The sequence below is a fragment of the Canis lupus genome, chromosome 30 (genome assembly GCF_011100685.1).
Source record: "Canis lupus familiaris isolate Mischka breed German Shepherd chromosome 30, alternate assembly UU_Cfam_GSD_1.0, whole genome shotgun sequence".
In the NCBI taxonomy this organism is placed as follows: Eukaryota; Metazoa; Chordata; class Mammalia; order Carnivora; family Canidae; genus Canis; species Canis lupus.
This window is the reverse complement of record NC_049251.1, coordinates 38,752,192-38,870,164: the sequence shown is the minus strand read 5'-3', so window position 1 is coordinate 38,870,164 and position 117,973 is coordinate 38,752,192. Positions and strand designations below refer to the sequence as shown.

Sequence of the window (117,973 nt, the reverse complement as noted above, 5' to 3'; positions counted from 1 at the left end):
TTGGCCGAGCTCTTCCCCACAGGACTTCCTGTGGATATTCCAGCCCCAGGAAGTAACCGTGTTAGAGGGCTGCAGTGTTTGCTCTTGGCTCGCCCAAGGAAATAATCACCCTGTAGCTTGGCCAGCTAGCGGTTAGAAGTGGCCCAGGGGGTTCCTGGAAGCATGTTCTTCGCGGTGGGGAACTGGAGAAGGGGGAGGTTACCTCTTTTTACCCAAGACTTAGACGAGGAGACTAAGTATAGAGTGCCAAGACTTATGCATTTGCTAGAGAAATACGGGAAGGGGACACTGGAGATGTTAATAGCAAATGCGTCTGCTGTGTGTCAGGCACAGTTGGAAGTGCGTTACATGGATTAATCTGTTTAATCCTCCCAACATGCTATGAAGTGGGGAATCCAATTATCCTCTACTTTTCAGATGAGGGAACTGAGGCAGAGATGGGTCAAACTGCCCCAAGATTGCATAGCCAATAAGTGGCGGAGCTGGCATCGGGCTCCCTTTAAGAGGCTGTCAACGCTGGCATATGTAGGGGTTTAGAGAGAATCCCTGAATTCGAGTTTCCAAATCAGCAGAGAAGCAGCACCAAGCAATAGGATCGGTCCCCAACAAGGTCCTGTATAAAGGTGTTTGTTTTTTAAAGATTTTCTATTTATTTATTCATGAGAGAGGCAGAGGGAGAAGCAGGCTCCATGCTGGGATGGACTTGATCCCAGGACTCCAGGGCCACACCCTGGGCTGAAGGCGGGCACTTTAACTGCTGAGCCACCCAGGTGTCCCTAAAGGTTTGAACAAGAAGCAGGCTCTGAACTTCCAAGGCTTAGTGCTCACTGAGACCCACCCTCCCTGTGCTAGGTTGCCTTCTTATCTTCCTAACAACCTTGCAAGGTAGGTGGTGGTATCCCTGTCTTCAGTTTGGGAAATGGAACAAGAACTTTGTCCCAAGATTGAGGTTCAAGTCCAGGCATATGTGACTCCAAAGACCAGGTTTATTTCAGTGCCATTCCTTTAGAAGTGGAAGGTGAGAGAATCCTACTCCTCAGCTCTGGTGGCTGGGCATAGTCGCTGCCCTTGGGAGGAATATCCTCAGGGCTCCCAGGATTGGGGATCTCACAGAGAGGTTAGGGCTCTAAAAGCCACCTCTGGCTCCTACCCGATCCCACAGGGCAAGGCAGTTAGACTGGCTCTTTGGAGTAGTTGGGAGCTTGCACTTAGCCCAAACAGATACAACTTCAAAACTCTTTGAAAGGAAACTGGGTTTAGGAACTTGGGAGTAAAATACAAGATTCTTTAGAAAAGCCTTTCAGGACACCTGGGTGGCTCAGTGGTTGAGCATCTGTCTCCAGCTCAGGTCATGATCCTGGAGTCCTGGGATCGAATCCTGCATCGAGCTCCCTGCATGGAGCCTGCTTCTCCCTCTGCCTATGTCTATGCTTCTTTCTATGTCTCTCATGAATAAATAAAATCTTTAAAAATATATATATTGTAGGGGTACCTGGGTGGAGTATTCAGTAGTGTCCGATTCTTGGATAAGGCTCAGGTCATGATCTCAGGGTCATGAGATCTAGCTGGAGTGGAGCTCCAGGTTCAGTGGAGAGTCTAAGATTCTCTCCTCGCGACGCCTGGGTGGCTTCAGTGGTTGGGCGCCTGCCTTCAGCTTGGGACCTGATCCTGGAGTCCTGGAATCGAGTCCCACCCACATCGGGCTCCCTGCATGGAGCCTGCTTCTTCCTCTGCCTGTGTCTCTGCCTCTCTGTTTCGTGAATAAATAAATAACATCTTTTTTTTTTTTAATTTTTATTTATTTATGATAGTCACAGAGAGAGAGAGAGAGAGAGGCAGAGACACAGGCAGAGGGAGAAGCAGGCTCCATGCACCGGGAGCCCGACGTGGGATTCGATCCCGGGTCTCCAGGATCGCGCCCTGGGCCAAAGGCAGGCACTAAACCACTGCGCCACCCAGGGATCCCAATAAATAACATCTTAAAAAGATAACTCTCCTTCTCTCTCTCCCCCTATACCGCTTCCCTGCCTCGTGCATGCAGGTGCACATGCAGGCACACTTTCTCTCTCCAATCTTTTTTTTCTTAAGAGTTTATTTATTCATTCTTGAGAGATACACAGAGAGAGGCAGAGACACAGGCAGAGGGAGAAGCAGGCTCCATTCAGGGAGCCCGACATGGGACTCGATCCCGGGACTCCAGGATCACGCCCTGGGCTGAAGGCAGGCGCTCGACCACTGAGCCACGCAGGCATCCCTCTCTCTCTCTCAAATCTTTAAATATAGATAATAAAAATTATTGTAACAAGATGCCCTCCAAGTTTCTGGCTCAAGTCTGGAGTGGGCCTGAGGTGCTGTTGATCACATTTTGAGAAGCATGAACCTTGTGCCTAGCGCAGTGCTTGGCATAAATCGAGCACCTCAACAATGTGAGATCATCTCCCAACAACTAAGGGGGCAGAGGCTGGACTGGCTACAGGCAAGCATGGGCAGGAAGAGGCAGGGGCCTAGCTCTGCCGATGCCTTGTGACTTGGGGCATATCCTTCTGCACTGGGCCTCTAGTTTCTGCTCTGAAAGTTTTTGATTTGGAGGAGAGGATGTGAAAGAGTACAGTCAACATTTTAAAAGAGGCAGAGAAGAAATTACAGGTGCTTTGCCTGGCCCAGCAATCTGTGCTGACTCAAGATGAAAGCCGGCTAGCTTCAGGACAAATCTGAGAATGTGCCCCCACTGTCTGGCCCCAGGGAAGTTTCCAGGGGATAGCTCTTCCCCTGACCACCATCCAGGGCTGGGAGGGCAACATTTGACTTGGCAAGATGAGCCAAGTCACCCATTCGGTTCACCAGCTGAAAAATCAGAAGCAAAATGAGACACACACACACACACACACACACCCGCCTAAAATACATGGCAGGCAACGTCTCATGGGCTAAGGATCAGGAACTTTGGACTCACTGGGGCCAGGATTAAAATCATGGCCCATCACATTCTGACTACATGAACTGGGCAAGCAGTTTTATCTACAGGGAAGAGACTATCTTGGGCTCACCTAATTAGAAGTTGACATAAGTAAATCAAAAAAGATAACAGGAAGTTAAGTAGTGATAAAACAAGATTTTTGAGGATGTGTTCTGTGCCCGGTACTATCCTGATCACCTTACCTGGATCATGTTACTTAACTATAGCCATCTTGGACGGTATGTGCTATTATTAGCTACATTCTGTGGAGGGGGAAACTGAGGCATATGTAGGTGAAATAACACATAGGCCACACAGCCAGCGAGTAGGTGAATCTGCATTTGGATCTAAGCCATCCAGCCCCAGAACACAAGACCTGAACCACTCTGACATGCTTCCTCTCACCCAGAGCCGTACCCTAGGGACCTTGTGGGAGTGGGGGAGAAGAGGTTTGACCCTTTAGAGTCTCCTGTGCCTGCAGTTTCTGCATCCTGGCTCATGTGACACCTGTTAATACACGACTTTGCCACCCTCTCAAGTCAGAGTCTCCTTGCCACAACTGTAGTGCAAGCCCTACTCACTGGTCTCCTGATCACCACTCATGTTTCAGTTCTCTACTGAGCTGCCAGCAGGAGCTCTTTCAGCTCAAATTTTGTTATCTCATAACTTTAAACACCTCCATCTGCAATGCAGGTAAAATCCAAACTCCTGGCTGTGGCGTACAGGCTTCTGTGTCCCACCAGCCTCCGTGACCCCATCTCCCTACTGCCTCCCCCTCCTCCACGCCTCCCCCTACCACCCCCCCCCACCCCCCCCCCCCCCCCCCCCCCGCCCAACACACAAAGCCTCTTAGGAAACACACGCAGTCTCCCTGTCCTCACAGCTGGCTCCTTTTCATCATTCAAGTCTTGCCTCAAATTTGTCACCTCCTGGGAAGGGTTCTCTGAATACTGGCCCCAGCAGCTCCACCCTACTCCCTCTCAACCCAGCCACCTGAACTCCTTAACACTAGTCTGCACCTGCCTACAGCACCTATCTCTTGACTTTCCCTACCACACAAATGGGCTTCAAGGCCCTGGAGGGCGGGGCCTGGGTCCGGCCCCGTCATTTTGCTATTTCCTGTGCTTGGCTCAGTATCTAACCAACTAGGCATTAAACACGTATCTGTTAATTGGCCGGGGACAGAGTGACACTCCGGGCTCCTACTGAGAGCCTCCTCTTTTGGAAATAGTTGGCCACCTTCCTGCTCTCAAGGTCCTCCATTTTAAGGAGGTACTCTCCCACCTGTGGCCACTTCCCAGATAATTTTAGAGGATGCGCACATTCCGCCTTCAATAACACTGAATCCTGGAGGGAGAAAGGGGAACTTCCCTCTTCTGTTCTCTTTGAATTTTGCTGATTATACAAAAAAAAAATTCTGTTGGTGTGACTCCTTATCACTTCTCCAACACTTGCTGATCTCAGATTCCTACAAAATCCTCAGTTTCACAGTTTTTCTGCACATGCTGGCATTTAGCTAGATTACAGCACCAGAGTATTTTCACTGTGTGTATATTTTATAGGTACTTTGTTAAAGTGGGAAGTGATTTAAGGTAATGCTATGGTGTTCCTCTTTTAAATGTGTTTAGCAAACTGCCTTCAAGACAGACACAGGTGTATGTGTCTGTGGCCAAGGTTGTAAAGGTGGGGTGCCACTGGTGATAGTTGGGGAACTGCTCCCGGTTCCAGGCAGAGCAGGCCCTCATGGAACACAGACTGGCTCCGAATGAGACCCTGGGCCAAATGCCATCTACTTTGCTCAGTGATATGAGAAGTTATTCAGCTGGATATGAATGAGCCTTTTCCCTGGACCTCAGTGCATGAATTTGGGGCGGGTACCTCTTTGTCAATCTCAGTCTATTTTGCTTTAATGTGTAGGGCCTCTGTTCTTTTCTGTGCAGGTCTGATCACTTGGTATATGACCTCCACAGTCATGAGTAGAAAATGAGGGATCTGGGACACAAAATTCTTAATATCCTGATGTCAACGTTTCTTAGTGAAGTCAGGCCCTGGGCTTTTCTTTATTCAGCTCATAACCCAGGCAAGGAGTTATTACTTGTGAATGCGCCAAATAACCTAGTGCACAGCTTTGCTCAGCCCAACTATTGAAAGACAGAACTCACCTAAATAAATTCTGAGGTCCAAAAAATTGGGTCTTCCAGGGCCCTAAACAACCTTTACTCTCGTCAGTCGGATCTCCTGGATTTTTTTTTAATCCAAATGGATGGTGTTAAGTATTTAAAATACACAAATATAAAGCAGCCTGGGTTGCTCAGAGGTTTAGCACCTGCCTTTGCCCCAGGGCATGACTCCAGGGTCCCGGAATCGAGTCCCACGTCGGGCTCCCTGCATGGAGTCTGCTTCTCCCTCTGCCTGTGTCTCTGCTTCTCTTGCTCTGTTGCATAAAAAAACAAAATATTTTTTAAAAATGCAAGTATAAAGCAGCCCGGGTGGCTTAGTGGTTGAGCGTCTGCCTTCAGCCCAGGGCGTGACCTGGAGACCCAGGGGAGCCCGCTTCTCCCTCTGCCTGTGTCTCTGCCTCTCTCTGGGTGTCTCTCATAAATAAATAAAATCTTAAAAAAAAAAATGCAAGTATACATCTCGGCATTTCTTGGACTCAAACCGTGCCAGCTCTGTATCTTCTGTACTGTACTAACACCCAGCTTCTCTGGGTCAGACATTCAGCAAACGCAGATACTCGGCTGGAAAGCTGTGCGACTTCGGCCAAGCAGGCAACCTCTGAGCTGCAGCCTACCGGTCCGTGTTCCTGGAGCACGAAGGGAGGGAGCACGTGTGAAGCGGCGTCGGCTTCCTACCTGGACCCCGCAGCCGTCGGCCCCTCGTCCAACCCCGGCTGCCCCCGCCCCTGCCGTTGCTCCACCCTGCGACCCCGAGGGCTCGAGGGCCCTGCTTTGCACGTCGGCAGGAGTGAAGGCAGCCCCCCGAGCCGGGTCAGCCCGACCTCCACACCGGCCGCCCAGCTCAGGCTCGGGGTGCCAGCCGGGCACCGGGCACGGCCCCCACGGAGAGCGCAGGCACCGGAGGCGGAGCGGGCTGCCGGCGCTGGGTCCTCCCGCTGGCGCAAGCAGCCGCGGGGAGCTGCTGCCCGGCCCGGCCGAGCACCTCGCAGGGCGGGCTCCGGAGCGCGGACCCCGACCTCCGAGCGCGGGAACCACCGCGGGAGAGCTCCCCGACCGCGCCTGCGCGACAGGCGCTCACGGCGGCGGGCGGGGCCGGAAGCTGCGGGCGCGCGGCGGTGGGCGGGGCCGGAAGCTGCGGGCGCGCGGCGGTGGGCGGGGTTGCGCGGCGCGGCCGGAGGCGGGGCCCCGGCCCTTTCCGCGCAGCTGATTGGTCGGCTCCGCCAGCGGCGCGGCGGCTCCTGGAACTGTCATCTCCGCCGGGTGAGTCCTGGGTTCGAGTCTGTACCCCGGCGTCCCGGGCCTCCCGAGGTGCCCCCCCACACACCCCGGAGAGGCAGAGCAGGCCCAGGCTCGCCCTCCCCGTCGGGCCAGGAGCCCTCAGGGAGCTTTAGTGCGGGGCCACGCGGGGCCTGCGCGACCTCGTCCCTAGAGAAGGGCTGAGCGGGGCTGCGGCGGGGAGGACCGGCCGAGGGCTACCAGGTGCGTGCGCGGGGCCGCAGCCCGTGGGGCCGCAGAGGAGGCTTCCGGCGGGGGGGGGCGGGAGGGGGGACTGGGAGGGGAGGCTGCAAGGGGGCGGCTGGGAGGGGAGGCTGCAGGGGGGCTGCGGGGGGCGCTGGGAGGGGAGGCTGCGGGGGGACTGCGTGGGGGGCTGGGAGGGGGGCTGCAGGGGGACTGCGTGGGGGGCTGGGAGGGGGGCTGCAGGGGGACTGTGGGGGGGGCTGGGAGGGGAGGCTGCAGGGGGACTGCGGGGGGGGGGCTGCAGGGGGGCTGCGGGGGGGGCCGCCAGGGGGGAGACAGCAGCATCCGGGATGGGTTGCAGGAGCAGGAGGCCCCAGGAACGGAGCATGATAGATACATTCTAATATTTTAGATTTGGACATTACTTTGATAAGCCTAAGACCATGCACTAAAAGATTGTGTTTTAAGATTGTATTTATTTATTCATGAGACACACAGAGAGAGAGAGGCAAAGACACAGGCAGAGGAAGAAGCAGGCTCCCTGCAGGACTCAGGACTCGATCCCAGGGCCCCGGGGTCATGCCCTGGGCTGAAGGCAGATGCTCAACTGCTGAGCCACCCAGGCGGCCCTAAAAGAGTGTACTATGGAAGTGTTTACATGTATACAAAACTCAGCAAAACACGGAAAATAGCATTCCATTATGGGCCTCAAGTACTCATCACCAGCCTCAACCACAAACGGCCAGCCTGGTTGCATTACAAATATGTTAAGATTCGCCTCAAATCCATCCTGATAATATGTTAACCTTATGTTACAAAAAAAAAAAAATTTCCCTTCACGCTCAATGGGTGTAGAGGTTCAGTGTTGCAAGATGACAACAATACTGGAAGTTGGTTGCACAACAGCCGAACTGCAACTTAAAAATGGTTAGGATGAAAAAGCTAAAAGGAAAAAATGGTTAGGATGGTAAGTTTTATTGCATGGGTTTTAACCACAATTTTTTTTTTTAAGGTCCTTTCAAATTAAAAAAAATGCAAATTAGGGAAAAAAATCTGACTGCAAATGTGCAATGGAAAGTAACTCATTGCCAAGTGGAGGCCGATAGAGTTGTTTTTTAACTCATGGAGGCTCTGAAAGGAAGCTCTTGGTTTTGGGGGCTCAGAGCAGTGGGATCTGGCTTTGGGGTGGAGCTTAAGCACTGGGATGGCCTCTGGTTTATACCAGACCTGAAGGGTTAGGTGAGCCCAGCTTTGCCAGTTGGATTTCTCCTAAATGTTCCTGTTCTCTTACACTCTGAGCTACACCTTTAACCCTTAGCTAAGCTCCTATGCCACTTTGTACCTTCGTTCACAGGAAGGTGAGTTAAGTGTGAATTCACCTTTTTCTTTCCACTCTCATTCTTTAGGGCACTTCTGGGTACTCTGTCTCCAATCTACTCCATCTCCCAAATGTACCACAGGTCAGTATTTCACACTCCTTGGTGTTAACTGGTAGCCTAACCTTCGGCCTTCTAGCTCTACTTTCTAGCTTTCTACCTTCTACCTTCTAGCTCTGGTCCAAGTGAGTCCTACATGGATAGCCCTGAAACCTTCCTTTTGCCCACCCCCAAACAAACTATAAAGTGAAAAAGTAATTGCCAGTTGTGGTTTTGGGGCTAATTTGTCTTGCTCTAGGGGCCCCAGGACCCATTAAATTTTCTTAATGTAAGTTGGCATTTATTAGAGAGTTAAACAATTGGATAAAATTTGCACCAGAAAGTTATATTAGAGGGTTGCCTGGCCAGCTCAGTCAGTGGAACATGTGACTCTTGATCTTGGGGTTGTGAGTTCAAGCCCCACATGAGGCATCGAGCTTACTTTAAAAAATAAAATAAAATGTGTGCATTTAAAAAAATATGTTATTGAGTCATGGCTACTTAGGACTATTCAAGACAAATTGGATACTTGCTCACATCAGTGATGGTGAGAAGGAATTAGTGACAGGGCTGCTGGTAATGAATGACAAAGCAAAAGCTAGATTCTTTTTTTTTTTTTTTTTTTACAAAGTGATTTCTTTTTTTTTTATTTTGTTTTAATTTATTTATGATAGTCACACAGAGAGAGAGAGAGAGAGGCAGAGACACAGGCAGAGGGAGAAGCAGGCTCCATGCACCGGGAGCCCGACGTGGGATTCGATCCTGGGTCTCCAGGATCGCGCCCTGGGCCAAAGGCAGGCGCCAAACCGCTGCGCCACCCAGGGATCCCCAAAAGTTAGATTCAATCAGAGGATAAATTTGCTTAGTGTTCGACCTATAGATTTATTTATTTTTTTAATTAAAAAATTTAAAACAATAAAAATATTTAAAAGACATTATATATTTATGAGAGACACAGAGAGACAGAGGGAGAAGCAGGCTCCATGCAGGGAGCTCCATGTGGGACTCGATCCTGGGTCTCCAGGATCACACCCAGGGCTGAAGGCGGCACTAAACCACTGAGCCACCTGGGCTGCCCCTCGACGTATGGATTTATATCTGTTCACTGAGCTATAATTATTGAAGTATCCACAGGAAATAATGTTATTGTGCATATATAACTCATTTACTCTTTAACTTTCTCTTTCCCCATAGAAAAGTTGTGATTTTGGATTATGTGAGGTTTTTTTTTAGGAATGTAGCCATCATGTTACATCATAACTGCCTGTACACAGGAGGTAATATGAAATCAATGACCTGTTTTCTTATGTTTTCCTTTGTAGGGAAAATGGAAGAGCTGAGTCAAGTCCTGGCTAGTAGCTTTTCTGTGTCCCAAGATCTGAACAGCACAGCTGCCCCACACCCCCGCCTGTCCCAGTACAAGTCCAAGCACAGTTCCTTGGAGCAGAGTGAGCGGCGGCGCCGGTTATTGGAACTGCAGAAATCGTAAGGCTTGCTTTAACTCTTTGGCTTCTTTCTTCAGGCTGGGAGCTGTGAACCAATCAGGAGGCTCTAGGTTTGATTCTTCAAAGTAGACCTTTTGTAGGTACATCTTGCCCGTGAGGTTGGGAGGGGCAAATACTGGAAGAGGTAGACTTCCTTTACACCGCAAGCTTAGGAAAAGATGGAAATGTAGAAAGAGACTGAAGTTTGAAAGCAAAAACTCAGTTATTTGGTTAAATTGTTCTTTTTTTCCTGGCAGCAGTACTGAGCTTTGCAATTTAGGGACTTGTGAAAGCCACGCCCAGACTTCCACTCCCCACATTCCCTGTGTGGCTTCTGCACTCTGAATCCTGGCATCGGTGTGGTCTTCCTGTCTGCCTGCAGCCTGAATGTTTCTATGGAGCCCTTGAGAGTTCAATACAAATAATTCCACAGGGAATCTGAGGAAATGTCTTCCATACACTGACTTCTCAATGCCAAAATGAGCAAACAGGGGAAGAGAGCAGGGAAAGTGTGTTTGAGGCCAGGCTGCTCTGAAGCCAGAGCCTGTCCTTTTATCCTGAGTACCACATGGGCCTCTTCTGGGTAATAAGGAATTGAGGATTTGAAGGCACTACTAACAGCTGCACAGTTTTTCTACTGTCTACATTCTGCCCAGTGCTGCATTATTGGATGTACTTAGCAGAAATGGTTCCCTGTGGCCTCTGGGTTATTTGCAGGTTGCATTCTCAGATCACCTCCCCCCTCCACACTCCCACCTCTGTTGTTTAAGAATTATAATTAATTATTTTGAAATAGGGAACACATTAATTTTATGTATTCATATTCAAAATTCAAAATTTGTAAGAGTAGGGATCCCTGGGTGGCGCAGCGGTTTGGCGCCTGCCTTTGGCCCAGGGCACGATCCTGGAGACCCGGGATCGAATCCCACATCGGGTTCCTGGTGCATGGAGCCTGCTTCTCCCTCTGCCTGTGTCTCTGCGCCTCTCTCTCTCTCTCTGTGACTATCATAAATAAATAAAAAATTAAAAAAAAATATGTAAGAGTATATGGTGAAGTCTCCATCCTAGTATGACGCTAAGTGAAATAAGTCAGCCTGAGAAAGAAATACCGTACAATTTCACTCGTGGACTCTGAGAAACAAAACAAATAAACAGAAAGTAGAATCAGACCCTTAAATACAGAGAACAAATTGGTGGTTGCTAGAGGGGAGGAGGGAGAATGGGAGATCCGGGCATCCAGTTACAGAATGGCTGAGTCATGGGAATAAAAGGCACGGTGTAGAGGATACAGTCAGTGATACTGTAGTGGTGTGGGATGGTGACGGATGGTAGCTCTACTTGTGGTGAGCGCAGGATAACGTAGAGAGGTTGAATCGCAGCACTGTACACCTGAAACTAATGTAACATTGGGTGTCAACTATACAATAAATAAACAAACCAACCAAAAAATCTCCCTCCCAATTCTGTCCTCTGGCCATTCACTTCCTCTACCATATTAGTTTCTTTAGTATCTTTCCAAAGATATTCTGTGTAGATAAGAGCAAGTGTGGCTTTATGTGTCTATACCATTTTTTAAACAGAGGGCAGCCCCGGTGGCTCAGTGGTTTAGCACCACCTTCAGCCCAGGTGCAATCCTGGAGACCCGGATCAATTCCCAGGTCAGGCTCCCTGCATGGAGCCTGCTTCTCCCTCTGCCTGTGTCTCTGCCGCTCTCTCTCTCTCTCTCTCTCTCTGTGTGTGTCCCTCATGAATAAATAAAATCTATAAAAAATATTTTAAAAAAATAAAAATAAACAGAAGTACTGTACAATACACTGTTCTGTGCATTTACTTAACAACATTTTTGGGGAGAGATTTTATATCAGTACCATCTCATTCCTTTATTGTGGTGCCAAGTATTCCATTGGATGGATAATTCATAATGGAATCTACCCAATCCCCTACTGATGAGCATCTGGGTAGTTTTCCTTCTCTGGTGCTTTCAAACAGTACATGGGAAATGACCACAGATGTGCATCCTTTCACGCAGGTACAAGTACACCAGCTCTTCCTTATTCTTGAGATAAAAGGCCATGGTGCTTGCATGTGCTTTCTCAGGTGTGCACCTTCTCATGAATGTGCACGAATTTGTGTGTGTGTTTGAGACGAAACCAGCTGAGTTGGTCTCACTGCCTCAGTGGTGGATCTTTCTTAAAAGCATTGAGGAGGGATCCCTGGGTGGCGCAGCGGTTTGGCGCCTGCCTTTGGCCCAGGGCGTGATCCTGGAGACCCGGGATAGAATCCTACGTCGGGCTCCCGGTGCATGGAGCCTGCTTCTCCCTCTGCCTGTGTCTCTCCCTCTCTCTCTCTCTCTCTCTGTGACTATCATAAATGAATAAAAAAGAATCTTTAAAAAAAAAAAAAAAAAGCATTGAGGAAACCAAGTGTGGGAGGTTACATTGTATCTACAAATCACTTTGAAACAATCAGGTTCCAAACAGTTCTTATTCTTTTTCCTTTTTTTTTTTTTTTAAGATTTTATTTATTTGAGAGAAAGAGCATGAGCCGGGGGAGTAGAGGGGGAAGAGGGAAGGGGAGAGAGAGAAAGAGAGAATCTCAAGCAGATTCCACACTGAGCACGGAGCCCACATGGGGCTCAATTCCACAACCTGGAGACCATGACCTGAGCTGAAACCAAGAATCAGACGTTCAACCAACTGAGTCACCCAAGCACCCCAGTTCTTATTACTTCTTAATTACCCAACCTTTCTAGAACATGTAGTAATTTTTTTAAAGGAGGATAACGATACAGGGAAATAAGTAAAAGATATATTAAATTTAGGGGCACCTGGATGGCTCAGTCAGTTAAGCATCTGCCTCATGTCATGATCTCAGAGTCCTGGGATCCAGCCCTGCATTGAGCTTCCTGCTCAGTGAGTAGTCTACCTGTCCCTTTCCCTTACCCTTCCCCCTGCTTATGCTCTCTCTCTCTCTTAATTAAATAAATAAAATCTTTAATTAAAAAAAAAGATATTAGGGATGCCTAGGTGGCTCAGTGGTTGAGCGTCTGCCTTCCACTCAGGGTGTGATCCCCGGGTCCTGGGATTGAGTCCCACATCGGGCTCCCTGTGTGGAGCCTGCTTCTCCCTCTGTGTCTCTGCCTCTCTCTGTGTCTCTCATGAATAAATAAATAAAATCTTAAAAAAAAAAAAAGTCAGGAAGAAGGCCTGGCTGCTCCTCAGAAAGCTGTGTAAATTAGGGGCACCTGGGTGGCTCAGTCAGTGAAACGTCCCACTATTGATTTCAGCTCAGGTCATGATATCAAGGTCAGGTTCCACACTCAGCGGGAAGCCTGCTTGAGCTCTCTCCCTCTGCGTGTGTGTGCTCTCTCTCTCTCTCTCTCTCTCTCTCAAGCAAATAAATAATCTTTAAAAAAGAAAGAAAACTGTATTAATTGGAAAGTCCCAGAAGTGGTCCTTGTTGTTGTTGTTTTGAAGTGGTCCTTGTTTTAACCTGCTCACCGCATCTCACTCATTCCTCTCTTCAGTCACTGGGGGTCCTTTTAACAGATACCTGTCAGGCAGGAAGCTCAGCTCTCAGGGTGCGGGAGTAGAGGTGGGAGTCTGGAATGGGGTGAACAGCAGCAGGGTCAGCCTCTCCAGCCAGTGAACGTCGAGAATTCCTTTCAACATTTTACTCTGCCTGGTTTTCGGGAAACTGAGGAAGGCTGAGTGTGTTCAGAGGGGGCTCCCTATCTAGGACAGGTGAAGGGCCGTCACTAGTTTAGCCTTTGGAAGGAAATTTCTACCGTTTCTTCCCCTAGAATCCCCAGGGTGCTCCTGAACTCGGAGCCTTTCAGTTAAACTAAACTGGTCACCTTGTAGGGGGTCTTCATAAGAGACATAAAGGGCTGTCCTTGTGCCTTCTTCCCTCCAGCAACCGGCTGGATTACGTGAATCATGCCAGGCGACTGGCTGAAGATGACTGGACAGGGATGGAGAGTGAGGAAGAGGAAGATAAGAAAGACGATGAAGAGATGGACATTGACGCCGTTAAGAAGTTACCAAAACGCTATGCTAATCAAGTGAGTAGTCCAGGGAAGGTGAGGCCCGGGTCCAACCCCACCAAGGTAAGTGTTGCCATAAAGAGAGGAGGAGGAGACAGGAGGAAGGAATGGGCAGGCTGCAAAGAAGCTGTGGATGTGCATTAAGCGTATGGACTAAGAGAAGAGATGGCTTATGGTGCCCTATGCTGACCAGGGGTCACTGAGGGAGGCTGTGGGTGGTCATACTATAACCCGAGGTCGCTGGCCTGCTGCAGAAAGCCGCCGAGCTCTTAATACACTAACAGAGTCCATGCACTTACTTAGTGGTCATTGTACAGCAATGCCGGATTGGACCTGCCCAGCCTGCACTTCCCCGACCCCACTCCTAGGTTGGTGGTCTTTCCTGAGCAGTGGACTAACATGTCAGTCTTGGATCTTCACATTCAGGTGGTGGAAGGTGGGGAGTGCAGTTGCCCTTGAGTATGGCCACTTGCCAACTGGCCAGCCAGTTGGCCTCCATGAGGCTGAGGCTGTGAAACAACAGATGATTGTAACATACTTGACTAAGTGGCCTGTTGGTTGCAGAAAGAAACCAGTGTGGTCTGTGGAGCCATAGGGGAAGCAGGCGTGGAGACTGTTCAGTGCTTCTGGCAGGCCAGGTATTCCGGAAGGCAGGGTATGGGTCCAAGGGGAGCCAGGGGCCTACCTTGCTATTATATTGTTCTCTCTATAACCCAAGTGTCTTGTCATCTCAGAATCCTCTCTTACCTTTAGAATATGGTTTCTGAGCACACATACTCCCATCTTCTTTCTGTGTCCCAGATACAGCACAGGCAATATCGTCTATGACAAAATACAATTCTGTTCTGCAAGTATTATTGAAGGCCCTACTCTGTATTCAGCTGGGCTATATGTGGGAAGATGGACAAGAGTCAGAAATGGCCCCTGTACCCCTGCAATAAGTGGAGGTGATGGTTTTTGCTATAAGAAAGTGAGATTAGGGACGCCTGGATGGCTCGGTGGTTGAGTATCTGCCTTCAGCTCAGGTCCTGATCCTGGGATCCAGGATCAAGTCCCATGTCAGGCTCCTTGCAGGGAGCCTGCTTCTCCCTCTGCCTGTCTCTCTCTCTCTCTCTCTGTGTGTGTGTGTGTGTGTGTGTCTCTCATGAATGGGTAAATAAAATCTTTAAAAAAAAAAAAAAAGTGAGATTAGGGGGCACCTGGGTGGCTCAGTGGTTAGGAGTGTCTGCTTTTGGTCAGGTCATAATCCTTGGGTCCTGAGATCGAGTCGCACATCAGCTTCCCACAGGGAGCCTGCTTCTCCCTCTGCCTGTGTCTCTGCTTCTGTGTGTGTGTCTCATGTGAATAGATAAATAAAATCTTTAAAAAAAAAAAAAGAAAGTAAGATTAGGGTGGGGGTGGGGTAACTGGGTGACAGGTGTTGAGAGCACATGATGAGATGAGCACTGGGTGTTATACTGTATGTTGGCAAATTGAATTTATTTTCCTAAAAGAATTTTATTTATTTACTCATAGAGACACAGAGAGAGAGAGAGTGAGGCAGAGACACAGGCAGAGGGCGAAGCAGGCTCCATGCAGAGAGCCCGATGCAGGGACTTGATTCAGGGTTTCCAGGATCACGCCCCGGGCTGCAGGCGGCGCCAAACGGCTGTGCCACCGGGGCTGCCCGGCAAATTGAATTTAAATAAAATTTTTAAAAAAGAAAGAAAGATTAGCTTCCAGCAAGGAAGGAAGTAGGGTTTAAAAAAAAAAAAAAAAGGAAGTAGGGTTGTGAAATCAGGAAAAAGTTAATGAAAGAGGGGGCAACTTTGAAGCATGGGTAGGACATGGACAGAGGTGCAGAGCATTCCAGGGTCTTCCAGGCAGCAGGAAGAGTCTGAGCAAGAGCCTCAAGGTGGGAGGAGTACACGGTGTGCTGAGAACAGTGTGCAGGCCAATGAAGATGGAACAGCATAGGGTTGGGGAAAGGAATATAGTAGAAACGTGCGGGAATGCAGACTGTCTTTTCGATTGTGGAGGACCACCAAGAATTTTTGAGCCAGGGACAGAGTTGGGAATTTGACATGCACGTCAGCGTGTAGAAGGGCCTGGAAGAGAGAAGCTGGAGTAGCTTAGCTTTGCGAAAATGATCTGCTGTCGGTGCTGAGAGCAGTGAGGGTGTGAAGGAAATTAGGTCACAAGTGTGAGAAGTGTCGCCAGGATAAATGGATAGAATCTAACAGGGATTGGATAGAAGAGGCAGTGTGAAAAGTGGTTGAGTGTTTAAACTCTGAAGTCACATTGACCTGACCTCAAAGCCAGGCTCTTTGTTGACCTTGAGCAGGTTACTTAACCGCTCCAAGGCTCGGTTTCTTAGCTGTAGAATGGGGACAGTTACAGTACTATTTCACAGGACTGTGAGAAGGATTGAAGGAGATGGTATGCCCACAATACTTGGCCTACAGCCCGTAATAGATGCCCCACAAATATTAGCTACTATTTTTTTAAACAGCTATGTTGAGATAAATTTACATACCACACAAATCACGCATTTCCAGGGTACCAATCAGTGTTTTTTAGAGTATAGTTATGGGGCTGTGCAACCACTACCACTGTATTAATTCCAGAACACTTTATCACCACCAGAAGGACGCTCATACCCATCAGCAGTTAACTCCCAATCTTCCTTTCCCCCGGCCCTTAGCAGTCAGTAATCTACTTTCTGTGTCTCTGGCTTTGCCTCTTCTGGACATTTCCTATAAATGGAAGCATATAAGATGTGCTGTATCTGTTTTCTTTCACTTAGCATAAGGTTTTCCAGGTTCATCTGCGGTGGAGCATGTGTTAGAATTTCATTTCTTTTTATTCCCAGATAACGTTCTGTTGTCTGGATCCCCCACATTTGGCTGGTCCACCCATCAGGTGGTGGCATTTGAGTCACTCCCACTTTCTAACTGCTGTGAATAATAATGCTGCTGTGGACAGTCACGAACAAGTTTTCGTGTGAATATGTTTCCATGTCTCCTGGGTAGGTACCTGAGAATGAAATTACGAGGGCGTGTGATCATTCTATGTTTAATGTTTGAGGAGCTGCCACACGGGTTTTTTTTTTTAAGATTTTATTTATTTATTCATGAGAGACAGAGAGAGAGAGGCAGAGGGAGAAGCAGGCCCCCTACAGGGAGCCCGATGAGGACGGACTTGATCCTGAGGGACTTGATCCCCGGTCTCCAGGATCACGCCCTGGGCTGAAGGCAGCGCTAAACCGCTGAGCCACCGGGGCTGCCACTGTTTTGCAAAATGACTAGAGCATTTTACTTTCCCACCAGCAGTGGGAATGAGGGCTCCAATGTCTCCACATCTTTGCCATAGCTTCTTATTGTCCATCCTTTTGAGTGTAGCCATCCTAGAGGGTGTGAAGTGATGTCTCATGGTTTTGATTTGCATTTCCTTAATGACTGATGATATGGAGCATCTTTTTATGTGCTTAGTAACGTTTTGTATACCTTCTTTGGAGAAATGTCTGTGCCTTTTTTTCTTTTTTTTTTTCTTTCTTTCTTTCTTTTTTTTTTTTTTTTTTTTTTAGAGAGAGGAGGAAAGAGAGAGAGAGGAGGGGCAAAGGGAGAGGGAGAGAAAGAATCTTAAGCAGGCTCCATGCCCAGTGTAGAGCCTGACATGGGCTCGATCTCATGATCCTGAGATCATGATCTGATCTGAAATCAAGAGCCAGACGCTTAACCAACTGGGCCACCCAAGTGCCCCCTAGGCCCATTTTTTAATTGGGTTGTCTTTTATAATTAAGTTATAAGAGTTTTTATGTATTCTAGATACAAGTCTCTTATCAGATACATAATTTGCAATATTTTTCTCCCATTCTGTGGGTTGTCTTTTTACTTTCTTGATGGTGTCGTTGGCAGCACTAAAGTTTTAAATTTTGAGGTAGTCTTATTTATCTATCCTTTGTTTTGTTGCTTGTGCTTTCGGTGTTGTATCACTATCATTCTTTAAGGAAGTGTTGATTATGGTTGGTTTAAGATTCGATAACAGATGAGGCGCCTGGGTGGCTCAGGAGGTTGAGTGTCTGCCCTTGGCTCAGGGTGTGATCCTGGCGTCCTGGGACGAGTCCCACACTGGGCTCCCGGCGAGGAGCCTGCTTCTGTCTCTGCCTGTGTCTCTGCCTCTCTCTCTCTCTGTCTCTAATGAATAAATAAATAAAATATATAAAAAAAAAAGATTCGGTAACAGAATGGTGTTGCCATTAACAGAGCTACAGGGTACAAAGGGGAAGTAGGGGATTTCAGGGATGGAAGGTATTTGGGTGATCGAAGGCCGTGAATCCTGTTTTGAGTACAGTGAGTATAAGGTAAAGAGAGAGCAAGCAGAGGAAGAGATACTACGTGGATGGCTGAAAATGTAGGTCTGGAGGAAAGGAAAGCAGTCTGGAGATGAAAAAGAAGGAGAATCGGGGTGCCTGGCTGGCTCAGTCAGTGGAGTATTCAACTCTTGATCTCAGGGTCATGAGTTCAAGTCCCATGTTGGGAGTAGAGCTTACTTAAGAAAAAAAGAAAGAAGAAAAAGAAAGAAAGAAAGAAAGAAAGAAAGAAAGAAAGAAAGAAGATAAGAGAGAGAGAGAGATAGAGAGGCGATGAGAGAGATAGGGGGAGGAGTTGAGACATCAAGAACAAGAACGACGAATCCCGAACAAGAACCGACGAAGAACTCTCAGAAATCAAGCTACGATTCGGCTCCTTCCGTACTTCCCGTCCCCCTTCCTTACGCCCTGCCCTTCTCCCCCTCCTCCCTCCCCCTACCCCCCCGCCCACCTCCCTCTCCTCCCTACCTCCCGCCTCCCCTCCCTCTCCCTCCTCCTCCTCCCCCTCCCTCCCTCCCTCCCTCTCCCTCCCTCTCGCCCTCCCCTCCCCTGCTCCTTCCTGCCTTCCGTCCCTTCCCCTCCTTCCGCCTTCCTCCTTCGCCCCCTCCCTCCGCCTCCCTCCTCCCTCCCTCCCTCCAAAAAGAAAGAAAGAAAGAAAAGAAAAGAAAAGAAAAGAAACAGAAGGAGAATTGGAGGATGTCCTCTCAGAAGTGGCAAGTGAAGCTGCAGAAGTAGATGTCCAGCCCCGACCAGGACAGCATCTGAGACAAAAAAAAAGTTGGGGGGGGGGGACTTAAAACAGCCTTCTGAAGATTCTCTACATGTTTTGGGGGAGTATGTGGAGGAGTGTTTGGAGGAAAAAAAAAGAAGAATAGCACTGGCTCACACGGCCAAGGGAACATGTGTCAAGGAGGATGAGGAGGCGGTGACCAGCAGCGGCACACAAGGAGGGGAGCACAGAGGATAAGGGGGGAGAGAGGGAAGAGGGAGACTTGGCAGCGAGGAAGTCATGGCCTTCGGCAGGGCCGTGGGGTAGGCAGATCTGGACTGAGAGTTCAGCAGCAGCGAGAAATAAGAAGTCATTTTGAAAGGGACAAAGTGCAATAGTTTACCAGAAATGCAGAGTGATAAAAGGTTTTCATTTTTGTTTTGTTTTGTTTTTTAAGGTTAGGGCTTGAGCATTTCGTGGGCCAAGGGAAAGGAGAGATGAAGTTCTGTGGGGGCAGTTAGTTGATAGGCCAGTCTCCTGTGTCGATGGGAGGAACTGTGAGCCACGAGTGGAAGAGTTAATCTTTGCAAAATTCATTTCACCACCACCACCACCCTTCTGTTTTTGTTCTGTTTTTTAAGGATTTTATTTACTTATTCATGAGAGAGAGAGAAAGAGAGAGGCAGAGACACAGGCAGAGGGAGAAGCAGGCTCCATGCAGGGAGCCCGATGCAGGACTCAATCCCAGATTCCGGGATCACGCCCTGAGCCGAAGGCAGATGCTCAACCACTGAGCCACCCAGGCGTCTCCCCTCTCTTTTAATTTAAATTTTGTTAGTTATGATTACAGTGCAATATTGATTTCTGGAGTGGGATTCAGTGATCCATCACTTACATACAACACCCAGTGCTCATCACAAGTGCCCACCCTGACACCCATCACCCATCTAGACCATCCCCCACCCAACTCCATCCATCACTCCTCAGTTTGTTCTCTATCAGTAAGAGTAACTTATGGCTTGTTTCCCTCTTCTTTTTTTCTTTTACACTTCCCCATATGTTCATCTGTTTTATTTCTTAAATTCTACATATGAGGGACACCTGGGTGGCTCAGTGGTTGAGTGTCTGCCTTCAGCTCATGGGATCCAGGATCAAGTCCTGCATTGGGCTCCTTATGGGAAGCCTGCTCCTCCCTCTGCCTATGTCTCCACCTTTCTCTCTCTCTCTCTCTCTCATGAATAAATAAATAAATCTTTAAAAAAAAAAAATCCGGGGCAGCCTGGGTGGCTCAGCAGTTTAGCGCCACCTTCAGCCTAGACCGTGATCCTGGAGACCCAAGATCGAGTCCCACATCAGGCTTCCTGCATGGAGCCTGCTTCTCCCTCTGCCTGTGTCTCTGCCTCTCCCTCTCTCTCTCTCTCTCTCTCTATCTATCTGTCTCTCATGAATAAATAAATAAAATCTTTTTAATAAATAAATAAATAAATTTTTAAAATTCCACACATGAGTGAGATCATTTGGTATCTTTCTTTCTTTCTCTGACTTATTTCACTTAGCATAATACCCTCTAGCTCCATCCACGTTGCTGCACTGGCAAGATTTCATTCTTAACCACCCCCCTTTTTTGAAGCAGATTTCCCAACATCCTTAGTACAGTATTTGGGGTAACCAGTTTGAGAAATGATGATTCAGATTGAGAGCATCTCAAGGTCAGGGGCCTGATTCATCTCTGAGGAATAGCCTCTGGCAGGTGGATGGACAAAGTAAGGTGAGGAAGAAGGTCCCTACACCCAGACACAGGAGGCACGGTAGTAGGAGTGGGATGGATGAAGATGAGGAGAGAAGTTGAAGTTCACAGTGAGCAGCCTCCATCCCGTCAGTTGAGACAAGTTGACTGAGGGCAAGTGGGGGCGGAGGTCTACCGTCAGCCTTGGGGGTATTCCATTATATAGAGAGGATGTGAGTTCTTTGTCCTTGCATCCATTGCAGCAGCACACCCCTGTTGATTTTCTAAATAGTCTCTCCACCCAGCGTGGGGCTTGAACTCACAACCCCAAGATCAAGAGTCGCACGCTTTCTCGCCTAAGCCTGCCAGGCATCCCCTGTTGATTTTCTATGCCATTTTTTGTATGTTCCCAGTTGATGCTCTCTGAGTGGTTAATTGACGTCCCTTCAGATTTGGGACAGGAATGGATTGTGGTCGTGTGCCCTGTGGGAAAAAGAGCCCTGATCGTGGCCTCCAGGGTGAGTAGCTGCCTCCTGCCTCGTCCAGTGCGCCTGGGCTATAGCAGGAGGGGTTCTTTGTACTTCGTGCACCTTCCCTGCTACAGCAGCTATGCCTGGCCTGGGGATTGAAACACTTGCCCGCGGGAGGGATTTGTTGAGAGCCATCTTTGGGCTGGTGACACGCCTGCAGATTGTGGAAGCGAGAGGGTGAGATGGACCTTGATGCCTGATGGGATGGCTAACTGTCCCCCCCCCCTTCCCCCCACCGCAGGGCTCCACCAGCGCCTACACCAAGAGTGGTTACTGTGTCAACAGGTTTTCTTCCCTTCTGCCCGGAGGCAACAAGCGAAACTCAACCACAGCAAAAGGTATCTGCCTAATATTGTCCATTTACTAAGTTTGTTTAGAAAGATATATATTTTTAAGTAATCTCTGCACACCATAGGGGCTCAAACTCACAACCGCAAGATCGAGAGTCACATGCTCTACCAACCGAGCCAACCAGGTGCCCCTTTTTAGTAAGTTTTATAATTAGTAAAAGGGGAAGGTTCTTGGTTACTTGCTTTAAAGACTCCCTTTGAAAGTGCACCTTTGACACTGTACGTCTGGATTCAGGCCATCATTTTCAAGGTCAGGCGAGTCCTGTCTCCGGGATTCCAGCCATCTTCAAGGTCAGGCCTCCTCAGTTGCAGAAGAGATGCAGCCCCTGAGGCCTGTTGGGCAACAAGTCCCTGAATTAAAGTTGACGCACCTTTCCCACGGATGTCCGTTACTGGGTGACAGTGCAGTTTGGAGGCCGTAGGTCCCCCAGAAAGCTGTTGCTGAGGCTTCCTGCCAAATCTGTCTTCTCCCTGTGGTTGTGTTAACCGCAGCCTCTCCCTGCCCCCGAGGCTCAGCTGAGGACACTAAGATCGTAGAGGTGAAGTAACTTGCCCAGTCACTCGCCCGGGAAGGGGTCCGGGAAGGGGCCAAGCTGGGCCTCAACCCCACTCTCGTCCCTGCCTGTTCAGGCTCCCTTGGTGGCTCCTCATGTGCTTGGTATTGAGCCTAGACTTTTCTGTTGGCTTTCAGAGCGCATCACATGTGAACGCTGGCTCGCCCATGCCTCTCCCCAACTCCTCATACCGCGTCTAGCTCTCTTCCGCTGGCTTATTCCCCACATGTGCCCACTTCATTCCACCCGTGGGCCTTTGCTCATGCCACATCCGTATTCCAGCCTGACATCTCCTCCCACCTCCCCTCTACCCTATTGTTTTAATCCTCTGATCCCAGAAGACTGTTCATGTGCCAGCTCTCCCGTGAAGTATTTCCTGCTCTTCCAGTCTCCCTCTTCTAGAACCCCTGTTGCTCTTAGCTTGTGTTGTACACTTCAGCTCTTGGTTCTTTGCTCCATGATCATTTGATCCCCTTAACTGGATTGTAACTTCCTTAAAAGCAGGGACTACTTATAGTTAATGTTCCACACAGAATAGACCACCTATGATAGGAACTCAAAAATGCATGTAAAATGGAAGATTACCTGCTTTTGGGCTGAAGCTTTTTCTAAGGTGAGCAAATGTCCTAGTTTATCTAAAAGTTCAGAATTCCCATCTGGCTGAAGGGTTGCCTTGGTCCCTCACATGCCATCCTACTTGCGTACCCTTAGCTGCACCAAGGAGTTAGATAAGGGCCATGGAGAACTTTCTCCCTAATGACCTCTGATTGGAAGGGGTACCCTGTACTGACTTTCTGCTCTGTGACCCCAGACTACACCATTCTGGACTGCATTTACAGCGAGGTGAACCAAACCTACTATGTTCTAGATGTGATGTGCTGGCGGGGACACCCTTTTTATGACTGCCAGGTAAGGACTGATACTCTCCTCATGTATTCTTCTGTTTTCTCCTTTCTTCCTGGGAAAGTGGCTCAGCATGTGGGTTTGGTACGTGACCAGCTTCTTGGTGTGCACAGGATGTGGTATATCAAGTACATTATCTAATGTTCCTTGCATTTTTGAGTGTGTTTAAATTAGCTTCGTTTTTAAAAAAAGAAGTAGGAGGAACTAAGGGAAGTACAGCAATTCTCGAGGGGAGGAAAGAGTGAAACAGCAGAGGGGTAGGCTGGGACTCTGTGGAAGCTGCACCCGCCCCCTCCCCTCTCTCTAGAGTGTGGGAGGATTGCTGGCACGGGAGACGGTGGGCAATGGGGATGCCACCTTGTGCAGGCCGCACAAGGAAGAGAAGGTGGAATGAAGTTACCAACAAGGAGTCTCTGGCCAGCTCTACTGCTTCACCAACCACATCCTGATGCTGAAAACAACAGGACCTCCTTAGTATGATACAAAGGCTCGAATCTCTGAGGGGCCAGCTCTGGAAGGAGATTTTCCAAGTGAGGAGAGGCCTCGGTATTCACCCCTCGAGGGTCACCTTCCTCCAACAATTTCCTGGTGATTCCAATGAGTGACAGTAGCAGCCATCAGAGTGAGTCTAGGTCAGCCCCTCAGACTCCATTTCTCTTCTTAACACTCCCTCACCTTTGTCTCAGGTTTCTAGTGGTGACTTTTTTGTCCTCCTCGACAATTAGTTTATCACAGTTAGAAATGCAAATTCCTGGACCTACTGAATCAGAAACTTGGGTAAACTTATGTTTTAACAAGCCTACGGGCAATCCCCAGGCAGGCCTTGAGGGCTGTCACCATAGGCTGCTGCTTCTCTGTAGCCAGTAGCCAAAGCACGATTTTCCAAAGCTAGGCGGTGGGGCTGCAGAATTCAAACACACACCTTGTTCTAACCTAATAGCTAAGATTTGCGTTGCCAAACACTCTGTGAACATTATCTCACTGAAGCCCTTACAGCAATTCTATAAGGTGAGTACTGTTGTTATTTCCCCATCTTAGGCGTGGAAGCTGACAGCCACAGATCTTAAGTACTTTGCTGTAGGGCAGAGCCACACCTAAAACTCAGATCTCATAAATTCAGTCTAGAACACATCTTCCTCAGGGACCTGGATGCTCAGTCCGTTAAGCATCTGCCTTCAGCTCAGGTCATGATCTTGGGGTCCTGGGATCAAGCCCCACATAGGGCTCCCTGCTCAGTGGGGAGCCTGCTTCTCCCTCTCCCTCTGCCTTTGCCCCTCTCCACCCCCTCACTTGCTTGTGCTCTCTGCTCTTTTTTGTGTGTGTCTCTCTCTCCCAAATAAATAAATAAAATCTTAAAAAAATAGAATATATTTTCTTTTCATTCTCCTGAAGTATGTTTCATAACATGTATTCACAAATTATAAGTTTGGTAACTAAAATTACCTGTATTTTTATAATATATAGGATAGACTGTCCTTTTTAATTTTTTTTAAAGATTTTATTTATTTATTCATGAGAGACACAGAGAAAGAGAGGCAGAGACAGGCAGAGGGAGAAGCAGGCTCCATGCAGGGAGCCCAATGTGGGACTCGATCCCGAGTCTCCAGGATCACGCCCTGGGCGGAAGGCGGCACTAAACTGCTGAGCTACCTGGGCTGCCCTGTCCTTTTTAATTTTTAAAAGCAAAATAATATACAGGAAACAAAAGGCACTAAATAGCTACAAAAGGGTATGGATCCGTAATTCAGAGAATAAAGTAGTTTATAAGTTACAACTATAAAGTAGTTTCTAATCCTCAGAATGAAACCTGAATGACGATTAACATACTGTGCTTTGGAGTCAGAGTCCTGAGTCAGAGTCCTGAGTCCCCTTGGCTGAATGATATAATCTCTCTGAGCCTCAGAGTCCTCACTTGTAAACTGGAGATAATGGTAATCCAACTCTCAGAGGGTGGGTGGGTGAGGATCAATGATTAGGTGAATAAGGTCCTTAGCATGGAGCCTGGCACATAGTAGGCCTACAGTGATACATGTTGGCTCGACTGCTATTAAACATCCTATTGGGTTTTAAGAAAAAAATCTTCAAAGATTTTATAAACATCTTCCTGACCTTATGGCAGTGTTTGAAGGGACGTGATAGAAGGGCTTAGGTCTTCATAAATTAGGTGGTTATTTAGAATGGGGTGTTTTTGTTCATTCTACAGTTTGAAATGAGCAGCATTTCATCTTTCTGTTTCCCTCCTCTGTGTCAGACTGATTTCCGATTCTACTGGATGCATTCAAAGTTACCAGAAGAAGAAGGACTGGAAGAGAAAACCAAGCTTAATCCCGTAAGACCTGGTGTTAGGACTGTGGGATTCTTTAGGGGGATTGTTTTGGATTGTTCTATTATCTAAATGTAATAATTGTGAATGAAATGATCTTGTTTTTGAGATAGCATGGGAAGGATGTGGGCTTAACAGTCATCCAGATCTGAACTAGTTTTGGCTTTAACAATTACTAGCTAAAATTAATAACCTCATTTGGCCTTAGTTTCTTCATCTGTGTAATAGAGTTCGTAACACCTACTTTACTGGATTGTTCTAAGAACCAAGTAATACAAACATGCACGTTCTCCTAACATGATACTTATGGTAGGCACTCAATAAACAGTGGTTGATATAAAATGCTAATAACTTTTTATAAATAATGCTATTTAGGGATCCCTGGGTAGCTCAGCGGTTTGGCGCCTGCCTTTGGCCCAGGGCGCGATCCTGGAGTCCTGGGATGGAGTCCCGCGTCGGGCTCCCGGCATGGGACCTGCTTCTCCCTCTGCCTGTGTCTCTGCCCCTCTCTCTCTCTCTCTCTCTCTATGTCTATCATAAATAAATAAATATTTTTTAAAAATAATGCTATTTAGAAGTCTAGTACAGTGGTTCTCAAATTGTAGCATTCGTCAGTAGTATATGGAATCCTGGTAAACCTAGATCCCTGGGCCTCCTCACTGGAGCTTCTGATTTACTAGGTCAGGATGAGCCTGAGGATTCCTTTTTTTATTTTTATTTTATTTTTGTTATTTTTAAAAAAAGATTCTATTTATTTATTTGACAGAAAGTGTGAGAGAGAGAGAGAGCGCGCGCAAACAGGGGAAGCAGCGGAGGGAGAGGAAGAGGCAGGCTCCCCACTGAGCAGGGAGCCTGATGTAGGCAGTCTTAGGGTATCTTCTGACTTTGCTGTGTCAGAGCATCAGAAAAGGGCTGGAAGCCGATTCCTGGGAAAGGATGTGCCACTGCCCTTCAGAGCCTCAGCTGCACCCTGCTAGATAAGTCAGAATGCCAGAGCTGGAAAGGCCCTGCAAGGATAGCTCATCTGCATCCTTCATTATTCAGATGAAGAGGCGAAGGCTCAATCCTAGGACCCGGGGATCATGACCTGAGCCGAAGGCAGACGCTCAACCACTGAGCCACCCAGGCGCCCTGAGCCTGAGGATTTCTAACATGTTCCCCAGTGGCACTGGCACTGCTAGTCCACAGACCACACTTTGAGAACCTCTGTTCTTGTGACTGGGCTGAGAGGGACCTCATTTTACAGATGAGGATGTATGCTCAGAGGAGACTGCCTTCCCCAAGGTCTCACAGTCCAGGATGACAGCCTGTGTGTCTTTGCTCGCTACTCAGTGATTAAATATGCGACAGCTATGTTCAGGGCATTTTATTATCAAAGCCCGATAGATTGGCATTTGCTTGGATTGGTTACACTATTAAAGGCATTCAGTAACCACTTACAGGACAATAAATGGGGTCAGTATCCAGTGATGTTACAAGGAAGGTCCTGGAAGAACATATATTGAGGAGGGGAAACACAGGAGCAGCTCTGTCTGAAACGTTGTTCTAAGTGCTCTACATATATTATCTCACTGAAACCATGCAGCAACCTTATAAAGTAGATACTTGTATTATCCTGTTCTATAGATGAGAAAGCAGAGGCACATAGAGATGAAATAATTGGCAGAGTTGGGAGTCAAACCCAAGCAATCTGACTTCAGAGCAATCCTAATCACTTTGTTATAGTGTTCATTGTCCTTGCTAGGGACACCCAGGTGGCTCAGGGTTGAGCGTCTGCCTTTGGCTCAGGGTGTGACCCCGGGGTCCCAGGATTGAGTCCCACGTCAGGCTCCCTGCACGGAGCCTACTTCTCCCTCTGCCTGTGTCTCTGCCTCTCTCTCTCAGTTTCTCTCTCTCATGAATAAATAAATAAAATCTTTAATAAAGAAGTAAATAAATAAAAATCCTTGCTGATGTGAAAGGAGCTGCACTAGCCCTTCCTCAAGATTGTCATATGGCTTCGAGAATAACATACAGTAGAAGAAGAAAAAAAGAGAGAGAGAATAACATACAGTCCCTAAACCTAGCAGAGGACAGTTATTCTTAGTCCTGGCTGTGTGTTAAAATCAACTGGATAGCATTAAAAAAAAAAAAATGCCTGGGACCCATCCCTGGCCAATTCAGTCAGAATCTCAGGGTGGGGCCTGGGCTTCAGTGTTTTTTAAGAGATCCCTGGTGATTTTTGTGGATAAAGCAAGGTTGAGAACAACCAACCCAGTAATTCAGAGGGTGGGGGGAGGTAGAGAAGGATGAGACTGAACTTTTCTTCTTTGATAGTTTATCACTTGGTGGAACTCATATTATTTGTAACATATACTAATCCTTTGTTCTAATTTATGTTTTAGTTTAAATTTGTGGGACTGAAGAATTTCCCTTGTACTCCTGAAAGCCTGTGTAAGGTGCTGTCTATGGACTTCCCTTTTGAGGTAAGTAACAGCCATTGTCTTTATTGCCCTGATGTGCTTGCAGGACATAGGGAGGTTTGGTTACGCAGTCTTAGGGTATCATCTGACTTTGCTGTGTCAGAGCATCAGAAAAGGACTGGAAGCTGATTCCTGGGAAAGGATGTGCCACTGCCCTTCAGAGCCTCAGCTGCACCCTGCTAGATAAGTCAGAATGCCAGAGCTGGAAAGGCCCTGCAAGGATAGCTCATGTGCATCCTTCATTATTCAGATGAAGAGCCAGGGGCCCAGGGACGGGGAAGGCTTCCATTCCTAGGTCCTCCTTGGGTACCTGTTTTCTGCTGTGAGCCTGAGAGGCCGGCCCCTTGTTTAACTGCCATAGCTGATCGTGCAGGTGGGGACAGGGGACAGACAGGCCAAGGGGGTACGAACTCCTTATCCTTCCTCCTAAGAGCAAATGGTCCCTGGGGTGGCGCTTGCTGAGCAGTGGCATGGGAGCAGTGTGACCAACTTGCCCCAGTTTGTCCAGAACTTCCCCAACTTAGCACTGAAAGTCTCATGTCCCTAGAAGTTCCTCACCCTGGGCAATCATTTGTCATCCTCAGAACCTCTCCAGGCTCAGCCACAAACTTGCCTTTGCTCCTCATACCCTTTAAAATGGTGCCTAGTCACTGGGACGCTGGGTGGCTCCATCAGCGTCTGCCTTCAGCTCAGGTCACCATCCCTGGTCCTGGGACAGAGCCCAGCACTGGAGCTCCCTGCCCAGGGGGAGCCTGCTTCTCCCTCCGCCTCTGCCTGCCACTCCGCCTGCTTGTGCGCTGTCCATAAATAAATAACATCTTAAAAAAAATAAGAAAATTAAATTCTTTCCAGTCACCCACAAGTATTTGCTTGAACTCGATATAATTTTGCTAAAAGGATCAGTTTCCCAAATGGGGAAATGGCAAAGGCCAAGTTGCCTTCATTTCTGGGAGTCAATTAAGAAGGTGGTAAGAACACATCTTTATTTATGATTCTTATGCCCCAGTGACAATAAATGCTTTTTAGAGATGAGTCACTGAATCATGGAAAAGAAAATGTGGAACCGTAGGAGGTCTTCCCGTTGAGAAAACCTGAGTTTCCCAGAACATAGCTTGCAGATGATTTAGGGGGAGGTTGGGCAGCCGGCAATGGCGTGGGGAACAAGGCTTCCTGACAGCCTGTTGCCCCTGTGCTCAGCAGCCCAGCATCCTGGGGCCTGTCCAGTTCCCCTGCTTTTTCCCTGTGTGGGACACATTCCCCGTTACAGAGCCCTCGGAGTGATGAAAAGTAGGTGGGCTCTGGGACAGAAGACCTGGGTTCAAGTTGAATTTCTGCCTCATACTGTTTTTATTTATTTATATTTTAGATTTATTTTAGAGAGAGAGAGAGAGAGGATGAGTGGGAGGGGCAGAGAGAGAGAGAATCTCAAGCAGACTCTACACTAAGCGTGGAGCCTGACGTGGGGCTTGATTTCATAACTTTGAGATCACGACTGGAGCTGAAAGCAAGAGTCAGATGTTCAACTAACTCTACCACTCAGGCTCTCCCCTTCTGTGTTTCCAGGGAGGCCCCCAGAACTACCCAAGCCCCATTTCTTAAACACCTTCAGTGGCGGGTATGAAGATAAAGTAGTAGATAGCAACACCCTGTAAACAGGAAAGTGCTACTTATGTTTTTATCCTCCAAGGTTTAGTTTTCTAGACCATTTCTTCATTTAGAGAAATTGCACGTGTGAGAAACAAGGCTTCTTTTTCCTCTGGCGAGGAAAGGGAGTTGGCCCACTAAAGCTGCCCCTGTGTGCATCGGCTTTCCTGGAAACACGTGGCCCAGAAGTCATTTTCACCCCTGGTTTCCTCTTTTGTAGGTAGATGGACTTCTCTTCTACCACAAGCAGACCCACTACAGCCCCGGAAGCACCCCTCTGGTGGGCTGGCTGCGCCCCTACATGGTGTCAGATATTCTCGGCATAGCGGTGCCCTCCGGCCCGCTGACCACCAAGCCAGAATATGCTGGGCACCAGCTCCAGCAGATTATTGAGCACAAGAGGAGCCAGGAAGGCATGAAGAAGAAAGTCACACACAAGGCATCTGACTATGAGTTGGAACACCTGTCTACTCCTAGGCTGGAGAGCCCTCCCCATAGCCTGGAACCCCCTGGGAGCCTCATGGAGAACTAATAGGGCAGCCCCTTGGGGAGTCACAGGATGGTGCTTCATCCCAGAAGTACGGCTGGAGAGGAGGACGGTGACAACACCAGGTTACTTCATTTTAGAGTGGACTTAGCAAAGCCACTCCAGCTGGAGACAGCTTATCTCCTATCTGAAATGCTGGCTCGGGCAGTTGAGGGAGGTTCCCAGATTGGGTGGTCTTTGGATGTGAGCAGTAATTTGGGTGAAAAGTGTATCCCAGATATCCAAATGTAAATATATGTAATTCTTACGAAAGAAGTTGTTTGTGGTTCTTAAACTTTAGATGGTCTTGACCCTTCCCCCCCAGGCTACCTAAACCATGACTGTTCAATCTTGGCCCATTTCACTGTTTTTAGCACTTAAGCATTCTGCTGAGTTTCCAGTTGCTGCTGTTAGTAACGTCATTTTCTAAAAGGTCTTACCAGGAACTGCAGTTCTTGGTATTTGAATATGTTCCCTCTTCTGAGAAGTGTGATTTTCTTTGGTTTAGACAATGCCAGAGATAAAATGTAAGTGGAATTCATTCACAACTTCAACAAACGTTTGCTCTTCCAAAGATAAGCCTTGCGCTAGGCCCCAGTGGTTTATGGAGACAGGCGGCACTCAGTCCCTGCCCTTGAGGAGTTCACAGTCCACTTGAGGATAGCAACCCACCAGCAGGGCCTAGAGAAGATTCCTTTAGGGCTGAAAGATGCTCAGCCGGAAGTGGGAAAGCAGAGGGAGGTTCCATCCATAGAGGAGGGTGGAGCTGGGCTGAGGCTCAGAGCCGGACAGAAAGTGCTCTGCAGAGGAGGAGAGCAGGAGTTTCTCACAGAGGCGGGAGGGTCTGTAGTTGCACACCCCACCCCACCCCCACCCCACCCCTATCCCGGAGCAGAGCAGGACTTGCTCTGGGACCCGACACTGGCTCATCCTGGTTCAGGCTTAAGGGAGGGATGGGGAGCTGCCCAGGAGGGGGCTATAGAGAGCAGTGGGCTTGCGTATTCCGCAGAGGTTTTAGATTTTATGTCATGGAAGAGCTTTGAGAGGCCAGATCCCTTCAGATTTGTAAGCTAGGGCTCTTGCAGCTGTGGCAGTGGAAGACCACTGTCTAAAACTAACCAACTGGGCAGCTCCGGTGGCTCAGCGGTTTAGCACCACCTTCAGCCTGGGGCGTGATCCTGGAGTCCCGGGATCGAGTCCTGTTTTGGGCTCCCTGCATGGAGCCTGCTTCTCCCTCTGCCTGTGTCTCTGCCTCTCTCTCTCTCTGTCTCTCTCATGAATAAATAAATAGAATCTTAAAAAAAATAATAAAACTAACCAATTGATTTCTGCTCTGTGCTCAGGAAATGCGTCCCATTTCCCTTGGCCTCAATCTGCTGCTCACGCTGCTTTCCACCTTTCAAGGATTTGGTTTATTAGACAAAAAGGCTCCACTGTTCTACTCCAGCAGCACTACTGTCCTGTGGACAAAATTTCTGAAGGGTGCAGGTCAGATCTTGTCTGAGTTGCAGTTGGTTCCTTTGTGTTCATTAACTCTGGGCACAGATCTGGGCAGAAGTTGTGGTTTAAGTGGAGCCCGGTTACAGAAATTCAGCCCACCAGTGGAACCAGCCTCTTGTTGGGCTCTCCCAGAGCTGCTCAAGCTGACTCTGTAAAATCAGTGGAGGAAGACAACCCCACCCCCCATAAGGATCCTGCTTGCGGCCGATTTGAGCATGCCTACATCAGTACGCTCCTTCCTGAATTTGGGTCAGTTCTGCAATAGGAACATTATGTTCCTCTCGCCAAGGAGCATGTTGCTGGCTGCCTGGATGCTACATGATCTTCCCAAGGAGAAGGCACTAGTCTGTGCCCTCCGCAGGCCCACTGTATCATTTCAGAGCTGGGCAGGCTAGCCCGTACCACCAGACTTGGCTGGGCTCTGCTCCGAAATAAGCAAGTCAGGAGGGACTGCTTCCACAAAGGACACTCCTGGGAGACAGATGCATGAGTCACAGAACATACCAGGCAAACTTATCGCCAAGCACAACTTGATATTATTGAATGATAGCTTGGAGGATGTATTTCAGAGAAGTGCCCCTTCCGTTTTTAACTGAGGAGCCAACATTATCAATCACTGAATATAGACTGTCTCTGGTCATATTTCTTGTGAATTATAAAACCACTTCCTGGGGCGCCTGGGTGGCTCAGCAGTTGAGCGTCTGCCTTTGGCTCAGGGTGTGATCCCAGAGTCTGGGGATCGAGTCCCATGTCGGGCTCCCTGCATGGAGCCTGCTTCTCCCTCTGCCTGTGTCTCTGCCTCTCTCTCTCTCTCTCTCTCTCTCTCACGAATAAATAAATAAAATCTTAAGAAAAATCACCTCCTGCCACCTGTTTCAAAGATGGCTGTGTAAAGAAGTTGTGAGGGCAGCCCAGGTGGCTCAGCGGTTTAGTGCCACCTTCAGCCTAGGGCGTCATCCTGGAGACCCTGGATCAAGTTCTACATCAGGCTCCCTGCATGGAATCTGCCTCTCTCCCTCTGTCTGTCTCTGTCTCTCATGAATAAATAAATAAAATCTTAAAAGAGAAGTTGTTGTGATTGGATATTAGTTTTCTGGCCACCCTTCTGAATAGCAACCGTTTCCTTTTTGTGGAATTATATCTTCCCCATGCAGTGGGGTCTGCTGGAGCTGTAGTCTGGGGCCACTGCCCTCCTTTAGCTAAACATCAGGCTCATGACTCAAGATGGACCGATCATATTCTCCTCACCAAGAATTTGTATCTTGAGCAGAGGAACAAAGAAAGTAAATCCATTGGATCATTTATTTTGCCCTCGGAAAGTTAGGGGTATTGCTTGTTCTCGCTGTGAAACCAGTGAGCATCTGGTAAACTCCGTCTTCCTTAATCACCCAGAGCAGATCTCCGGGCTGACAACCAAAGAATCCTATCTGATACCACTGCCCTGTGTAGACTACCCTGCTCGCCTTGGCTAGAGGGCCAGCTTGGCATGAGTTGCCCAAGGACCACTAGTTGAGATCACCTGTTTCATCTCAAGTGCCACTAGGACCGACGCACCTGGGAAGAGTAGGCTTTGCCACCAGCTGCTGCAAAGTAGGCAGTGTTGGTTGTTTCACTGTTCACTCAGCACGCCACGCTGGGCTCTGAGGCCTGCATCGGACGACTGTGTCGTCCTAATTCACTTGTGTCTGATAATAGCTTGTCTACAATCACCGTTTTGTCACTAGCCCACTTCACATTCACGTCAGAAATCGGACTTCTGTCCCTACCACTCCTAAGTGCTCACATCAAGCGACTGGTAGTCTCTTGTTTTCCAAACCTAAGGGACGTTTCGCAGCTTTTCTCTTTCCCGACTTCACCTGCAGTGCATGTGCGCATGCTCCAGCCCTGTCTGTCTCCAACCCCTTCCCAGCCAATCTCCTCATCCTCTCGAACTGAGCTCATCATCTCTCCCCCTCGGTCCCTCCCCATCATGCTCTCTTCCTGTCTGGGATCCTTGTCCTTGTTAATAGCCCTTAGTCACCCCAGCTGGGAACCCAGGTATTATTCTGCTGATTCCGTCCATTCCTTAACCTCTCACAGCTAGTGAGTCATCCGTCCCTTGAATGCCTGACCTCTCTCTTCTCCATTTCCTCTATGACCTATGGCCTTCATTCAAGTCTTCATTGTCCTGAAGTGTTGCCAGAGTTTCTTACCTAGTTTCCCTGCCACAACCTTTCCTCCCCTCTAAGCCACTCCTGCTACAACTGGCAGAGTGATCCTTGCTAAATATGCATTGCTTCAAGGATTTCCCGTGACCTACAAGCTTCCCAGCCTGCGTGTGCACTTCTTCATAACCTGGCCTTGGCGTATCTGCCCTGCCTCATAAATTACCTTCCTTCCTTTGTTGTCTCCTCTCCAGTGGTGCTACTTTATAGTTCCTTGTACAAACACACGAGTTTCATACTATCCCCCCCCCCCCCGCCCGCCAGCCACCGCGTCCCTCCTTACTCTGATGTCATTCATCTGATAAACACATCTACTCATCTTTGGAAAACTCCATTCAGCAACTATCTGGATAAACCTTTACCTCTGCAGGTAGAAGTAGCCGTTCTCATGTTTGGGCCCTTCCCATCCCACTGCATGTATCTCTCCCCCAAATTTAGGGATAGTCCCCAAGACCACACTGAGGTTTGATAATTCTCCAGAAGAACTCGCAGAACTCCCTGAAAGCTGTTATACTCACCGATAGACTTTGTCACAGTGAAAGGAAACAGATTATCAGTTAGCCAAGGGGAGAAGTGCATGGGGCAGAGTCCTCAAAGTTCCAAACGTGGATCTTCTCGCCCTCTTCCATTGGAATCACGAATAGCAATAACTTCCTGGGAGCTGCGTCTGAGAGAACTCACGGAGTACTGCCAACCAGAGACTCTCACCTGGGCCTTGTGTCCCAAGTTTTCGTTGGGGCCTGGTCATTTAGACCTCAGCCTCCAGCCTCTCCAGAGGTCTAGCTGATAACACATGATCCACAGCCCTCCTTTCCCCCAGTCACATTGTCAGTCTATCCGGTATGGCTAAAGACCCCCAGGTAAACAAAGAAACTTTTTTTTTTTTTTTTTTAAGATTTTATTCATTCATGAGAGAGAGAGAGGCAGAGACACAGGCAGAGGGAGAAGCAGGCTCCATGCAGGGAGCCCGACGTGGGACTCATCCGGGGTCTCCAGGATCACGCCCTGGGCTGAAGGTGGCGCTAAACCGCTGAGCCACCCGGGCTGCCCACAAAGAAACTTTCTTAGGACACTTCTAAAGGCTTAGAGGTGATTTCCTAGGAGCCAAGGGCAAAGGCCAGCTTCTCTCTGAGCAAGGCTAAATTCTTTACTACACATTCCCTCTATTAGATTGCAAGCTCTTTTCTGTCAGAGACCTGGTCTTATTGATCATGCCAGTGCCTGGCATTTATTAAAATGTTGGTTGGGTGGATCAAATGATGAGCTGGGATGAGAAGGCAGTCAGAGGGACAATCCCTCTCTACTGCACAGAAGAGTGACCGTGGAGAGGAGGCTGAGTAGAGGTGTGTGGTGGGCTACCAACGGGTGGTTGGATATGCTGCAGAGTTCTAAGAACAAGAGCTATATTTAGTTCTCTGAATGTGCGTAAAAGGACAATCTAGGGGCAGCCCGGGTGGCTCAGTGGTCTAGTGCCACCTTCAGTCCGGGATGTGATCCTGGGGACCTGGGATAGAGTCCCACGTCGGGCTCCCTGCATGGAGCCTGCTTCTCCCTCTGCCTGTGTCTCTGCCTCTCTCTCTCTCTCTCTCTGTCTCTCATAAATAAATAAATAAATAAAATCTTAAAAAGAAAAAAAAAAGTTAAAAAAAAAAAAAGGACAATGTAGGGCAGCCCGGTGGCTCAGCAGTTTAGTGCCAACTTGGCCCAGGGAGTGATCCTGGGGACCCGGGATGGAGTCCCACATCAGGCTCCCTGCATGGAGCCTGCTTCTCCCTCTGCCTGTGTCTCTGCCTCTCTCTCTCTCTCTCTCTCTCTCCCTCTGTGTCTCTATGAATAAAAAAATAAAATCTTTAAAAAAATTTTTCTTTCTAGTAAGGAAATGAGCAAAACCTCACAATGCATATTTTTAAGCAGATGTGGTCATTTGTTTCATGCGTTCTGATATGTAGGGCAGGAAAAGTAGACAAAAAAAGCCTTGAGATTTTAGCAAGAGTCTGACTGACGGCTTGTTTTGGTAAAATGAGCTGGTTTCTGAGTTCCACCCTGTCTTAGGATTCTGTGAGTATACCCAATCTTTATGTCAAAAAAAGAACCAAATTTATTTTTTAAATTAATTTATTTATTTTAGAGAGAAAGAGCAAGCGTACAGGAGGGATGGACGAGCAGAGGGAGAGGGAAAGAGAGTCTTAGGCAGACTCTGCACTGAGTGTGGAGCATTTGCAGGGCTAGATCTCATGACCCTGAGATCACAACCTGAGCTGAGACCGAGAGTCAGACGCTTAACCTACTGTACCACGCAGGCGCCCCTAGAATCAAATTAACTTAAAAAAAAAAAGATTTTATTTATTTATTCATGAGAGACACAGAGAGAAAGAAAGAGAGAGACAAAGAGGCAGAGACACAGGCAGAGGGAGAAGCAGGCTCCATGCAGGGAGCCCGACGTGGGACTCAATCTCGGATCTCTAGGATCACACCCTGGGCCGAAGGCAGGGGCTAAACCGCTGAGCCACTCAGGGATCTCCAGAATCAAATTAACTTACAAATTTTGTTTCCCCACCAAGTCCTGAGAGGTTTGGTCTTGGGTGTTGCTGTGACTGGGCCTCACCCCTGCGCCCCTCCCCAGGGGGTCCACCGCAAGGCGCAAGGCGAGGCAAGGAGGAGAGGCCTGGGAGAGCTGCAAGGTCAGCAATAGTGAAGATGAATGAAGAGTGGCCTCCCTCAGGCAGCAAATGTGTGAGGGAAGAGACCGAGTCCCTAACCTGGGATGTGCGCATCGGTTTCTCACAGGGGTTCCCATTCCCGGTGAGAGTGATGGTTCTGAAAAGTGGACTTTTGTGTCTGTTTTGAGGCAGTAAAGTGGCCAGAGGCAGCCTGGCAAACTAGGAGGTAGGCCTCCGGATGGGGCCCAGCCCAGGGGATGCTCCTCATCCTGAGAGACGGCGTGGAAGCAGAAGAGACAACATTTGGCAGCCAGAGGCTTCTTCCATCCACGCCTGGGCACAGCCACTAGCGTCCATCGCGAGCGGCCTTTCCAGCAGGCTGGCTGTCCCTTCGAGCCTTCCGTGTCTCCCTCTGCTTTGGCCCCGCGGGTCTTGTCCGCAGTCCAACTGGGGAAATAAAAGATGGAACTCAGCCGTCAGTCAGTTCTGCTTCTCACGGGCAAATTTAGCAAAAGCTTTTGCAAGGGAGGAAGTGCAAACTGGTTCAAGCAAGGTTCCATTCGTGGACCTAATTCATCCATTCTGCCCTGGACTCCGGTTAGCAAGAGGAGTCAAAGCGAGGGAAAGCAGTGCGCCTCCGATGACGGTTCCTCCTTCTTCATGTTGAACCGTTTCTCACAAGCCACTACGTATCCAAGGGAACCAAACCAGTTGGGTACTCTTTGATAAAAACTGGACCTTGTTGGCTAGAAAAGTACAAACCCAGTATTGCAGCCAGCATCGACTGGGGACCACCTCCCACGTGCTGTCCATCACACTAGGTCCTGAAGGAAGAGGAATGGCTAAGACATGGTCCCTGCCCCCAAGGAGCTCACGGTCTAGTGGGAGAAACGGGCAAGGAAGCAAATAATTGTCACAGTCACATTGTCAGGTAGGTAAACTGTCGTTAGGTAAACTGTCGACATGGGTGGCAGGTAGAGAAGTGACATAGAATCGTGACTGATCAGCCTGTGATTTAGGACTGGTGCGCAGGGTGTCAGGCGAGAAAATTGCGGAGAGAGCCAGCTCATGGTTGAGGTTACAACAAAAGCAAAAACAAAAATCGCCAAGAATCGCAATAGGTAAGGACTGGTCCCCAGAGTATTTTAGGTAATGGGAGACTGTCACCTACATGGGTAAGATTTTTCACCTTCCCTGTGGAGCTCACCTTCAGCTGTTCTCGTGCTGAGAGATGTAGCCTGTGAGTAAACAAGAAGAAAATGTTCACCCTAAAAAAAGAGAAAAGAAAAAAAGAAAATGTTCACCCTAGACGTTGGTTAGCAGTGTGGCCTTATTTACTCTGTATCTGTTCGCCTTTTAGAAAAAAGCCGGGGTGGCTCAGTGGTTTGGCGCCTGCCTTTGGCCCAGGGCGGGATCCTGGAGACCCGGGATCGAATCCCACGTCAGGCTCCCTGCATGGAGCCTGCTTCTCCCTCTGCCTGTGTCTCTGCCTCTCTCTCTCTCTCTCTCTCATAAATAAATAAATCTTAAAAGAAAAAAAAAAAGCCAGTAGGGATTTTTGAGGGGACGGATCTTTTGTAGCCAAAGCTTGTGTGTATGGCACAATGTATTGTTTCCACAGGCAGTCGACAGTTTGAAGCAATGTTTGATAGGAGCTTGGGATTCCAGAAGTAGAAGTGTTTTGGAGAAAAGGTCTTAAAAATCCAATCACCGTTCTGGAAATGTCTCTTTTCCAAACAAATATACCTGAGCAAATATAAGAAAGGCAAGAGAAAATGGTGGGCTAGAGGTCTCAGGGTTGGGACCTCTGGGGGGCTCAGTGGTTGAGCCTTTGGCCCAGGGCGTGATCCTGGAGTCCCGGGATCGAGTCCTGCGTCGGGCTCCCCTCATGGAGCCTGCTTCTCCCTCTGCCTGTGTCTCTGCCCCTCTCTCTCTGTCTCTCATGAATAAATAAATAGCATCTTTAAATAAAAAGTAGAGACTCGGAGTTAAGGTCTTTTTAAAATTTTATTATTTTTTTTTTAAGGTGGCTGTCTTCAGTGATTCAGTAATTCAACACATTTATAAAGGCCTGTGTACTAGATACTAGGCTCTAGATTCTGGGGGGCCAGGGGCCGAGAAGACAGAGGTGCTTCCTGCCTTCTTGGGGCGTACAGCCTACTAGAGCGGGCAGGGAGACCCAGCTGATGGGCATAGAAACAAGGGCATAGTTAGAAACTGGGATTGGCTCACTGATTAAAAATAACAATAAGAAGCGAGACAGAGCTGGACAGGGCGTCTAATTCAGTTTAGGGAGTAGCCAAGGAAGATCCTGCTGAGGAAGTGACTTGAGCGGAGATTTAAGGATGAGTCAGACTTGTCTGGTGGAGATAGTAGGAGGAAGGGGAGGATAAGCTTTCTAGAAAGAGACCTGAAACCGTTGCTTTAAAAAAGTAAAAAACTGGGGCACCTGGGGGCCTCAGCAGTGGAACTCCTGCCTTCGGCTCAGGGTGTGACCCCGGGGTCCCGGGATGGAGTCCTGTGTCAGGGTCCCTGCATGGAGCCTGTTTCTCCCTCTGCCTGGGTCTCTGCCTCTGTCTCTCTCTGTCTCTGTCTCTGATGAATAAATAAATCAAATCTCTTTTAAAAAATATGATTTTTGTCTGTTACTTACACTCCCCCAACCCTACCGTCACCTTCCTCCCAAAGTCTTGTAGCCACACATTACAAAAATCTGAGGAGGCTATGCCAATACACGTGGGCCTACCTTGATTTTTTATTTTATTTTTTCAAAGATTTTATTTGTTTATTCATGAGAGACAGAGAGAGAGACACACACACACAGAGAGAGAGGCAGAGACACAGGCAGAGGGAGAAGCAGGCTCCATGCGGGGAGCCCGACGCGGGACTCGATCTGGGGACCCCAGGATCACACCCTGGGCCAAAGGTGGATGCTCAACTGCTGAGCCACCCAGGTGTCCCCGGATTTTTTTTTTTTTAATGAGGATAATTTCGGCGCTCTCATAGTGTGACGGGGAGATGAGATGAATGAAAGTCATGGGAACAGTGCCCGGCACGTGGCAGGCACACACTAAATGTGAACCTAGCATTTCGGCGTTCACGCGCGCTCTAGTCTATTTACTGAGTCTTCTCGGATGGGCCATCACATGGTTTCCAGTCTTTTGCTACCTTTGTACGAGAAGCCCTGTGGCGTCTCCAGGACTTGCCCGAGCTGGTGACAGCACCTTGATCTGGAAGGTTGGCGCGGGCACTCGGGCCAGGCCAGCCGGCTCCCTCCCCCGGCCATGTCACCCGCCTGTCTGCTCAGAACCTTCCCAGCGTGTCCTGCTGGGCCTGGGGTGGGCCAGAGGTTCTGGAGCACGTCCCCGACCAGCCCCACGCTGGCACTCAGCTGTGCCTCCCAGAGCGCGGCCGGTGCTGCCGCCGGCTCACCGCACTGAACCCCGGCCTTGGCGGGTTCTGCTCTCCAGAACCCCCCCCCCCCCACCCGCAGGGGCCCAGCGCCTGGAGCCTCGCCCTCGCCCACACTAAGCCCCGTGACCTGGGTGCATCGCTGACCTCCCGCGTCCTGATGATCCCGGGCAAAACCTCTCCTGTGTCCTGCCACTTCCTACTTCAGCCTTGTCCCGGAGCCATTTGCCTGCTCCAGGAGAAAAACTATATTTAAGGTATTACTAAAAGTTTGGGGGGGAAGATTATACAACCACATGCAAAATTTAAACATAGACACGCTATGCCGTTAGAAGCCAAAACCATGGTTACTCTTGAGAGTAGGGACTAGGAAGGGACATAAGGGGGACTTTGGCAAGTTGGGAATGCTCTATTTCCTGATCTGTGTACTGGTTACATGGGCGTGTTCAGTTTGCAAAAATTAATTCATGTGGTATACTTACATTTTCTCCTTTCTGTACGTATATTAGGCCTCAATAAAAAGTCGAAAAAAAAAAAAACAACCCAGCAACTTAAAATTTACAAAAGACCAGCTAGGGGAAAATCGCTCTCTTCCTTCTTTCCTCTTGAAAGACATTCAATGATTGAAGATTTTATTTATTTGACAGAGACAGAGAGAGAGCGCACAAGCAGGTGGAGTAGCAGAGGGAGAGGGAGAAGCAGGCTCCCCACCCACCACGGGCTCGATCCCAGGACCCTGGGACCTTGATCTGAGCTGAAAGCAGACGTTTCACTGACAGAACCACCCAGGTGCCCCCTCCCAAGCCTTTTCTGTGTAGCAATAAGTTTATATGTTCTTTATTCTTCTTTGTACAAACGACATTATTATGGACACTATTTGAGTCTTGCTGTTTCTACTTCACAATATGGCCCAGGGATCAGTCTAGAGCTTTACATGTGGAAGAGACCATTGTCTTGTTCATTTTGTAACCCCAGTGCATGGCATAAAAATATACTTGTTTAATAAACGGGGACAGCCTTGGGTGGCTCAGCGGTTTAGCGCCGCCTTCGGCCCAGGGCATGATCCTGTAGACCTGGGATCGAGTCCCATGTCAGGCTCCCTGCGTGGAGCCTGCTTCTCCCTCTGCCTGTGTCTCTCATAAATAAATAAAATCTCTAAAAAAAATAATAAATGGACTGTCTTCCAGAGGAGTATTTGGTTGCAATACTCAAACTGTAATTCTTGTATGGGGTGATGCACTCAACCTAGAGTCACAGCCTTGTTGGTGCAAATAACCTGCCTGTGATAGAAACAGATCCAAATAGCAGGGATTACTTGTTTTATTCATAGCAAATTATGCTCAGAGACTGAGATTACCTTTGTCAATAATTTATTTAACACAGGTTCACTGCAGGAATTATAACTTCTAATAACACTTCACAAGCCAGTGGCATAAGGGATGTTTCTTAATAAATCAATAAAGAAATAACATACTCTAAACCAATGGTATAGTAATCACACTATTGTTTCAGGCAAAGTAACGATGACAGAAATGAAGTCCAAATCTAGATGATGTGTACATTTCTACCAGTTGGTTCCTGGTGGAGTCGGCCCTTCCAAATAACAGCGAGCTATCAGCTGTCCGCTTTGGTCCCCCTCTGCTTGGGGCATGTGGCTGGCAGGCTACGGCGCCAGTGCTGGCAGGCAAAGGGGGCTGCTTGGAGGGTTATGGCTCCAGGAGTATTTACACGCCTTGTGCCACTGCCTACAAGGGGGAGCCTGGGCATATCCCTTCTTTTCCTCAGACTGCGTACGGCTAACCGCCACCGCTAAGCAAGAGGAGCCCGGCCACAGTAGGAGCAAAGTGCCTCAAGATCTTTGGAGAGCCATTTAGGTCAGCAAAGAGTAGCCTTGCCCAAACTGAACACTCTAGGGTCACTGGTCAAACCTCCTATTATTTTTTTTTTTTTAAAGATTTTATTTATTGGGATCCCTGGGTGGCTCAGTGGTTGAGCGTCTGCCTTCCGCCCAGGGCGTGATCCTGGAGTCCGGGATCGAGTCCCACATCGGGCTCCCTGCATGGAACCTGCTTCTCCTTCTGCCTGTGTCTCTGCCTCTCTCTGTGTGTGTCTCTCATATATAAATAAAATCTTTAAAAAAACAAGATTTTATTTATTTATTCATGAGAGACACAGAGGAAGAGAGAGAGGCAGAGACACAGGCAGAGGGAGAAGCAGGCTCCATGCAGGGAGCCCCACTGGAACCGGGGACTCCAGGATCAGGTCCAGGGCCTAAGGCAGCGGCTCAACCGCTGAGCCACCCAGGCTGCCCCAAACCTCCTGGTTTTTAGTTGCAAAGTCCACCATCACACGATGGACAGCGCTGCTGTTACTATGGTCAACGTAATGGTCCTCTCCACTCCCAGCACAAGAGTTGGATCAGGAGGTCCTAACACCCAACCTCAAAACCATTTCATCAAAACAAATTCAAACCACAAATAACGTTGTCCACAAGAAGCTTTCAAAAGCTGGATTTGAAGTCGCCACGAGTCCGCGCACAATACTTCTCTAGGCAAGGGCCACCTGACTGCCGTCTCACTGCTGATGGAGAAGGAGAGGAAACCAGAGGGAGGTCGCTTCTCAAGTCCTAGAGGGAGCGTCAGAAGCCAGAGCACCTTCCTCGGTGTCCGAGGACCCCTCCCTGGGCCTGTCCCCAGCTCTGCGGGGCTTCGGCCCCGGGGGTTAGCCGTTGCGGGTGGGCTGGACCGGTTCTGTACTTCTTTTTGCTCTGGAACCATGCAACAGCACAGCGGGCCGCCCGCTTCCCGGTGCCTCCGACCGACCGCGGGCTCCGTCCTGCGGCACCGCGAAGCCGCACTGGGAGCCCCGGGCGTGCAGGGCCGCGCCGTTCCTGGGTGAGGGTCGACCCGCTGCTGCTCCCCTGCGGGACTGAGCGCGGCTCCCGCTGAGGGCCGCAGGTGCGGGCGCCCGGGCGGCGGTCGGCGGTCCTCGGGGGCGAAGGGGGTGCGGCCTGCGGGCGCGGTGCCGCGGAACACCAGCCGCCTCCCCCGACCCCTGCGGCCCTCCCCCCCGCGGCCCTCCCCCCCAGACCCCCCCGCAGCCCTCCCTCCTCCCCTCCGCCCTCCTCCCGCGGGGTTACCCCCCCACCCCCGCAGCAGCCCTCCCTCTTCCCTGCGGCCCTCCCTCCTCCCCTCTTCCCCCTCCCCCAGACTTCTCCCCCACCGCCCCTCAGCCCTCCCTCTTCCCTGAGGCCCTCCCCTTGCCGCCCCCCCACCCCGTCCTTCTTCCCCTGCGGCCCTTCCCCCACCGCCTACCCCCCCACGGCCCTCCTTCCTCCCGCACCCCCCCCCCGCAGCCCTCCCTCTTCCCCGCGGCCCTCCCCCCTGCGGCCCCCCTCTTCCCTGCGGCCCTTCCCCCCCAGATCCCCCCGCAGCCCTCCATCCTCCACGCAGCCATCCCCCCTCCCCCCTACTCCCCCTGGGCCCTCCCCCCCGCAGCCCTCCCTCCTCCCTCCTCCGTCCCCCCGCCCCGCCCGGCCTCCCCCTCCCGGCGGGTCCGCCCCCGCCCCGCCCCGCCCCGCCCCGCCCTCCGCGCCGCCGCCCGTTTGTGAATGAGAAGCCGCTTTCTGAATGGAGCCGCGGGGCGTCGGGCGGGCGCTGCGGCGCGGGCGCTGAGCCCGGAGGGGGCGCCCAGTGCGCGGCGGGGGCGGGGCGGGGCGGGGCGGGGCGGGGGGCAGGGCCGCGGCCCCGGCTCGGGCGGGCGGCTGTGGGCTGTGGGGAGCTCCCGCCGGACCCCCGACCGCCCGGGGCGCTGCGGGCCGGCACCTCGGGGCGCGGGGCGGGCGCGTCCCTGCGGGAGGGGAGGGGCGCGGGGGGAGGGGCGGAAGCCGGGATTTCCGCCGAGCGGGCGGCCGCGGCCCTTCCTCCGGGAGCAGACGCGGCGTTGGCGGCCGCCCGGCCTCTCCGCCCGGCCTCTCCGCCCGGCCTCTCCGCCCGGCCTCTCCGCCCGGCCTCTCCGCCCCGCCATGCGCCGGCCGGGCCCGGGCTGCTGAGACGCGGAAGCGGCGGCCGCGGACCCCCGCCCCGCCCCGGCCCCGGCTCCGGCCCCCGCTCCCCGCTCCCCGCTCCCCGCTCCCCGCTCCCCGCTCCCGGCGGGATGGAGCCCGCGACCGCGCCCCGGCCCGACATGGCGCCGCAGCTGACCCCGGAGGAGGAGCAGGTAAGCGGCGGCCGGGGGGGCGACCCCGGCCCAGGACCCCCGCCCCCGCCCCCGCGCCCCTGCCCCGGCCGCGGCCCGCACGCCCCTCCCCCTCCCCTGCCCCCTGCCCACCCGCGGGCCGCACACGCCCCCCATCCTGCCCCTGCCCACCCCCCGCACCCCTACCCCTGCCCCCGCGGGCCGCCCCCGCCCCCCCCCGGTGGCATCCAAGTCCCCGGCCCCCCCCCCGCCCCCGGGGATGCTCGGCTCCTTGCCCCGACGGTCCGCGGCTCGGGCTCGGCGGGCACGGCCGGGGGGCGGGGGGGCTGCGGCAGCGTCTCGGCTCCCGGTGAGCCCGGAGGGTCGCCCCGCAGCCCCGCGGCCCCGCGGCCCATTGTCCCGAGAGCCCCGGCCCCGCAGTTCCCAGGAGGCGGCGGCTCGCGGCGCCCCGGGGCCGGGTCAGGGGGAGCCCGGGGCCCCGGCCGCCCTTCCCGCGCCCGCTCGCCGACCTCGGGGGCCCGGCGCTGCCTAGACCCGGCCTCGGGGAGGCTGCAAGGCCACGGCCGGATCTCACGTCGTTAAGAAAAAGAAACACACCCTGAACTAAGGAAAAGATGAACCGCACGGGCGCCCCGCGCCGGCCCAAGCTCCCGGGCCTGTCCCCAGGGACGCTCGCGGCCTCCGCGGTGCGCGGCGGGTTCCCCAGCCTCGTCCTAGTCGGTGGGCGCCGAGGCCCTCATGTCCAGAAGGTGCTTGACTCCTCTCCTCGTCCGGGGAGATGACATCTTCCGCATGTGGCCTCGGACCGCCGCCTTGCCTTGCCTTCTCACGCCTTGAGATAAAATCGGCATCGGGAGGGGAAAGAATAAAAGAATTCTGCTCCGTGCGAGCCGTGGTTACATCCTGGTAACTGCAGTTGAGATTCATAAAATGCTCGTCAGGGCCTAGCGCAGGCAGGTGGCCAAGGGGCCCGTCCACCCACAATTAGGGAAATAAATGCTTCGGCACTAAGGTATGATGCGTTAGGTTGATCTGATTTTATTTTATTTTATTTTACTTTATTTTATTTTATTTTACTTTATTTTATTTTATTTATTTTATTTTATTTATTTTATTTTATTTTACTTTATTTTATTTTACTTTATTTTATTTTATTTTACTTTATTTTATTTATTTTATTTTATTTTACTTTATTTTATTTTACTTTATTTTATTTTGCTTTATTTTATTTTATTTTATTTATTTTATTATTTTATTTTTTAATTTTTTTAAAATTTTTATTTATTTGTGATAGTCACAGAGAGAGAGAATGAGGCAGAGACACAGGCAGAGGGAGAAGCAGGCTCCATGCACCAGGAGCCTGACGTGGGATTCGATCCCGGGTCTCCAGGATCGTGCCCTGGGCCAAAGGCAGGCGCCAAACCGCTGCGCCACCCAGGGATCCCTATTTTATTTTATTTTATTTTATTTTACTTTATTTTATTTTACTTTATTTTATTTTGCTTTATTCTATTTTGCTTTATTTTATTTTGCTTTATTTTATTTACTTTATCTTATTTTATTCTACTTTATTTTATTTTATTTTACTTTATTTTATTTATTTTATTTTACTTTATTTTATTAATTTTTATTTTATTTTACTTTATTTTATTTTATTTTACTTTATTTTATTTTATTCTACTTTATTTTATTTTATTTTACTTTATTTTATTTTATTTTATTTTACTTTATTTTATTTTACTTTATTTTACTTTATTTTATTTTATTTTACTTTATTTTATTTTACTTTATTTTGCTTTATTTTATTTTACTTTATTTTATTTTATTTTATTCTACTTTATTTTATTTTATTCTACTTTATTTTAATTTTTTTTCATTAGGCTGACCTTAAAGAGGCAAAACGCATTCACTTCTTTTCATTGGATTAGTCAGATTTAGAGTTTCTATGTTTCTAATACTTCAAGGCATTAGTATTCCACTGCGACAATGGCACTAGGGTACCTATTAAAAAATTAAGACCAAGGAAAGTAGATATTTAAGTATTGTTAAAGTCAGTGCTTTAGTCTGCACAGAGTATATACATATACGGGTGTGTTTAGAAAAAAATCTTTTACAGTGAACAATGTGATGGGCATTAACAAGAACTGGATGGGAACAGTTAAATATTTATTTTTTTAAAGATTTTATTCATTTATTCATGAGACAGAGAGACAGAGAGAGAGACCAGCAGAGACACAGGCAGAGGGAGAAGCAGGCTCTATGCAGGGAGCCCAATGCAGGACTCGATCCCAGGACCCCGGTATCAGGCCTGGGCCAAAGGTAGACACTCAACCACTGAGCCACCCAGGGATCTCTTTTCTTAAATTTCATTTATTTAAAAGAATATTTTATTTATTTATTCATGAGAGACACACAGAGAGAGGCAGAGACACAGGCAGAGGGAGAAGCAGGCTCCCTGCAGGGAACCTGATGCTTTTAAATATTTATTAAGATCAACAAGGATAGGGACTCCTGGGTGGAGCCCAGGATCCAGTCTCACATCAGGCTTCCCTTGGGGAACCTGCTTCTCCCCCTGTATGTCTCTTGCTCTCTCTCTGGGTCTCTCAAGAATAAATAAATTAAATCTCTTTTTAAAAAAAAAGATCAACAAGGAATGTGGGTTTTTAAAAATCATATCGTTTCCTACAAAATGCCAAGTTTTCAGGATGCCTGGGTGGCTCAGCGGTTTAACACCTGCCTTCAGCCCAGCTCAGGGCGTGATCCTGGGGTCCCGGGATCAAGTCCCACGTCGGGCTCCCTGCATGGAGCCTGCTGCTCCCTCTGCCTGTGTCTCTGCCTCTCTCTGTGTGTCTCTCATGAATAAATAAATAAAATCTTTAAAAGAGGGATCCCTGGGTGGCTCAGCGGTTTGGCGCCTGCCTTTGGCCCAGCACGTGATCCTGGAGTCCCGGGATCGAGTCCAGCATCGGGCTCCCGGCATGGAGCCTGCTTCTCCCTCTGCCTGTGTCTCTGTCTCTCTCTCTATCATAAATAAATAAACAAACAAACAAACAAATAAATCTTTAAAAAAATCTTTTAAAAAATGTGTTTTCTACAGGCATTTCAAAATGTTGGAAAAAAAACATAAAAGCATGATTCCTTTTTTTTTTTTTTTTTTTTTTTAAATTCCTTTTTAAAATTTGCTAGAGAGAGCAAGAGCGATCAGGAGAGGGAAGAGCAGGCTCCTCACAAGCAAGGAGCCTGACCTGGGCCTCAGTCCCAGGGTCCTGAGATGGGACCTGAACCAAAGGCAGATGCTTAACCAACTGAGCCACCCAAGCACCCCAAAAGTAGTATAATTCAAATTATTGTAATGCATGATAAAACTTTCATATTTTAGTTTAACATCTCATAAGAGCACTCTGCACTGTTAAGATTTATTTAAAATGTTTACCTTACGCAGCAGCAAGCTCGTGTTAGTCCTATCTCAGTGTAGTCATCATGGGAAATGACACATTCATTCCATAATGCTGCCCCACTGCTCAAACCAATTTTAGAACTCGTTTGAAGTTGATTCTAAAGCTTGTGGCCGAATCTTTGAAATATCTTCAGTGTTGGAAACATTTTGTACGTTTGAGAGTCAATTTGACTTTTGGACATAGCAAAAAGGCTTGGCGGTGTCCTAAGTAAAGTAGGGGATCACCGTGGGTTAACACGGGTTCAGGGCACAAGTGAACTGCATTTATGTACTTCTGTCCTTTCGGGGGGTAGGTAACTAACTGCCTTAAAGAGGTTTCTGGAGCACATCTCTCCTGAATATAGGTGTCCTCTACAGTCCTGTGAATCAGAATCCCAGAAGTTTTCTTGGACACTTTGCTCTCCCTCAGCCCCTGTACATGACGCATCAGATTTTCCTGAATATCTCTTGAATTTATCTACTTCTTCCACTTCCACCGTCACCCTACCCCCCAAGCTGTTGTCCTTGCCTGAGGAACTTTTGTTTCCTACTTTGGGATCTATCTGAATTCCTTGCTCTGTCCTGAAGGCAAAGGCGAACTGCGAATCTGATTGCAGCATCCTTTCAGCCTGGCTACTCATAAAGTAAGCAAGCGTTTCTAAAGCCCTTCGGCGGCTTTTCATGACTCTTGGGATGTCAGAGCTCTCTAACACGATCCACAGAGCCTCAGCCGCCCGAGCTCAGTCTCACACTTCATCTTCCTCCACGCACACTGGCCTTTTGGTCTTGCATTCTTGCTGCTTTCTCCCGCTACCAGGTCTTTGCACAAACTGCTTTCCTCCACTGTCCACTCCCTCTTCAGCCCTCACCTTCCTTGATCTCCCCAGTTAGGTTAGATCCCTGTTACTGGCTCTTAGAGTACCGTGTACTCTCCTTTATCTCACAAGTTGGCACTCGGTGGGGCTGCATGACTGGAAGCGCCACGAGGATCGGAGCCGTGTCTGCTTTTGCTCCCTGCCTTATGTCCAGGCCCGGCGTCGTGGCCCGCCGTTGGCGTGTGGGCATTCGGGAGGTACGGGAGGTACTTGGGGAATGAAGGGTGATTCTGTACAGGAGCTGCACCCAGGCAGCAGCATCTCCTTTCAGGGGGGCTTATAAAAATAAGGACATTGTTAATTGGGATATGCTAAGGATATTGTTGGTTTTGATATATATGTCTGAAGGTCATTATTATTGCTTCATAGTCTCCTTTCCCATCTAGGCCTGTGTTGAAATGATATTATACCAGATCCTCATTTGTGACTTTGATGTTCCTTGCCTTTATTTTCTTAGTTCTCCCTAATTACAGAGCCTACAAGTGACTTACAAGAGTGTGCTTTGCCTTTAAGCAGCTTACGTGAATAACAACAGGATCATAACAGTAACTGTTTCCTGAGCTCCTGCTTTGAGTCAGGCTCTGTGCTGGGCATTACACATAGAGTTAATCCTCATAAGATTGGAATTATTACCTCATTTTGCAAGTAAAACTCAGCCTGAGAGAAGGAAGTTGCCCAGGTTCACATAGGTGGCCAGCCATGGAGCCATGATTTCTACTCAGATCTGGATTATTTTTCCTCTACTGCAAATGTTCCCTCTGTTCTACTCCGTAACTTTTCATTAAGCAATTAGTCAACCTACTAAGATGTCTACATGGGCATATGATAGCTAATTTTTTGGTTTTGGTTTTGATATATGTGTGTGGGTTTTGATGATGCTTCTTAAAATACGGTTTAAAAAAATGCACGGGGCAGCTCGCGTGGCTCAGCGGTTTAGCATCGCCTTCAGCCCGGGGTGTGATCCTGGGGTCCTGGGATCGAATCCGACATGGGGCTCCCTGCATGGAGCCTGCTTCTCCCTCTGCCTCTGTCTCTGCCCCTCTCTCTGTATCTCATGAATAAATAAATAAAATCTTAAAAATAAATAAAAATTAAAAAATGCACAGAAGAAGGGCGCTTGGGTGGCTCAGTGGGTTAAGCATCTGCGTCCAGCTCAGGTTGTGATCTTGAGGTCCTGGGATTGAGCCTCATGTCTGGCTCCCTGCTCAGGGGGTGTCTGCTGCTCTCTCTCCCTCTGTCCTTGTGCTCTCTCAGTCTTTCTCTCTCTCTTTTGCTCTCAAATAAATAAAATCTTTTTTTTCTTAAGATTTTATTTATTTATTCATGAGAGACACAGAGACAAAGACATAGGCCGAGGGAGAAGCAGGCTCCATGCAGGGAGCCTGACATGGGACTTGATCCCGGGACCCTAGGATCACGCCCTGAGCCGAAGGGGGCGCTAAACCACTGAGCCACCTGGGCTGCCCTCAAATAAATACAATCTTAAAAACAAAATGCACAGAAGAAAAATTTTGGAAAACCTTTACTCAGGCCTATGTATTGCCAGCAGAGACAGACATATCATTCAGTCTATGCAGGAAATTGTGATGAAAGAACTCTTGGGAAAAAATGTGTTCCTTAAGATAAAGTTGATGACTCTTCATTTTGAGATGTAGTCACAATAAAATTTAATTTTTTGATATCTTCTTTTGTACAAGAGAAAGAACTATCCACGGAGCCACATTTGAAGAATATTATGTCTCCAAACTTTAAAAAGCCAGATGTTTTGTGTCAGGAATACTTTTTTTTTTTGGGGGGGGGGGGTATCTTTATGTTTAAATATAAAAGCCTTAATGGGCTGGCAAAATTGTAAATTTGGCAGTGTGAAGGTAATTTCTACATATCAGTACTAATCTTCATTCTTACTATGTTATTGTCTTAATTTCACTTTCCCAAAGCATATACTAACATTTGTAACTCGACCTAAAGTTGGTAATTTTATTGAATTTGCTATGTAATTACAACTAACTTGACCATCAAGGATAATTAAGGATCTCTTAATTTATCTGTTCTATGTCTATACCCTACAAAAAGTTAAGTGGATCTCCGTGGGTTACATCTGTTTGGGCACAAGTTTCGAGGAGAACTCCTTCTTTATAATAAACCATAAAATAAAGACTCAACTGGGATTCTAAGGATATTCAAATTCTGCAATTATCTCTTTTTAGGGTCTTTTGGTTTTGCATGGATTTCCCAGTAGTGATCCATAGGATAGAATAATAGAGTAGTTTTCCAAAATACATATGCATTTATGCTTATTTTCATTTTAGGCCAAAGATAGTGCTTCTCTCACATTAAAAATAATTCATCGGGCAGGCCAGGTGGCTCAGCGGTTTGGTGCCTGCCTCTGGCCCAGGGTGTGATCCAGGAGACCCAGGATTGAGTCCCATGTCGGGCTCCCTGCTGGGAGCCTGCTTCTCCCTCCGCCTGTGTCTCTGGCTCTCTCTTTGTGTGTCTCTCATGAATAAATAAATAAAATATTTTTAAAAATAATTCATTAATTTCTTTAAAGTTGCAGTAACAAATAATATTTATTTTCAAAACCTCTAAAGAAAATTCCTATCTATCTATCTATCTATCTATCTATCTATCTATCTATTTATTTAAGATTTTATTTATTCATGAGAGACACACAGAGAGAGACAGAGACATAGGCAGAGGGAGAAGCAGGCTCCAAGCAGGGAGCCCAATGTGGGATTAACCTGGGACTCCAGGATCATGCACTGAGCTGAAGGCAGACGCTTAACTGCTGAGCCACCCAGGTGTCCTTATTTATTTATTTTTTTAAAGATTTATTTATTTGTTCATGAGAGACACAGAGAGAGAGAGAGAGGCAGAGACATAGGCAGTGGGAGAAGCAAGCTCCATGCAGGGAGGCTGATGTGGGACTCCATCCCGGATCCTGGGATCATGCCCAACTGCTCAGCCATCCAGGCATTCTGAAAATTCCTATTTTAGAGTTAATGTAGTTAGGGGCATTATTGTAAGGATTAATAAGCTTGTCCATATAGAACACTTAATAGTAAGCACTTAGTGAAGTTAGCCATTATGATACTCTGTTTTTGAGTAGTGAAAGATTTTAGAGCCAAGTTAGCTTAAACTAATCCCAAGGGGGAAGATATTTATATTCACCCTGGGGACTATCACTTAGCATGGATTCACACGAATGTCAGAAAATAGTTATCTTGCAAGGCCAGGAGTGGTTCAGTCTATTGAGTGTCTGACTCTTGATTTCTTTTTTTTAATATATTTTTAAAGATAGATTTATTTATTTATTTATTTATTTATTTATTTATTTATTTATTTATGAAAAACACAGAGAGAGGCAGAGACATGGGCAGAGGGAGAAGCAGGCTCCCCACAAGGAGCCCCGTGCAGGACTGGATTCCAGATCCTGGGATCAGACCCTGAGCCAAAGGCAGACACTCAACCCCTGAGCCACCTGGGAGTCCCTGACTCTTGATTTCAACTTAGGTCTTGATCTCAGGGTCATGAGTTCAAGCCTCGCATTGGGCTCTACACTGGGCTTGGAGCCTACTTAAAAAAAAAAATAAAAATAAAAAAATAAAATTCAAAAAATAGGTATCTTGCAACTTTATAATGTAGTTTTCAAAAATCTATTCTAATTTCATGCTGTGGTTTGTGTTCTTATAACAGAGATCATCTAAAGTTGAAAATTTAACTGCCTTGCAGTGGACTTCAGAGATTTTTGGCATTTTTCCCAAGGGCAAGGGTTTTATCCTAGTTCTTGTGGCCAAGAACTTTACTTTTCCCACAGCCTCACATGTCCTATGCTAAATATCACGTGTCCCCCTCCCCGGAAGTAGCCATATGTCAAGGACCGGATGATTCATAATGTTACATAGAAGCTTTTTGCCAGTAACTACTGATACTGTAATTAACAATCAGATAAAATCTCATCTGGATATGAGAATTTTACTCTGTTAAAATTTTTGAGCACATCAAAGGTCTTGGACTTCACTGTTATGAAAGCTAAGGAACCTGAAGTTATTCCTCAAAGGAACCTGACCTTTATTACTTGTTAATGGATTAAAAAGTAAGACTCTGCTTTGGAAAGGAGCTGAACTGTTTTACAGACGTAAAAGTCAAAACTACATTTGAGTCTCATTCTCTGACCTGTATACTTGTATTATATTGGAAAAGATCGTAAAGTTGGGATACTGCAATTTTGTCTTCTAAATATTAAGCCTCAGGGCACCCGTGTGGCTCAGTTGGTTGAGTGTCTGCCTTTGGCTCAGCTCATGATCCTGGGGTCCTGGGATCCAGCCCTGCATGGAGCTCCCTGCTCAACAGGGGTCTGTTTCTCCTTCTTCCTCTGTGCTCTATCTCAAATAAATAAATAGTTTTTTTTTAAAGATTTTATTTATTCATGAGACACACACACACACACACAGAGGCAGAGACACAAGCAGAGGGAGAAGCAGACTCCATGCCGGGAGGCTGATTCAGGACTCGATCCCAGGACTCCAGGATCACATCCCGGGCTGAAGGCGGCGCTAAACCGCTGAGTCACCCGGGCTGCCCTCAAAATTATTTTAAAGAGAGCCATCTATGACTTTAGTACTGAGGTTTCTATGGACATTAATTTATGAATCATTTGTTCATTCGTTGAACAACTGGCTAATCTTTACATTTGCTTTTATATACATCATTATTACATGATATACATCATTATTAAAATAACTGTTGTTAAAAAAATAAATAAATAAATAAAATAACTGTTGTAGGGACACCTGGGTGGCTCGATTGGTTAAACATCTGCTTTTGCTCAGATCATGATCCCAGGGTCCTGGGATAGCCCCTCATTGCATTCATTGCTCAGCAGGGGAGCCTGCTTCTCCCTCTCCCTCTCCCTCTGCTGCTCCCCTGGCTTGTGCGCTCTCTCTCTCTCTGTCACATAAGTAAAGTCTTTAAAAAATAATAATTAAAAAAGTAGTCTTTTTTAAATTCTCTGCAATGGCCATGTATCTTTTATAATCAAAACCAATAACAACTTGTAAGAAGTGCTGCATGCTCTATACAAGTTTGGGATTATGTTACTAAGTGCTGAAATCCCAAGAATTAAAATTAATGCCAATCTGGCCTTTTTCTAAACACAATCATTTGCAAATGAAACCTTGGCCTTTTGGGAGGTGGCAGCATCGGGTCTTAGGTAAACATCAGGAATCCCCAGCTTCCCTTGTGGCTCTGGGAGTTTTATTTTATATTTTTGAGTTTGTTTTATCTTCTTTCTTTAATGAACTTTTAGGAGACAGACTTAATTTAAGTAAGTAAAATTCCTTACACTTACAAAATGCTCAATAAATAGTTGTGATAATGGTTTTCTTGTTCCCTATGGTACAGGAAACATTTTTTTTTTCAGATAAAAAATAGGAAGAAAAATTAATAATCTGAATTTGTAGCAGTGAGCTGGATGATTTCAAGATTGTGGAAGACTTGTGATGGTTACTGTGCACGAGTAAAGTATCTACGGGATGCTAGCAGGGCTGCATGTAGCTCATTTTATCCCGTCAGCTTTCTGTACCATCCATTGGTTTACTGATTAAGTTCTTCTTTCTAGGTTATACATTACCTTTAGCTGCATTGTCTTTTTTTTTTGTCAGATAAAACTTTAAAAGTTTAAAAAAAAAAAAAAAAACTTTAAAAGTTTGATCTAAAAATGACTTATATGTGGAATACAAAGAATAACGATTTTTTAAAAAGATTTATTTATTTGAAAAAAAAGATTTATGTCTTTGAGAGAAAGAGAGAGCTCATGAGAGCAGGAGCAGGGATAGAGGCAGAAGAAGAAGCAGGCTCCCCTCTGAGGAGGGAGCCTGATGCGGGGCTCGATCCCAGGACTCTGGGACCATGAACTGAACCTAATGCAGGGGCTTAACCGACTGAGCCACCTAGGAGCCCCAAAGAATAACAATTTATATCATCTGACATATCTTTCTTAAACAGCATTACAGCCTTTGTGAAAACATTCTCATTCCATTGTTTATCTGAGTGGTTCTCAACCAGGATGTTTTCCAACCACCCCCCCGCCCCGCCCAGGATAAATGTCCCTGTCTAGAGAGACATCTGATTGTCACAGTTGGAGGGTACTACTGGGATCTGTTGTTGGGTAGAGGCCAGGAACGCTGTCAGACATCCTATAATGTGTAGGGCAGTGCACCACAACCAAGAATTACTGACCCAAACTGGCAGTAGTGCCAAGGTTAAGAACCCCTAGTTTATATCTGAAGGATTTTGTAGTGCTTAGGAACAGAAATACAAGTTCCTACTTTTTAGCTGAAGATAGGTCTTTGGTTAACACATTTAGTATTTATTCAAATATGTGTCCCCAGACAACGATTTCAAGGATTAACTTTATATACTGAAAAAGCGAAAAACTCCGGTCTGTTATTTCATTGCACAACTATCCCAGAGGATAAAATGAGCCATTTGCAGGAGTTTTCAGAGATGGGGGGATTTCACAGGCCAAGCAGAACAGTGCTGAGCCCTGCCACGTAATGATACTAATGGGAAGTGTCATTTTTGCTTCCCCCTCTGAATGTTTGACTTTCTGTTTCTCCAGTGAGTGAGGTGATTATTATGTATCAGTCTCTTCCTTTTCATTGTAATATTTACTGAGAGGAAGATTATAAATGAAATACAATTTGTTCATTCTTTCAGCAATCATTTATTGTCCACTGTGTACCTAGTTCTTGAACACGGATGAGGGGCTCTCTGTTTTTGAGGAATTGCCCTCTAGTTCTCTCTAATCCGGTCTTATGTATGTATGTATGTATTTGACAGAAAGAGAGAGTGAGCACAAGCAGGGGGGGCAGCAGAGGGAGAGGGCGAAGCAGGTTCCCTGCTGAGCAGGGAGCCCGATGCGGGCGCGATCCTAGGACCCTGGGATCATGACCCATGTCGAAGGCAGGGCCCCGCCCGGTGCCCCTAAGCAGTTCTTGAATCACAGGGGACCCACCAAGGAAGAAGACCTCTTCTACATAGTGAGGACGGGGTCTCAGTCCTCTCTGCATCCTTAGTGCACATTGTGAGAGTTCAAATACACTCACTGAAGAATGAGTGAAACTATATTGAAATGATTCCTTACACAACCCATGAAGCTGGTATTGTTTTGCTCCAGATGGTTGTCTTTGTGATAATAGGGAGATGTTCAGAAGCTTCTGGTAAATTACCAAGGAGGCAGCAGTGGGGCTCAGACTCTGGGTAGGTGCAGTGCACCGCCTGGTAAACTTCATCTGTCACCGACATGTTTCTACCTATGACATACCTACATACATGTGCACCAAAAATGGCTCTCTTGGCCTTTTGGGAATTGAACATTCTGGTTTCTGCCATTCACAAGCTCTCCTACAGAGATAGGGCTGTACAATGTACAATAGCTGCTTATTGTACATTTATTCATGAAAGAAATTATATGCTTTAATGGGGTAGTGAACTTGGAGGTTCATATAGGCTCTGGTGGTACATACCTCTCAGAATGTCCTAAGTCTCCTAATGTCCTAATGTCCTAAGTCTATATATATATAAAATGTTTAAAGATTTTATTTACTTATTTATGAGAGACACAAAGACATAGGCAGAGGGAGAAGCAGGCTCCATGCAGGAAGCCTGATGTGGGACTCGATCCTGGGACTCTGGGATCCCACCCTGACCAAAGGCAGACGCTGAACCGCTGAGCCCCCAGGTGTCCCACGTTGCCTGTATATAAAGCCAGGCTCTAGCCTTCTATATGTGGAGTCGAATCTTTCATATATAATCATCAGCATAATGGGGAAGCATATATAGTAGACTTGCCCACTAATAACTAAGATGAAACTACTGCTTTTTGTTTTTTATTTATTTTTATTTTTTAAGATTTTATTTATTTATTTATTCATGAGAGACACACAGAGAGGGGCAGAGACGCAGGCAGAGGGAGAAGCAGGTTCCCCGTGAGGAGCCCCATATGGGACTCGATCCCAGGACCCAGGGATCACAACCTGAGCCAAAGGCAGACGCTCAACTGCTGAGCCACCCAGGCGCCCCTTATTTCTCAATTCTTGCCAAGTGTAAAAGTAGAGGAAAATTTTTCCTGAAAAAAAAAAGGAAAAAAATTTTTTCCTCCTGGTTTTCACCTTCTAAACACACACATTTTCTCTTTCTTAGATTCTTTTTTTTTTTTTAAGATTTATTTATTTATTTATGATAGACAGAGAGAGAGAGAGAGGCAGAGACACAGGAGGAGGGAGAAGCAGGCTCCATGCAGAGAGCCCGACGTGGGACTTGATCCCGGGACTCCAGGATGGCGCCCTGGGCCAAAGGCAGGCGCTAAACTGCTGAGCCACCCAGGGATCCCCTCTTTCTTAGATTCTTAAAGGAAAAAAAGAGTTACTGGAGGCAGTCCTGAAACCTTGAACATAATACATGAGCACAAGAAAACAGTTTTAGGGGATCCCTGGGTGGCGCAGTGGTTTGGCGTCTGCCTTTGGCCCAGGGCGCGATCCTGGAGACCCGGGATCGAATCCCACGTCGGGCTCCTGGTGCACGGAGCCTGCTTCTCCCTCTGCCTGTGTCTCTGAGCCTCTCTCTCTCTCTCTCTGTGACTATCATGAATAAATAAATAAAATCTTTAAAAAAAAAAAAAAAAAAAAAAAAGAAAACAGTTTTATTTGGGAAAAGTCATTTGTTTCACTGAGAGTTTAACACTTCCATGCCAGGAAAACCCCAGAAGTAAAGAGAAAATGGTATTTCTGATGAGGTCAGGGACTTAAAAGTGATACAGTTAGCAAGATTAAAATATATAGGATTTCCAACATACTTTTTTTCAAAAACATAGCCATCCATCTTTTTTTTCCTTTAGCCATCCGAAACATCATTTTCTGTTTTTTTTTGTTGTTGTTGTTGTTGTTTGTTTGTTTTGTTTAGATTTTATTTATTTCTTTGATAGAAAGTGTGTGAGAGAGAAAGAGCATGAGCAGGGAGAGGGGCAAAGGGAGAGGGAGAAGCAGATTCCCCACTGAGCAGGGAGCCTGACCAACTCTGGCTGGACTCCGCTGGCCGGACCCCAGGACTCCAGGATCAGGACGTGAGCTGAAGGCAGATGCTTAACTAACTGAGCCACCCAGGTGCCCCCAGAGCATCATTTTCTTTCTTGGTTGATGTCAAACTAAGGAAATGCTAGCTTTGGAGATGATTTTTGAAAAAATTAGAAGCAACTGGAGATTTGTGTTTTGAATGAAAATGCTTGGAAACTCTAGTCAGAACCTCTTCTTGTAGTGGTGCTGTCCTTGCCGTGCTACAAATACTGGTAAAAGTCTACATCAAAACTTGTGGTAGTAATAGTGGCTAAGCAGTACCTATTAGGCTAGCTATAATTTTTTTAAAAAAGGAAGAAAATAAGAAGTATTGGTACTGTTGGTGGGAGTGTCAAATGGTGCAGCTCCTGTGGAAAACAATTTGGCGGTTTCTTAAAATATTAAACATACAACTAGCATGTGACCAGCAAGTTTCCTGCTAGCTGTATGTCCATGTCATAGCAACATTATTCACAATAACCCAAAGGCAGAAGCAATTTGAGTGTCCATCGACTGATGGATAAACAAAATGGCTGTGTACATACAATGGAATATTATTCCTTAAAAAAAGAATGAAATTTTGATATATGCTACAATGTGGATGAACCTCAAAACCACTGTGCTTATTGGGGCACCTGGCTGGCTCAGCTGGTGGAGCATGTGACTCTTGTCTCAGGGTTGTGAGTTTGAGCCCCACATTGGGTGTAGAGAATACTTAAGAATAAAATCTTAAAAATAAAAGGGACGTCTGGGTGGCTCAGTGGTTGAGCCTTTATTGCCTTTGGCTCAGGGAGTGATCCCTGGAGTCCTGGGATGGCATCAGCCTCTCCGCAGGGAGCCTGCTTCTCCTCCCTCTTCCTATGTCTCTGCTTCTCTGTGTGTCTCTCGTGAATAAATAAATAAAATCTTTAAAAAAAAAAATCTGGGATCCCTGGGTGGCGCAGCGGTTTGGCGCCTGCCTTTGGCCCAGGGCGCGATCTTGGAGACCCGAGATCGAATCCCACATCAGGCTCCCGGTGCATGGAGCCTGCTTCTCCCTCTGCCCCCCCCCCCCTCTCTCTGTGACTATCATAAATAAATAAAAATTAAAAAATGTTAAAAAAAAATCTTTAACCCGCCCCCCGCAAACCCCAAATCCATTATGCTTATTGAAATAAGCCAGACACAGAAAGTATAATTGTACTTAGAAAAGGTATAGCTAGAATAGGCAAGTTTGTATATAGAGAGTAGAGCAGTAGGGGCTGGGGGGAGATGGGAATGAGGATTGTTGTTTAATGGGCACAGCTTTGTTGGGGCTGATGACAAGTTTAGGTATAGATAATGGTGATGGTTACCCAACATTGTGACTTGATTTAGATGCCACTTACTTCTATACTTATGAACAGTAAAAATAATAAATGTCATGTGTGTATTTTACCACAATGAAATAATGGCTAAGCACTATTCTAAGTGTTTTACAGGGATCCCTGGGTGGCGCAGCGGTTTAGCGCCTGCCTTTGGCCCAGGGCGCGATCCTGGAGACCCGGGATCGAATCCCACGTCAGGCTCCCGGTGCATGGAGCCTGCTTCTCCCTCTGCCTATGTCTCTGCCTCTCTCTAGCTCTCTCTCTTGTAACTATCGTAAATAAATAAAAAAAAAAAAATTAAAAAAAAAATAAGTGTTTTACAGGTGTTAATTCATTTAATGAATAATATGCTTGGTGAGGCATAGGAAAGAGCATAGGTGTTCATTCCACTTCTGGTTTGGCTGCTGATTTTGAGCCTAGAATCACGTATGTAAGTGCCATTTCTTGGTTACAGAATGTATCTATGTTAATAATTTGTTAGGATGTAAATTGTGATCTGTTTTAAACTCCTGGATGTTTCACCTGTGAGATCCAGTTCAGGTCTACTCTGTAGGAGGAGTTTTCTGTGTAGGACAAAGCACTGACTGTTACGATGGAAACTGACCCAATTTGTATAGCATCTTCGTCTCCCCTCACCCCAATCGCAATATAGTTCTGGGAGTGACGTGAAATAGTAATGATTTAGAGCAATAGTTTTCAAAGAGTGGTCTCCAGACCAGCAACATGAGCATGCCCTGGGAGCTTGTTAAAAATGCAGATATTCAGGTCTCACCCCAGACCTACTGAACCAGTAAGGTACAACAATCTGCATTTTAACAGGCCTCACTCAAGTTTGAGAACTAGTGATCTAGAGAATAACTAAAGTGTTGTGTTTGTGGGGGAACCATCTAAAAGTCAGTTTAGATACCCAGGCTCACTTCATGAAGAGAAGACCTAGATTTATAAATTGAGTCTAGTACTGTAGGAATAGAGCTGGTCTGCACTGGATGGAAGCTCCAGGAGTTACCTGATTCTGGACTAGAGCTGTACTAGGCCATGGTAAGGGAAGAGTGAGACAAAACTCTCAAAAGATCAGCATTTACCATGGTTTCTCTCAGCCATAGAAAGCGCCTGTATCTACTTGAGAAATAGAAATGGAACCGCAATATCTACATGGTTAAAACAACAGGGCATTGAGACACCTGATGTCCACTGCAGATGGCATTCCCTAGAGAGACGCTTGGCTTCCAAGGGAGTACTGAATGAAAGGAGACGCAGGCTGTTCTGATTCAGCCAGGAAAACCTGCCAACTCCGACAAGGCCATTCCATAGGGAAGCTCATGTTACTGCAATGTCAGTTGCCCTGATAATCTGGACCTAGGAGTTACCAGATTTTACTGTCTGCGTCCTGCCAGGAGCTGAGCCCAGTTCTAATTGGAATTGAAAGTGGGGCGCTGCAGTGAGGACAGCCAGATTGCGGGCAGCTTTTCTGGGCCTCGTCCTTTGTAGGTTTGCAAATGGCCTCTTAGGTACAGTAAACTGTTCTACCGTTTTATGAGCATGCATACATTTGCCTGGAGTTGATCTGATAGCTTCCTTAGGTTGGGAAATACTGATCCAGTAAGTTTGAAATGGTTGAGGCCTGAGATGGCCGACGTTGCCAAATGCAGTTTTCTGGCCAGCTGTATTCCTTTTGGGGGTAATGGAGCTGCAGGTTATGGAGACATGTATGGAAGGAAGAGTCCCAGGTTTTTGAGTATGTGATGAAGACTCAGGATTTGGTTACCTAAGCACAAGGTGTGGGGCCTATCTCAGGAAAAAAGGCAAGGGGCTAGTTAAATCTGATGTAGATTAGCAGTAGCAAGTCTAATCCATAGGCTAGGGCCAGATTGGCAACAGGTCTGACATCCCAGGTCCTAGAGTTTTAAGCTAGAAATCATCTGGTTACTCCTTGTCAGATCCATGTGCCATTGGCAAAATTGAATTTGAGGTGCATGTGGGAAGAGATCAGAGGGAAAGGGGGAGAGAAAGATGGAGAAAAGGAGATGAAGATGAAGGGAGAAATGTTTTAGTTATTGAGAAACAGAAGCAGTTGATGAGTAATTTCTGTTGTATGAGTGGAAGAACTAGAGAACTGGGAAGGAAGGAACTAGTTACTGTGTTTTTTTTTCTTTTCCCCTAGTTTCTATGTTTTCCATATTCTGATCTTTTCCTGAATTGATTCTAATTTGCCATTGACCTTAAAATTTAGCACTCAGGACTGAAGACAGCCTTACAAATAAAATCTGATAGGCCTCCTTGTTTTGGGCTTACTTGCTTTGGACACTGTGCTTCTGTAATGTGTTCCAAATTCGCAATAATTTTGGCAGTCTCAGCAAACTGTTGACTCATAGGTTCAAGTCAACTGAGATCCCTAAGTCTTTTTTTATGTGTTTCCGTTAAATTTTTTCTGGTGCTTCTAAAATTGACTTTCTTGCTCTTATCCTATATAAATTTTATTTCATTAGATTTCATGTTCACTGAACAGTTTTTGAACATTTTGTGCCCAACACTTTACAAATATTACCTTTTCTCCCACCTTACAATGATTCTGTGAGGTAGAATTCCGCTTTTATAGAATAGAAATTAAGGCTCAAAGAAGTTAAGTAATTGGCTTACATTCAAAACAGTGAAGTGATAGAATCTGGTATTCAGACCCATCTGACTCCAAAGCCTCTTGCTTTTTTTTTTTTTTTTTTTTTTAAAGAAATATTTATTTATTCATGAGAGACACACACAGAGAGGCAGAGATACAGGCAGTTGGAGAAGCAGGCCCCATGCAGGGAGCCCGATGCGGAACTCGATCCCGGATCCTGGGATCAGCGCCCTGAGCTGAAGGCAGACGGTCAACTGCTGAACCACCCAGGCGTCCCGTCCCGCCTCTTGCTTTTAAATACCAATCTTGGCCATTGCTCCATCCTGTTTGGATCTTTTAGATCTGTGTTCTATTTTAAATGTTATTTGTTCTCTTAGCTAAAGTCTCTCTCATATGGTCAGCATGACCCAATGCTCTTACCTAAGTCATTTATAGCAGTGGGACTGGGCCAAGGATGGATGCAGAGCAAATCAAGGGAAAGAGCATGGCCTTGAAAGTCAGATTTGGTTTTGGAATCTTGGTTGTATCATCACAAGTGGTGTGACATGGCAAGGTCCTTAACTTGTCTGGGCCTCTGTTTCCTTATATGTGAAATGCCTTAACACCTACAATGGATCTGTTGGAATGGGTGAATAAAGCATGGATGCAAAGTGCTTTAGGTTATGGCCCATCCTAGCATACTGTAAATAAACATTAGTCTACTTGTCACCCTCCTTTCAGGGAATTCCTTTAGAATTTTTTATTTTGGGGGTGGCTCAGTTGGTTAAGGGTCTAACTCTTGGTTTCAGCTCAGGTCATGATCTCAGGGTCCTTCTATCAAGCCTCAAGTTGAGCTCCATGCTGGGGGAAAGCGTGCTTGAGATTCTCTCTTTCTCCCTTAGCACCTCCCCTGAATGAGCACTCTCTTCCTCTCTCCCTCCCTCCCTCCCTCTCTCTCTCTCTCTCTCTCACACACACACACACACACACACATTTTATATATATAGGCATCCCTTGATTTTTTTTTTTAATGGACTGTTTTGGGGTATAATGTTTAGTTTCCTTCAGGGCTATTGTATGCCCCATTTGTGGCAGCACATGTAGCTATAGAAAGTAGTGGTTAAGAGCGGTTAAGAGCTATACCACAGGGACATCTGGGTGGCTCAGGGGTTGAATGTCTGCCTTTGACTCAGGTTGTGATCCCCAGGGTCCCAGGATCGAGTCTCACACCAGGCTCCCTGCAGGGAGCCTGATTCTCCCTCTGCCTGTGTCTCTGCCTCTCTCTCTCTTTCACGAATAAAGTCTTAAAAAAAAAAAAGAGAGAGAGCTATACCACAAATTTCCGTGTGATTAGAAGCAAGTTGCTTAAAACTTTTTGCCTCAGTTTCATCACGTGTAAAAAGTGGGTAAAAATAGTACATACCATAAAGAGTTGTTATAAAATCAAATAAGTTGATATCTATAAAGTCCTTGAAACAGTGCCTGGCAGATAGTTCTGTTTATTTTATTGTTTTTTTAAAAGACGTTATTTGTTTATCTGAGAGAGAGAGAGTGCAAGTGGGGTGAAGGGCAGAGGGAGAAGCAGACTCCCTGCTGAGCAGGGAGCCCAGTGTGGGGCTCAGTCCTGGGACTCCAGGATCATGACCTGAGTGGACAGCAAACACTTAACCGACTGAGCCACCCAGGCTCAGTACTGCTATATAATCTCTGTTATACTAATATCTGTAGGTTACAGAGAATAATGCCTACCTTGTAGGGTTATTATGACACATAAATGTGTCAACTGCTTAATATTTTGTCAAGCAAATAAATGTAACAAATGGATAGGAGGAAATCTCACTGTCCACAAAGAGATTATGAAACACTTATCAAATACCTTGCTGAGATGTAGCTCTCTTCTATGTATCAGTGATTTTCAAATTTTGTCCTGTATGAGAATCACCTGGGGAGGGGAGCCTGGGCGGCTCAGTCAGTTAAGCACCTGATTCTTGATTTCAGCTCAGGTCATGATCTCAGGGTCCTTGGGTTGAGCCAAGTCCGACAGCGGAGCCTGCTTAAGAGTTTCTCTCTCTCCCTCTGCCATGCCTCCTCCACCAGCGCACGCGCTCTCTCTCTCTCTCTCTCCAAAAATAAACAGATAATTTTTTTTAGATAGATAAAATTAAAAGAAAAAATTACCTAGGGCTCTTGTTAAAGTGCAGATTCTGATCGAGCAGGTTTGTGCTGAGGCCAGTGCTGCAGACTTCACTTTGAGTAGCACTGCTATATATTCCATTACTTTGTTTTTTGGTCTAGTTGTATTTTTTTTTTTTTAAAGACTTGTTTTTAGTAAATCACTTCTGGTAATCACTACTCCCTTTTCTAAAAGCTCAAAGCCCACCTTTTTGGAAAAAAAAAAAAAAAAAAACAAAACACTAAAATCCATTGGCCAGGGCCAGGTGTGTGTGCATGTGAAAGATAAATTGTGCACTTCACCAGATTGAAGCCAGGCCTGTCAGAGCCTGGGAACTTTTGTAACCCTCAGTAGATGTCCCCTCTTTGAAGTGAGGACTGTGTTTGCTCATCCTGCTCATCCTCAAGTTTTGATACTTTGCTCATCCTTAAAGTTCTGCAGCACACGTTCACCAGGCTCCCCTGGAGTTCTCCATATTGTTAGAGTTTGCAGGTCTGTAGGCTTGAACTGATGTGGAATAATTAGGGGCTCTGCTGTGTAGAGCTTTCCACAAGGCTTGTTCTTCCCCTCTTCAAGTTGAAGATTGTGCTAATTGATAGGAAGATGGAAGAAGAGAAGTTGATCTCGACAGCTTTCAGAGTCCTTTTCGTTAGCCTTAGCTTTATTAACAGGCTTTGTCTCATTCTGGGCAGTAATTTTCCCAGCACTTTTCCTTTAGATCAGAACCACCATCCTATTATCTTTCTGACTGTGCACTCTTCCTTTGCACATATGTACATCGGGTGTCTTTTTAACATCTGTACTCAATGGACTATGCTGTGCAACCATACTAGTCTCTTCAGATTGTTCTCTTTTTAAATTCCTATTGATATAATTTATAATTAATTGAATAATTGACAGAATCTGACTTTTGAGAGTTCTTTAAAAAATACTAGTGTTAAAAAAAAAATACTAGTGTTGGGACAATTGGGTGGCTCAGTGGTTGAGCATCTGCCTTCAGCTCATGGGATCCAGGATTGAGTCCCACATTGGGCTCCTCCTCCATGGAGCCTGCTTCTCCCTCTGCCTGTGTCTCTGCCTCTCTCTTTCTCTCTGTCTCTCATGAATAAATAAATAAAATCTTAAAAAAAAAAAAAAAAAAAAAACAACTTCCAGGATAAAGAAGTAGGATTTAGAACTGACACCTAAAATGATAAGGAGTCACCAGGTTTCAGTGTAGGAGAGGAAGAATGTTCTAGTATGATCTGGAAAGTCAACTCCAATTTATTGACAGACATTCACATTCCTCCTTTCTTTTCAAAGGTCTCAGCTATCAATTGGGAACAGAGATAAACGTTTTTACCAAAGGCGTCCCTCACCCAGCAGGTGCTCCAAATCCTTTAGATTTTGTTTCCCCTAGAAAGATTTTTCAGGTTTCTTCCGGTGTTTTGTTTTTTTTTTTTTTTTTAAGATTTTATTTATTTGAGAGAAAGCGAGACTGAGCATGAGCAGGGGTGGGGGTGGGGGAGAAGGAGAAGCAGGCTCCCCACTGAGCAGAGCATGCTGCAGGCCTTATCCCAGGACCCTGAGCTCTTGACCTAAGCTGAAAGCAGATGCTTCACCAGCTGAGCCACACGCACCCCTCTTCTTGTTGTTTACTTTGCCTCTTCATTAACCAACTGAAACGGGGAGCAGCTGCACCTTAAGGTTTTTCCTTAAGAAGAGTGACCACCGGGCTCCCCGGGTGGCCCAGCAGTTTAGCGCCGCCTTCGGCCCAGGGCCTAATCCTGGAGACCCGGGATCGAGTCCCACATGGGGGGATGGAGTCCCTGCAGGGAGCCTGCTTCTCCCTCTGCCTGTGTCTCTGCCTCTCTCTGTCCCTCATGAATAAATTAAAAAAAAAAAAAGAAAAAAAAAAAGAAACAGAAGAGTGACCACCTATTCCCCTCAACTCCATCTGGGAACCTGGATGATCATGCTCTTGCTGATGGTGAGGAGCTTTCTGTTTATTCTCCAGATTTCTATTTTCTTCTTTTCCTCCTCTGTGTTATAGTCTTCTGTCCCTCAAACTCTTGACATGAATTTTCTCTTACGACAATTGAGAAATGTTTACTTCCTTATTTTCTTGTTGAATCATTTCCTCCATTGTCTCGGGGAGTTCTTCATTCTCCTTGATAACTTGTATCTGGAGAGTCAGGTTTTTTGTTTTTTTAAATGCTCAACATTTTATTTTTTTATTTTTTAAAGATTTGATTTGTTCATGAGAGACACAGAGAGAGAGGCAGAGACATAGGCAGAGGGAGAGGCAGGCTCTGTGCAGGGAGCCCGATGTGGGACTTGATCCCAGACCCCGAGATCACGCCCTGAGCTGAAGGCAGACGCGCAATCACTGAACCACCCAGGTTTCCTGAGAGTCAGATTTTTAAGTCTGAGAGGAGAGATGCCAGCCTGTGTTTACTAAACACGCTTGTGACAAATGCTTTCAGCAAGAAAGTGAGAATGGCATAATTCCAGCAGTGCCTTGGAGCATCCCCCTGTTTAGGACTAGGAGTTCCTAAAAGCTGCTAGAATTGTTTATTCCATTGTAGAACTCCCTAACTTCTTCCCTTTTTGTTCTGATATGAAGACTATCAACAAACTGATCATCTGGTGGCATAAAGCATTATATTCGGATGTCCCATATGTCATATATAAGTCTGGAGTTTTAGTACCATTCCCATTTTTTCATCAGGAAGTTGGTGTTAAGCCTTTCTTCATGGTATCTGGCTTTTATATTTTTTAAAAAGTAAACTGTAATTTTATTTTTTATTTGTTTTTACTAATCTCTGCTCCCAGCATGGAACTTGAACTTGACCCTGAGGTCAAGAGTCACATGCTCTACCTACTGAGCCAGCCTGGTGTACCTGGCCTTAGCATATTTGATAGGATTTATACAGCTTTAAGTTTGAAGTTCACTTGGGTCTCTTAATGCATAAAAGGAAGAGATTTTATGTCTCTTGCAATACATGGATACCAGAATAAAGAGACTTCATAATGCGGGGATGTATTTTTTTTTTAATTTTATTTATTCATTTGACAGAGAACACAAGCAGGGGGAGCGGCAGGCAGAGGGAGAGGGAGAAGCAGGCTCCCCACCAAGCAGTGAGCCCGATGTGGGGCTCCATCCCAGGACCCTGGGATCATGACCTGAGCCAAAGACAGATGCTTAACTGAAGGAGCCACCCAGGCACCCCATGGGGATATTTCTTAAAGTAAGATGATTTTTGAATATCCACTGTGCACTATTCTATGATGAATATTGTTTTAAGATGCTAATTGTGAGCTCCTAAAATATTGTTATCCAGACTGCTGAGAGTAGTCCTATTACTGATTTATCTTACAGAAACAAATACATTTACTGAAGGGACTTGGTATTTGAAATATTGATAGAACCTATGTGGGGAACCACTGGAAGGTAGAAATGTTTGCCTATTTGAATATGTCAACCTAGGAATTGTATGTCACCTTTTAGTTTTTAGGAAATGAGATACAGAATTTATCATAGCTAGTACCTGCACAAAGCAGAAAAATTTTCAGAAACATTAGAATACCCAGTTTCTTGAAGTTTTTGAAGGAAAGCATTAAAAAAAGAAAGGATCAAAAAAAAAAAAAGAAAGGAAAAAAAAAAAGAAAGGATCACCTGGGTGGCTCAGTCAGTTGAACATCTGACTCTTGATTTCGGCTCAGGTTGGGCATTGGGCTCCATGCTCAGTAGGGAATCTGCTTTAGGATTCTCTCCCTCTGCTTCTGCAGACTCTCTCTCTCTCTCTCTCTCTCTCAAATAAATAAATAAACAAAATCTTTTAAGAAAATGAAAATAGGGATCCCTGGGTGGCGCAGCGGTTTGGCGCCTGCCTTTGGCCCAGGGCGCGATCCTGGAGACCCGGGATCGAATCCCACGTCGGGCTCCCGGTGCATGGAGCCTGCTTCTCCCTCTGCCTGTGTCTCTGCCTTTCTCTCTCTCTCTCTCTCTCTGTGACTATCATAAATAAATAAAGAAAAAAAAATTGAAAAAAAAAAAGAAAATGAAAATAATTTTTTAAAATGTCTTATCCATGGGGGGCACATGAGTGGCTTAGGTGGTTAAGTGTTGGGGTCTTGATTTCAGCTCAGGTTGTGATTACAGGATTGTGACGTTGAGCCCCAAGTCAGGCTCCATGCTGGGTGTGGAACCTGCTTAGATTCTCTCTCTCCATCTCCCTCTGCTCCTCCTCCCCTCCAAAAAAGTTTTATCCATGGGGAAAAAAAATAAAAACTTTGGTTCATGAAAAAGAGCAATTAAATAAAGACAATGAAGGAAAAGTGAGTGAAAGAAGACTTCAGGTACCTCCCTCGTGACCTCAAAATTTCTAAATTTTGATTAAGTTCTTTCCAGCTTCTCTCTCTTTTTTTTCTTTTTTTTTTTTTTTAATTTTTATTTATTTATGATAGTCACACACACAGAGAGAGAGGCAGAGACATAGGCAGAGGCAGAAGCAGGCTCCATGCATCGGGAGCCCGACGTGGGACTCGATCCCAGGTCTCCAGGATCGCGCCTTGCCCAAAGGCAGGCGCCAAACCGCTGCACCACCCAGGGATCCCTTCTTTTTTTTTTTTTTTTTTTTAAGATTTTATTTATGAAAATAAAAAAAATATTTTATTTATGTATTCATGAGAGACACAGAGAGAGAGAGGCAGAGACACAGGCAGAGGGAGAAGCAGGCTCCATGGGGGAGCCGGATGCAGGACTCAATCTTGGGACTCTGGAATCACGCCCTGGGTCAAAGGCAGCGGCTCAACCACTGAGCCACCCAGGCGTCCCTCCAGCTTATCTCTTAACTCAGGCAAAAGACCCTGTGGGCAAAGCATCCAGTAGAGGGAACCGAAACTACCTCCTGGAGCAGGAAGGACTGCCGTGAGCAGCAAGACAATGTGATGGACTCCAAGACAATGATCAGCTTGACCTTTACTTCCTACCTGCGTGTACCCAACTGACCCTTGTCCCATACTTTCCTGAGATAAACCTGGAAGTCTTTTCACCACTCGGGAGACCGTCTTTGAGCCCTGAGTCCACGGCCTTCCTGGTGTGGGCCTCACTGCGGTAAACTTCTCTCTGGTTTCTCCACCATTCATCTCTCTGCCTCTGGATTTGGTCAGCGGCAAGGGGCTGAACCTGGCCTGGTCAGGTCCCCGGAGCCTGGTGCTCTTGTACCCCTGTGCACTCCCCCTTTACATCAGTAGAAGCAATTAAACCTGAGCACACTATAAATACTTTTAACTTATTTATGTTTTAATTTTTAAATTTAAATTCAATTAACATATAATGTATTATTGGTTTCAGAGGTAGAGTTCAGGGATTCATCAGTCTTATATAACACCCAGGGCTCATGATCTCCTGTACCCTCCCTAATGTCCATCACCCAGTTACCCCATCTGCCCCGCCCCCCCCGGCTCTCCTCCAGTGACCCTCAGTTTGTTTTCTATAGTTGAGTCTCTTATAGGGGACCCCTGGGTGGCTCAGCGGTTGAGCATCTGCCTTTGGCTCAGGGCATGATCCTGGAGTCCCGGGATTGAGTCCCACATCGGGCTCCCTGTATGGGGCCTGCTTCTCTCTCTGCCTCTCTCTGTGTGTCTTTTATGAATAAATGAATAAAATCTTTTTTAAAAAGTCTCTTATGGTTTGTCTCCCTCTATGATTTCATCTTGTTTTATTTTTTCCTCTCTTCCCGTAGTCCCTATGATTTTGTTTTTTTTCTTAAATTCCACATATGAGTAAGACCATATAATAATTGTCTTTCTCTGATTGACTTATTTTGCTTAGCATAATACCCCCCAGTTCCATCCACATGATTGCAAATAGCAAGATTTCATTTTTCTTCATGGCTAAGTCATATTCCATTGTATATATGAACTACATCCTTATCCATTCATTTGTTGATGGACATCTGGGCTCTTTCCATAGTTCAGCTACTATGGACATTGCTTCTATAAATACTGGGGTGCAGGTGCCCCTTCAGATCACTACATCTGTATCTTTGGGGTAAATGCCTATTACTGCAATTATTGATTCATAGGGTAGCTCTATTTTCAACTTTTTGAGGAACCTCCATACTATCTTACAGATTGGTTGCACCAGTTTGCATTCCTACCAGTAGTGTCTTAGGGTTTCCCTTTCTTCTCATCCTTAGCAACATATATCGTTTTTGAGTGGTTAATTTTAGCCATTGTGACTGGTATAAGGTGGTATTTCATTGTGGTTTTGATTTGTATTCCCCTGATTGCCGAGTGATGTTCAGCATTTTTTCACGTGTCTGTTGGCCATTTGTATGTCTTTGGAGAAATGACTGTTCACATCTGCCTATTTCTTGTTTGGATTATTTGGTCTTTGGGTGTTGAGTCTGATAAGTTCTTTATAGATTTTGGATACTAGCCCTTTATCTAATAAGACATTTGCAAATATTTTCTTTCATTCTGTTGGTTGTCTTTCGGTTTTGTTGTATACTTTTTAAAAAGTGTCATGAAGGGCAGCCTGGGTGGCTCACTGGTTTAGCGCCAGCTTCGGCCCAGGGCCTGATCCTGGAGACCTGGGATCGAGTCCCACGTCAGGCTCCCTGCGTGGAGCCTGCTTCTCCCTCTGCCTGTATCTCTGCCTCTCTCTCTCTCTCTCTCTCTCTCTCTCTCTGTGTGTGTTTCTCATGAATAAATAAATAAATTCTTAAAAAAAAAAGAAAAACAAGAAAAAGTAATGTGAAGCAGGTCTGATTGCAAGCACTACCTCCACTGCCTTTCTGTATATATTTTTTGGCAGCTGTAAGAATGATCCGGGAACTGATCCCAGCTGGAGGTAGACTAGAAATGCACATGATAGACCACTTAAATGTTAACAGTTTCGTACTTAGTTAATTGATCTATGGTATATTCACTTTTTATTTAATTTTTCTAATTAAAAATTTTTATTAAAAATTATACTTTTTCTTTTTAAAAGTTAAATTAAAAATACCTGTTGGAGTGGCTAAAAGAAAAAAAAAAAACACGGGGATTTCTGGGTGGCTCAGCGGTTTAGCGTCTGCCTTCAGCCCAGGCATGATCCTGGAGACCTGGGATTGAGTCCCATGTCAGGCTCCCTGCATGGAGCCTGCTTCTCCCTCTGCCTGTGTCTCTGCCTCTCTCTCTCTCTCTCTGTGTCTCTCATGAATAAATGAATAAAATCTTTAAAAAAATAAAAACAATAAAAAACACAATAAACAAAAAGTGTTGGTCATGATGTAGAGAAATAGCAACACTTGTGCACTATTGGTGGGAATGCAAACTGGTGCAGCCACTGTGGAAATAGTATAGAGAGGTCCTTAAAAAATTAAAAATAGAGGTGCCATGGGGATCCCTGGGTGGCTCAGTGGTTTAGCACCTGCCTTCGGCTGAGGGCATAATCCTGGAGTCCCAGGATCAAGTCCCACATCAGGCTCCCTGCATGGAGCCTGCTTCTCCCTCTGCCTGTGTCTCTGCCTCTCTCTCTCTGTATCTCTCATGAATAAATAAGTAAAATCTTAAAAAAAAAAAAAAAATAGAGGTACCTGGCATGCCCAGTCAATTAAGCCTCTGCCTTCAGCTCAGGTCATGATCCCAAGATCCTGGGATGGAGCTCCTTATCAGGCTTCCTGCTCAGCAGGGAGTCCACTTCTCCCTCTGCCCCCCTTGGGCTCTCTCTCTCTCTCTCTCTATTTCTCTTTTCTCACTACTCTCTTAAATAAATAATATCTTTAAAAAAATAGACCTACCCTGTGATCCAGTAATTGCACCACTGGATATTTACCCAGAGAATATAAAAACACGAATTCAAAGTGATACATGTCACCCCTGTGTTTATTGCAGCATTATTTACAGTAGCCAAAATAGGGAATCAGCCCAAAGTGTCCATCAGTTGGGGAACAGATAAAGAAGATGTGTGTATACAAACATACAGGAAAACTATTCAGCCATAAAAAAGAATGAAATCTTGGCATTTGCAACAACATATGGATGGATCTAGAGAGTATTATGTAAAGTGAAATAAGCCAATCAGACAAAGATAAATACCATATAATTTCATTCATATTTGGAATTTAAGAAACAAACAAAGAAAAAAAAAAAAAGACAAACCAAAAAAGAGGCTCAGAACTATAGAAAGCAAACAGGCAGAGAGAGAAGCAGAAAGCAAATGGTCACCAGAGAGGAAGTGGGTGGGGGATGGGTGAAATAGGTGATGAGGATTTAGAGTACATTTGTCATGATGAGCACTGAGTCACATATGGAATTGTTGAATCACTGTCTGATACACCTGAAATTAATATGTTAACTGGCACTAAAATTTTTTAAAAAGGAAAATAAGTAAAAAAAAAACAGTAAGTTATTGCCTTTAACATGAGAATCACTTACAGTTAGAAATGGCTGCACAGACTTGGATTTAATTTTCAGTGTAAGTATGTTGATAGTAATTTAAGCAAAAAGCACTAATTTGGATTTAATTTGAAGTTCATGTATATTTTTCCTTTTTATTTTTTCTAGAAGAAAATTTAAAATGTGGAAACAACAGGATAAAAGGTTTTGATTCAGTGTTTTACAGATTAATGCCATATTTGAGGTGTCTTAGTGCTTTTTTTTTTTTTTTCAAAGATTTTATTTATTCATGACAGACACAGAGAGAGAGAGAGAGAGGCAGAGACACAGGCAGAGGGAGAAGCAGGCTCCATGCACCGGGAGCCCGACTCGGGACTCGATCCCAGGTCTCCGGGATTACTCCCTGGGCCGAAGGCGGCACTAAACCGCTGAGCCCCCTGGGCTGCCCTGTCTTAGTGTTTTTAACAGAAAAATGTGATGTACTTTGGCCACATAGTGGTCTATTATATGGACATTCCCTGATTTATCCATTTTCTTATTTATTGTTGGTCATTTAGGTTATTTCTACCATTTTGTCATTAGAAACAATGCTACAGCGTTGCCTGGGTGGCTCAGTCAGTTGGGCAGCTGACTCTTGATTTCTGCCCATGTCTGGCTCCATGCTCATTCAGGGAGTTGGCTTGAGAATACTGTCCCTCTCCTTCTGCCCCTCTCCTCCTCTCTCTCTCTCATAAATAAATCTTAACCAAAAAAAAAAAAAAAAAAAGTGCTACAGTGACTATCCACATATCTAATATTCATTGCAACATTGTTTCTAATGGCAAAGTATTAGAAACAATGTGAATATATATGTATATATATGTTGGCTTTGTACCTTCATGCTTATGCTTCTGTGCACTGGATTCCTAGAAAGGGTGGTGTGGATCATAGGGCTTGCACTTGTATTTTTTAAAAGATTTTATTTATTCATGAGAGACACACAGAGAGGCAGAAACACAGGCAGAGGGAGAAGCAGGCTCCATGCAGGGAGCCTGATACAGGACTTGATCCTGGGACTTAGGATCACAACCTGAGTTAAAGGCAGACACTCAACCACTGAGCCACCCAGGTACCCTCGGGTTTGCACTTTTATTTTTTTAAAGATTTTATTTATTTATTCATGAGAGACATAGAGAGGCAGAGACATAGGCAGAGAGAGAAGCAGGCTTCCCGCAGGCAGTCACTTAACCACTGAGCCACCCAGGCATCCAGGGTTTGCACTTTTTTTAAAAAAATATTTTATTTATTTATTCATGAGAGACACAGAGAGAGAGAGGCAGAGACACAGGCAGAGGAAGAAGCAGGGAGCCCGATGTGGGACTCGATCCCGGGACCCCAGGACCCTAGGATCATGACCTGAAGGCAGGTTATGAGCTGAAGGCAGATGCAGACGCTCAACCGCCGAGCCATGCAGGTGCCCCCAGCGGTTTGCACTTTTAAAACTATGCTTGGCAGTGCCCAATTGATAGAGAAGTGGCATGAGGGACACCTGGGTGGCTCAGTGGCTGAGCATCTGTCAGATTACCAGATTAAGGTAATTCCTCTATTCCTAGTTTGGTAAATTAAAAAAAAAAAAAGTATTGAATTTTATCCCATCATTTTCGTCATCTGTTGAGAAGGTTATATCCTCTTTCTCCTTTAGTGTCCGTTAATAATAAAAATTGCTTCGATCTCTTAATAAACTGCCTCTTCATTCCTGAGATAAACCCTCTTGTGTTATGAAGTGTATTTCCTCTATTACACTGCACTTTATATAACATGAGAGCTATTTGTCCCATGAAGGTCTGAGAACATAATGTAAAAAAAATCTGAGTCTGTTTTATAGATATTTGCCAACTCTTGTTTTTTATTTATTTTTTTAAAAATCTTGTTTTTTAATTTATATTTCTTTGATACTCAGTGGTCACTGATATTTTTAAAAGTAAATCTTAGGGGCAGCCTGGGTGGCTCAGAGGTTTAGCATCGCCTTCGGCTTAGGGTGTGATCCTGGGGTCCTAGGATCGAGTCTCGCATCAGGCTCCCCGCATGGAGCCTGTTTCTCCCCCTGTGTCTCTGCCTCTCTCTCTTTCTGTGTCTCTCATGAGTGAATGAATAAATGAATGAAATCTTAAAAAAAAAAAAAAGGTAAAAAAAGTTCCTTGGTTCTTTCTCCTCTTTCTACTCTCTAAATGTTAATGTTCTTCAGAGTTCTGTTGTTCATTTACTTGTCATACATACTTGTTAGGAGATGTTATTAGAGCTACTTATTTGTGCCAGGCATAATGCTAGGAACTAGTGAATAAAATAGACAGTGATCCACACAGAATTTGCCTCCCTGCTGCTAAATTGCCCTTTTCCAGTTTGGCTTCCCTACTGCTAACAGTAATTTTGGGGAGGACAGGAGGACCAAAGTTATCATCTCAGTCCTTTGCTTAAAGGTTTCTTTTTAAAATTTTATTTATTTATTTATTTATTTATTTGTTTAAAGATTTCTGTTAAAAAAAAAAAAATAAAGATTTCTGTTGACTCCTTCATGTCTATAGGGTCATGCCTGGAATCTGGAGCATGGTATACAAGGGCCTTCCCATTGTGACTTAGCCGGGCAGCCCCGGTGGTGCAGCGGTTTGGTGCCGCCTGCATCCTGGGGTGTGATCCTGGAGTCCCGGGATCGAGTCCCGCGTCGGGCTCCCTGCATGGAGCCTGCTTCTCCCTCTGCCTGGGTCTCTGCCTCTCTCTCTGTGTGTGTCTCTCATGAATAAATAAATAAAATCTTTAAAAAATAAAATAAAATCCATTGTGACTTAGCCTTCAAGTCAGATCATTCACACCATTTCCTGTCATACAATCTAGACACACACCAGCTATACTGTGTCCCCAGTAATTCCTATTCTTTCCTCTTTCTCTACACATTTTGTTTTCTCCAGTTAGAATGCTTGTGTCTGCTTGCCAGATTCCTACTCATCCTTCAAGGCACTGCTCTAAAAAGATTAGAAAAAAAAAATTCTCCTAGAGATAGTTTGAATTCCATAGCACTGGGACACTGGGGTGGCTCAGCAGTTGAGCGCCTGCCTTCGGCCCAGAGCGTGATCCTGGAGACCCAGGATCGAGTCCCACGTCGGGCTCCCTGCATGGAGCCTGCTTCTCCCTCTGCCTGTGTCTCTGCCTCTCTCTGTGTCTCTCATGAATAAATAAATAAACTCTTAAAAAAAAATAAAATTCTATGACCATGACTTTTTATCTATCTCCATTTTTATATGGCTGTAAACTGCTCGGGGTAGAGTCTGTATCTCTCTGAGTTGTGTCTCCTGTACAGTTACTTACATTACTTAGCACAGAGTAGGCCTTCAGCAAATACTTGTGCATGTTTGCTTGACTACATGACTCGCCGCCTGAAAGAGCTCTACTGTTGGGCGGCCTTGAAGGGACACTACTGCTGCTAGTGATGGCAGCTTGCCAGAGAGGCCAGGATTCTCAACTAGAACAATATACACTTGAATAATCCCTCTTTCTTCTTTCCACTCCCCAAGGTTGTGTGTGTGTGTGTGGAGGTCGTGGGACATATATTTAGAAAATTATGTATTTATTGGTATTTTTCTGTTGACTTTAATTTTTTAAATTATTAAAACAACTATAGGATGATGTGATCATGGATATCCTTTTCTTTTTCTGCAAATTTCCTTTATTACTTTGTTGTAAAACATAACATCAGAAATTTTCCTTAAAACTTTTTCCTTCCCAGATGTAGTAAAATCCTACTTAAGAGAGCACTGGCTCCGGGTCCCTAGGTGGCTCAGTCAGTTAAGCATCGGACTCTTGGTGTTGCCTCAAGTCATGATCTCACGGTTGTGAGGTTGAGCCCTGTGTTGGTGGTGTGCTCTGTGCTGTCTTTGGGCTCCCTGCCCAGTGGAGCGTGCGTTGTCTAAAATAAATCTTAAAAAGGAAGCATTGGCTCCTTGAAAATTACATTTTAAGGGGCACCTGAGTGGCTCAGTGGTTGAGTGTCTGCCTTTAACTCAGGTTGTGATCCTGGGGTCCTGATTTCGAGTCCTGTATGAGGCTCCCCCGCAGAGAGCCTGCTTCTCCCTTTGCCTGTGTCTCTGCCTCTCTCTCTGTGTCTCTCATGAATAAATAAAATATTTTTTAAAAAACGTTTTAAGGAAAGGCAAATTTTTCCTGATAAAGTGAAGATATTTGAAATAAATGAGTAAATATTAATTCAAAGGAACTGAGATGCCCGGGTGGCTCAGCAGTTAAAGTGTCTGCCTTCAGCTCAGGGCGTAATCCTGGGGTCCCGGGATCGAGTCCTGCATCGGGCTTCTGCGTGGAGCCTGCTTCTCCCTCTCTCTCTCTCTCTCTCTCCTCTGTCTGTCTCTCATGAATAAATAAAATCTTAAAAAAAAAATAATTCAAAGGACCTATGTTTATTTCCGTATTTGGCATAATAACAAAGGGCTAATGGAAAGAGGATAGTTTTCAGTTTAGAAAACCGAATGGCAGCAAGCTAGTTTGTCTCCCCTCAGATTCAGTTTCCTAGCATGGATATGAATTGACGGGATTAGTAGGTTTAACAAAACAACAGTTCACAATGAGGGAGAAAGAAGAAAACAGGCATAAGAGAAAGTTTAGTAATGCATCGGTCACTGAAGCTAATGAGGAAAAATCATATTTGATAAGGTACAGAGGTAACCTCAAAAATGTGTTTCAGGGGTAACGTGCAGACACAGAGTCTTCTATTGAATCCCTTATTTAGGTATTCAGTGCAGGGTAAGTGCATTTTTTGCATGGTGTGTGTCCTGCACAGAGTTGTTCCTTTATTTTAATGAGAAATAGTTTCTAGTCAGTTTAATGCTCAGGATGGCAGAGCTAATCCCCAGAGCTGCCAGTGTAGTCTGAAAGTAGGGACAAAAGGATTTAGACCAAAAAAAAAAAAAAAAAAAAAGGATTTAGAGATGGGGGCGGGGGGGATAAATACTTCCCACTCCAGCTTCTGTGTTACCCAGAGCCCGGAGTGAGGAGTTGCTCCTTTAGAGACTTTTGTCTTGCGATTGAACACATATTGGAAGTTTCTGATTTAAATTTGTGCTTTTTGATAAAGTGGATTAGAGACAGTGAATTGCTACTGGCTAAAGAGAAAGAGCACTTGATTCTGAGGAACTCTAACTTTTGAAATAAGTTTTAGTGCTAAATGACTGGAATAAAGAAAAAGAGAATAAACATCCGTTCAGAGACTACCTACCACTTGCCAGATCCTGTAGTGCTTTTCTGTCCGTCGTCTCGTCCGTGCCGTATGTTCATCAGGGAGGTTAAATGACTCGCCCAGATATCCCACAGCAGTGAGTGAGAGGATGGGTTCTGCTGCATCGCAAACCCACTGGACCCCTGTTCTTTGGTGGTTCGCTGGCTGACATCCCAGGAGGCTGAAGTTTTCTGTTTCTTTCAAAAGCAGGTTTGTTATAGGTCTGGTTTTTACTCTCTATTTGTGCTGGAACACAGGATTTAAGATACTGTGCAACCGAGTACGCCAGCGCGTTTTTCTTGATCTTTTGGTCGGCTAGCCCTTTGTCTAGAACTCATCTCAGAATTGTAGCTGCTCTTGGGAGTGTGAGGTAACATGAAGGCTGTTGTTTTTATTCTCTCCTGTGACATATTTAACACAAGTGGATAGTGTCCAGGCCATAATTCACTTAATTGACAGATTTCTCAGCCATTTTATAGTGGGTTCCCTATATCTTTATCCTCCTGGCTGTCATTAAGAAACCTGTATGTAGGTATGTATGTATTTTTAAAAGATTTATTTATTCATGAGAGACACAGAGAAAGAGGCAGAGACACAGGCAGAGGGAGAAGCAGGCTCCATGCAGGGGGCCCGGTGCAGGACTCGATCCCAGGACCCCAGGATCACACCCTGGGTTGAAGGCAGGTGCACAACTGCTGAGCCACCCAGGCTGCCCCTGTCTTTATTTATTTAGACATGATTGTGGGAGTAGTACGTATTTACAGTAAGCTTTTGACAAGGCTGAAACAAATCTTACCTGTACCTGAAAGTGGGTTGAGGAAGGTTGTAAGTGATAATGTTAGTTTTTCTGAACATCAGTTCAGACCTTCTTCCCAAAGGACGGCCGCAGCTGTTTGAACTGTGACCATGCCTTAGCTGCCAGGTGTTAACAGTTTGCAGTTAACTCATAAACCTAGATAGATTCAAACCGTTGACCTTGAGTTGAGATCTTTTATAAGCTGTGACTCATCTTTTGGCTCATTCTTTTGTTCACCAGGAAATAATATTAATTTCAGGAATTTCGATTATCCCTTATGAAGAGTGTGTTGCTCATTAAAATTGCTAGGACTTGTTTCTCTGGGTACCAATAGGGCCACAAATTGTTCTATATTTAGTGGTTGTGCTGAATTCATGTGTAAACAGAGGAAGATGCCTGATTAACTTTCTAGACAAAGGCTGTTGAAGCTGAGGCCATCTTTAAGAGGTTCATCTCTTGCACAAGAGGGATAGGGATGCAGGATGGTGAATCCGAGGCTGAACGTGACGGCCGGCCGTGTGTATGCGTATTTGTATCTGTAAATGTCACACGCTGTTTACAGTACCCTGGACTCTTCTCATGCTAGGCCGAGTGGGGCCAAATCAGGAGGAATTGTTCCCGAGCTCAAAGCCAAGAATAACATCCTGACCAGCAGGGGACAGAGGTCAGCGCAAGGCAGCAGCTCTTGGGAGCTACAGGACATTAGAAACTTTGAAAGAACGGAGTTTAAGAAGAAGGAAGCCAATGTGTATGCGCTGTGAAGGGCGTGTGTGAAACTGCGTACTCTTATCGAGGCGTGGCTAATTACGAAAAATGAAAAAAGCATCCTAGTAATTGGATGTGTTATGAGTTCGTATCACCCTCTCGCTATTAACTGTATTTCCTCCTCCTACCTGCATATTGATTTGTCTGTTTATTATTTTTATTAGAAAAGGGGGAAAAGTATGTTCTGCTGTTACTCTGGTGTTTTATTCTCCGGGCAGCTTCAGCCAAGCCCACAAGAGGACTGGATTTAAAGATGATATGTTAATTAAAAGACAAATAACCCTTTATAAAATCTCCTGGGGACCTTCCGGGCTGGCTGAGGTTTTGTTTCTGGGATCTCTCTCTGCCCACTTCTCTTCTTTTCCCTTCTGTCTTTCCTCATTCTGATGCTGGCCACTCACCCCACAGAGGCAACTCCAACTGTTTTCTGGTGGAGCATTCTAAGTTTGTCCCGTTGTCTTCCCTGGGACTCATTTCTCTGGTCTGACTTAAACTGGTTCTGGGCCAGAGTGATCATCTGAAGGCTTTTCTTCATGGCCTTTATTTCTTGGCTTTTTTAATGCACTTTGCCTGATTAGTTTTTTCTAGTTCTCTCCTTTTCCAGGGGTATAAGTTATATTGCCCCGGTTGGAAGGTTCTAAGGGTCAGGTGCAGCTTTTTACTCTGGTTTATAAAGTGTCTTTTTCCTTTCCTAGAAATTGGGGGAAGAATCAAGTGCTCTCATGTGAGGTTTTGCTGACTTCCTGGGGCTCTCTAATTTGCTAGTTGTTTAAACATGTATGTAGCAATCTGAATTGTATTTGAAAGATAGGACTTGTTGCCAAGATTCTGCAGTAGGTCAATTGCTTGTTACCCTTTCTCCCATTTGTTTTCCTTCCTTCCTTCCTTCCTCCCTCCCTCCCTCCCTCCCTCCTCTCCTTCCTTCCCTCCTTCCTTCCTTCCCTCCCCTCTGTCCTTCCCTCCCCTCCTTCTTTTCTTTCTTTTCTCTTTCTTTTCTTTTCTCTTTCTTTTCTTTTCTTTTCTTTCTTTCTTTCTCTTTCTTTCTTTCTTTCTTTCTTCTTTCTTTCTTTCTTTCTTTCTTTCTTTCTTTCTTTCTTTCTTTCTTTCTTTCTTTCGTTTTATTTATTTATTTGAGAGAGAGAGAATGAGTGCATGAGCGGCAGGGGAGGTCTTGAGGGAGGGGGAGCAGCAGACTCCTCCCTAAGCAGGGAGCCAGACGTGATGCTCCATCCCAGGACCCTGAAATCATGATCTGAGCTTAAGGCAGATGCTTAACCTACTGAGCCACCCAGGCACCCTTCCCTTTGTTTTTCAATTGAAAAATCAGAGGTGAAGAGAGAATTACCTTGTCCATGGCCATATAGTAAGTTAGTCTTAGACCTTTTAAAGCAGACCTTAAAAAAAAATTTTTTTTAATTAATTAATTAAAAAAATAAAAATAAAGCAGACCTTATTTTTAGTATTCCTTGTATTTATTAGCACAGATATTAACAAGTAGTTAATAAATATATAATAGTTTAATAAATATATCTTAACTGTGGATTCATTTGTTGATCAGTTAAGTTTCAGAATTCTCATGAAGTTGGTCACATTTTGGATCAACATGTGAGAAAAGTTTCTGGGTGGAAGGGACCAGATTGCCATGCAGAAAATGTTCAGCAATTGAGAATATGTATGCAAAAATTCCCAGTGTCGGGGCGCTTAGCTGGCTCAGTCAGTAGAGCTTGCAACTCTTTTTTTTTTTAAAGATGTTATTTATTTATGAGAGACACAGAGAGAGAGACAAAGACATAAGGAGAAGCAGGCTCCCTGAAGGGAGTCTGATGTGAGACTTGATCTTAGGACCCCAGGATCATGACCTGAGCCTAAGGCAGCCGCTCAACCACTGAGCCACCCAGGTGCCCCGGGCTTGCAACTCTTGATCTTGAGGTTGTTAGTTTGAGCTCCACATTGGGTATTTAAAAAAAAATTAAAAGGAAAGAAAAAATCCTGATGTAAATCCTATTCAAAAACTGAAGAAACAGAAGAGTAGTTTGGCTAGAGCAGAAACTGGTTATAAATGTCAGGAGAAATAGGTTGAGAGAGGATAGAAGGACATGGGTTAATCAAGAGATAGGGACAAGAAACAGGCACCTTGCCAGCTTGGGATCAGATAGTGAAAATGAAAATTTCCTACTCCTCCCTCAGTATGCGGCTCTCCACCCTTCCCAGGCAACCGCTATCCAAAGTGGTTAATGACTCTGGGCATTAGTGTCTGGTTTTGGGGCTGCCATGTGAAGCATGAAGAGGTCCTGTGGGGTCAGTCAGCCCAAAGAACAGTTGGCCTTTTGATTTGTTAAATTCTTCTTAATAGCTTTGCTGCTCTCCAATAGTATTGCTAATTCCAAAGCCAAAACCATTTTCTGATGGTTTTGCTGTATCCAGTTGGCTTGCAGGACCCAAACAGCAGCTGAGACTGTTGTACCATGATACACGTTATGCAATAACCCTTCAAGGGGTCTATCCGCCTTCTTTTATTTAAAAAATAGCAACAACATGGGCAGCCCGGGTGGCTCAGCGGTTTAGCGCCGCCTTCAATCCAGGGCAGTGATACTGGACACCTGGGGGATCGAGTCCCACGTCGGGCTCCCTGCATAGAGCCTGCTTCTCCCTCTGCCTGTGTCTATGCCTCTCTCTCTCTCTCTCTCTCTCTGAATAAATAAATAAAACTTTAAAAAAATAAAAAATAAATAAAAAATAGCAACAACAAAAAGTAAACTGCTGTTTTATTTTTTATTTTATTATTTATTTATTTATTTTTTGCTTTGGGGTCACTGATTTGCATCCCATTTGGGTGCCTTGCTTTCCTCCCTCATTTTTCCTTCCTGGATCCTTATGCTCAGTCCTGCCCTCTGAATGTGGCTCTGGCCTCTGGCCTCATTGAGTAGTATGAATTTTAACTATTTCTACTTTCATTTTTTTTAAGTATTCCTTTTTTTAAATTTTTTATTTATTTATGATAGTCACATAGAGAGAGAGAGAGAGAGGCAGAGATACAGGCAGAGGGAGAAGCAGGCTCCATGCACCGGGAGCCCGACGTGGGACTCGATCCCAGGTCTCCAGGATTGCGCCCTGGGCCAAAGGCAGACACCAAACCGCTGCGCCACCCAGGGATCCCCTATATCTACTTTCAGACCTGTTTTCCAACTTTTTGTCTTTCCCTGCTCCCTATAAGAAACTTTTGGTTCAGACTTGCTTGAGGAAAGGATACATTTTTTTTTTGCTTGTTTGTTGTTTGTGTACATATGTTCTTGACTAATTTTTCTTTCCTTTCTTTGTCAAACAGGCCACCAAGCAGTTTCTTGAAGAGATTAACAAGTGGACGGTTCAGTACAATGTTTCTCCTCTGTCTTGGGATGTGGCTGTCAAGTTCCTCATGGCCAGGAAGTTCGATGTGCTCCGCGCCATAGAGTTGTTCCACTCCTACAGAGTATGTGCATGGGGCTAGACCGGGCCTGTGGCACATCGGCCCTCTGCTTTGCTGTTTTCTGTGCCACACACTACACACAATAGTTCTCTGAGTGTTCTCCCTGCTGTCATTAAAAAAAAAAAAAAAGCAGGCCAATATCTAGGAGCCCTACTTTGCAGTCAGAAAATCCTTCCGAAGAGATATAGAACCTCTCTAAATTAAAAAGGGAGGATGAAGCATGCTAGGATTAGTTCAAGACTAAAAGCTCACTTTTAGTGAGCTTTATCTTGTGGGTCATCTCCTACAATATTCACTCATTTGTTCAGCAGATGTTTATTGTATATATACTATGTTCCAGGTGCAGAGATTACTATTTAGAAAGAGAAAATAGACACACAATTATAGAAAATTATGATAGGTCACTACTTAGTTCTGCGGAAGCACATTTACTTAGAAGGGCCAAGGAAACTTTCTTGAAGGAAATGATTTCTAAGCTAAGATCTGAAGAATGGAGTAGGAATTGGAAAAGTGGAGTATGGCAGAGAGAACAGCAAGTTCAGATTCAGACAACAGAGAAATTAAGCTGAGTGAAAATGCTCATTGGGAGCGGGGACATGTCAAGAGATTGAGTAGCAAAAGTAAACAAGGCCAGATCATAAGAGTATCTATTTTTTCTTAAGGACAGAGAAATTCATTGAAGGTAATAAGAACAGCAGAACAACTTGATCAGATTTGCATTCTGGGAAGATTTTCTCACTGTGCTTTATTTTTATTTTTTTTAAAGATTTTATTTATTTATTCATGAGAGACACAGAGGGAGAGAGAGAGACAGAGACACAGGCAGAGGGAGAAGCAGCTCCATGCAGTGAGCCTGACGTGGGACTCGATCCCGGGTCTCCAGGATCACGCCCTGGGCCAAAGGTGGCGCTAAACCGCTGAGCCACCTGGGCTGCCCTCACTGTGCTTTAGATAATAGATCAGCAGGGCTATACTGGAGACAGACCAATTAGAAGGCCATTGTAATTATGGAGAGTGAGACGGTCGTGGTGTCAAAGTGTAGTGTCGGGATATAGAGGAAAAAATGGGAAGATTCTAGAAGTAAAAGTGGTAAGACAAGGTTGCTTAAACTGGTGTTTAAGGAAAAAGAGTCAAGGGTTCTAGGTCTTTGACTTGGGTGGCAGGGTAAATGGTGGTAGCATTCACTAATTTAGGAGACACTGAAATAGTGCAGGTGTGTGGAGAGACAAGGCCATGAGTTCAGTTTGGCCATGTTAAGTCTGACGTGCCACTGAGATATCTAAATAGACATGTTCTCTGAGAATTGGGAGTGTGAGTCTAGGGTTCAGAAAAAAAAAATCTGGACCTGAAGTAGAGATTTTGAGTGACCAAAGTGGAGCTGAATATTGGAGCCATGAGAAAGGGTGAGGGCCTTCCAGGAAGTATGAGGGGAAGATATATAGGGCTGAACGTCACCTCAGACTTTTTGCTATCTTTGGCTCAGTATTGTCTTAAAAGTTGAATTTGAATGCTTTGGTAGCATACGCACTCTCCTAGCACTAATACTGTCTTCACTTGCTCCCTACCTCTGAAGATACTTGAATTTGATTTTAGGGATGATTTGGGTGAGAATATAAACAAAGACCTAGCTTGTTTCATTCACCAGGGTGTGTTCCTAGCACTTAGCTCAGTGCCTGGCACATAATAATTGCTCTACAACTATTTGCAGAATAAATGAACGAGCCGGTGAGTGAATTGAGTGAGCAGATGAATGAAAAACACCCAAAAGGGGCATCTGGGTGGCTCAGTGGGTTAAGCATCCAACTTATTTTTTTATTTTTTTATGTTTTTTAGCATCCAACTCTTGGTTTTGGCTTAAGTCAAGATCTGAGGGTCATGAGATCAAGCCCTGTATCACTCTTCCTCTCTCTCTACCCCAACCCCCATGCGCTCTCTCTCTCTCTCAAAAAAACAAAACCACACACACACAAAAAAAAACAAAAAAAAAACAAGAACAAAAAAGAGCCTTAGAAGCAGTAGTTGAGGACATAGGAAAACTGAGAGTATTGTCTACCTCTGATAAAGAGTGTCTCTGGGAAAAGGGAAGATGAGTGGTCAACCTTGTCATGTAAAAGGAAAGCTGAAAATGCCTACCAGGTTCACTGATGGGAAGGCAGGCCTGGCGCTGGAGCAGGAGCTCTCAGTGCGGTAGTTAGATTGGAAGCAACGAGAATGCAGTGGACCAAGTATGAGGATGAGCTTAAAGAGTCATACTGTGGAGATAAGAAAACTGAGGTCGGGATCCCTGGGTGGCGCAGCGGTTTGGCGCCTGCCTTTGGCCCAGGGCGCGATCCTGGAGACCCGGGATCGAATCCCACGTCGGGCTCCCGGTGCATGGAGCCTGCTTCTCCCTCTGCCTGTGTCTCTGCCTCTCTCTCTCTCTCTCTCTGACTATCATAAATAAATAAAAATTAAAAAAAAAAAAAAAAAAAAAAAAGAAAACTGAGGTCATGGTAGGTCTTGTTGGAGAACATATCCAGGGGATTGACGGCTCCTTTTTTAAGTGGGGAGAGGCCTCAGCCTTAAGGATGTGTGACGAAGTCTGCTTCCAGACATTTTTTGGGTGCATGTATATCTTGCTGCAACATCACTGCTGATGGGGCAGCCCTGGTGTCACAGCAGTTTAGGGCTGCCTGCAGCCCAGGGCATGATCCTGGAGACCCTGGATCGAGTCCACGTCAGGCTCTCTGCATGGAGCCTGCTTCTCCCTCTGCCTGTGTCTCTGCCCCCCCCCGCCCCTCTCTCTCGAATAAATAAATAAAATCTTTAAAAATAAATAAATAAAATGTAAAATAAAAAAAAAAACAGATCTCTGCTGATGTATATTTTAGAACTTTGACCCTGCACTCTAGCCATATGTATTAGCTGGTCTTCAGGGTAGGCTTCTCACTGATTTAAAGGAAAATATGATACCTAACAGGCTGATCAGGTGGTGTTGGACGAGAATTCAGGTAATACTCAGTTGGCCTGAAGGATGTTACAAGGGAATTTGTGATTCAATTTATTCAGTGATTTTTACTTTAAAGTCCCTTATCTGGGATCCCTGGGTGGCACAGCGGTTTGGCACCTGCCTTTGGCCCAGGGCGCGATCCTGGAGACCCAGGATCGAATCCCATGTCGGGCTCCCGGTGCATGGAGCCTGCTTCTCCCTCTGCCTGTGTCTCTCTGCCTCTCTCTCTCTCTCTCTCTCTGTGACTATCATATAAATAAATAAATAAAGGTGGACTTAGAAAAAAAAATAAATAAAGTCCCTTATCTCTGAGATTTGATGGTTACATAGAGCTGTCTTCGATACACAGTATTTTCACTTTAATTTATCTTGCTATGTTTTATTTTTAGGAAACACGAAGGAAGGAAGGCATTGTGAAGCTGAAACCTCATGAGGAACCTCTCCGTTCTGAGATCCTTAGTGGGAAATTCACCATCTTAGTGAGTCTTTATGTACCCTTCTTGTTCTCATTATTTCCCTTTGTAGCTGTTGTCCTCTTTGGATTTTGTTCCTAGATACCTTATCCTAAATCTAGAGAGTGTCAACATTCAAGAGCAGACATAAAGCAGCTGTGCAGTTTGCACAAAATTATTCTAGTAACAAATGAAATTATTGAGAATCAGTTGTACAGTATATCGAGCAAAGTTTCTTCATTGGTCCATTGTTAGTGAGGGTCTTTAGGTGCGTATGTAGTATTTCAGAGGCCCGTCCTTATTGGAGTCAAGTTCTCTCCACCTAGAGACCACAGCCTTTTGAATAAGTATACGACGCTACTTTTAAGGCAGAGCGTGGAAACCATGGTTGTCTTCCGTGGTTTCCCCCTGCTGTGTGTTTTGCCATCCTACCTGGGAAATTAGCTAGGCAGCAAGTGTAGACCATCCTTTAATCTCTCTGCAATTGACAAGTTAAGAGAATGTAGTTTTTTTCCTGCCAAACTAATACGATCCAGGGGGTGCTAAGAATCAGGAGTGGGATGAAATAAGCTTTCTTCCCTTCCTGGAGCAACTGATGCAGGTCAGAGAAGTATTGCCAGCATCTCTTCTCTCTGTGTGAAATTTTTATCTAGGATATAAGATGCCTCTGTGATTGTTGTGATTCTCTATTTAGTTTATAAATGTTTCTCATTTGATTTGCTCTAGAATGTTCGGGACCCAACAGGAGCTTCTATTGCTCTCTTCACTGCCAGATTGCATCATCCTCACAAGTCAGTCCAACATGTGGTACTTCAGGCTCTGTTTTACTTGCTAGACAGAGCTGTGGATAGGTGAGCATGATGATTACCTTTTAGTTGGTCTGCATCCAGATAGGGAAGTATAGTCCTTGACTAACTTGATGAACTCAGCAGTGCCTTCGCCATGCTTCTAGGATGTGCCCTGGGAAATGCTATGAATAGAAAACATTCCATGTCCTTAAGGGCTTGGCATATTTCCAGGTACTATCAAGATGGTGGGTATTCTATATCTTTACCTGCTTGGCTCTATTTTAGGATCACAGAAGCTGAGAAAACCAATTAACTAATTATCCTCAGTGTATTGAGAATTACTTATTGAGAGAAAGTGAAGGGGAAATGACATGTACTGGCTTTTTGCTCATTTGCCCTGAATTTTGATTTTCAAAACACTCTGGAACCTTGGTATGTTTGTAATATAAAAATAATGCCATTTAATTCAGGATTTTGAGAATCAACATTCAGGAGAGAATGGCCCAAAAGTACAAAGTTAAGCAAAATCATCTTTATAAACAGACCAATGAGCAAAAAGAATCAGCTCAGGTCATTTCTCCTTCCTTCTACAAGATAAATGGTATTATGATCTTTTATGGGCAAAGAAACCAAAGCCTGACTGTTACAGTCATCACATATCAGTCCAGTTAGGCCTAAGATCCTAGTTTCTTTGCTCTTAGCCAGAGCTGTTTGTACCCTATTATGTTGTCCTTTTGCCATACTTCCTTTATTCCCTGGTGATTGCCATTTACAGTTTGTTATCGTACTGGATGTCATTGGCTAGTCCCATGGCTCTTTCCATGGGTTGGAAATGATATATTTAAGGCTGAAACCTAAGATAGTGAAAGATAGCTGTGCACAACTTTAGTCATACTGTGGACTTAGAGGGTGCAGAGAGCCAAACGATGTCCAAAGTGGGCCTCTCTGTCTAATTCACTTGTTAATGTTACTTCCATAGTATTTATACAGCATTATTCTGAAAAAGAGAAGTTACTAAGGGAAGGAGAGGACCAGTGGTCACAGGGGCCGTGTACTGCCCAATCAGAAGTGTGAAATTTCTCATTTCTTCTTGCCAATTATGCCTATGATTGGTCTTCAGACATAATTTCCAGATCATAGGTTCCTTTGAAATGCGTTAGCTCAGGAGAATAAATGAAAGGCTCCTTTACCAGAAAATTCACTGGCCTTCCTTCTTGGGCAGCTTACAGTCAGAGCCCTCCTATAGGCATGGCAGTGGTCAAAGCTTGCTCTTTCCAGTGTGAGTATTGATTGGATCCCACAGGAAGACCACACAGGTAAACATACTTCAAACTGTTTTCATGATGTCCACCCTTTTCTTGAAAACCCTTAGTGACTCCCCATTATTCAGAAGGTGCATATAAGATAAATAAACATGAAGCCTTTTCTCTAAGCAAAATATTCTCACTAGTGAGCAGAAATTTTTGTTTTCCTGTGTTAACTTTCACCAAGATAGAAGAGAAGGAAACCCTCTCCTCACTGGGATAAAAGAGGAAGGTTTCCTTCTCTTTTCTAAATCCCTTTCTTTAATGGTCAACTTTCTATGACTGGGTTCCTCACTCCTCCCACCTGTTATAAATAAAATTCTTTTTAGTCTGACTTTAACAGCAGTTATCTTTTTTTTAAGATCTTATTTATTGGAGAGAGAGAGCACATGAGAGCACGAGTAGGGGGGCAAAGCGGAAGGGAGAAGCAGACTCCCCATAAGCAGGTAGTGGGACTTGATCTCAAGACTTTGAGATCATGACCTGAGCTAAAGGCAGACCGACTCAGCCACCCAGGCACCCCTAACGGCTATTATTATTATTATTATTATTATTATTATTATTATTATTAAAGGATTTTATTTATTTATTCATGAGAGACAGAGAGAGAGAGAGAGGCCGAGACACAGGCAGAGGGAGAAGCAGGCTCCATGCAGGGAGCCCGATGTGGGACTTGATCCCGGGTCTCCAGGATCACGTCCTGGGTCGAAGGCAGGCGCTAAACCACTGGGGTGATCCCGATCCCCCCCTCAATCATTTTTTTTTTTTTAATTTTTATTTATTTATGATAGTCACACAGAGAGAGAGAGAGAGAGAGGCAGAGACATAGGCAGAAGGAGAAGCAGGCTCCATGCACCGGGAGCCCGACGTGGGATTCGATCCCGGGTCTCCAGGATCGCGCCCTGGGCCAAAGGCAGGCGCCAAACCACTGCGCCACCCAGGGATCCCCCCCTCAATCATTTTGAAACAAATGTCAAGGACATTTGTTTTAAACATCTTGATGTTCCCAGGTAGCATCCAACTTAGGAATCAAACTCAATAGGAAAACAATTATTCTTAGTAAGGAATTATCTATCATTGTAAACCTCATTCTGTATGCAGAAAAACAAAGATCCTACCACATTTGTATTTATTTCATGTGCATTTCTTTACAGGATGAGCGATTTTTAGGAATATAGAACCTACATCATTGTGCACCATAGCTTCTTTTTATTAAATTCTCTTTCCCCTGGCACTGACTTCTCTTTATTTCAGTTCTCTGCCACAGGCTGGTGCCATGAAAGGAAAACCTATAGTTCTTTGAATTTGGCCCTTGATGGGATGCCTGGGTGGCTCAGGGGTTGAACGCCTGCCTCTGGCTCAGGGCATGATCCTGGAGTCCTGGGATCAAGTCCTGCATCGGGTTCCCTGCTTGGGGCCTGCTTCTCCCTCTGCCTGTGTCTCTGCCTCTCTCTGTGTGTCTCTCATGAATAAATAAATAAAATCTTAAAAAAAAAACAAAAAACAAAAAAAACATGGAATGTTACCAAATTTGGATAGGTAGATTCAGAAACCTGGGAGGAAACAGTTCAGATTTTGATAACCTAGATGTTCTGGAACATTCTCAACCTAGGAGTTTGGTACTTGGTAAACATGCATCAATAAGGTTTTCTGCTGCACCTCCGAGCAATTCCCTGGCACCAGCTCAGGGTTTTAGTTCAACTCAATTCTGACACTATCTGCCTGATAGATGAGATCCCACAGGTTAAAGGTTTTGAATCCTACAAGACTTGTCTCCCCCTAACCCCCCTCACATGCCAGTGGCCAGTTCAGGTCACCTGTGCTTCTTATCAACAGGCTGGATTGAAGATTCCAAGAACTCTCTTCGTGGGTGCAGTGCCTTTACTAGAATGGCTCACACAACTCAGGGAAACATTTTACTTACTACGTTGCCAGTTTATTATAAAGGGATATTATGCGGCTAGTTGGAAGGGTAGCATGGGGAAAGGTATGGTGAAGGGGGGCTTAGAGCTTCCATACCCTCTGAGAGGGCCACCCTTTCAGCACCTCCATCTGGAAGCTCCAAGCCCTATCCTTTTGGTTGGTTAGTTGGTTGTTTTCTTAAAAGATTTTATTTATTTATTTATTTATTTGAGAGACAGCTGGAGCGTGGCGAGGCAGACAGAGGGAGAGGGAGAAGCAGGCTCCCCTCTGACCCCCTAGCTCGTCCTGGGGCTCTATCCCAGAACCCTGGGATCATGACCTGAGCCAAAGACCTTTAACCAACTGAGCCACCCAGGCGCCCCCCTTTTGTGTTTTTATGGAGGCGTCATTACATCAGCACAATTGATTAAATCAACAGCTGTTTGAGATTCACCTCAATCCCTCCCCTTTCCTCTCCCTGGAGGTGGGGGAGGGGAAGTACCAACCCTCTCCAGTCCCTTGGTTGGTTCCCCTGGCAACCACCCCCTTCTGTAGGTGACCTGTGGGCCTTCTAGTTGTCTCATTAACATCACAAAAGACACTTGAAACTCTTCACTTAGGAAATTCCAAGAATTTTAAAGCAACTCAGTGCCAGCAACCAGTTGAAGACCAAATATTTATTTTTTATTGTAATATCACAAGAAGCATAGCAGATACCAAAGATGCCAGTGTTCAGAGAGGCAGTTATTTTGGTCCTGCATGTGTCCCATACTCTTTGCCCTAGGCTTTCAGCCTGCCTCCTCCATCTTATAAGTGTGTTTGTTCAATGGTTGGTTTACAGCTTCGAAACTCAGAGGAACGGACTGGTGTTTATCTATGACATGTGTGGTTCTAATTATACCAACTTTGAGCTGGATCTTGGCAAGAAAGTCCTAAACCTGCTGAAGGTAAGGCTGTGAGAGGACCCTTCAACTCTCTTTCACTTTTTAGGATACTTTATTCATTGGGAGGCTTAGGAATGATGTAAACTTAAGACATTATGTTGAGTGTAAAGGTCACCTGTAAATTATGATTAATATTTGCTTCCTCCGAATACAAATAGTCTTAAAAGTGGAGTGGGAGGAATTAAAAAAGGAAATGCACAGCAACATTCTGAGTCATAAAGGTGGGTTGTTCCTTTCCTGGAGTTTTGTAGAATAAGAATTAATGAAGGCCCAGGTATGTCCAGTGTCTGAGAAATGTCACCTAGCCAATGACTTTCAGACTTTTTTGTCTCAGTCTAGTCAGAAATAGGTTTTACATGTTGACTTCATACACAAGAGTATATGTACATTAACCTATACACATATGTATGGAGTTCTGTATATAGAGTTCTTACTCTCTTATCCCACACTCATAAATCCAGAGGTATTTTGTAATATTCTGAACTTTAAAAGATAATATGGTATATATGCCACTTTATAATCAAACACATTAATATTTTTGCAATAAATAAATAAAATCTTTAAAAAATTTCTTTTTCTTCTCATATACTTTACTCAATATTTTAAAGACTTATATATTTATTTTAGAGAACACATGCAAGAGCAAATGCACATGAATGGGGAGAGGGACATTATTAAGTATGTGTTACCAGCATTTTTTATAGTTTCCAATTTATTCAGTTTTTTTTTTAATTTATTCAGTTTTATGGTGTCTTTTATCATATTCCTGTTTTCTTTATTTTTCTTTCTTTCTTTTTTTTTTTTTTTAAGATTTTATTTATTTATTCATGAGAGACACAGAATAAGAGAGAGAGGGGGGGGCAGAGACACAGGCAGAGGAGAAGGAGGCTCCATGCAGGGAGCCCGATGTGGGACTCAATCCTGGGACCCCAGTATCAGGCCCTGAGCCAAAGGCAGACACTGAACCACTGAGCCACCCAGGGATCTCTTTTTTTAAATATTACTTATTTAAAAAAATATTTTATTTATTTATTCATGAGAGACACATAGAGAGAGACAGAGGTAGAGACACAGGCAGAGGGAGAAGCAGGCTCCATGCAGGGAGCCCGACGTGGGACTCGATTCCCGGTCTCCAGGATCAGGCCCTGGGCTGAAGGCGGCACTAAACCGCTGAGCCACCTGGGCTGCCCTATTAGAGTCTTAAATAAAGTTTAATATCTCGTGGGACAAGCTTCCTCTCACACTCTTTTATTTCTAAAAGTTGTTTTGACTATATTTTTTGCATTTTTATTTTTACATGTACTTTTGTGTGCCTTCTTTAAATTTTTTTTAAAGATTTTATTTATTTGAGAGAGAGAGAGGAAGCAAGAGAAAGCACAAAGTGGAGGAGTGGCACAGGGAGAGGGAGAAGCAGACTCTCCATTGATCAGGGAACCTGCTGCAGGGCTCAATTCTAGGACCCTGGGATCATGACTTGAGCCGAAGGCAGATATTTAACTGACTGAGCCTCCCGGCACCTCTTACTTTATTTTTAAGTAATCTTTACACCCAACATGGAGCTTGAACTCACAACTCTAAAATCATGAGTTGCATGCTCAGGGGTGTGTGACTGGCTTAGTTGGTGGGGAGGGTGTGTGATTCTGTATCTTGGGGTTGTGAGTTTGAGTCCCATGTTGAGTGTAGAGATTACTTAAAAAAAAAAAAAGAAAAGAAAAAGAAAAATGTGTATGCTCTACTTACTGAGCCAGCCAGATACCTCCTAGTTCTTTTCTTTATTATAAAAGCAATTAAAAAGCAATTCAAGGAGAAGTCTGATTCCCCTTTCTCAGACACCCTGGTGCCATTGCACAGAGGGTAACCACTTTCCAAAATTTAAATCTGATGAGAAAAAAATTTTTTTAAATATCATCTTTGGGTTTTTTTTGAAGATTTTTATTTACTTGAGAGAGAGAGACATAGCTAGAGAGAGAGCACGAGCAGCGGGGAGAGGGAGAAGCAGCCTCCCCAATGTGCAGAGATCCCAAGGTGGGACTCTATCCTAGGACCCTGGGATTGTGACCTGGGCCGAAAGCAGATGTTTAACTGGACTGAGCCATCCAGGAGCCCCCATCGGCATCTGTTGATTAGATGAACTTTAGAGTCATTCAGTCAATTTCAGGGAAATAAAACACTCTGGATTTTATTTGGATGTAATGAATTAATAAATTAATTTAGGGAGACTTGACATCTTTATAATGTTATTATCTCCCATCCAAGAATGCTATACTTTTTGGGTCGCCTGGGTGGCATAGTCCGTTAAGCTTCAGACTCTTGGTTTCTCAGGGTCCTGAGATCACAACCTGAGCTGATAAATTTTTTCATAATTTATATTTTATACTTAAAAGCTGTTCTAATAAAAATATTTTCATTATAGAAAATTTTGAAGAACTCAGATTACTATATATTAAGAAGAAATACTGTCTTTGGGGCATGTAGGTGGCCTCAGTAGGTTGAGTATCTGCCTTCAGCTCAGGTCATAATCCCAAGGACCTGGGATTAAGCCCCACATTGGGCTCCTTGCTCAGCGGGAGTCTGCTTCTTCCTCTCCCTCTGCTGCTCTTCCTGTTTGTACTCTCACAAATAAATAAAATCTTAAAAAAAAAAAAAAAAGAAATACTGTCTTTGATATTATGCAGAATTAAACACTGTTGACATTTTGGTGTATGGCACTTTCTTCTAGATGTTTTTCAATATGATTTGAATTATATTCATACAATTTCAATATACAATAAGCTCCAGCAAGTTTATTTTACGAATATTTGTATTTGCTGAATAATAGTCTATCCTGTATTTACTATAATTTATTTAACCATTTCTATATTGTTGAATACTTTTCCCATTTTTTATAATAAATAGTTTTTTCAACAAACACTTTTATATTCATATCTTTATTGGCACATAAAATAGTTTATTTGAAGTAGATTTCTAGAAGTAGGATGACCGGATCAAAGGATATGAACATTTTACTGGCACCTGGTTGGCTCAGTCAGTGGAGCATGCAACATTCAATCTCTAGGTCATGAGTTCAAGCCCCATGTTGTGTATAGAGATTACTTTTTTAAAAAAAGGATATAAACATTTTAAATGAGGTTCCAAAAAATGGAAGTAATGCGAAGTATTATAGAAAATAAAATAAGGGACACCTGGGTGGCTCAGCAGTTGAATGTCTGCCTTTGGCTCAGAGCATGATCCTGGAGTCCCAGGATCGAGTCCTGCATCAGGCTCCCTGCATGGAGCCTGCTTCTCCCTCTGCCTGTGTCTCTGCCTCTCCCTCTCTGTTTCTCATGAATAAATAAATAAAATCTTTAAAAAAATTAAGATTATAGTTTTGATCCTGTGTAGCTAAGATTATATAATGAGCATTTTCCAAAGTTTCAAAAAAATCTGAAATCTTCATTTTTTAATCTTCAGTTTAAAGGTTATAAAATAATCTTTTAATTTTTAAATTTTCTTATTTTTTTAAAAGATTTTAAAGGCAGGCACTAAACCGCTGAGCTACCCAGGGATCCCCTAAAATAATCTTTTTATAATACCATTTTTGTTAACCCCTACCCATTTTCAGACACATATATTCTTTCCAATTTTTTTTTAAAGATTTTATTTATTTGTTCATGAGAGACACAGAGGCAGAGACACAGGCAGAGAAAGAAGCAGGCTCCATGCAGGGAGCCCCATGCAGGACTCGATCTTGGGACTCCAGGATCAGGCCCTGGGCCAAAGGCAGTTGTCCGACTGCTGAGCCACCCAGGCGTCCCAATAAGCAGAACTTAAAGATGCACACATAAACGCTGACAAAAGTCAGTGTAATTTTTGATCCATAAAGCTTATGTTCACAAGAACATGACATTGTAACTTTTAAAAGTAAATCACCTTTTAATTTTTTATTAAGTTTTTAATTTTAATTCCAGTATAGTTAACATATAATGTCGTATTAGTTTCAGGTGTATAATTTAAAAATTAAAAAAAATAGGGGATCCCTGGGTGGTGCAGCGGTTTGGCGCCTGCCTTTGGCCCAGGGCGCAATCCTGGAGACCCGGGATCGAATCCCACGTCGGGCTCCCTCTGCCTGTGTCTCTGCCTCTGTGTGTGTGTGTGTGTGTGACTATCATAAATAAATAAAAATTAAAAAAATAAATAAAATAAAAATTAAAAAAATAATAAAAAAAATAAAAAAATTTTAACCACTTCTGTAGTTGCTGAAATGACACCTGAATTAGGCTTTAGACTCCCCCTGCTGGGTAAGGATGGGGAAAAGAGCAGAAAACCTACACTGAGTTTGAATAGTCACAGGTTCCAGTGCCTTAATTGATATCTTTATTTTTATTTTTATTTTTTTTAATTGATATCTTTAAATTTTCATGTGTGTTCTCCACAGGGAGCATTTCCTGCCCGTTTGAAAAAAGTACTGATTGTGGGAGCACCAATATGGTTCCGAGTGCCCTATTCCATCATCAGCCTCCTCCTGAAGGACAAAGTCCGGGAGCGGGTAAGGCAAGCTTTATTTTATTTGTAGGTGGAGGTGGTTATTTGGAGGAGGTGCTAAACTTCCCATTTCTACTGTTGAAACCTACCAATTAATTTTTTACCTTCAATAAAATCCTTCTGGCCTGTCTCCTTAAAGTGCTCTCTGCTTCTGTTAGTGTATCCACTTATATTCTCTGCTCTGTTCTTTATTCAGGTCAATACAGGCTGCCTCTCCCACTCTACTACAATTTCTTTGAAGTTAGGAGCTAGATATAGTTTGTCTGGCAGTTTCCTTCCATGGCACCTCGCATAAAGATAGCACTGAAGGTGTATGTCCCATGGATAACTTACGGTAGCTACTCCTTCCAAAATCTAGCCTAGTGAACTGATGGTTAAATTTGTTCAATTGGAAATACTAATCCATTTCATTGACCACCAGGGTGGTGGAGGAGAATCTCTCACTGTATCTCTTTCTAAAACTTCCTTTCCTGGCATTTTCTCTTAAAATAGCTCATTGCTTCCTGACTTCAAAAATGTTGTCTAAAATTATCTTAATTCTGTTACTATCCCCTGAGTGGGAATTAAAAATGGAGTGAGGTGGGCAGCCCAGGTGGCTCAGCGGTTTAGCTCCACCTTCAGCCCAGGATGTGATCCTAAAGACCTGGGATCAAGTCCCACGTCAGGCTCCCTGCATGGAGCCTGCTTCTCCCTCTGCCTGTGTCTCTGCCTCTCTCTCTCTCTCTCTCTCTCTCTCTCATGAATAAATAAATAAATAATCTTTAAAGAAAAATAAATACAAATAAAAATGGAGTGAGGCTTTCCTTACCCTCGAGGAGCTTATGGTCCTGATAGAGAACGCAGAAGTAGACGTGTACAGAGAACTATGGCCCTGCAGGAGCACAGAGGAGGATATTGTATCCAGCAGTCAGAGACAGGCTTCACAGAAGAGGTGAGCTTTAGAAGCTGGTCTGTGAAGAAGCCGAGGAGGAAAAGAGAGCATTCCAAGAAGAAGCAACAGCAAGAGAGACCAGCATTCCCATTTTACGCAGATTTCATGGAAAACCAACTAGGCCAATTTGGTCCAGTAAGGCTGCGTCTAAGCAAAGAGCAGAATTAGGATTTCTTTTCTGGCCGTTTTCCTGGGCTATCTGTATCTGGGTGACTGGTCTTGTGTTACTTCCTTAGAAAGCTATCTTTGAGAACATCTCTGCTGAGCTGTGAGTAAAGCACCAAGCTTAGAGTTGGTTACCTTAGTATGGGGTTGACCAAGAAGAATTACTACCTGTGTATTCTTAGTAGTCAAAAAGCCAAATACCTGCATGAGATGTCACTGGGAAGCCTTGTTAATACCATAAAGGCTTTGTTCACTGTACCTTCCTTTCAAGGATTATAAAAGGGCCCTTGGGGCACCTAGGTCACTCAGTCAGTAGAGCACATGACTCTTGATCTTGAGGTTGTATATTTGAGCACCGCATTGGGTGTAGAGATTACTTAAAAACAAAATCTTAAGAAGGATGGGAGGCAAATTCTAGGAGTGAAACCTTTGGGGAAATTATAGGACTTCAATACTGGGTGGATGCAATGCAAGTCTTCTTCTTTTATAAGGAAATACCAAGTATTTCAAACAAATCTCATCCCATTCTTCAAACTAAATATAAACACATTTGTTCTTTATCTTCATTATCTATATATTTTTTTCCTGTCCATACTCACATGGTTCTTTCTGGCCTTCCAGATTCAGATATTAAAGACATCTGAGGTTACCCAGCACCTGCCCAGGGAGTGCCTTCCAGAAAACCTGGGTGGATACGTCAAAATTGACCTTGCCACTTGGAATTTCCAGTTCCTACCCCAGATGAACGGCCACCCAGATCCCTTCGATGAGATCATCATGTTCTCCCTCCCTCCTGCCTTAGACTGGGACTCAGTACATGTTCCAGGTCCCCATGCAATGACCATCCAAGAGTTGATGGACTATGTTAGCACCAGGCAAAAGCGTGGGATATATGAGGAGTATGAAGACATCCGCCGTGAGAACCCTGTTGGCACTTTCCACTGTTCTATGTAAGTAGGAAAGGTTTGGGCCCACAGTGGGTTACCAACATGCTTCTGGTGTGTGCTGTCAACAGCTCCTTCCAGATCTCATTTCCATAACAGAGGATCTTCCTTATGTCAAGGAGCATCACTTTCACATAGATGATGGTTCTCTCATCCAGAAAGAGGTACTTCCTGCTTTGGTATATTCTGAATTTCTGAAGGTCTTTAGTACCAACAGAGGAACCATGTAATAATGGATGCATTTTTTAATATTTTCATGAAATTCAAGTGATTTTAGGAAAAAAAAATAAAAATATATGTTCAGTGTGATCATCTGTCCTTTCATGTAGGCAGTTTCTCCCTAGAGCATTTATAATATACCATTACTTTCTGAAGGGAGGGGTGCTGGTGTGTTTAAAATAATCCACAATAGGAGAAAAGAGTTAACTCTTAGGAGTTTAGTCTTGTGCGATTTTCCTTCTATCCAAATCCTACTATAGAATTACCTGGCTAGTTTATAACTGGTTCATAATTACTTGGTAACTATTGTTGGCCGTAGAGTGTAGATCATTTCTCTTACTGTTGCTCTTATTTTACCCTGTTTTCACTGGCTGCAGCAGAAATTTCTGTCTCTATGTTGAAAATTAGAGAAACCTGCCCCAGGCCCAAGTTCCAGTATAACAAAAAACCCTTCTGCGATTTGTGCAAGTTATTTCTCTTGCCTGCACTCCAGTTTTTCTATTGTAATAGGTGATGTTAGACTCTGATATTCACCTGCTTCTGTAGCTTAAATGTTTTAGGAATCCATGATTCTGTGAATACCTCCTTTCACTCATAATTCCTGTCCAGCTTAGTCAGTGGCTGGGGAGAACCTGCAGGGAGAGAGACTTAGCAAAAGGAAAGAGGGAAAAGAATGAGTTAGGAAAGAGATAAGAGAAGACAGAAGAAACATTTGAGAAGAAAGGCAATAGGCAGAGCAAGAATGCAAAGGAAAGTAAGAGAAAAAAGCACAAGAAAGCAGAGTGTATATCAGAGTGGCGGGAGTATCGTTTTCCCCCCACACAGCTGTTTCTTTCTTTCTTTCTTTTTTTTTTTTAGATTTTATTTATGTATTAATGACAGACACAGAGAGAGAGAGAGAGAGGCAGAGACACAGGGAGAGAGAGAAGCAGGCTCCATGCAGGGAGCCCGACGCGGGACTCGATCCCAGGTCTCCAGCATCACGCCCTGGGCCGAAGGCAGGCGCTAAACCCGCTGAGCCACCCAGGGATCCCCCAGCTGTTTCTTTCTTAGCTCACAGCCCCCATATGCACCCAGTCTTTCTCCCAAAGAGTTTTCTCCCCTATACTTTTGAATCAGGGAAGTATTATGGAGCAGAATATTACTGGGCTGCTCCAAGAGGATGCATACTTGTCGTGGGGATTCCTAACTTTGTTCTGGTTACTCCTGCTGTGAGGCCCTTGAGATGGTATTTCTACCATCTTCCTCCCCCCACCCCCATTAAAAAAGCAGGTTTTGATTGTCCTCTTGGCATCACTGAAACCAGCCCTCATGTTATAATCAGAGAACACTTTCCAGTCCTATGGAAGGACTTCTTAATCCTGACTGTATTGAATGAATGAGCCCTCCACTTCAGGAGCTGGAACCCAGAATCCTCATCAGCTCCAGGTCTCTGTCCTATACTGGGTTCCAGTAAAACTACTTACACAGAACGAACTATATCCCCCTTGGAGTTCTAGATTATGGAGTAGATATCACTACTCCTTGTTGTCCAGAATGCCCATGGACCAAGAGACTTTCTCTTTTTTCTTCTCCCTTACACCGTTTTTTCAAAAAGTGGTTTTTAAATGTTTATCTTTTTATTATAATTGAAGATTCACATGAACTTATAAAAAATAATACAGAGAGATCACATACCCTTTCCAAAGTTTTCCCATGGTAACATCTTTTAAAAGTATAATATAGTATCACAACCAGGATATTGATATTAATATTACCCACCAGTCTTTTTTTTTTTTTTTTTTTTTTTTTAAATACCCACCAGTCTTATTCAGATTTCCCCAGTTTTAGGGCGAGTGTGTGTGTGTGTGTGTGTGTATTTAGTTCTACGCAATTTTTAGCCTGCATTTTACTTTGTGTATCAGTCACCACAGTCGATACAGAAGTACATCATCACATACCTCAGTTTCAGCCCTCCCCATCCCTAACTCTTGCAAGCACTGAACTGGTCTCCATTTACTATATTTTTTTCATTTCAAGAATGTTATAGGGGGGGATCCCTGGGTGGCGCAGCGGTTTGGCGCCTGCCTTTGGCCCAGGGCGTGATCCTGGAGACCCGGGATCGAATCCCACATCAGGCTCCCGATGCATGGAGCCTGCTTCTCCCTCTGCCTATGTCTCTGCCTCTCTCTCTCTCTCTCTCTGTGACTATCATAAATAAATAAAAAATTAAAAAAAAAAGATTATTCTTTAAAAAAAAAAAAAAAAAAAGAATGTTATAGGGGATCCCTGGGTGGCTCAGCGGTTTGGTGCCTGCCTTTGGCCCAGGGCGTGATCCTGGAGTCCCGGGATCAAGTCCCATATCAGGCTCCTGGTGCATGGAGCCTGCTTCTCCCTCTGCCTGTGTCTCTGCCTCTCTCTCTCTCTCTCTCTCTCTGTGTCTTTCATGAATAAATAAATAAAATCTTAAAAAAAAAAAAAAGAATGTTAAAAAATGGAATCATATGTAACCTTTTAGGTTTGGCTTTTTTCCTCCCTCAGTATAATTCCTTGGAGATTCACCCAAATTGTTACATGTATCAGTAGCTCATTCTTTTTTGTTACTAAGTAGTATTCCATGGTATGAATGGTTTGTTTAACCACTCACCTGTTAAAGGACTTCTAGGGGATCCCTGGGTGGCGCGGCGGTTTGGCGCCTGCCTTTGGCCCAGGGCGCGATCCTGGAGACCCTGGATCGAATCCCACGTCAGGCTCCTGGTGCATGGAGCCTGCTTCTCCCTCTGCCTGTGTCTCTGCCTCTCTCTCTCTTTCTCTGTGTGACTACCATAAATAAATAAAAAATTAAAACAAAAAAAGGACATCTAGGTTATTTAGAGTTTTTGGCGCTTGCAAGTAAAGCTGCTTTGAATGTTTGTGTCTAGGTTTTGTGTGAACGTAAGTTTGCATTGCTCTGGGATAAATGCCCAAGATGGTTAGGTCATATGGTAATTAGAAGTTTAGTTTGAGGGCAGCTCTGGTGGCGCAGCGGTTTAGTGCCGCCTTCAGCCTGGGGGTGGGATCCTGGGGGCCCGGGATCGAGTCCCGCGTCGGGCTCCCTGCATGGAGCCTGCTTCTCCCTCTGCCTGGGTCTCTGCCTCTCTCTCTCTGTCTCTCATGAATAAATAAATAAAATCTTAAAAAAAAAAAAAAAAAAGGAAGTTTTGTTTGATGAGAAACTGCCCAGCTGTTTTCCAGAGTGGCTGTACCATTCAAGGTACACCCAGCAGTGTATGAATGACCCGGTTTCTTGGCATCCTCACCAGCATTTGCTGTTGTCACCACCATTTTTTATTTTAACTGTCCTGTTAGGTGTGTAATGAAGTCCCATTGTGGGTATAATTTACATTTCCCTAATAGTTAATGATATCGAACATCTTTTCATGTGCTTATTTATCATCTGTATATCCTCTTGTAAAATGTCATGCCTTTTGCCCATTTTCTAGTTGGACTTTTTTTTTTTTAACTGTTAAGATTTGAGTCTTTTAATGTATCCTAGATATGGGTTCTTGGTTGGATACACGATTTGCAGATATTTTCTTCTAGTCTGTAGCTGGTCTTTTCATCCTCTTAGCGTGGCTCATGATGAAGCATGAGGTTTTATTCTGATGAAGTCCTTTAATCAGGTTTCCCTTGTATGGATCACACTCTTGACGTCAAGTCTAAGAACATCTAACCCTGGATTCCAGAGATTTTCTTCTTTTTTTCCTAAATGTTTTGTAGTGCTATGTTTCACATTTATTTAAGTCTGTGATCTATTAAAGTTAATTTTTGTATAAGGTTTAAGGTTTAGGTTGATGTTGATTTTGTGTGTGTGTGCGCACGCCCTTGCACGTGCCTGTGGATATCCAATTGCTCTAGCACTGTTTGCTAAAAATTCCTTCCTCCATTGAATTTTTCTTGGGACTTTGTAAAATATCAGCTGCGCTTATTTGTGTGGGAAGAGGGAATTGTTTTTCATTCTCTCTTTCCTTATGTCAGTTCTCTCTTTCTGGACTATTTCTGTCAGTCTGGTTGGATCTCATAGATCTGAGATTGACAGACTTTCTCTTGAAGGGCAAACATTTAACAATAAAAATGTTCAGTGAAAAAAAATGTTCAGTGATACATACAGTACAGCTAGACTAGGCAATGACAGCCCCACGTCTCCAACACTGACAGTAGGTGACACCTTTGCACGACCAGACTTTGTATGTACACAGACATGTTGCTTCCACCTTTTCTTGTCTTTGTTTTAGTTTGTCTGCTTCATTTTCTTCAGGTCTCCAGGAAACCTAGAGAAGAACCGCTATGGGGATGTACCCTGCCTGGACCAAACTAGAGTGAAGTTGACAAAACGAAGTGGCCACACTCAGGTACGTGGATAAATGCTGTCTTTTCAGGAGCACTGAGGGAAATTTTCCAAAGTGAAGCTTACTAATACCATAGTAGAAAGAGCATGGACTCTAAGCCAGAGAGATCAGATTGGAGTTTTAACATTGCTATTTACGAGTTAGTCTTTTACCATAAGCAAGTCCCTATAAACCCATCTCACAGTACTAAGTGAAAATTAAATGGAAAAATTTATGTAAATGCTAATAGTGCAAGGTCTGGTATATTATAAGTGCTTGATAAATGTCAATTATTTCTCCTTTTACTCCTTAATTGTAAAATTATAGTCCTCTTACTGTCCATCATATTAGTGAGTACATACGTATCAATACAAGGCAACTCTAGTTATAAGTGACCTATGATTCTTTTATCTGGAAGATCTAAAAATAATTTTAGACCACTAATGTACACATAAATAGGAATAGAGTTGAAATGGTCAAATTATTATATTATTTAATATATTAACTTGATCATATTTGTTCATATTAAAAATCACATATATAATATACTAATATAGATATTTAGTGAAATTCTTCACATGTAACTCTTTAAAAATTAATTAATTAATTAATTTAAAAGATTTTATTTATTTATTCATGAGAGACAGAGAGGCAGAGACACAGGCAGAGGGAGAAGCAGGTTCCCCATAGGGAGCCTGATGTGGGACTCGATCCCAAGTGTCCAGGATCACACCCTGGGCCGAAGGGAGATGCTCAACCTCTGAGCCACCCAGGCGTCTTTTTTCTTTGTATATTTAATTCTGTCTGGTGCCCTCCATATGCATCAAAAAACCAGCATTGATTCAGGCTGTTATTCAAAGTAAAGGAATTTAAATAGTGCCCCTTTAACTTTATAGGGACTTGTTATATCCTGCCTCTTTTTTTAGGGGAAAATCATTGCCTTGTATTGGAGTGTATATGATATGTGAGTTGAGACCCTAGGATCATGATTTTAATCTCTTGACCCTACTGTTTCAAAGTACATAAACCGAATTCATAGCCCTATCTAGGACCCTTACAAAGGGTTTTCCTGCAGGAGCATTAGCTCAGAGCCCGGCTGACCTAGGACAAGCTCATCACTGTTCCTGAGATCTTCAGGTATATACTCTCAAGAAGTGAAGTGTACTGGTTGAGCTGGGGCTCTGGAATCAGATACCTGTATTTATCTGTCTTCTTGACTGCTCTGTCTCCAGTACCTAGAACAGTACATATCAGACTTTCAGTAAATTATTTTTTTTTAAGATTTTATTTATTTATTCATGAGAGACACAGAGAGAGGCAGAGACACAGGCAGAGGGAGAAGCAGGCTCCATGCAGGGAGCCCGACGTGGGACTTGATCCTGGGATTCCGGGATCATGCCTTGAGCCAAAGGCAGACGTTCAGCCACTGAGCCACCCAGGCTTCCCTTCAGTAAATTATTTGTGAATGAATAAGTGAATCCCAGTGTACCAGCAGACTATTCTAGCCATCCTATAATTAATCTAAAGATTGTCATTTGAGTTAAGCTTGTTTCATTACTGCAAATATTGGCAGAAGCTTTATTTCCATAGTAAATGGAGGATTCAGGTTTATTAGTGAATTGTTCACTAGATTTACTCCTAGAATTATAAAGCTATTAGTCACAGTTTCTATTGAACCTGGCCCGTAACATAGTGCACTTTGTTTGCTTCTCTCTGGTATTTCAGTTTGCCCCCAAATCTATACTTTATCTCTGAGGTCATTTTCAGTTCCAATTTCTGATGATTCTTCTGAAATTGCTGATTTTAATTCCCAGTGCTCTCAAGGACATTGAAAGCTGGTATCCTGGGCAGCCCTGGGTGGCTCAGGCGGTTTAGCACCACCTTCGGTCCAGGTGTCATCCTGGAGACCCGGGATTGAGTCCCATGTCAGGCTCCCTGCATGGAGCCTGTTTCTCCCTCTGCCTGTATCTCTGCCTCCCTCTTTCTCTCTCTTTCTGATGAATAAATAAATAAAATCTTAAAAATAAATAAAATAAAAAATAAAAGGTGATATTTCTTTTCAAAACATGAAGGCAGTTCAAGAGTAACAGCTTATACACTACTTATATAATAGCATCAGTTGGCATGTACCAGGTAAATCCTTTGTATTTTTCTATGCCTTCTCACCCGAGTCCTGTAGGGTATACAACTTGAATGTGCCAGGCTGAGCAGAGTATAGCTTTGGCTGACTACAGTGGGCCCTGGTATGAGCAGCGTGGCTGGGAGTGAATGAGACTCTTAACCTGCTGGGTCCTCTGGAGATGGTCCCTTAGCTCAGCGAAGATGTCTCATCAGAGTAGAACATAGTGGTATGAGGTCAGTATTGACTGCTGTGGAAGGAGAAAGCAGGAAACGCTTGACTAAATAATTAGTGGTCGTATAAGTTGATAGACTGGCTAACAGACACATATCCAAGGAACATGGGTTTGACCATGAGACGGAGAAAAGAGTCTTCTCAGGGTGGCTGTGGATACTGACAGGTCAGACTGTCCTCCCAGTGATAGAACCCAGTGAAAAGGTGACAGGTTAGGGAGTCACTCCAACCTCTGTAGAGTGGAGTGGAGCATGAATTTTCTCTAGTTTGACATTGAAACTTTTTGTTTTTTGTCCTTCTGTACCCCTCCACACCCTCTGCTATTCATAGCACCTGCTAGATACTCTCAACTGGTTATACTATGACTTGACACTGTAGCTGCATCTGTGTTTCTCTTTTATCAGCTTGGATTATCATCAAGGATGTTGGCAGAGATCTTGTGAGAAGGTATAATAAAAATAATAAAAATTAAATTCTATTTAATTTTCCTGATAGCTAATGATGTTGAAGTAAGACTGAGGAGACTAGGAGATGAGAGAGGGCCCCCAGAAGAGAATGAGTCAAGAGCTGTTCATTGAGACTTTCTGAATTTGTCTGGCTGTTGCTTAGTGAAGGAGGCAGGGTGTTTGGCCCATGCTGTTGATGGTGCAAGATATGAGGTATAGCTTTCTTCCTTCTCTAGTCACACTTTGCTTTTTGTGTGTGACAGCATGGACAGGATGTTCCTGCTCAGGTTGCTTGGCTTGCCTCCCTTTTGGTTTTGAACCAGTGCTGCAAATCCTGATAGACTGCTTTTTTGGTAAAAGCTTTATGGAGATGTAATTCACATACCATACAATTTACCCATTTAAAGTGTATAGGGGTGCCTGGGTGGCTGAATTGGTCTAGTGTCTGACTCTTAATTTTGGCTTAGATCATGATCTCAGAGTCATGGGATTGAGAACCCCGAATCAGGCTTTTACTCTGCAAGGAGTCTGCTTGAGATTCTCTCTTACCTCTGCCTCCCCCGACCCCATCACACACACAGTGTCTCTCTGTCTAATAAATAAAATCTTAAAAAAATAAGATGTATAATTCAGTGGTTTTGTTTTTCTTTAAGATTATTTATTTATTTATTGAGAGAGCACAGGCTTGTGTAAGTGGAAGAGGGGCAGAGAGAGAGAATCTTCTACAGACTCCCTGCTGAGCATGGAGCCGAAAAGGGGCTCATCTCATGACCTACGATAACATGACCCGAATCAAAAGCAAGAGTTGGACACTTAACTGACTGAGCCACCAGGCACCTCTACCTCAGTGTTTTTATAGAATTTTTTTTTTTAATTTTTATTTATTTATGATAGTCACACACACAGAGAGAGAGAGAGGCAGAGACACAGGCAGAGGGAGAAGCAGGCTCCATACACCGGGAGCCCGACGTGGGATTCGATCCCGGGTCTCCAGGATCGCGCCCTGGGCCAAAGGCAGGCGCTAAACCGCTGCGCCACCCAGGGATCCCCTACCTCAGTGTTTTTAAATATATTCATAGAGTTGTACAACTACCACCACAATCAACTTTAGAATGTTTTTATCACCTGAAAAATGGCCCTTGGCAGTCACACCCCTTTTTCTCCTAGTCTGTGTACTTTCTGTCTCTGTAGATTTACCTCATTTGGACATTTCATGTAAATGGAATCATACTTATGGCTTATGGCCTTTGTGTCTGATTTCTTTCATTTTGCATGTTTTCAAGGTTCATCTGTCTTGTAGCATATGTCAGGACTTCATTTTATTGCTAAATATATGGATATGCATCTTTTATTTATCAATTCATCAGGTGAATACCATTTGAGTTGTTGCCATTTTTGGCATTATGAATAATGCTGTTATGAATATTCGTGTGTTTTTCTGTGGACATATGTTTTCATTTCCCTTGGGAGTAGAATTGCTGGATCATATGGTAACTCTGTGTTTAACCTTCTGAAGCATTGCCAGACTGTTTTCCAACATGATTGCACCATTTTACATTCCCACTAGGGGTGTATGAGGGTTCTAATTTTTTCACATCTTTGCCAACATTTGTTGTCCTCCATCTTGTACCTGTAGCCATCCTAATGGGTATGAAGTGATATCTCATTGTGGTTTTGACTTTTCACTTTTTTTTAAATAGGCTCCATGCCCAGCATGGAGCCCAGTGTGGGGCTCAAACTCATAACAGTGAGAGCAAGACTTGAGCTGAGAACAAGATTTGGATGCTTGACCTGGGTCCCCCACTGGAATTTTGATTTGCATTTCCTTGATGGCTAATGATATTGGGCGTATTTTTATGTGCTTATTGCTATTTGTATATCTTCTTTGGAGAGATGGCTATTCTGATCCTTTGCCCATTTTATTTTTAGTTATTTATTTATTTTTACTAGACTTCATACCCAGCATGGAGCTTGGTGCGGGGCTTGAACTCACGACCCTGTAATCATGACCTGAGCTGAGATTAAGAGATTAACCGACTGAGCAACCCAGTCACCCCCACCCCCACCTCCACCCCCGTTTGCCCATTTTAAAATTGGGTTGTCTTTTTACTATTCAGCTATGAGAGTTCTTTATATATTCTAGATACAAATCCCTTACCAAAAAGTGCAACTGTAGGTTTTTTTTACTTTCTTGATGGTGTCCTTTAAGGCACAGAAGTTTTCAGTTTTAATGTTGTTCAACAAATCTTTTTTCTTTTACTGCTTGTACTTTTGGTGTCATATCTAAGAAGGCTTTGCCTAACTCAAGATCACAAAGATTTAATCTTATATTTTCTTCTAAGAGTTTTATAATTTTAGCTCTACATGAGGCCTGTGATCCATTTTGAGTTAGTTTTTGTGTTTAGTGTGAGGAATAGGCCAGCTTGATTTTTCCTTTCCTGTATGTGGATATCTAGTTGTTCTGGTAACATTTGTAGAAGTAAAGTTTTGAACTGATCCTTTTGCTCCTCACTTTCTGCCTGATGAGAAGAGAATATCTACACTTTGGGTTTTATCCTAGTACCTAGTACGTAATTTTCCCACCCAAATAGTATATTCCACACAGCTGCAGTGATATTTCTTTTTTATCATTAGACAGATTACATCAATGCCAGTTTCATGGATGGCTACAAGCAGAAGAATGCTTACATTGGTACACAAGGTAAGTTAGGGTGACCCTTACAACTTGGTTTTGTGTCATCTCTCTGTGATTTCTTGCACCAGATGATTGTGTAGTTTTTGAAGAATATGGTAACTTGAGCTGATGTTGGCCACTAGATCCTGGCCTTTTATAAAGATTGGGGGCTACTGAGGAAGGCAGAGGGGAGGTATGAAGTTTCTATACCAGATATGCCTGGAAACTTGCTGCATAGACATAAACTGGAGATTTGAACATACAGCACTACTACAAGTTTTTGGACTGTGTATTGCCAGCCTCAGAGAATGGGACATGAGAACGGACTGGCCGTGAGATGCTCTTTATGTCCATTAGGAGGCCAGGAATGGCAGTGGGACTTCTCAGAGATTGAGTCCAATCTGAAAGGGTGTTGCTGTCCTAAAGAGACTTTTGCTGGTCCCTGTACCATCAGAGAGCACTCAGTGCTCCAGTAGTCCTCTGCCTCTGCCATCTCAAGGAGAATACGAAGTTGCCTTCCAAGCAGGTAGGAAGAGATCACAACACAGGAGGACATAAAAGGCCACTCTATGGGCTTTAGGCCCTTGGACCATTGCAGAGCATGGCCACCAAAAAATCAGGCAAATACCTCTTTAGCAAGTGATCAAACTTAGAATCACCAGTAATGGACAAACAAGTATTATGCCTCTGTTGTGATACAGCGAAAACTATAAAACATAACCTGTATTTTTTGTTGCCAGTTTTTAAGTCTAAAGCTATCATGATGAATAAACCAGACAAATCCAGATGGCAGGACATACTATAAGAAAACTGGCTTAGACTCTTCAAAGTTCATGCCATGAAAAACAAAGGCAGGGAACTTTTCTAGATTGAAGGAGACTAAAGAGACATGATAACCAAAGGCGTGTGCCCATCATTGGAGCTTCAGTTTAGAGGAAAACCTGTTAAAGACAAACTTGGGATACCTGGGGACTCTGTATTAGATAATATTATCATATCAACATTTAATTGCTTCAGGGTGATAATGGTCTTAATGGTTCTATAGGAAAGTCCTTGTTCTTCTAAATATGTGCCCAAGTATTTAGGAATAAAATGTCATAACAGCTGGAACTAACTTTTAAATAGTTCTGTAATAAAAAGTATGTGTATGCATATATAGAGAAAAAAATGTTGTATAATGATAGCTGAAAACGATAGCTTTAGGGCTGAAGAATATGTGAGTACATTGTAGTATTCCAACTTTTCATTGGTTTCAAATTTTTCAAAATAAAAGTTAAAAGGAGAAAAAAATGGATTCTTGATATATTGTTAATTGGTCTCATGGTCACAGGTTTATATTTTCCCCCTAGGAGGGACCACTCCCTCCAAAAGGAGTCCTTTCAACACCCTAAGAAGAAATGAGAATTATCAGGAAAAATTTGGGGCATATAAGATATGACGTGATCTGCCTGAGAGTGGAGGCTTTGTGGAGGAGGATGGCCTTGGCAGGTTGGGTTTATGGAGGGTAAGGATTGGCTCTAGGGTGCCTCAGAATGCTTCCTTCTCCGGATTTAGAAGGCAAAGCCACTGCTCAGAGTTGCTAATTATGCGGGATTGGATCCTTTAGGGTGGCTTTGAAGGCCCTGTCCAGAAGAAGAAGAAGCTCCCCTAAAAGTATGAGAGAGATATTTTGAGTCTAGCACGGATCACCTTTAGACAGTATCAGCACTCCCTTAGGACTGGAAAAGGGGGTCCTGTGGCGTGGAGAAGGCTCATTTGATTTGCCTGGCTAACTTTCTTGGCTGTATTCAATATTTTGATTCTTATTAATAATACATATTCTACAAACAATATGTCATCTATTGAGAGTATCTGTTATACATCAGGTATATGATCTTCATCTAACTATTACAGAGACTCTGCAAGGAAGGTTTATTAACCCATGAACAAACTGAAGCCCAAAGAGGTTAGGCAGTTTGGGATCATACAGGTAGTAAGCGGCAGAGCTGGTATGTGACTGTATGTCTGTTTGATTCAGAAGTCCTTGCAAGCCAAGTCAGTGGCTTGTATTGTTTCCTCCATGTCCGCATAAACCACTGACTTGAGTTCTTCAGAAAAGTTCACTGTTAAAAGTAATCTGGGGGGATCCCTGGGTGGCGCAGGGGTTTGGCGCCTGCCTTTGGCCCGGGGCGTGATCCTGGAGACCCGGGATCGAATCCCACGTCGGGCTCCCTGCATGGGGCCTGCTTCTCCCTCTGCCTGTCTCTCTCTCTCTATCTCTCTCTCTCTGTGTGACTATCATAAATAAATAAAAATTTTAAAAAATTAAAAATGGGAGATGGGAAAGGGAGCTCGTGTTATCTGCACACGCGTACTACAGTAATGTACGTGCACTGTAGAAGACTTAGAAGATGGAGATGAAATTCACTCATAACCCTGAGACCCAGAGATAATGTTAATATTCTGTAGCATCTCCTTCCAAGCCGTTTTCTGTGCAAACAGATATAGACATAGAAGATCTCTAACAAGATGGGCTCTTTCCATATGTTACCTCTTGTTCATTTGATGGTATCTTGCGAATACCTTTCCATAGCAAAAATAACAGATCCTACAATACCACCTTTATGGGCTACTTAAATCGAGGATACGCCATCATTTAGTTTATCCTCTCTTGGTAGACATTTAGCTTATTTCCAAGACCTCACGTGCTTTTGGCAGTGTCCACTTCTGCCAAGAGAGAATTCTAGAATCATAAAACACTAATGCTGCTTAAAGCCTTTAGCAAAAATGGTAGTAAAGCCAGCAGACTTCCAGGACAAAATCAACCCTTTTCCGCCCTTCTTCCCTGAGAGCAGAGAGGATAAAGGACTGTGAAAGTACAGGGAATTATCCCAAGTTTGTTATTTCCTTGATTGAAGGGGAGTTGGTGGTGCACAAGTATCTTCAAAATTTCCCCGGATGCCCAGCCCTGTGAAGGTTCTAACTGTAAAAGAAGAGCTCAGAAAAAAAAAAAAAAAAAAAAAAAAAAAAAAGAAGAGCTCAGCAATGTGACTCTTACCCTTAGCACCATGTTTACTGAGACATGATTAATTCTCACAAAGTAAAATAACTGATGTAAGACCACATACATTAAATGATTAAGCTGTTGTGATCCAGTTGTGCCATCAAGAGCTGGCTATATTATGATGAAGCAAGTTTTTAGAAAGCTGCAGCTGGCCAGGAGTATCCAGAATAGACTGGAAGAGAAAGAGTCCTATTCAGAAAAGTAAACCAAAATGGTATTACAGTAATTTAGACAAAAATGATGTGGTCCTTGTGGCAGTGAAATTGGGTCAGGAGACAGGGAGAACGATAAAAACTAAAAACAATCCAAAGGCAAAAAATCTCTAGGACTTGGTGGCTGTGTCACGAAGATAAAGGAAATGGATAATTTAGAGTTGACTCCCAACTTTTTAAGACAGTGATTTAAGAATGCCGGTACTGTTAACCGAGAGAGAGTAGAGAGGGAAGGAAAGCAGGCAGAGAAGGCTAATTTTGATGAGAGAGAATGAACCGCAAGCACGTTGAGTCTAAGGAGACCCATGATGGAACATAGAAGGGGAGTGGTTCTGTAGACTACTGATGGCTGGAAGGCTCTGGGGAGATGAAAACAGCTAGAGGTATGAATATAGGTGACACCGTCTGGATGTGACATCAGCTGAAGCCCTGATCGTAAGGCTCTTGAGAAGGTATATAACAGTATTTCTCAAACTGTAACCTACCTACAACTGCACCTGGGATCATGTTAAAATGCAGATTGCACATTTCTAACACTCTCTCATATAATGCTGGCGCTGGTGGTTCAAGGACCACCCTGATTCAGCAGGGATGGAGGGAGAACAGGGAGCCAGCGTCTGTGCTTTGGAGATATTAGTTGGGGAATAAAATCAGAAATGCCTGAGAAGGAAAGAAGAGCTTCCCAGGGTTATGATCTTTGTCTTATCCTTTCATCCCAGGCCCTTTGGAGAATACCTATCGTGATTTCTGGCTCATGGTATGGGAGCAGAAAGTCCTGGTGATTGTCATGACCACCCGGTGAGTTCTTCCCCTTTCTTCCCCCTGCCCCCACCAAGTCCCCAAGCATGGGGGAGTCAGGAGGGGAGTTTAGCTTGTAGAACAATTAAGATTAGGAAAGCCATGGCAAAGAGTTTGAGATGTTTTAGCTTTTTCTTAGTTGACCCAGAATTAACATAGGTTATGGTGGAGATTGATAGATCTAACTTGTCACAGCTTTAATCTAACTTGTCGAAGTTTTAATCCTTGGCTCTGGTGACCCTGTGCCAGTTACAAGCTATTCTGAGGTCCTGGCCTCATCCACTAAAGGAAGTGTTGGGAAACATGGGGCAATTCACTTTTAATTTGTTCCCCACTTCCAAAGGGCAGCTGTCTTCCTGCCTTCTGAGTTACCAGTTCCCCTTTGCTCTCCCCTTCCCTGCTACTTCTGACAGTTTTCCAACTCATTTGTATTTCCACCTATAAGAGAACTGCAAAAAGAGAGATGGAACATAATAGGTCAGGCAGGAAGCTCTTGATGAAAGGAATCCTTTTGAAATTTTGGTCTACGTACCTGCCAAAACTTGAGGAACTAAAAGTTCATTAGTATCATCATTATCATTATGATAATTATAACCTATTTCAGATGAGGAGGAAAAAATTAATGAAAATGTTTGCTCAGTTCCCTTTCTCATGGCACAGTTACAACCACCTTTGCTTTAGAGAGGTAATAGTATGGTACCACCTTGGAGCACGTTGGAGACACCTAGGAGCAGTGAGGTGGATTTTAGGCCTTTACACAAACCTCCTGCTGGCTTCCCAGGAACTGTGTCCTTCTCACTTCTCTCAGTCAAGGGCCCTTACTGGGGAAGAGAATGAACAGTGGCTGAGATACAGGGCAGAGAATTCAATCTGGCCCCCCATATTGGCTCTGCCATCTCTTTATGTCCACCCAGTATTTATCCTGGATAAGTGAGGAGTGGCAAGAGGTATCAGAAAAGGTGCCAGATGGTGTAGCAGGCACCCAATAAATGTCTTCTAAATGAGTACATGCAGAAACCTTAGCTGTTGCTGCATCTGTTTAGAATGAAGGTTTCCGCCTTTTCTGCCAAGAAGCAAGGTGTAAGTTAGAAACGATGCAAGAAATGACATTGCTGCTTGGGGTACAGCAGATCATAGGGACAGCAGCTCCCGGCTGTGGGGACGAAGGGTGGAAGGCTTACCTTGCTCTGTGTTGTCTTCAGCTTTGAGGAGGGTGGCAGGAGAAAGTGTGGCCAGTACTGGCCGTTAGAAAGAGACTCTCGGATCCGATTTGGCTTCCTCACGGTGACCAATCTAGGCGTGGAGAACATGAACCATTATAAGAAAACAACGCTAGAAATTCACAACACAGAGGTAAATCCTGGTTTCTGTTATCTCACTTTTTTTTACGCTGGGGGCTTTGCTGTAAAGAAAATCCCCAAAGGGAATAGGCAAGAATCCAGGCAGCTTATACATTACTTTCGTTTTTCTGGGAACAGGATCAGAATATTCAGCTAAGAGCCAATATAGCCATATTGTCTCGATGCAACAGTGACATTACTTGGGAATAAAAACATAATAGAAATCTGGGTCCTACAATATAGGGAATTCCTATATTGTCCTCTCCCGACATTTAACCTTTTCTGGGTTTGCAGAGAAGCAATTGCGGAGAAAGTTGAGGGTGGTAGGCAGGAGCCTGCGTGGTGAGGATATCAGAGGGTTGAGAATCTAGAAAAGCTAAATGTATGTGGTCAGGGGCAAGCAGAAATGACCTGTTAACTTGGCTTCTTTTCTCATCCAAGGAGCGGCAGAAACGCCAGGTGACCCACTTTCAGTTCCTGAGCTGGCCAGATTACGGTGTCCCTTCCTCAGCAGCTTCTCTCATCGACTTCTTGAGAGTGGTCAGGAACCAGCAGAGGCTGGCGGTCAGCAGCATGGGAGTACGAGCCAAAGGGCAGTGCCCTGAACCACCCATTGTCGTCCATTGCAGTGCAGGCATTGGCCGGACAGGTAATGCACCTGACGTTGGGGCAGCTCTCGGAGCATCCAGAGGTAATAAGGGTGGGGGAAAGACAACAACACTCTTAGTTGCCAGTTTGCGAGAATTTGATCCATTGGCAGTGAATTGCCATGAAAAATTCCCCTTTAATGGCCTTTTGGCATCCCTAGCACCAGCTGTGCGGGCCAGAATGTACACTCCAGAGGCCAGTCTCCTGGGGGTTGGCACATCCCATCAGTATGATTATCTTCCGACCCCCTCACTGTCGTCTGGGCTGTTGCTTCCTTCCCATCCCCCTCCCTAAGGAGATCCCCACCTGAGCTGTGCTCTCATTCTGGAGCTAGTCCGCAGCTTTTAGCTCAGGGGCATGTGCATTGCAGGGACTGCTGGGCTTTCTAGTTCAGAGGCCCCTTTGGGACAAAGTCGGGAAGAATAGGTTTCTGTGAGGTCTCTGTGGAAGAGTTGTGGAGCCTCTGAAAATTAGGACCCAAGAGTGGGAATGTTGTCATTCTGTCTGAGATTGAAGCAGGCAGTTCCTCTGTGTCACCTTCCCACCTACTCTTCCTGTTACCTCCATACTGTCCTGAGAGCCAAGAGGCCTTGTCGCTTCTCTGGGCTCCCAGCACTCCAAAGTGACCTCCTCTTGAATCCCGTCAGGCCTAATGCCCGCCTGGTCCATCATGGGGCCCCTTGCTTTTGAGTGCATTCATCCAATCTGCCTGGGTCGTTTGGTAGAGGGAGGGATGGAGGAGAGATAAGTCAAATGTGACCATTTCTTTCCTTCCTTCAGGTACCTTCTGCTCACTGGACATCTGCTTGGCACAGCTGGAAGAGCTTGGCACCCTTAATGTATTCCAGACAGTGTCCCGCATGAGGACCCAGAGGGCCTTCAGCATCCAGACCCCTGAGCAGTACTATTTTTGCTACAAGGCAATCCTGGAGTTCGCAGAGAGGGAGGGCATGGTGCCCTCCAGTCACAACCTCCTGGCCATGGAGGGCCAGTAACTGTCCCATGATCCTCCTACGTTCTGGCCAGCCTTCCTTAAACTACCCTGGACACCGCTGAGCCTATAGGCTGCCATCAGTTACTCTGAAGCAATGGACCAACCTCTTTCTTGTGTCTCCTGGCGCACTCGTGCACGCAAGGCAGCCTTTCCCTTTGGCTAGATAGATGTGGTGAAACTGCCACTAGAAAGGGCCAGCAGCAACGTGTTCTTAATTCCTAGCACCTGCTATTGAACTGTGCCTTATTAAAACCAAATTGTGGCTATGGGTTTTTGCCAGGGGCCCCGAGGTAAGTGGGGAAGGAACCTCCCTTCCCCCTTTCCCGATGCCATTTTCCTTCTTGAGGTCTCGTTCCCATTCCTTCCCTTTGCTAGGATTTGATGGGGAGGTTTGAGGAGTATCCACCTTCCTTCCCAGAGAGCTTGACCAAGTTACATACTCTAGAGAACGTCCTGAGTGCCAAGCACGTTTATACCTAGGGCGTGTATTCCAGTCTTTTCTGTCATTCTGTGTGTATGTGTGTGTGTGTGTGTGTGTGTGCACACTTACGTGTATGGGTCCATATGTACGTGTGTATATAATATATATTGTATGTGATAATATGGTCGTATTCTATAAATACATATACACAGAGATACTCCTTTGTAGAATTTCCTGGGGCTCCGTGTTGCAGTTCAGGCCTCCTTGCTTCTTGGACCCTACTGTTTATCCTGGACTGGCTGGGGTTGGGGATCATCTCTCTTGTTGTCAGACTGCAGAGTGGTGGAAGAGGACACACATACATTCACTCTTCGTGCTCCTGCCACAGGCCTTCATTCTTGCATAATGACTTCTCTCTCTCCAGGATACTGCCTGTTGGAGCCGAGAATTCTGATTTGTGGTGACACTGGTTTAACTCAGCATGAATTGCCCTTATCTAATGATTTTACTCTGTTTACTTTGCCAATTTGGGGAATAGACCTCCACTGTGATTCCAGACCCCCTTTTCCTCTCCCTGTCCCTTGAGGGTTGGGGTCTGGGAGTGAAGATGATCTCACTGAGCAATTAGAGCCAAGAGCAATTGGTACGAAGTCTTAGAAGGAAAGAGAGGGAGCCCAGGTATGAGAGAGACGAAACTACTAGGAGAATCCCTCCTTCGGAGAATGAGCTGGGACCCCTTTTTCTTTTGCTAGAAAGTTCCTTTCCTTATGCAACTTGGCCCTGTCCACTCAAATGCCCATCTCTTCCTGCCTAGCAGCCTGCCAGATCCTGGACTCAAGCTGGGTGGGCTCTGTGTCAATAAAAAGCTTAACCCCCCCGGCTGGGTGAGGCAGTTGCCTGCCTGCAATCACTGTTTACTCTCTACTCACCCATCCTGTCCCTGTCTGCTCCCAGCCTCCCCTACCTGATGTGCTAGGGATGGAATCAAGAGTTCCCAGCACTCCACATCCCTGAGAAAATCCCAGGAACCCCTAAACCTTCTCCCATCACAGATGAGGTTGGCAGCTGATCAGACCTCGATAATTTTATACTGTAATAAGCTCTTTGAATGTATATATTCTTATTTTTACAATCTTTTCATTTTGTATTTAACGTCAATGGACTGAGTCAGATTCAGAAAATAATTGTAAATGTTCATATTCAATATCTTATAGCGATACAGTTTTGTATTTACATATAAATATACCGACATGATCAAACCCTTTTAGCTTCATCAATTTAGTAGCAGTCTGGGCCGGGAAGGTGAGAAGGGGGTCCAAGAGCTGGTTTGGGAGGGATGGGGAGGCAGGGAGGGACCCAAGGCCTGGTTATCTGAGACTTTGAGTTCTCAGAGACATCTACTTTATCCATAGGTCATGGCCCTAGCTCTGGACAAGCAAAGGGAGCCACCAGTTGAGTGCTTGCTGGTGCCAGTCTCTGTGCTTGGTGCTTTTCCTGCCCATTACCTCATTCAAACCTAACAAGTAATCCAGTGAGATTATTAAGCTTACTCCCTCCTATTTCTATATAGATGAGGAAGGTAAGGTCCAGAAGGTTATGGTGATTTGCTCTGGAACTGGAGCTCAAGTTGGTTTGCTCACAAAGCCTTTGGCCTCTTCACTGTGTTGCTCTCTTTCAAAGATCAAGGTAGTGTTTTGTCCTTGGAAGCCAGAGGGAATTTTTTTTTTTTTTTTTTTTTTTTAGTTCTCCTTTTAGAATATGAACAATTCTTAAATTTGACAGTTGATCCTGAGCCCATGCTACATGTAGAACCTCCTGGTGTAGGGTCCTGAGGTCTACAGAGCACCACAGGGATCATTATCCCAGAGAAGCGCCATATATAGGGGTACACTGGTCTTTGTGGGACGATCTTGAGTCATTCATGTGCATCTCTCTCTCAGGATGGAACCAGAAGCTTTGTCCCTGTAGCACCATGCCCCTTGCCATGTAGCTACTCCCTACTGACCAGTGACAGCCTGCTCAGTTGGGGCAGTTCTGGCCTGGAGTGTGCAAATATTGGGGTGTTGTTTAATAAAAGTGTTAGCTAACATCTACTGGGTCCTTAATTCTATTCCATAAACTGTTCAAAGTGCTTTGTAGATTCTATTCACCACCCTCAAAGCAGTCTTTTGAGGTAGGTATTGACAACAAAACTCAGGCACAGGAAAATCTGATTAGCCAATCAAGAACCCAGATCATCTGACTCGAAAGGACCTGTTGTTAACTCTTTTAACTAGACTCCCTCTAAGGATCCACGTCCTGATCTGCCAACAAATTTTTCAAGTTTCTTACTTCAATCAAGAGCTGAAGTGTAGCACAAAAGATTAAGCTCTTTCTCTGTATGAGTCTTTGTTCTTTTGGGGGCAAGCAAGCATAGGAGGTGAACAGAGATACTTGGAATCTGGGAAGTCAGGGGTTTTGTGAAATGAGGAGGAGCCAGGATTAATGATAGATCTGAAGGAGATAGCCTTGAACTGTCTTTTGTTTGAAGAGGCTGTAACCAAACTGCTCTGCAGATTCAGAAGTTCTACGGGAGTTGCACATCTGAGGATTGGTGAGGTTATGACTTGCAAGAGCTCCATTAAAACACCGATTCCTGTGTCCTGCCTGGTAGCTGGTTGAGTGACAGCATGAGCCAGGCCAGAAGCACTGTCCTAGTCCATGTTCCTGACTCAGGAAGGTTAGCAAAGTGATGTTTCCTAAATCTGAAAGCAAGCGAGAACTGGCTTTGCCCTGCTGCCGTAGTTTACTTGTAGCTTTTACCATTGTTGAGTGACTACCCAAAGTGTGAGCCTACCTGTGCTAGGTATTTAAAGAGGGAAAGAAAGGGGAGGACAGAGAAGGAGCCTGGGTCTGTTCAGGAAGTCAAGGCTCTCACACAGGAGATTTGGTGAAAAAACTAAGAGAACCGACTATCAGATGCTGGACTCTACAGTTGAGAACAGAAGATCAAGGGGAGGAGAGGATTGTGGGCCAACCCAGGCTTCTGCCCATTGACTGCTATTTTTTCACCTAACTTTTTGCCTCTAGCATTGGTCCCCTCATCCTGCCTGTCCCCGGGAGTGAGGATGGCATTCCTGAGGTGGGCCCTGGCATCCTCAGCTTAGGAGGCCCACCATTGTCCATCTCCATGTCACCACATGCAGGTAAATGACAGGTTGGGACCAGTTCTTGGAAAACTGGACTATTTAGCGTTGTAGCTTGAGGGAGATGAGACTTCTCTTCAAAGCTTCTCTTCTCTAGGGACAAGCAGACTCGCATATGGAAACTCCCAAATCAGAGATCATGGGGGTGGGGGGGGGAGCCTTCCTAGAGTCACTGAGCTCTTTGGTAGTTTTGAGGTCACACCACTCAAGCCAACTCCTAGCTTCCTTTTGTAAAAGAGGCTGCATTAAATGATCCTACCGCAGGCCTTCCAACTCTTAAGGGGCTAGTTCTTTGATGGACAGTGTGAATTCCTATAGAGGAACCATCAGGCCTTTCTCTGGTTAGGTCAGCCCCCACTCGCAATCCCTAGTTTTTAGCTTGTTTTCAAAGTCTCTTCTTTCAAGCTGCTGCCACTTCCCTATATCGTCTCAGGTCCCTTCCCCCTTGGCCCTCAGCTTGGGAAGCAGGTCAAGTTTCCCCAATAATCCATAGGCCAAGGCCTAGGTCTTTAAGGCTTCTGTGCTGCTCCATGTGGGACTGACAGGGTGAGTCAGAGTCAAGGAATGAACCGACCAAGG

The 117,973-nt window shown here is 45.0% G+C and overlaps 2 protein-coding genes and 1 long non-coding RNA gene across 7 annotated transcripts; 2 read left to right on the top strand and 1 right to left on the bottom strand.

Moving 5' to 3' along the window:
- The first annotated feature begins 6,283 nt into the window (after positions 1–6,283).
- Positions 6,284–29,889, top strand: SNUPN (snurportin 1). Of its 4 annotated transcripts, none has more exons than XM_038581038.1 (10): positions 6,291–6,396; positions 8,001–8,054; positions 9,332–9,494; positions 13,409–13,556; positions 20,738–20,842; positions 21,096–21,192; positions 22,570–22,667; positions 24,913–24,990; positions 27,369–27,449; positions 29,311–29,889. In XM_038581038.1, the coding sequence occupies exons 3-10, from the start codon at positions 9,337–9,339 to the stop codon at positions 29,620–29,622; spliced, it is 1,077 nt and encodes a 358-aa protein (XP_038436966.1). In that variant the 5' UTR covers positions 6,291–6,396; positions 8,001–8,054; positions 9,332–9,336; the 3' UTR covers positions 29,623–29,889. The 4 variants fall into 4 exon arrangements, with proteins under 4 accessions (XP_038436968.1, XP_038436966.1, XP_038436967.1 ...); XM_038581039.1 differs by lacking the exon at positions 6,291–6,396 and adding an exon at positions 6,403–6,615; XM_038581040.1 differs by lacking the exon at positions 8,001–8,054 and having other exon boundaries at positions 6,284–6,396.
- Positions 29,890–43,487: 13,598 nt separating this feature from the next.
- Positions 43,488–116,298, top strand: PTPN9 (protein tyrosine phosphatase non-receptor type 9). Of its 2 annotated transcripts, none has more exons than XM_038581036.1 (13): positions 43,488–43,609; positions 81,635–81,778; positions 85,154–85,243; positions 85,943–86,067; positions 90,052–90,157; positions 94,569–94,679; positions 96,393–96,721; positions 101,211–101,304; positions 106,714–106,780; positions 110,728–110,806; positions 112,009–112,159; positions 112,588–112,795; positions 113,575–116,298. In XM_038581036.1, the coding sequence occupies exons 1-13, from the start codon at positions 43,547–43,549 to the stop codon at positions 113,787–113,789; spliced, it is 1,782 nt and encodes a 593-aa protein (XP_038436964.1). In that variant the 5' UTR covers positions 43,488–43,546; the 3' UTR covers positions 113,790–116,298. The 2 variants fall into 2 exon arrangements, with proteins under 2 accessions (XP_038436964.1, XP_038436965.1); XM_038581037.1 differs by lacking the exon at positions 43,488–43,609 and adding an exon at positions 66,297–66,354.
- Positions 101,979–113,950, bottom strand: LOC119866946. Its single transcript, XR_005381891.1, has 3 exons — positions 111,988–113,950; positions 103,447–103,649; positions 101,979–102,515 (listed from the first exon to the last, which is right to left on the bottom strand). It is a non-coding gene; the product is annotated as an uncharacterized LOC119866946 (long non-coding RNA).
- Positions 116,299–117,973: the final 1,675 nt, after the last annotated feature.

Bases quoted from the DNA above. Each gene is read 5' to 3' on its own strand.
- SNUPN (XM_038581040.1), top strand. From the start codon at position 9,337: ATGGAAGAGCTGAGTCAAGTCCTGGCTAGTAGCTTTTCTGTGTCCCAA. The intron at 20,843-21,095 runs GTGAGTAGCTGC...CCCCCACCGCAG, and splicing joins CCCTGATCGTGGCCTCCAGG to GGCTCCACCAGCGCCTACAC. The intron at 22,668-24,912 runs GTAAGGACTGAT...CCTCTGTGTCAG, and splicing joins ACCCTTTTTATGACTGCCAG to ACTGATTTCCGATTCTACTG.
- PTPN9 (XM_038581036.1), top strand. From the start codon at position 43,547: ATGGAGCCCGCGACCGCGCCCCGGCCCGACATGGCGCCGCAGCTGACC. The intron at 94,680-96,392 runs GTAAGGCAAGCT...CTGGCCTTCCAG, and splicing joins AGGACAAAGTCCGGGAGCGG to ATTCAGATATTAAAGACATC. The intron at 112,160-112,587 runs GTAAATCCTGGT...TTCTCATCCAAG, and splicing joins TAGAAATTCACAACACAGAG to GAGCGGCAGAAACGCCAGGT.